The sequence below is a fragment of the Podarcis erhardii genome (genome assembly GCF_964252035.2).
Source record: "Podarcis erhardii genome assembly, chromosome: 2".
In the NCBI taxonomy this organism is placed as follows: Eukaryota; Metazoa; Chordata; class Lepidosauria; order Squamata; family Lacertidae; genus Podarcis; species Podarcis erhardii.
Genome location: NC_138498.1, coordinates 117,485,328 through 117,594,125, shown reverse-complemented (window position 1 = coordinate 117,594,125; position 108,798 = coordinate 117,485,328). Strand labels below are relative to the sequence as shown.

General features: G+C 45.1%; 5 protein-coding genes across 11 annotated transcripts; 3 read left to right on the top strand and 2 right to left on the bottom strand.

Moving 5' to 3' along the window:
• Positions 1-14,980: 14,980 nt before the first annotated feature.
• On the bottom strand, positions 14,981-41,598 carry LOC309336323 (uncharacterized protein). The gene is given in 16 exon segments (XM_081851944.1): positions 14,981-15,760; positions 18,600-18,718; positions 19,689-19,711; positions 21,323-21,398; positions 21,400-21,551; positions 22,363-22,458; positions 22,931-23,407; positions 26,146-26,660; positions 29,587-29,769; positions 30,731-30,760; positions 31,309-31,341; positions 32,555-32,673; positions 34,025-34,047; positions 35,645-35,875; positions 37,435-37,530; positions 41,034-41,598. Coding segments are annotated over 16 exon segments (3,135 nt in total). The 5' UTR covers positions 41,478-41,598; the 3' UTR covers positions 14,981-15,242.
• Positions 41,599-43,295: 1,697 nt separating this feature from the next.
• Positions 43,296-66,250, top strand: LOC309336746 (zinc finger protein 446-like). 5 transcript variants are annotated; one of them, XR_014154064.1, is made up of 5 exons: positions 43,296-43,400; positions 44,810-45,797; positions 46,586-46,712; positions 50,871-53,538; positions 65,520-66,250. XR_014154064.1 is itself a non-coding variant. In XM_081853005.1 (4 exons), exons 2-4 carry the CDS (start codon positions 45,078-45,080, stop codon positions 51,872-51,874), a joined length of 1,854 nt encoding a protein of 617 aa, XP_081709131.1. In that variant the 5' UTR covers positions 43,296-43,400; positions 44,810-45,077; the 3' UTR covers positions 51,875-54,224. The 5 variants fall into 5 exon arrangements, 1 of the variants encoding a protein (XP_081709131.1); XR_014154065.1 differs by having other exon boundaries at positions 50,868-53,538; XR_014154067.1 differs by lacking the exon at positions 65,520-66,250 and adding an exon at positions 53,842-54,224 and having other exon boundaries at positions 50,868-53,802.
• LOC309335202 (uncharacterized protein) lies at positions 60,062-79,306 on the top strand. Its single transcript, XM_081850075.1, has 8 exons — positions 60,062-61,054; positions 61,841-61,967; positions 63,357-65,071; positions 69,394-69,498; positions 70,111-70,261; positions 73,086-73,933; positions 74,566-74,683; positions 76,072-79,306. Exons 1-8 carry the CDS (start codon positions 60,353-60,355, stop codon positions 77,877-77,879), a joined length of 5,574 nt encoding a protein of 1,857 aa, XP_081706201.1. The 5' UTR covers positions 60,062-60,352; the 3' UTR covers positions 77,880-79,306.
• A 1,077-nt stretch (positions 79,307-80,383) lies between these two features.
• LOC309336739 (zinc finger protein 202-like) lies at positions 80,384-96,790 on the top strand. Of its 2 annotated transcripts, none has more exons than XM_081852991.1 (5): positions 80,384-80,530; positions 82,601-82,672; positions 84,538-85,242; positions 93,779-93,911; positions 95,169-96,790. In XM_081852991.1, exons 1-5 carry the CDS (start codon positions 80,459-80,461, stop codon positions 96,044-96,046), a joined length of 1,860 nt encoding a protein of 619 aa, XP_081709117.1. In that variant the 5' UTR covers positions 80,384-80,458; the 3' UTR covers positions 96,047-96,790. The 2 variants fall into 2 exon arrangements, with proteins under 2 accessions (XP_081709117.1, XP_081709118.1); XM_081852992.1 differs by having other exon boundaries at positions 84,533-85,242.
• Positions 96,791-96,901: 111 nt separating this feature from the next.
• On the bottom strand, positions 96,902-107,933 carry LOC309336594 (uncharacterized protein). 2 transcript variants are annotated; one of them, XM_081852599.1, is made up of 5 exons: positions 107,809-107,933; positions 103,545-104,281; positions 102,484-102,610; positions 98,196-101,061; positions 96,902-97,822 (listed from the first exon to the last, which is right to left on the bottom strand). In XM_081852599.1, the coding sequence occupies exons 1-4, from the start codon at positions 107,828-107,830 to the stop codon at positions 99,620-99,622; spliced, it is 2,328 nt and encodes a 775-aa protein (XP_081708725.1). In that variant the 5' UTR covers positions 107,831-107,933; the 3' UTR covers positions 96,902-97,822; positions 98,196-99,619. The 2 variants fall into 2 exon arrangements, with proteins under 2 accessions (XP_081708725.1, XP_081708726.1); XM_081852600.1 differs by lacking the exon at positions 107,809-107,933 and adding an exon at positions 106,358-106,930.
• Between the last annotated feature and the right edge of the window lie 865 nt (positions 107,934-108,798).

Here is a 108,798-nt window from a genome sequence, read left to right as displayed (position 1 = left end):
TTTGATTCCGTGAAGAGAACTCCTAAAAATCTGGTTGCTAATCTTGGCTTAATCCGTTTTTAGCATCGTGGCAAAGAACTTCAGATTGAAAAGGACGCTTTCAGCATTGCCTACCTGGAGCCCACTGTTTGCTTCAGACTACAACTCCCATCATCCCTGGCCAGGACATCTCCAGGTATGGTTGGGAAGGGCCCCTGCCTGGAGACCCAGCAGAGCAGCTGCCAGTCAGTGGAGGCAATACGGACCTCAATGGGCCAATGGCCTGGCAGAAGGCACCATCTGTGGTGCGGCAGGCAACTTATGGAGCTCCTTCCCTAGATAGGAATGCCTGGTGAATTATCTTGGCAATTATTATTCATCAATATTACTACACGTGATCACTGAGTCATTTCCAGGAAGGGAAACTCCCAGTGGCTGAAAACAGGAGAAAGCAAAAGTTAACTTGGCTCTTTGGGGTGTGGGAGCTATGGTTGCTATTGTGGGTCACATCCAGCGTCTCCGTGATGAAGCCACTTGCTCCATCTACCTGGAATATTTTAAGGATCTAGTGACTATCCCAGAGTGTGGGCACAACTTCTGCCGATCCTGCCTGATCCAGTGCTGGGGGGAATCGGGAAAAAGGTAAAACGTGGATCTACATGGATCCTCATGGATCCTCCACTTTTTTAAAAAATAACTCCAACAAATCTAGTGTCAAAGCACATCTGGAAGCCACGCCTACAGACTAGACTATAAAAAAACGTGGATCCAACATTTTGCCGCGCTGCAGCACCACAGAAACATGGATCCAAGGCATGGATCCTCATGAATTCCTATGGTTTTTATATTGAAAGAAAATAAAACCACCATGATACTCTAGACTACATCTTAGTCTGTACCCCAAAAATAATGCACCCACTGTTTTGTGGGGCTGCAATGGCCAAAAACATGGTAGCAAAGCACGGATTCTCAGGGATCCTCAGGGTTTTTGCATCGGGCTACCCCTAACTCTCTTGGGAGAAGGGCAATGACAGGCCTAGACAGCATCTTGAGAAGTAGAGACATCACCTTGCCAACAAAGGTCCGTATAGTTAAAGCTATGGTTTTCCCAGTAGTGATGTATGGAAGTGAGAGCTGGACCATAAAGAAGGCTGATCGCCGAAGAATTCATGCTTTTGAGTTATGGTGCTGGAGGAGACTCTTGAGAGTCCCATGGACTGCAAGAAGATCAAACCTCTCCATTCTGAAGGAAATCAGCCCTTCCGGAGGCGGCGCAAAATGGCAATGATGGTCCTCTTTACTCTGTGAAGAGGGGCTCCGCGAAAAAGGGTCGTCCGCTGCGGCAAAGCGGAGACCCATTAAGAAAAACCACAGGCAGAGCGAGCCTGTGGCCGTGGGACTCGGCGGGCGCCAAAAGCCCCCCCAGAAACGAAGAAGGAGCCTCGTAAGGAGCTCCGGAACGTGAAAGGGGGAGCGGCGCTGTGAGTTCATCGCTCTTTTCGTGGATGCGAAGCCGCGCTGCTGCTGCCGATGAGCGCTGACCTTTCTTCTTGAAAACATCTGAATTGGCTGCAACATACCCGTGAGTAAGGGGTACCAAATATGGACTAAATACTTGGAATTTGGCTGAAAACGGGAGGCGAGTAACAGGAAGTCCGTCTTCCGATCCTGCTAATCAGATCAAAGCAACGGCACTGAAGGGTGCGGAAGCGCTTAAAAGGGATTGTAAAAGTAGACCAAGGGTGCATTGATAGACTTTTTATTTAAAAGACAAGAGGGAAATTGTGGATTTTTGACTTTGGAACTTTCTTCTCTTTGTTGAGCTACGTGGAATTAAAAGGGACAACCAAGTTGTCGGACTGCCAGTGTGCAAAAGAGAACTGTCAAACTGCTGATATTGTTGGAGTTTAAATCGCTATATGTTACAGAGACTGAGATACTAACATTTAAACATTGTTGCTGGGACCTCTCTTGACACCTTGTGGCTTTATTTTTAAGAAAGAGAAAGCCTGGGGAACCTTCCTTTTGTGCTCTGGAATTACAAAGATTTATTGTGGAGAATATAGGAACTTCAATGGCGGAAAAGAGTTCTCTCCTTCCTTGAAACTTTGAAATATCCCCCCTAGAGGATTGTGGAGACATAGAAGCCTGGGAATTGTATTTTATTGAGAACTTTTGTGGCTTATTTGTTTTGACTCTGGTTTCATCTTTCTCATGGAATAAGAGACAATTTGACCTTGAACAGAGGCAGCTGTGGAATGAGTGGCCCAGGGAAAACAAGAGCAGCCAAAGCTAAGGAAAAAGAAAAGAAACCGGTGCAACTCGTTCAAACAACCTTAACTCATCAACGTAGATCATCTGTTCCTACTGTGCTGACAGCACAGGAGGAGGAAGTTGAACAGTCTGCTGTAGAAGATATGGCAACTGGAGGATCTGAAACAGTCCTGAAACAAATTTTGGAACAATTGGCAATTTTAAATCAAAAAGTGGACAATCAATCATTAAAAATTGATCAAGCTACATCCTCTATTAGTAGATTATCTGATCAGGTTTCTCAGCATACTCAGGCAATTGAGAATTTGCAAGGAGCTACGGCTGAAAATTATAAACTAGCTGTGGCAGCCAATCAAAAAGCAGAAGAAGTGAGTAAAAAGGTTGATGAGATTAAGGGGAAAGTAAGGCCTCTGAAAAGACAGGTAGGGGAACAACAAGCCTATTTGTCACTGGTTGAACTGAAAAGTAAGGAGAATAATCTCAGATTAAGGGCCATCCCAGAATCGGAGTTAGGTAATCTAGAGGGATTTTTGACACTTTTGTTTTCCAGATTCTGGGGAATTGAGGAAGATAAGGACTTTAAAATTGTGACGGCTTTCAGACTGGGAAGATCGGTAAAGAAAGACAAAGCCAGAGACTGTTTGGTTATTCTGAGATCAAGAGAGGAAAGAGACAAGATACTAGGCCTACACTTTAAAAAATCTTTGGAGATAGAAGGTAAAAAGGCTGAAATTTATAGAGACATACCCAAACATCTTTTGGATCTCAGGACCACTTACATAGATTTGACCAAATTGTTGAGACACAACGCAATTCCTTATAGGTGGGAGTTTCCGCAAGGTTTATCATTTACATACAAAGGAAGGAAAGTAAGAATTAAAACACCTGAAGATCAGCAGAAGTTCCTATACGACCACGAGGAGGACCTCCAAAAAGGAGCTGCAGCTTCTTGGCCACCACCACTACCGGGACCACCACCAAAACCTACACCTACTGGATCTGGACCAGCATTACCACCTCCGGGATCGGAGGAAAACCTAGATACCCCATTGTAGGACCCACCAATTGAACCAGGATGTCTCTGCAACTTCTTAGTTGGAATATAAACGGCGGAAATTCTCCGGAAAAAAGAAGAAAAGTATTTCATATTTTGAAAAAAGAACAATTGGACATTATTTGCTTGCAAGAAACACATGTGACAAGGCTCCATAGAAAAGTGCTAATTAATAAGAGATTAGGCCAAGAATTTATTTCTTCGGACAAAGTTAAGAAAAGAGGTGTGGTGATATATGCAAAGGAGAGCCTGTCACCGAAATTTTTATTTAAAGATGAATATGGCAGAATTTTGGCGATTGAAATTCAGACACAAGGAGAAAAATTTTTGATATTAGGAATATATGCCCCGAATGAAGGAAAATCGGAATTCTTCAGGAAGCTGCATGAGACTATGCTGGACTATTTAGATTACAACAACATCATTATGTTGGGTGATATGAATGGGGTTGTATCTGTAAATATGGATAAGTCGCAAAGTGCCAACATAACGAAAGATGGCAGACTACCTAAAACTTTTTTTGAAATGACTGACAATATGGACTTAATTGATATATGGAGGGTTAAGAATCCCCTAGGAAAAGAAGGAACATTCTTTTCTGAAGCTCATCTGACATGGACACGAATCGACCAAGTATGGATAACTAGAGGACTGGCACCCAAGACTAGAAAGGTGGAAATCTGCCCAAAAACCTGCTCTGACCACAATGCTTTGAAAGTGGAACTGAGACTAAACACAACCGGATCCTTCAGATGGAAAATGAATGACACTTTATTAAGAGACGAGAAGATTGTGAAGAAGGCCCAAAAAACTTTAAAGGACTACTTTGAGATAAACCTAAACACCAACGTGGAAAAAAGAACAATCTGGGATGCAAGTAAAGCAGTAATGAGAGGGTTTCTAATACAACAAAATACGATTAAGAAAAAGCTCTGGAATGAAAAGAAGGAGAAGATACTGGAAAAAATAAGAGAAGGAGAGAAAAAATTAAGATCCAGGCCTAAGTCGAAGGATGTGCTGAGAGAAGTGAAATTTTTCCAAGCACAATATTCGAAACTGATAAACCAAGAGGTGGAATGGAAAATTAAACAGATGAAACAAAGATCCTTTGAATCAGCAAATAAGTGTGGGAAACTGCTTGCATGGCAGTTGAAAAAGAGACAAAAGCTTAATACAGTAACAAACCTAGAGATTGATGGGAGAATGGTTCAGAAACCCGATGAAATTAGAAAATGCTTCCAGAGATATTTCAAAGAACTTTATTCACAAGGGCCGCAGAAAGATTCCGAGGTGGACCAATTTCTTGAAACTAACGGATTACAAAAAATACCTCAGGAAATGAGAACAACTCTGAATTGTAACATCACACAGCAAGAAATGGAAAGTGCCATTCAGAACCTTCAAGTAGGCAAATCTCCAGGCCCTGATGGACTTACCTCCAAATATTATAAGGTTTTGAAGGACCTTTGTTGGAGGTCTGCAACCAGATTATGGAGGGGAGGAAGGCACCGGAAACGTGGAAAGAAGCTTTCATCACATTGATACCTAAACTAGAAACTGAAAAAACTCAGCTTAGGAACTACCGTCCCATCTCACTCCTAAATGTGGATTACAAAATTTTTGCTGACATTTTGGCAAGTAGATTAAAAAAAGTTCTTAATGAAGTGATTCATAAGGACCAGGCCGGCTTTCTCCCTGGTAGGCATTTGTTTGATAACACAAGAAATATTATTGACATTTTGGAACTTCTACAAACAAATCTTAATACTAGAGCGGTTTTAATTTTTATTGATGCGGAGAAAGCTTTTGACAATATCTCTTGGATGTTTATGAAGAAAAATTTGCAAGGGATGGGAGTGGGGCGGGGGTTTGAAAATGGAATAGAAGCAATTTATTCAGAACAAAAAGCTAAATTGATAGTAAACAATGTGGTGACAGAGGAGTTTAAAATTGAAAAAGGGACACGGCAGGGGTGCCCCCTATCCCCCCTATTGTTCATTTCAGTCCTGGAGGTGCTATTGAACATGATTAGAAAGGACCGGTCAGTACAAGGAATTGAGGTCGGAGTGAAACAATATAAATTGAAAGCACTTGCAGATGACTTGGTATTAACGTTACAGGAGCCAGTCTCTAGTACTAAAAGAGTGTTAGAACTAATATCTGACTTTGGTCGGGTGGCGGGGTTTAAGTTGAATAAGCAAAAAACTAAGGTTCTAGCAAAAAATCTGACAACTACAGAAACAGATGAGTTTCAGAAAGAAACAGAATTAAATGTGGTTAAAAAAGTAAAATATCTAGGGGTGTATCTGACCTCCAAAAATTTGAATTTGTTTAAAGATAATTATGAGAAATGTTGGTCAGAAATCAAAAGAGATTTGGAAACATGGTCAAGATTGAAACTTTCCTTGTTGGGCCGAATAGCAGCTATAAAGATGAATGTATTGCCAAAAATGTTATTTTTGTTTCAGGCCCTACAGATCGTGGACAAGGTGGAATGTTTTGGAAAGTGGCAGAAGGATATTTCCAAGTTTGTTTGGCAGGGCAAAAAGCCCCGAATAAAGTTTAAAATACTAACTGATTCGAAAGAAAGAGGGGGATTTGCCCTGCCAGACTTGAGGTTATATTATGAATCTGCAGCCTTCTGCTGGTTGAAAGATTGGATTTTACTCGAGAACACTGATGTCCTAGATCTGGAAGGGTTTGATAATGCTTTTGGGTGGCATGCATATTTGTGGTATGACAAGGTTAAAGTGCATAAATTGTTTAAAAACCATATTGTCAGAAGAGCAATTTTGATGGTCTGGACAAAATATAAAGACTTATTGGAGAGTAAGACCCCGAGGTGGCTCTCGCCGATGGAGGCCAAGGCTCGCAAGAGACTTAACATGGAGGCCTACTGGCCTAAATATTGGGAAATAATTGAAAAAATTGGAGACAATTGGAGGTTGCAGAGCTTGGAAAAATTAAAAGACAAGGTGCGAGATTGGTTGCACTATGCACATATTCAGGAGGTTTTTAAAGTGGATAAGAAGGTTGGATTCCAGGTGGAAAAATCAAAACTAGAGACGGAACTGTTAGAGCCAAAAAACAAACTACTCTCGAGAATGTATAACTTGTTGCTTAAATGGAACACTCAGGATGAGACAGTCAAATCCGCCATGATAAAATGGGCACAGGATGTGGGGCATAACATTATGTTTGCAGACTGGGAAAGGTTATGGAACACCGGAATGAAATTTACGGCATGTAGTGCCTTGAAAGAAAATATTATGAAAATGTTATACCGGTGGTACATGACCCCAGTCAAGCTTGCTAAGATATACCACCTGTCTGATAATAAATGTTGGAAGTGTAAGGAGGCGGAAGGGACATTTTTTTCATCTCTGGTGGACATGTCCGAAAGTGAAGACCTTCTGGGAGATGATTTATAATGAGCTAAAAAAGGTATTTAGATATACCTTACCTAAGAAACCGGAGGCCTTCCTTCTGGGCATTGTAGACCAGAGTGTGTTAAAGAAGGATAGAACCTTTTTTATGTATGCTACAACTGCAGCAAGGATCCTGATTGCGAGGCACTGGAAGACACAAGATTTACCTACCCTGGAGGAATGGCAGACGCAGTTGATGGACTATATGGAACTGGCCGAAATGACTGGCAAAATCCGAGACTTGGGAGAAGAAACAATTGAGGAGGATTGGAAAAAAATTAAGGACTATTTGAAAAAACATTATAAGCTGTATGAATGTTGAAAAATGCACCTTTTAGGAAATGTTTAGCTTCAGCAATTGCAAATCAATGAAAGGGAAATTAAGGTACAGTGGTGCCCCGCAAGACGAACGCCTCGCAAGACGGAAAACCCGCTAGACGAAAGGGTTTTCCGTTTTGGAGGCGCTTCGCAAGACGAATTTCCCTATGGGCTTGCTTCGCAAGACGACAGCCCATAGGGAAATCTCCGGGATAGTGGGGAAGCGCAGCTCGTCTTCCCCGCTGTCCTCGGACCTCCTCCGAAGCCTGGCGGCGGGGCGGGGACACCTCCTCCCGCCGCCGGGCTTCGGAAGGATGCCCCGATGCCGGGCGGCGGGGCGGGAAATCCTCCCTCCGCCGTCCGGCATCGGAACGATGTCCCGAAGCCGGGCGGCGGGGCGGGAACGCCTCCCCCCGCCGCCCGGCATCGGAACGATGTCCCGAAGCCGAGCGGCGGGGCGGGAACGCCTCCCCCCGCCGCCCGGCATCGGAACGATGTCCCGAAGCCGGGCGGCGGGGCGGGAACGCCTCCCCCCGCCGCCCGGCATCGGAACGATGCCCCGATGCCGGGCGGCGAGGCGGGAACGCCTCCCCCCCCGCCGCCCGGCATCGGAACGATGTCCCGAAGCCTAGGGGCGGGGCGGGAAAGTCTCCCCCCGCCGCCCGGCATCGGAACGATGCCCCGAAGCCGAGGGGCGGGGCGGGAAAGTCTCCCCCCGCCGCCCGGCATCGGAACGATGTCCCGAAGCCGGGCGGCGGGCCGCGAAGCCTGGGCGCGCTGGCAACTCTCCGCAAGGAGCGCTCCCGCTGCTTGCGGAGAGGTCCGCGAAGCCTGTCCTGGACCTCTTCTGAAGGCAGGCGGGGGGCAAAAGTCTTTGTCCCCCCTGCTTGCCTTCCCAGGGGCTTTTAAATCGCCCCGGACAGCGGAGAAGTCCTCCGCTGTCCCGGGCGATTTTATGCCGCCCGCCAGAAGAGGTCGGGGGAAGGCGGTTTCCATAGGAACGCATTAATTGATTTTCAATGCATTCCTATGGAAAACCGTGCATCGCAAGACGAAAAACTCGCAAGACGAAGAGACTTGCGGAACGAATTAATTTCGTCTTGCGAGGCACCACTGTACAAGAAGTCAGAGGTATAATAATGAAACAACTTTATTGTGGTTAAATGAAAATGTACAAGATTTGGGTTACAACATCTTTGAAATTAGGTAACACGATAAACTGAAAGATACAATAAGTTTTGAAACAAGTTAACAAATTGCTGACGTTCTGTATTACAGAGAATGCAGGGTTTGGAAGATGTGGGGAAGTCCACTAGGGGGGAAAAAAAAGAAAGAAAGGAATATGGAAATTTGTAATTTTTTACATTTTATTTCTTATATCTATTCTTTAATTTCTTTTTTCTGTATTTCATAAATCTAATAAAAATATTATTTAAAAAAAAAAAATGAAGGAAATCAGCCCTGAGTGCTCACTGGAAGGACAGATAGTGAAGCTGAGGCTCCAGTACTTTGGCCACCTCATGAGAAGAGAAGACTCCCTGGAGAAGACCCTGATTTTGGGAAAGATGGAGGGCACAAGGGGAAGGGGGCGACAGAGGACGAGATGGTTGGATAGTGTTTTCGAGGTTACCAGCATGAGTCTGACCAAGCTGCGGGGGGCAGTGGAGGACAGGAGTGCCTGGCGTTCTCTGGTCCATGGGGTCACGAAGAGTCGGACACGACTAAACGACTAAACAACAACAACCCCTAACTCACCATCAAATCACATATCATGGCCATGGGCACAGCCTGCCCCACAAAAATCACAAATCCATGGCTTCCTGGCGACACCATGGCCCCCAAATAGAAGCTTTGTGTGTATATGATAAAGATATATAGTAAAAGAAATCTTGTCTGTCTGATCTAGAAATGAAATCATTTTTTAAAATAATTTTTGCTTTAGATTTTTATAATCATCTTTGGTATTTCTCTTATAGCAAACTACCTAGAATGGGAAATAATATTTAGTACACTAACCTTTGTTTAACTCTTAATAAATGTCAGCTTGCTGAGTTATTTTGTACCATTGTGATTCAATGTTATATTGTGCTCAGTACTTTGTGGGATTTGATAATCTTTATAGCTTTTTAAAATTTCTTTGGACAACCATGTTTTGGGGCTGCAGTGTCGCCAGGAAGCCGTGGATCTGTGATTTTTGTGGTGCAGGCTGTACTGGGAGGTTTTCTTTTTAATTCTCAGGTCCAAAGTAGGCATGGCATTAATTGGTCGTTGTTTATTATGTAAAAGCAGCCCAGGGGGAGCCTGAGGGCTCCTGGGATGACAGGGAGGAGGGAGTTGAAGAGGTGCTTTTAAGGGGCAGGGAGTGGTCCAGGTTCCCTCCCATTTGTGATCTTAAACTGGGTGGCCAAATTCTGATTCCCATGCAGTTTGAAGGCTTGTAGCATCCCCTGCTTCATGGTCTAGTCTCTTCTTCACCTTCTTCTTTAGTGATCACTCGTAACCGAGTAATGAACACAGTCTTAACAGTGAGTCCGTAAGTGACTGTGGAGGCCAATTCTTGATCCCCACGTCCTTCCACAGTGAGAACTTAGGTTTCCAGGTGGGAGTTGATCACGGTGAGGGTTTGTCAAACATGCCTGCCTCTTAGCACGTTTCTCCCTTGTCTTCAAAGCCCATGACACCTTTGGTGCTCTCGCAGGCCAGTGTTTCCCAATTGTTGGTGTTTATACAACATTTTAAGGATGCAGGTGGTGCTGTGGGTTAAGCCACAGAGCCTAGGACTTGCCGATCAGAAGGTCGGCGGTTCGAATCCCTGTGACGGGGTGAGCTCCCATTGCTCAGTCCCTGCTCTTGCCAACCTAGCAGTTCGAAAGCACATCAAGTGCAAGTAGATAAATAGGTACCGCTCCGACGGGAAGGTAAACGGCGTTTCCGTGCGCTGCTCTGGTTCGCCAGAAACGGCTTAGTCATGCTGGCCACATGACCCGCAAGCTGTACGCCAGCTCCCTTGGCCAGTAAAGCGAGATGAGCACCGCAACCCCAGAATCGGCCACGACTGGACCTAATGCTCAGGGGTTCTTTACCTTTAATAATAATAATAATAATAATAATAATAATAATAATAATAATACCCTGCCCATCTGACTGGGTTGCCCCAGCCACTCTGAGCAGCTTCTAACATATATAAAATATTAAACATTAAAAAACTTCCCTATGCAAAACTGCCATCAGATGTCTTCTAAAGGTTGTATAGTTACTTATCTCCTTGGCTCTGGGGTCTCCCTACTCTCCAACATTTCTCTGAGAAAAAGAGGGATGTCCCAGGGAAAAGCGGAACATTCTGGGTTCAAATCCAAAACTGGGATGGCTTCTGTAAATCCAGGTCTGTTCCTGGAAAATATGGACACTTGGAGGGTCCCTAAGACTACACTGCTGCTTCTTGCGCAAGAGGGCCCCTTCAGATGGCAATAGAGCAATAACACAATAGAGCCATGCAAATGCCCCGATTGGGGGAGAATCTCCAACCACCCGTGTAACTTAAGAGAACACCAGAAAATGAGGCCTTTGTGATTTGAGCAGAGAAAATGAAGAAAAAAATGCAAACTGCTTGCTCCACTGGGCGAGAGAAGCAGCTCCCAGTTGCTTAGCATTTGAATAAATTAAATTTGGAGTGCATCTTGGAGGATAAAGCTCCCCACTTATTCTTATTCTTGCTATGAATCAGCCCTTTACCCCCTGGATACAACCATTAAAGACAATAATTAAAAGCAATTTAAAACAACTTACTGTCACCAAAATAAGGTGGGTCCTAACAATATGTGCAAGCAGGTAAATGCATAACTTTTCAACCGGCCCTCGTTGACTTTGGGCGGCAGAGAGGGGGAGACAACCAGATGCCTAGAAACTTGGGCTTGGGGAGAGTTGGGTTCAAGTCCCTTTTTTAGCTTTAGGAATTCAGAGTCCCATAATAATGGTTATGATTCAATGGGCCAAAGACTTTGGACATAATATTCAATTTGATGATTGGATAAAACTGGGGAAGGATGGGATGAGATTTACTGCATGTACTACAATAAAAGAAAATGTTATGAAAATGATATACAGATGGTATGTAACACCAGTTAAATTAAGCAAGATGGATAAGGTGAGCAACAAATGTTGGAAATGTAAGGAGAAAGAAGGGACATTTTATCATATGTGGTGGGAATGTAAAAAAGTGAAGTTTTTTTGGGAAATTATATATAATGAGTTAAAGAAAATGTTGAAATATACATTTGTTAAAAAACCAGAAGCATTTCTACTAGGAATATTAGGTTGTGAAATAAAAAGGAAGGATGAGAAAGTATTTTTATATGCAGTAACAGCAGCTAGAAATCTGATGGCCCAGAAGTGGAAACAAGAAGAAATGCCTACGATTGAAGAATGGCGAATGAAATTAATGGAATACGCAGAACTGGACAGATTAACAGGGAGGATTTGGAACCGACGAGACCAAAGATTCACTGAGGACTGGAATAAATTTACAGAATATATTTAAAAAATTTGTGATAATTATATAACGTTTGTAAGTTTTCAGGAAGCTCTGTAAGAAGGTTTGGTAGAAATATTGCTTAAATAATATGGTAAGATAATATTTATATAGTGCAATATTAAATTAAGAAATGTGAAGATAAGTGATAATTATCAGACAGGTTGATGGAAGTATAAAAGAAAATAAGATATGTGATGAGAATTTGATGTTTAATTGTACATAAATTTTTATTGGAAAATTAATAAATATATATATGAATTCAGAGTCCCCTGGACCAGTTGCTGTTCCTGATACCAGTCAACCTCACAGAGCTGTTTTGGGGATGAAAAGTGGGGTGAGGGGGGAATAAGCCATTTCACCAGCACTAGGGACACAATATTGGAACAAGAAGGAGATAAATTGAAATTGCAGAGCTTTGAGAAATTAAAAGATAATGTGCGAGACTGGCTTCATTATCATCAGATAATGGAGGCTTATAAATTGGACAGAAAAATTGGCTTTCAGGTGGAAAAATCAAAATTGGAAACAGAACTATTAGAACCAAAAACTAAGACTTTGTCAAAGATGTATAACTTGCTGTTGAAATGGAATACTCAAGATGAAACGGTTAAATCAGCTATGATCAAGTGGGCACAAGATATTGGTCATAACATTATGTTTGCTGACTGGGAACAGTTGTGGACCACCAGCATTAAATTCATGGCATGTAATGCCTTGAAAGAAAACATTATGAAAATGATATATAGGTGGTACATGACCCCAGTCAAGCTAGCAAAAATATATCACCTGTCAGATAATAAGTGTTGGAAATGTAAGGAAACTGAAGGAACGTTCACACTGGAAGAATGGCAGATGCAGCTGATGGACTATATGCAACTGGCCGAGATGACTGGCAGAATCCGAGACCTGGGGAAGAGAGGGTTGAAGAAGACTGGAAGAAATTTAAGATTTATTTACAAAAATATTGTAATTTGGTTGAATGTTAAGAAGGATGCTAGATCATTAATAACTGTCCACCACTAAATTAGATTTGAATTTGATGATAAGTGAGACTAAGGAAAATATAAACCTTTTGGAGAACTGCTAGATTGTATTTAAATGAGCGGATATAAGATTGTAAACAAGATGATAATTTGCTTGAAAAAACTTTTTAACGATGTAAGTGGGAGCGGGAGACGTGAGGGAGTCCAAAAGAAGTGATGAAACTATGTTATGATATAAGTAATGTTGTTTATTATTTATGCATTTGTATTCAAAAATTTTAATAAATATTTATTAAAAAAAATAAAATAAATAAATTCACGGCATGTAATGCCTTAAGAGAGAATATTATGAAAATGATATATAGGTGGTATATGACCCCAGTCAAGCTTGCAAAAATCTATCATTTGCCCGATAATAAATGTTGGAAATGTAAAGAAACTGAAGGAACATTCTTTCACCTTTGGTGGACGTGCCCAAGGATTAAGGCTTTCTGGGAAATGATTTATAATGAATTGAAAAAGGTATTTAAATATACCTTCTTGAAGAAACCAGAGGCCTTTCTCCTGGGCATGGTTGGCCAATTGGTGCCAAAGAAGGATAGAACTTTCTTTATGTATGCAACTACAGCAGCAAGAATACTCATCGCGAAGTATTGGAAGACACAAGATTTACCCACTCTGGAAGAATGGCAGATGAAGGTGATAGACTACATGGGACTGGCAGAAATGACCGGCAGAATCCGAGACCAGGGAAAAGAGTCGGCGGAAGAAGACTGGAAGAAATTTAAGGACTATTTACAGAAATATTGTAAAATTAATGAATGTTAGAATGATGTTGGACAGAAATTAAGTGGTTTCCAGCTGTAATGCTTAAGAGAATATGAAAAAAAGGTTTAGAAATAAGTAAAAACTAATGGTGAGGATTTGCTGAGCTAATAATCTGAATTGGAATACAAAAAAGGGAGGTATGAGGAGGTCTGGGAAATAAGTTAAAAGAAAATAAGTAATGGAAATTCTATGTGTTTTTAATTGTTTTTATTTTTGCATTTTTGTTATTTTTTCTTTTTATTTTTACATTGTATTATTTATGAAAATGTTAATAAATATTCTATTAAAAAAAAAAAAGAAAACGCAGGGAAAGGAGAGTAGGCTGCACAGGTCAGTAGTCAGAAGCCCTGATAGGGGAGCAGCCCGATCTTTGAGAGGGGTCAATTCCACAGGAATGTGTTGTTCCAGCTGTTAGTATCCAAGGAGAGAAATCAGATGCACCTGGTGCCGAAATGACGCTCCTTGGGGGAGCACTGTGTATTTGGGGTGGGGCTGAGGAACACAGGGAAGGTGTCCTGCGTAATGTATGGGGCAGCACAGCCTATGGGGCCCTTTCCAGAGGCTGCCGGACTGCAATTCCTATCCTCTCTGACCCCTGGCCATGCTGGATGGGTTGGAGGGGAGTTGGAGTCCAGCATTATCAAGAGGACACCCCATTTGATGCCCCCGATAGACAGAATCCAGTCTGTAAATAAGGAACGTTAATGCATCCACTCAAAACACATTTAACTGAGCAGAAGCCCCACTCAGTGCAATAAGGTTTACTTCTGACTGTTGTAATCTTCAAGCCAAGTCAGAGGAATGTGCCACTCTCCAGGCACCCGGCTTAGATTACTTGTTGACCTCCCTGTCAGCGACTCCCGGCAGGAGACAGGCGGGGTCTCTATCGGCGATCCTCCTCAAACGTGAGAAGAACACACCACTCTTCCCTCCTCCCTGTCTTCCCCAGGAGGGGGAAAGAGACAGACAGAAATGTATTTACATGCCTTTATTTCTGTCTATGCAGCAGTACAGAGAAACATGTCTGCACTCTCCAAACAACAACAGCAGAGAGAGAAACTCCACCCCTGTACTTCCAGTACATGTCAGGTGACATTCTGAGCTAACATCCGGTGCTCAGTACAGTGAATAGACTGTCCCTTTGCTCCCACGGTACAGCCCCAAACATCAACATCCTGTTTGGCTTTCCAGCCAGCTGCAGCTCGCTGCATTGCTCCTTTTTCGTAACACTGAAGGAGCTGTTTCTACAGAGGGCATTTGAAGATGATGCCCTGTTCAATTTCCTTTTCTTTCTCTTCCCGTCTGAGGTCTCCAGAGCAAGGAGCTATCCTGCGTGACATGGGTGAAGGAGTTCATTTTTTACTCCTTTATAAAGCCAATGATGCCTGCATTTTCACAGCTGCATAAGCTATGGCGGTAAAGGAAGGTTTCCTAGAATTGCAGAGTTGTGAGGGGCCCTGGGGGTCATCTAGTCTCACCCCCTGCAGTGCAGGAAACCTTTGGCCAATGTGGCGCTCAGACCCACAACCCTGGGATTAAGAGTCTCGTCCTCTGCCAAATCAGACATCTCAAAAGGAAAACAAGGTTGAAGGTGAGAAAATTTATTAGTGTGACTGTCTCTTTAAGAAGTAAGCTGCAGAGGGAATTCCTGGAAAAGGAAGGAAAATGCAAAGCAAGAGCAACCCATTTTTCTTTTGTTATTTCTGCTGATTTTGACTGGAATGAATCCTCTCAAAGGGCCCTTGGAAAACTGCCCAATGTGCTCTTGGCGGGTAAATGGTTTTTATGTCAGTCACTCTGGTCTGGAGAGAAACTCCTGCTGGGCCTGAGAGGCAGATTTAGTCTCCTCAGGAGATAATGAGGTGGGTTTTATTTTCCCACAGAAGAAAGAAAGGGAGGAGGGTCTCTCCAGAGAACGAGGCTCCTGAGAACGTGTAGAGTTCGGCTCCTGAGTCAGCGTCAGAAAAAGACACACGTCCCCCTTCATAGTCCAGAGTCACCTGGATCCTCCTGGGCTCCTCACTTGGGGACAGAGGAGAGTCATCTGGGGGGGTGCAGGCCGAGTATTCCCCTCCCGACTTCTCCACAACCCAGACCCCTCTCTCAGGCCCAAAGGAGAAGTATCCCTGTCTCTCCACAGACTTCCTGGCAACCCCCAAAGCCCACCATTCCCCACTTTCCACAGTGACTTCCCAGAAATGTCTGCCTGCTGTGAATCCCTCACGTCCCAACACACAATGCCAGTCGCTGAATCTCTCAGGATTATCAGGCAGGGCTTGAAGTTTGTCTCCCAATCTCACGCTTTTCCCATCCTTGGACAGGATGAGTTCGGGATGGGCTGTGTCTGGATCCAGAGTGACATTTGCTGTTGGGGAGAAGATGAGGGAAAGAGAAGAATAGGCAGAGTCAGCTGAGAGACAGAAACGGACATCCTGATGAATAAATAAAAAACACCACCAAAACCCAGATTCCCTCTCATATCAAGGGGATTTCTTTGCATCGCATGCTAGACTGAGACTCCTCCTTGCAGACTCTCATCAGAATAAATATATTCCTTGAGGGTTTTAAAATCAGTTTTCTTCACTTTCTTATATTCAGTGTATATTGTGCCTGCCCTCCTCTCAACCCAGGCATTTTCTAAGGGGAAAAACCACCCAGGAAACCTTTTACTCATCTCTTCTGTGTTATCTAAGGGGAAAGAGGAGAACTGGAGGAGGCAGGAGAGGAGAGAAGCTGCTTTCCTTTGACAATCTCTGTGGGAATTGGCCTTTGGGGAGCTCTGGGTTGGGCTGGGAGATGAGGACCCCCCGTAATAATAATAATAATAATAATAATAATAATAATAATAATAATAATAATTGCATACTACCCTTCATCCATAGGTCTCAGGGTGGTTCACAGCATAAAAATACAACATAAAACCACATATAGGCCTCCCCTCACTTTCGCGGGGGTCACGTTCTGGGCCGTCATGCCCACAAGTGAAAATGGTGTTAAGTGGGGAGCCTGTTTATTCCTGGTCTCCATCTCTCTCACCCACTTGGTCTCTCCTTGCCTTCCTCTCTACCATCTTGGAAGTTTAGGCCTTGACACCAGGGAAGAAGAGGCAGATGGAAGGGCAATTTTACAAAGGACTGCTTATTCCATGCTTCTCTCTTGGATTTAATATATACCATAAGACTAGTTCCCTGGGAGAAGGAGGAATAACTCAAAAAGTTACCAGTCAGGGGCTAAGACAGTCATGACAGGCAATTGTAGGGTTGCCATATTTTGAAACGCAAAGAAGAAGACACGTTTGCCAACTTCTACTCTTAACCATGGATCTTAACTTTCAACAACAAAAGAATAATAATAATAATAATAATAATAATAATAATAATAATAATGCAAATTGCTTCCTCACTTGCCACATGAAAGTATTTGGGCTCATGTTCACATCTTTGTGAACGCAAGTGTGCACAGAACAATTTATTAAACTGTTAAACATGTACATATGGACTCTCCTTAAGGGCAGGGGGGTGTTAACTCTTCCCCTCCCAGATTCCTTCTCCAAGATCTTGTAGCTGAGCCAGTGTCCTTTTAGTTCAGTCACAAGAGAAGGGTTTTATACAGGATGTGGCTAGCTTAAGATGCTGCTCTGTTGCAATTCTCTGCTCTAGACTAGCTTAGCTGGGTGCCTTAGATCTGAGTCTAATGCACTAGAAATTTTTTCACGGGTTACTGTAAACCAAACCAAACAACTTGAGACATTTTGCCAAATTTGAAAAACCCGCCCAGGGGAGAAATTTTAATCATGAAAATAGAGGACCTGTCCGAGAAAAAGAGGACATGTGGCAACCAGTCCTGAAAAAGGTCACATGGAAAAGCAACCCAACTCTCTCTAGGCAACCCAACTCTCTCTAGGCAGGAATGAAACTCTTCCCTCTTTTATCTGATCCTTCTGGGCAGTTTCTCTCCCTGCCTTCTGCACCTTCAAGTCCACCCTCTCTGCCTTTGTGGTACAAACAGCAGGGCCAGAGTCAAGCTGTACAGAAGAGACTCTTGACCCCCATGAAATACTAGTCCCCCCCTCCTGTGAATTGGGGTCTCCATGTGAAATTTACCTCTCTGAAGATTTCTGAATGACTGAACATCTGAGGAGGCAAAAAGACAGGCTTAACAGGCTACAATGCAGTAGCTAAAACAAAACAAAACAAAAATATTTCTTACGAAACATCACCACATCATAGCACCTGTTGTTTCCTTATTTCAAGCAAAAGATAAAATCATGCAAAGACGACAGCTGTAGGCCTAAGTAGTGATGTTAAATATTCTCCAAAAGATTATTCTTGAGAATGTAATATCACTAGGCCTAAGGAATGTGTTTAGCAGTAATTCCTGCATTGCAGGGGGTTTGACTAGATGATCTTTGGGATCCTTTCAGACTCTGCTATTCCATGATTTCATGGGGAAACCAGAAATAGTAAACCATACTAGGAAATGGCGGAATACAATCATTCAAAATCCACAAATGAAATGGGGATCTGAACTGGATGGATGAAGAAAGGTTTAACATCTGCCCCAAGTAAACTGGTGGGGAAAAGCTGTTGAAACTGGAATTTCCAAGTATGTTAGCAAACCAAATTGCAGAGGAAGAATCAGCAGAACTTTGCCATGTAATTCCAAGGGTCTCGTGCAATGAGAAGTCCTCACTCATGAAATCGGGCTGATCTCTTAAGAACTGTGGGAACTCTGAGGAGATTGGGATGGCTGAAGCACGAGAAATGGCTGGTGAGGTTGAAACTCTGAGGCTCAGGCCTTGGCTCCATGGCTGAGAAACAAGCCTGAGCAGGAGGCAGAGGGGGAACTGGGGGCTTCTTAATGCCCTTTGACTCCATTCAGAGCAGGAGAACCTCCAAAAGGACAACCCCAGATTGTGCAGACAGGGAACCACAAGGAAAAGGAGGTTTTGTATAGCTGTAAACAGATGCATATGGGAGGAAAAAATCCTGACTTTGCTCTACACTCTGGTTCAGGCTTTCTTTACAGGATCCAGCATCACAATATACATGGGCCATTCTGGGGGACAGGAAATGAAGGCTGGAGCCCCAAGAAGGAAGGGATCCTGGGGTTACTCAATTCCATGCAATAAGAGCCTGGCATGTTCAGTTCTGAAGAAGTAGCAGAATTCCCAGTGTGAAATCCTGGCAGCCATTTTTCATTACCTTTCCATTGTTTCATTGTATCCTCCACAAGGTGATGTAGATCATAGGATTCCAAGATCCTGTTCCTCAGCTCTGGAGGGAAAGCCAGTGGCTTCTCTGGACTCTCTCTTTTCTCATACCTGGTGAAAAGAAAAACAATTAATGGCCCCATCTCCCTAATTATTGCAGGACATCTCAGTAACATGAACAAAGTGGAAGTTTATTTCCCAACAGGTTTATTTCCACCACAGATGAGACCTCAGTCCAAAACCCCTGAGGACAGCTGTCAGTGGTTTTGTAAGGATGCTAAAGGTACAAGATGTAACCCCAAACGACACCACCAGAGGACTCCCATGGCTTCCAACGATGCTGCCCCATAACAACTCTCTGGTAAGATCCCAAGAAGGAAGAACCAACCCCTGAGGTGGAATACCTGCAATCCCTCCCTCCCTCCCTGAGCTTCTCCAGAGGATGTGAGTGATGTCCAAAGCTGCAAAGTGGTCAAGGAAAACAACCTACACCCTCCCTTCACCCCCTCTCTCACCCAGGAAGGGCACAACTCCATGTGCCATGGGATTCTCCCTCCAGAGGTAGGAAACAACTGGACTTTCACCCCCCACTCAAGACCACCTTCAGTCTCTCACAGTGGAAACGCTCCCAAGAAAAATAACCCACCCATTCTAGACCAACAGACCTTCCTTCCCTCAGTGCCTCAAAGGGGCTGAGTTTCCAGAGTTGGGGGGCTTCTAGTTGCATATAGAAATCTATTGGTACATCATAAACTCTTCCCAAGTATCTTTGGCACTTTCTCTTCTAGATGTTTGAAATTACCAAAAAGTCCATGAACAGAAAGTGCAAGAGAAAGAAAAGAGCCCCCATCCCTTTGTGAAGTGATGTGGGGAGGGAGGGAGGAGGCAGTTGACCTTGAACTTTGGAGGGAGAATTGGGGGGCCACAAGTTCAGAAGAGGGGGCTCTACTTTTACCTGTGAGGTGCTGCAGGGAGTGAGTCCTCCAGTCTCTCCCCTGCAGCCCCTGGAGGGCCATGTCTGAGGTTCTTGCATCTCAGCTTCAAAGAGTGATGCTAATGGAAATGAGCCAGATCCACTTACCTCTGCAAGGTCCTTCTCACATCCTAGAGGGGAAAAGAGAAGGGAATTCACTGCACACCACAGGCCACACTAGGAAGACCCCCTCAGACCCTGCCCCTCGGATGTCAGTCTGCCTGGCACACGCCAAGGTTTTGGGTAGGGATGGCGGAATCAGCCAGTTTGGGTTTCTCACAGCTTTTATTTTTCCATTCTGAAATTATTAACTTTTACAATATCAAGTTCTCCACATTTCCACATCAGTTTGAAATTATTTTTTAAAATCCTTATGAAAATCCACCAGCATTTTAGGAAAATTTCACATTTGTGGGTTCAATAGAAGATTCTCATGTCTTAGATTATAATTTATTAATTTTAATCCAGTTTGCATTGTGCAATTCAGATGTAAGTAAGCCTACAGGATAATCCTGCCAGGGCACTGACAAACTGGAACGTGTCCAGAGGAGGGCAACCAAAATGGTCAAAGACCTGGAAACGATGCCTTATGAAGAACGGCTAAGGGAGCTGGGCATGTTTAGCCTGGAGAAGAGGAGCTTAAGGGGTGATATGATAGCCATGTTCAAATATATAAAAGGATGTCACATAGAGGAGGGAGAAAGGTTGTTTTCTGCTGCTCCAGAGAAGCGGACACGGAGCAATGGATCCAAACTACAAGAAAGAAGATTCCACCTAAACATGAGGAAGAACTTCCTGACAGTAAGAGCTGTTCGACAGTGGAATTTGCTGCCTAGGAGTGTGGTGGAGTCTCCTTCTTTGGAGGTCTTTAAGCAGAGGCTTGACAACCATATGTCAGGAGTGCTCTGATGGTGTTTCCTGCTTGGCAGGGGGTTGGACTCGATGGCCCTTGTGGTCTCTTCCAACTCTATGATTCTATGATTCTATGAACTGTCTTCCATAGATGTCCCCAAATTTCAAATTATGTTTTACGTCTGGAAGTAAAAAAAGCACCTGCAGCATAAAATGCCTCCAAAGGGGTAATAAAACAGCTCAGTGTTTCTTTGGGCTCATCCTCACTTCTCCCTTTCCTGTGCCCAGAAAAGTTTGCCCTGCCACTTTCCCTTGGGAAAAACCTGCTCCTTAGTACAACATCAAAGCAAATGTCAATCCAGAGAAAACCTGGCTGAGGTTTGCTCTGATTCAGCAGTAAACAGTGGGTTTTCCTGGAGAAAAGGGGTGGGACAAGCAGCAGTCTGGATGAGCCCCTCTGTCTTGCTCTTTGGTCACTGTGACTGAGAACCATTTTGGGCCGATCTGTATCCATGGAGAAGGGGATCAACCCAGAAGTTGTGGAGGAAACGGGAAGAGAAGCTTGGTCAAGAGACTGGCTCATGTCGGAAGGAGGCCTGAACGCATTCTCAGCGAAGCCCAGCACAGGGCAGGAAGGAAGCATTGCTAAGCTGGAAGGCATTCAGAGACAAATCATCAGCAAAGGGCAGAAAATCACCTCCCTTTCCATCAAGAACACAGACGAATCTCTAGTCTGCATTCAGGTGAGATAAGCATCCCAGGTCTCTCTGGTCTTCCTGTCCATTACAAACCTGACCAGAGGCTCCATCAACTCAGCCCCTGCACTCCTTGCATACATGAAAGGGGCAGCCTTCTCCTGGAGCCTTGGGCTGTTCCTGCCACCATCTTACCTGCAGGACTTCACTCGCTGGCTGCTGACTCTTCTCCTCCATCTCCTGGATGATCCTCTCAAGAGAGGAGTTTCCTGGAGAGTCTGGCCAGCTGCTCATCCCTTCTCCCTGCAATCTCCTTCTCTACCTCTTCCACGTGAGTCAACAGACGTTTCTCTTGTTCTTCCAGGAACTGGCACAGTTCTCTGAACTTCTCCACAGTCTTCAGCCTCTCTGTTTCTGTTAATTTCTGCAAGAAAAGAGGAGGTCTGAGTGTGGAAGGTGCTCAGCCCTCAAAACATCAGGAAGAGAATAGTGAGAATTCCACAGGGAGGACACTTCTGATTTTTGAGAGACATGAAACCTCCAGTGGCTAAAGAAGTAAACATTTATTTTGAGGGGCGGCTCTCTCCATTATTCTTTCTATTTACTTCTATTTTGCAGAGAGCTACAGCGTAAAGGAAGGAGCATTTTTTCTAGCCATGGATGTTCCCTGCATGTTTTGGGGCATGGTATAACCAGAGTTCTAAGTTGTTCAGAGAACATCCAGGGACATAAAACACACCTAGATTTAGGCTGGTATCATTTAGGTGTGGGAAGAAACAGAGGAGGAGGAGGAGGAGGAGGAGGAGGAGGAGGAGGACAAAGTGCAGAGTTCATCCCCATAGCTCCCTTGTTTTCTGTAAAGGTTCAAAATGGCCTGAGTTTCCTAAAGATGAAGGAGAGCACACATTTAGAAAGACAATTCCTTAGTAATATTTATGGTAAATCAGGATTTGAATTGACCTACTTCCACCCTCTCATCTCACAAGTTCTCAGGCTTCTCCTTATTATATTATTCATATAATAAACGACAATGGGAAATAAATTCTATTTAGCTGCATTCAAACGTGAACTTACATAATTCACAACTGCTGAAAAAATAAATTAATAAACAAAATAATATTGAAAAAAAGAGAAATGCGGAGAAGCTGAAATGGGCAGATTTCCCCACCCTCCTCAGTCCTGACTCGACTCTTCCAGTGCTTGTTCCCTCCCTAGTAACAACAAGAGACACTTACAAGGAGGTCTTTGCTTTCCTTGTCCAGGGCTGCTTGATGGGCCAGAATTTCCTCTCTCTCTTTCCTCAGAATCTCCAGGTGGTGACAGATCTCTTCCTAAAGAGAAAAGGGGAAACTCAGGTTTGATTGAGACACACAGAGAGGAGGTGAATAGTATGCTGGCTTCTTGCGCCCAGGGGCTTGCTATAATAGCCAAGTAGTTTACTGGAGGAAATAAAAGTCCAGAGGTTTTCAACCTTTTTGGGTCCAGCTACCTTTTTTCTGTGGCATCCCTGTGGGGCTCTGGGACCCAGTTAGGTCACCCCTTCCTTACAGACTTCTACCTAGTCTTTGCAGATGCTTCTCAGGGATATCAAGGGAGATCCCTTTGTCCCCCGGCAGAGAAAAAGACTTGAACTCCCTCCTCCCAGTAATCCCAGGAGCCCTCAGGCTTCCCCTTGGCTGCTTTTTACATAATAAACAAGGATTAATTCATGCCATGCCTACTTTGGACCTGAGAATTAAAAAGAAAACCTCCCAAGAAGAATCCACAGCTATTTCTCCCCCTCAAGATCCAGGGATCTCCTACCTTGTATTCCTCGGAAGCCTCCTCCAGAGGAATCACCTTGTGATTTTCATGTTCCTTTGATTTGTCACACACCAGGCAGATGGGGGCTTCATGGACTTTGCAAAAGAGCTTCAGGGGCTCCTGGTGCTCCTCGCAGACTCCTCCTTTCCTTCCTTCCTCTTTTCCCTCTTGAAGGCTGAGATTCACGATTAATTCTACCACGTTAGCCAGTTGCCTGTTGGAGACGAGGCTCATCCTCTGGACTCTTTCTCTGCACTGAGGGCAGGAAGCCTCTGCCTCCGATTCCCCCCAGCACTGGATCAAGCAGGATCGGCAGAAGTTGTGCCCACACTCTGGGATGGTCACTGGATCCTTGAAGTAATCCAGGCAGATGGAGCAAGTGGCTTCATCATGGAGACGCTGGATGTGACCCCCTGCAGCAGCCATGGCTCCCTCGCACCGAAGATCCGAGTTAAGTTTCACTTTCTCAGTTTTCAGCTACTGGGAGTTTCCCTTCCTGGAAATGACTCATTGATCACGTGCTGTTTATTTAATTTTTATTTTTTAAATGTCTCCAGGGCTTTGCAATCGCTGAATGTTTTCTCAAGGAGCAGCAAATGCTTTTGGATTGTGTTGTAAGAACTTTGAGTTGAATAAACGTTTCTTTTCCTCTGTATCAATAAGGGAATAAATATTTGCTATCAGTAAAGTCTCCCCACTTGTCTGCCCCCCTTCATTGCTCCCTGTAATGCTCAAAACCACGGTAGAGTCGGCTGTATTGCTTCCTTTTCCAGCCCCCGTGAGATATTACAATTGTGTTCAGCGTCTCTGTACTAATGTTATTTCTTTAATGTTACTTTTACGTTGTCTCCCTACTGAATGTAACTTTGTAGGATGACACACAAATGAGGCCAACATCATATAGGGGAAGGTGGAAGGGGAGGTGGCGCTCAGGCAGGTGGGGTGTGTGTCTTTATTCCATCATGTGCCACCACCCCATGGAAAACGCAGGAAAAGGAGAGCAGGTTGCCAGATCTTTGAGAGAGGTCAATTCCACAGGCATGTGTTGTTCTAGCTCTTAGTATCCCAGGACAAAAATCAGATGCACCTGCTGTCGAAATGACCCTCCTTGGGGGAGCACTGGGGTACGAAGGGGGGGCGGGGGCGTGCCATTCCAGGTACCATTTAGGGAAAGGGTACCATCACGGCTGCTCCCCTGGGATGTGGGGACCTGTGCTGCACGCTGCGCAACCCCGGGACGCGGGCCACGCCCCAGCCTGTTCTCCACTCCAGGGGCTGCAGCTGCTTGTTCTGCCACTGTGGGGTAGCACTGTATATTTGGGGTGGGGCTGAGGAGCAAAGGGAAGGTGCCATGCGAAATGTATAGGGTAGCACAGCCCATGGGGCCCCTTCCGGAAGCTGCTCGACTGTAACTCCCATCCTCTGTGTCCCCTGGCCATGCTGGATAAATCAGAGGGGAACTGGAGTCCAGCACTATCCAGAGGACACCCTATTTGATGCCCCCGATAGACAGAATCCAGCCTGTGAATAAGGAACATAAATGCATCCACTCAAAACACATTTAACTGAGCAGAAGCCCCACTCAATGCAAGAAGGCTTACTTCTGACGTGTGGAGATGGCGAGGCTGTATTTGCAGAGGGCATTTGAAGCTGATGCCCTGCTCAATTTCTTTTTCATTTTCTTCCCATCTGAGGTCCCCTGAGCAAGGAGCTATCCTAACTAACGTAGGTGAAGGGGTTCATTTTTTTAGTCCTCTATTAATCCAATAATGTAGGCATTTTCACAGCTGCATAAGATATTGTGGGGAGAGGAAGGTTTCCTAGAATTGCAGAGTTGCGAGGGGTCCTGAGGGTCCTCTAGTCTCACCCCATGCAGTGCAGGAAACCTTTGCCCAACGTGGGGCTCAGACCCACAACCCTGGGATTAAGAGTCTCGTGCTCTGCCAAATCAGACCTCTCAAAAGGAAAACAAGATTGAAGGTGAGGAAAAGATTATTTATTGGGACTGTTAAAAGTGTGAATGTCTCTGGAAGAAGCTCCAGAGGGAATTATCGGAAAAGGAAGGAAAGGTCCCCATGAAAAACTGCCCAACGTGCTCTTGGCTGGTAAATGTTTTTTATACCAGTCACTCTGGTCTGGAGAGAAACTCCTGCTGGGCCTGAGAGGCAGATTTAGTCTCCTCAGGAGATACTGAGGTGGGTTTTATAATTTTCCCACAGAAGAAAGAAAGGGAGGAGGGTCTCTCCAGAGAACGAGGCTCCTGAGAACGTGTAGAGTTCGGCTCCTGAGTCATAATGCATATGGCTCCCTCGCTTGCCACATGAAACTATTTGGGCTCATGTTCCCATCTTGCTGAACATAAGTGTGCACAGAACAATTTATTAAACTGTTAAACATGTACATATGGACTCTCCTTAAGGGCAGGGGGATGTTAACTCTTGCCCTCCTGGACTCCTCCTCCAAGAGGAGGGGAGACACTGCAGAAAAGGCCCATTCTTGTGTTGCCACCCTCTGGGCCTCTTGAGGAGGCGGCACACAAAGAATGGCCTCAACAGCTTCCTCCACAAATTTCATTGCTTAGATATTTTTATGTCCATTTAGTTTGGAAATATCATCACAATCAATCCCTTCTAGTTCCTACCACCTTGGACCATTGAAAGTCCTCAGTGAATTTGGCCACCTCATTTTCACCCAGAAACCCAGATAATTTCTGAATAGCGGATTCCTTCTTTTTAAATTTTAATCTTCTTAGTTGTTTACCACAAATAAGAAATAAGGCCAATCAAAATCCACAGCCCAGAGCTCTCTAAAATTTGGTGCTCCCACGGACACAGTTGGGATTCCATTCCTAGCCAATGAATATTTGTTTCCTTTCATTTACTTCTTTATTTATTGCTAGTGCTTAATGAAGATAGATAACAGCAATCGAGTGATGGAGGCTTTTGAGGGGAAAGATTATTTATTGGGAATGTTCAGGTGTTTCCTTTTCTTAAAAAACTCCGCTGCAGAGAAAATGCCGGGAAAGGAAAGGGAAAAGAACCAATTTTTGTTTGTTTTGTTGCTTGTGCCGATTGTGACTAGAACGAATCCTCTCAAAGGGTCCCAGAAAAGCTGCCAAAAAATGCTCTGGGGGGGGGGGATGCTGGTTTTATATCAGTCATTCTGGTCAGGAGAGAAACTTCTGCTGGGCCTGTGAGGCAAATATAGTGTCTTCAGGAGATACTGAGCTGAGTTTTACCTCCACCCAGACAAAAGAATGGGAGGAGGGTCTCTCCAGAGAACGAGGCTCCTGAGAACGTGTAGAGTTCGGCTCCTGAGTCAGCGTCAAAAAATGACACACGTCCCCCTTCATAGTCCAGAGTCACCCGGATCCTCCTGGGCTTCTCCCTCAGGGACAGCGGAGGGTCATCAGGGGAGGTGCAGGCCCAGTACTTGCTTTCAGACTTCTCCACAGCCCAGATTCCTCCCTCAGGACTGAAGGGAAGAAAGCTCCTTCTCTTCACAGACTTCCTGGCAACCCCCACAGTCCACCATCCCTCGCTTCCCACAGTGACCTCCCAGAAATGTCTGCCTGCTGTGAATCCCTCACGTCCCAACACAGAAGTAGAATTGTTGAATCTCTCAGGATTGTCGGGCAGGGCTTGACGTTTGTCTCCCAGTCTCACGCTTTTCCGATCCTCAGACAGGATGAGCCTGAAATAGGCTGTGTCTGGATCCAGAGTGACATTTGCTGTTGGGGGGAAGATGAGGGAAAGAGAAGATTAGGCAGAATCAGCCGAGAGTCAAGAGACGGACATCCTGATCCAAGAAACAGTTCAGGAACCAGACTCCCTCTCATAAAAACAGGACTTATTTGCATTGCATTTAGGGTTAGGGCCCTCCTCTCCTTCTTCCAGACTCTCATCAGAATAAACTTTGAATAAAAACCATACTTGTTATTTTTATATTCAATATACAGCGGTGCCTCCGCTGTATATTGTATCCGCTGTATCGCGGAACGAAATTAATCCGTTCCGCGAGTCTCTTCGTCTTTCGTCTTGCGAAAGGACGGCTATTAGCGGCTTAGCGGCTTTAAGAAAAAGGAAAAGAACTCGCAAGAACTCGCAAGACGTTTCGTCTTGTGAAGCAAGCCCATAGCCCACCTCTCCAAGTCCTTTTTTATCTCTTTGCATACGTGCTCATAGTTATTCTTAAATAGGTCTATATTTTTCGGGGTTATCCATATTCCTAGATATTTTACCTTTTTGGCCACTTCTATTTCTGTTTGTTGTTGTAATTCCTCGATTGCCTTCGAATCTAAATTCTTCACCATTATTTTAGTCTTCCTTTTGTTTAACTTAAAACCAGCCACCTTACCAAATTGTTCCAGTTCTTCCAGTATCTCTTTTATTGAGTTCAGCGGGTCTTCTGTTGTTATTACTAAATCGTCTGCGAATGCTTTAACTTTATATTCATTTTGACCGATTCTAATCCCTTTTATTTTCTTATTTTGTCTTATTGAGTTCAGGAGTACTTCCAGTACTATTATAAATAGCAACGGGGAGAGTGGGCAGCCTTGTCTTGTACCCTTCTCTACCGTTATTTCTTCTGACACCACGTTGTTTATAATTAATTTGGCCTTTTGCTCCGTATAGATTGCCTTTATTCCATTGAAGAAGTTCATACCAACCTCCATATATTCTAACTGTTTTAGTAAAAAGTCCCAAACTATATTATCGAATGCTTTCTCTGCATCCACGAACATCATTATGGCTTGCTTATCATACCTGGCAGACAAGTATTCTATGGAATTTATTATATTTCTAATATTATCTCTCATTTGCCTGCCAGGCAGAAAGCCCGCCTGGTCTCCATGGATATATTCTAACCATATGTTTTTAACTCTACTTGCCAATATTCCTGCGAAAATTTTATAATCGACGTTTAACAGCGAGATCGGCCTGTAGTTCTTAACTTGCGACAGATCTGAGTCTTGTTTTGGGATTAAAGTAATGAAGGCATCCTTCCAAGTATCTGGTATTTCTTTTTCTTTCAAAATATTATTCATTACTTCTCTCAGTGGTGCCAGTACAGTATTTTCCATTTCTTTATAGTAACTTGCCGTGAAGCCATCTGGGCCCGGAGCTTTCCCTCTTTTTAAATCTTTAATTGCTGATTTTATTTCTTCTGTCTCTATTGGGGTGTTTAATTGCTCTTTTTTCTCTATTGGAATCTTCTGAACCTGTTTATCTTTCAAGAATCTTTCTATTTTTCTCTGGTTAAATCTCTCTCTATTTTTGTATAATCCTCTATAATAATCCAGAAAACCTTTCCTTATTTCCTTGGGGTTAGTTATTTCTTCTCCGTTCGCTACAATTTTATTTATTGTGCTTTGTTCCTTTCTTTTCTTGGTTTGCCATGCCAAAAGCTTCCCTGACTTATTCGCAAACTCAAACGTTCTTTGTCTTATTTTTTTTATGTTCCATTCTACTTCCCTATTTACATGGAAGTGAAAGCTGGACCATAAAGAAGGCTGACCGCCAAAGAATTGATGCTTTTGAATTATGGTGCTGGAGGAGACTCTTGAGAGTCCCATGGAGTGCAAGAAGATCCAACCTCTCCATTCTTAAGGAAATCAGCCCTGAGTGCTCACTGGAAGGACAGATCCTGAAGCTGAGGCTCCAATACTTTGGCCACCTCATGAGAAGACTCCCTGGAAAAGACCCTGATGTTGGGAAAGATGGAGGGCAGAAGGAGAAGGGGACAACAGAGGACGAGATGGTTGGACAGTGTTCTCAAAGCTACCAGCATGAGTTTGACCAAACTGCGGGAGGCAGTGGAAGACAGGAGTGCCTGGCGTGCTCTGGTCCAGGGGGTCACGAACAACAACTACACAGGCCCAGACAGAGAACCTCCTGCCCTTTTGCTTGGGCACTGTCTTGCCAAATGTCCTGGTTTGCCACATGCAAAGCAACGGTGAGTCTCTCTGCGGCGTCTGCCTCCATCCATCCATGCAGCTTCAGGAGTCACCCTCCCTGCTGAGCCCAGCTGCATTGGTTCAGGAGCATCTTCCTGTCTGTGTGTACTGCCAACTCTCTTTCCTGGCATGCTAGGAATGTGGCTTCTCACAAACATTGGCCGCCCTTGCCCCCTCTTCTCCAACGCCCTCTGCTGCTGTCTCACGCCAATTTGCAGAGAAGCTCGTACTAAATCATCCAAAGATTCAAGGGGCGCCATTCTCGACAATTCATCCAAGATAGAGTCATTCAACCCCGCTCGGTACAAAGCGGCCAAAGGCGGGCTGTCTGCCTGCCACCCAAGCTTCTGCACCAACAAGCTGAACGAAGTCCAATAAGTAGAGACTGAGTCACTGCCCTGACGTAGGTTCAGTAGTTCCTGCTTATCCATAGCATTCTGCAGGGGGTTTTGGAACATACTATCCATCATTTCCAAAAACTCCTCCAGGTTTGAGAGTGCGCTGTGCTGGCTTGCCATAAGAGGAATAGTCCATAATTTAGCGTTCCCTTCCAGCAAACTGATTAGATAAGCGACTCTCTCTTTATCAGTCTCAAATTCTCCCGAGTATAAGTCTAGAATATAAAGCGCTACCGTTTTAAAAGCTAGATATTCATCAGGTTCTCCGGAGTATGGTGATGGATTAGCCACATGCGTCTTACTTGCTCTGAGAGTCCTCTCTGCCTCTCGGTGCAATCTCTGTTCTTCCAGGGCTCCTGCTAATGTATCTAATTGTGATTCCAGCTGCCAGCTGTATTGCCAGAGTTCATTCAGGGGGTCTCTTGGCTCCACTGCCCCAGCCCCCACTGGGTCTTGACCTTCCATTGCCGCTCTCTGCTGTCCTTCTGTGTGAGAGAGATTGTAGTCGAGTCAAGCTGTCAGGTTTAGTACAGTATGTCTCTCTCACACACAACACAGCATGCTGACAGTTTTATTACTTTCAGATTTATTCAGCAATTACAGGGTTTCAGCAGTCCATGTTTCCTTGGGTCATCCATCACTGTCGGAGTCAGATGACTCGACTAGATTCCTTTTCCGGCGAAGGCAAGATACTCTCCACCTTTCCTCCCCGCCTCCTTCCGGTCTTACGCTGTTCTTCTAATCTACTCTTTCTCCTGCTTTTCGGAGATTCTGGCACTGTTAGCCCCTCCTCATCTGGAGTCAAGTCTAACCCCCCCCTCCTTTCTCCTGCTCTTTCAGCTCTGTGTTGCTTTCAGAATTGACAGGCAGCGTTCCAGAGCGAGAGAGGCTTATCTCACTTTCACTGTGTGAAGGAATCAAGTATCTACTCCTCTCTGGCTCTCCCCCCTCCTCTCGGTCTGTCAGAAAGGAACACAGGATAAGGGTGTGTGTGATCTCCATCATTCCTCCTCCTCTTCCCTCTTGCCCTTATCAGTCCAGTCCCTGACAGGGGATGGGAGTCAGAAACTGGCGAGAGCCACTGCCTTTCTGCACTGACTGGAGGCTTCCTGGCGGCACCCGTTTAGCTCCTGCTGGAAAGAGGATTCTGGGCAAGATGGACTCTTCTTCTGACCCAACAGGGCTCTTGCAAAGTGCTTTGATCACATGGAAAAGTAACCAAACTCTCTCTAGGAAGGAAATAACTCTTCCCTCCTTAGTCTACACCTTCTCACCCTGTTTGCACCTTCGAGTCCACCTTCCCTGCCTTTGTTGTACATAGGAAGAACTCAAACAGCAGGGATAGACTCAAGTGCTGGGTCGCTTGAAATTCTGCAGCACAGGCACTTTCACCCCCTTGAAACACCACCACCACCCCATGAATTTGGGACTCCATGTGAAATTTACCTTTCTGAGGTTTTCCGAATGACAGAACCTCTGAGGAAGCAAAAAGATATAATGTTTAAGGGCTACACAGCTATATCTAAAATAGAAATAATCTTTACAAAACAATGCTTCATAACTTATCCGTGGTTTCCTTATTTCAAGCAAAAGATTAAATCATAGAACAAATTACTAATGAGAAAACTGTATGACTAAGAAATTCAAACAGCCAACTTGTCTACCTGCTATTCCCTGCATTGCAGGAATCTGGACTAGATGACCCCTGGAAACCTTTAAAACTCTTAAAACTATTCTGATTCCGTGTGAAAATCAGAAATGGTAAACCGTACTGGAAAATGGCAGAATAAAATTATTCAGAATCCATGAATGAAATGGGGATATATACTGGATGGCAGTGCAATTTCCATCTTTTAAAAGGTTAACATCTGCCTGAAGTAAACAGGTGGGAAAAGGCTATTTAAAGCCAGAAATTTTAGACATGCTGACACTATTGCTGATGGTTCCAAAGTCTAAGAACAGACAGTTCAGCACCCATGAAACACCAGTCCCCCATCCCTCCTGTTCCTTCCCTGGAAATTTACCTTCCTGAAGCTGTTCTCTGAGGAACAGAGCATCTGAGGAAGCAAAAAGATATAAGTGTAAGGGCGACTCTCTTCCACCTGAAATAAATCTCCATACAAAAATAATGCTTCATAATGTAGCATTATTATAATTTAAGGAAAAGATTAAGTAGTAGAAAAATATAATTAAAAACAAGAATATCTTAGGAAGAATCTATGAAAATAACTAAAGCTTTAAAACACAGCAATAATAAAGCAAGCTTACAAATAGCAGAAGAAAAACATTCACAATATATCCTGCTGGTCTCTGAATTTTGTCCCTAAATTGGGCTCTACATTGGAGGACTGGAGGGGAGGCAGAGCAAGAGGAATCCCAAAAAAGGATGCAGAGGGGAGATTGAGGCAGCCTTAACATCTTCCCCAAGTAAAGTGGTGGGGGGAATCATTAAAGCCAAAATTGTGAAACATAAGGAGAAGCGAAGTTTGATGAGGAAGGATTGGCAAAAGGAAGTCCTTCCTCACAAACCTTCTCTACAAATCTTTAAGGTTCTTCACAAGCATAATTGTGCCCTTTGGGGCTCATGTGCTCTTGCTTCCATCCTCAATGTGGGAACTCTCAGGAGATCTTGAAGGCTGAAGCTCTAGATCTGGCAGCTGCAGGGGGACGTCTGAGGAGGAGACGGCTCAGGCCTTGGCTCCACGGCTGAGAAAGAAGCCTGAGCAGGAGGCAGAGGGGGAACTGGGGGCTTCTTAATGCCCTTTGACTCCATTCAGAGCAGGAGAACCTCCAAAAGGAAAACCCCAGATTGTGTAGTCAGATAACCAAAAGGAAAAGGAGGTTGTGTATAATTGTAAACAGATACATACTGAATGAAAGAACCCTGATTTTGATATGCACTTTGATATGCCTTTTCTTCTTCTTCTTAATTGTGACAGACACCATTTCTCTTCTCCAAACCCCAATGCACCAGAATGACAATGTATATGGGGAATTCTGGGGGAAATAAAATAATGTCTGCACCAACAAGGAAGGAAGGTATCCTGGTGATACCCAGGTCTGTGGTGAGAACAAAATACAAAACAGTAAGAGCCTGGCGTGCCCAGCTTTGGACTATAGGCAATGACTGTTTTGCACAGGGGTTGTGTTCTTGACTCCTGCCCCTGCCCCTTTTCCAGTCACTTCCGGGTTGCGGTGATGCACATGGTCACGGTCGCACGTAAATTAGTTGTTGCCCAATATAAAACCCTTTCAGCCATTTTTCATTACCTTTGAACTGCTTCATGACATCCTCCAGGAGAGGGTTTATATCACAGAATTCTGAGATTCTCCCCTTCAGCTCTGGAGGGAAAGCCAGTGGATTCACCAACGTCTCTCTTTTCTCATACCTGGTGAAAAGAAACACAATGTGAGTCTGTTCAAATCCACAATTCCACAAAAAGGAAGTGAGAGAGAGGAAGAGAGCTGCAGACAGGCAGGCACAGCAGGGAAAGATTTTTCTTCTGCAGTACGGACTCCAAAGACAGACATTTCAGGACCAGAACAGCAAGCGCAGGCCTCTGAGTCTCCCTGCTTATATTTACTCAAAGAAGAAGCACCAGCATGTGATATCAGGGGGCATGAATTCTCTGAGTGCTTGATGACAGGACAGCATCTTTCTCTAGATGTCCCCAGAGAAGGCGTAGAGAAGAAAAATATGGCTGCTGCTGTTCATATACGTGAAATGTTCCTTATAACCTCTCTCCTGAACCTGAGCAACACATTGAAGTTACAAATTACAGGATCAGGAACAAAGGTACACCGCTAACTCTCTTTCTTGTGAGATTCCCTTCGCTTGGGGATATATCACACTTGGTTAAGTGGTGAAGACAGCGCTGCAGAGCAACTGTAGTAAATTTCCCTTGTTTCGTGTGCAAGGAGAAAAGCTTTCCCTTAGAGTAAATTCAAAGCATTTGTTTCTTGAGCTTGGTGATACCTTGTTTTAATATGTAGATAACCTCTGCTCTAGAACCAAATGATCTCAAGAGGATGAGGCAGACCTTCCACAAATATATAAGCAAACCAAGTTATTGGTCAAAAGTCCATCCAGGCCAATACAAAACGACATTATACAATTTAAATAAGTAAAACAAAATTAGCAGGGGAAATGGCAGTACTTCATTTGGAAACCACCTCTGCCTGAAAGGCCCCATCATGGCACAGTCTCCAAAATTTTCCATGCAACTTCAATACAGTGGTACCTCTGGTTACATACGCTTCAGGTTACAGACTCCGCTAACCCAGAAATATTACCTCGGGTTAAGAACTTTGCTTCAGGATGAGAACAGAAATTGTGCTCCAGCGGTGCGGCAGCAGCGGGAGGCCCCATTAGCTAAAGTGGTGCTTCAGGTTAAGAACAGTTTCAGGTTAAGAACGAACCTCCAGAACGAATCAAGTATGTAACCAGAGGTACCACTGTAAAATGAAAAACCCTTGCAGCAGAAAAGTATTTTCCCAAGAGGTCATTCATGACCTGCTCAGCAGGATAGCCTGTGATCGTATCCAGGAGAAGTTTGAGCAGCAATTCCAAGGGACTCTGTGCAAGGGACAACAGAAAACCAACTCCAGGACCCCTAAACCCCCACAGATCCTGGTGTATTTCAGAGGTAGAAATCCTATTATTCCCCCCCCCCGTGGTCTTATGTGACTTTTCCCAGCCTTATGGAGTGATGCTAATGGAAATGAGCAGGATCCACTTACCTCTGCAAGGTGCTTCTTACATCCTAGAGGGAAAAGAGAATGGAAATCACTGCACACCACAGGCCACACTAGGAAGACCCCCTCAGACCCTGCAATGGAGGAACACTCTGGCCCTCTGAGGAACGGCTAAATCAGACAATTTTCTGCAACTGTGTGACTTGTACACATTACAGTGGTACCTCGCGAGACGAATGCCTTGCAAGACGAAAAACGCGCAAGACGAAAGAGTTTTCCATTTTTTGAGTCATTCCGCAAGACGAATTTCCCTATGGGCTTGCTTCGCAAGACGAAACGTCTTGAGAGTTCTTGCAAGTTTACTTCCTTTTTCTTAAATCCGCTAAGCCGTTAATAGCCGCTAAGCCGCTAATAGCCGTGCTTCGCAAGACGAAAAACCGCAAGATGAAGAGACTCGCAGAACGGATTAATTTCGTCTTGCAAGGCACCACTGTACTTGGCTGGAGAGCTGCCTTGGAAAGTCCATAGAAGTGCAAACGTTGATGGAAGGTTGTGACTCAGTTTGTGTATCGATGTATAAAGAGCAAATGAGGCAGGTTCACCTTTAAGTGTGGGTTCAGTGGAATTCCCCCACCCCCTTGGGATGTCAAAAAAAGTGTGTTCAATGCTGGAGCTCACACCTGTTTTGATTCATTTTACTTTTGGTAAGCTCTGAGGCATGGTTAGGCAAACTAAGGCCCGGGGGCTGGATGCGGCCCAATTGCCTTCTAAATCTGGCCCGCGGATGGCCCGGGAATCAGCATGTTTTTACATGAGTAGAATGTGTCCAGTGTGGTGTAGTGGTTAAGAGCGGTAGACTCCTAATCTGGGGAACCGGGTTCGCGTCTCCGCTCCTCCACATGCAGCTGCTGGGTGACCTTGGGCTAGTCACACTTCTTGAAGTCTCTCAGCCCCACTCACCTCACAGAGTGTTTGTTGTGGGGGAGGACAGGAAAGGAGAATGTGAGCCGCTTTGAGACTCCTTAAAGGGAGTGAAAGGCGGAATATCAAATCCAAACTCCTCCTCTTCTTCTTCTTCTTCTTCTTTAAAATGCATCTCTAGGTTATTTGTGGGGCCTGCCTAGTGTTTTTACATGAGCAGAATGTGTTCTTTTATTTAAAATGCATCTCTGGGCTATTTGTGGGGCCTGCCTGGTGTTTTTACATGAGTAGAATGTGTCCTTTTATTTAAAATGCATCTCTGGGTTATTTGTGAGGCATAGGAATTCGTCTGTCCTCCCCAAATATAGTCCACCCCCCCACAAGGTCTGAAGGACAGCGGACCAGCCCCCTGCTGAAAAAGTTTGCTGACCCCTGCTCTGAGGTGGCCAAAACAGCTTCTGGGAAGCCCACTACAGGGCATGAAGACAGCACTGCCAAACTAGAAGGCATTAGGAGGCAAACTATTAGCCAGGAGGAAAAACAACACTTGGTTCCATCAATACCGCAGAAGAATCTCTAGTTTGCATTAAGGTAAGGAAAACATCCCGGGTCTCTTGGTGCACCTGTGCGTAACAGACTGGACTAGAGACTCCATCCACTAAGGTCTTTTACTACTTGCATAAATCAAAGAGGCACATAAATTTCTGCAGACTTGTCCTTGGGCTGTTCCTGCCACCATCTTACCTGCAGGAGTTCGTGTGCTGGCTGCAGACACTTCTCCTCCATTTCCTGGACCACGCTTTCAAGATGGGCGAGTTCTCTGGAAAGCCTGGCCAGTTGCTCATTCCTTTTCCTTGCAACCTCCTTCTCCACCTCTTCTATATGATCCAGATGGTGTTTTTCTTGTTCTTTGAGAAACTGCTGCAGTTGTCTGAACTTCTCCACTGTCTTCTGCCTCCCGGTTTCTGTTAATTTCTGCAAGAAGCAGGCGGAAAAGAAGAGACCAGAATCTGAAATACGGCCAGTCTTCATGACATCAGGAGGGAAATTATGAGATGTCCGCAGGAAGTGCACTTTCGATGACTTTTCATAGACATGAAATAAACTTCCAGTGGCTAAAGAAGCAGGGGAGGCAGGGATGAACACATTCTATTTGCCACCTCCATTTTTGTTGCCTTCCATTTTGTGGGAAGCAACAGCCCTAAAGCATGGAACATTTTTCTAGACATGGAGGTTCCCTGCATCATTTCATATTTGGCATATTCAAGGTTCTAAGATGTTCAGAGAGCCTCCATGGGCACAAAATACTCCTCACTTCTGAACTGTGGCCTTCATGAGGACAAAGACAACAACAACAAAAATGGAGGAGGAGGAGGGGGTGGCAGAGCTAGCATGCTCATGCCCACCACTCCCCTATTTAAGGTAAAGGTAAATGTAAAGGACCCCTGGACAGTTACGTCCAGTCAAATTAGACCATGGGGTGCAGTGCTCATTTCCGCTTCAGGCCGAGAGAGCCGGCATTTGTCCACAAACAGCTTTCCGGGTCATGTGGCCAGCATGACTAAACTGCTCCTGGCACAACCGGACACCATGACGGAAACCAGAGCACACGGAAATGCCGTTTACCTTCCCGCCAGAGCGGTACCTATTTATCTACTGACACTGGCATGCTTTCAAACTGCTAGGTTGGCAGGAGCTGGGACAGAGGAATGGGAGCTCACTCCGTCAGGTGGATTTAAACTGCTGGCCTTGTGATCGGCAAGCCCAAGAGGCTCAGTGGTTTAGACCAAAATATCACCTGCATTCACCTCCCCAATTTACTTTAAAGATTCACTATGGCCTGCGTCTCGGACAGATGAACAAGCGGGCACATTCAGAAACATATTTCATTAACAATTTTTATAGTAATTGCCTCAAGCAATCTATGTTCTGTAGAGCTGGGCTGCCAAATGGGAAAGAAATTCAATTCAGTTTGCATTCAAAACACAGCAATCCCCTGAAATTCACACTTCTCCAAGTTTTGCAAGGTTACCCCAGCCAGGTAGTGTCTACAGAAATGCATATATTGGGGGGGGGAGTGAAGTATGAATAAAGATGTATTTATTAATATAAACAACAGAGAGAATTGAATAAAATTAGGCAGTGCTTTTTCTGGGGGTACGGATACCCCTAAACATTTTGTGAATCTAAGTTTTGCTTCATTGAGGGGCAGTATTTTAATATGAATAGGAAAATGAGAGTACCCCTAAACATATATTTTTTTAGAAAAAAGCACTGATATTAGGGAAGATTGTCTTGCAAAATTTTAAATATAGGGAAATTGCAGATGAAAATATTTATATATGGAGAAATCCACCCTAAAATCTGATTAATTTTCAGCATTTTTTTTAAAAAAAACAAGCTAACAAACTAACTAATGTGGGAAAATGAGAAATGGAAAGACACCGAAATGGACAAATTTGCCAATCCCTACTCAGTCCTGACTTGATTCATAAAGTACTTGCTCCCTGCCTAATAATAATAGTGATAATTACAAGCAGGTCTTGGCTTTCCTTGTCCAGGTCTGCTTGACAGGCCATAATTTTCTCTTTCTCTTTCATCAGAATCTCCAGGCGGCTGCAAATCAGTCCCTAAAGAGAAAAGAAAAAAACTCAGGTTAGATAGAGAGATAGAGGAGGAGAGAGGCATTGACTATTTTGCTGATTTCTAGTTTCTGAAGGCCTTGCACGTAATGGTTTGTAGCTTTGTAGTCTCCCCCCCCCCCCTTCTATTTTATCAATTCTTTTTGAGAAGATATAAAATGCAACAGTTAATGTTTGCATTTTTAAAATAATTATAAATGAAGAAGCCTTGATAATAAAAAAATGAGTATTTTGGGGGGGGGGCTTTTTAGCAGTCTTTGCCAATCTGCTGCCATCCAGAAGTTTTTATTGTTATTTTTATTAACATAAAATAAAAAAATACAGACAAAAGAATAAACAAAAATAATAACAGTTACAAAACAGTGCAGAGGTTGTACACACAGATCCCACTTCCCAAACACAACTAGATCCCTGGAAATCATTCATGATGCGAGCGTTTGCATAATGAGGGTATGCTTTCCATTATTTCCTATGGAATTACTTCTAATGTGGGATCTGTCTGCTTTCTCTCCCCCCCCCCTCCATATTTTTTCCTGAAATGGCTGCAGCCAATCAGCAAAAAAGACACAAAGTAAAACAACTGATTTGTCTGATCTCTCCTGCTCTGTGATTTGTCCAATCTCATTTCCCCACCTCTGTGGTTTCTGCCACTAAAAGGCTGCTACCAACCAGCAAAACACATGTGGAGTTTAGAGCAGTGTTCGAAATTTGCCAGGTGTCAGGCATATTTTGCACCTGGCCACTTGCGACCAAGATGCCTGGGTGCCAGGATGGCACCTGATGTATGGAGGTTGCATGCCTGGGGATCCTTGGATCTTGACTGTTTTCACACACTAGCAACACGTCCTGCAGAATTATATCCATTATATTTTATCTGCAAAATCAGAATGAATTTCAGAAACCAAAAAGTATTATTGACAATTACGACTTTTGAGCTGCCTGGCCCCAAAATGGCAACTAGGCATTCCGTTTTGGTGACTGTGACCCTGGTTTAAGGAGCCGTTTGGCGCCTAGCTTATATACCTGGGTTTCTAACACTGGTTTAAGCACTTTCTCTTCCTGGCATTGTGGCAACATCCCGTAAATCTCCGAAGCTGCTGTTTGCATTTCAAGGGAAGCTCCTTTTGGTACCCTGGCAAAGAGAGAAAAATCCAAACTCCTTCCTCCCAGCCAGCCCTCAGGCTTCTCCTCAGCTGCTTTTTACATAATATAACCTTAGAAGACATCTGAAGGCAGCCCTGTATAGCGAAGCTTTTAAAGGTGTATTCTTTGAATATGTTTTTATATATGTTGGAAGCTGCCCAGAGTGGCTGGGGCAATCTACGAAGATGGACGGGGTAGTACTAATACTATTACTAATTATTATTATTAACAATAAGTATGGAAACTGCATTCAGGCAATTAATACCATGCATAATTCAGGTATAAGAGTTAAAGAAAATTATCATATGTGGTGGGATTGTAGTAAAATGAAATTTTTTTGGGAAATGATATATAATGAGTTGAAGAAAATGTTCCAATTAACATTTGTAAAAAAAGCCTGAAACTTTCTTGTTAGGGATTGTAGGAAAAGACCTGCCAAGGAAATTAAACAACATCTTCATGTATGCAACAACGGCGGCAAGAGTCTTAATAGCACAAGGATGGAAGAATGAGGAAATCCCAACTAAAGAACTGGGGCAAGAGAAATTGATGGACTACACAGAATTGGCGAAATTGACACATAAACTCCGTGACAAGGATAACTGTGACTTTAAAGAAGAATTGGAACCTTTTACGAAGTATTTAAAGAAACAACAAAAGGAACTTGACTCCTTGGCAGGTTTTGAATAAACACTAAAAAAGAATTATTGGTAACATACAGATAGATAAACTGAGGCTCTTTACAATTTTATAAAATGCAGAGAATAACATGTGCTAAGACAGTGTTTCCCAACCGGTGTTCCGCGGCACACTAGTGTGCCGCGAGACGTTGCCTGGTGTGCCGTGGGAGGGAGGCGGGCGAGTCCGGCGGCGAGAGGCGGGGCGGCGGCGGCATCTCCTGCTGGATGCAAATCCAAACATGGCGGGCGCCTCCCTCGCTCCTTTGTAGGCGGACCATCGAGAGAGAAAGAAAAGGAGGCGAAAGAGCGAGAGAAGGCGCCTGCGCGGAAAGAGGAGCGAGCAGTGCGCCTGCGCGCCGCGGCGCCCGAGTGCAGTGAAATTCCGTGAAGAGGGGAGGGGGGGCTGGAAAAGAGAGAAAGGAAAGATTTTTCATTTAAAAAAAAAAAAAAAAAAAGGAAGAGGGAAAGAAGAGAAAAAGCGGCAGAAGCTGAGGGGAAGGTTTCCGTGAGCGAGAGAGAGAGAGAAACGCGGGGCTGGCGGGACCCCTCCTCTTCCGCCACGCGTCGCCCGCCACCGCCTCAGAATCTCCTCAGGAGCGGCGGCGGCTGGCGGCGGGGTCGGCTCGAGCGCTAGCCGGCTGGCTCTAGCCCGGCAAGAGGAGGAGGAGGAGGAGGAGCACGCCGTCGCTTCCACAGCGGCCGCCCCACACTCCCCTCCCCGGGCACCGGCGGGGAGAATGACGGAGCTCCAGTCCGCGCTGCTACTGCGGAGACAGCTGGCAGGTCGGTCCGTCCGTCGGTCGGGGCAAAACACACCACAGCGCAGGCAGAGGCAGGCAGGCCCGTCTCTCCCTGCCCCCCCTCGGACCTGGCCGGCCTGGGGTTTGCACCCCAAACATTCATGTCCACCCCAGCTACACAAGCCACACCTTGCTCTCAGTTCGATCTGTCAAATAACTCACCTATCATTCACATAAAGAACCTAGTCTATCCTCAAACGTCAGAATGTACCTCCTCTCTAGCTTCCCCCACTTCATCTAGGCACTTTCAGCCCTTACTTAACCCACCCCAGCCTGCTTACTCTTCCTTCATTTGCTATAAAAACTAAATACAGAGAGAGACTGAGAGCTGTTGACGAAGAGCTACGTGTGTGTCTTTCTTCGATTCCAGCCAGAATATCAGCTTTGTGTTCAGCCAAACAGGCCCAGGTTGCGCACTGAATAAAGTATTTTATAATTTTTCATATTTCTGTTTACTTACTATTTCATAATAAAGTAATTATAAAATACTTTCTTTGTGTTTATTTTATTCCTATTAAAGAGAGTTACTTTATATATAGTCAATATAGGCACAGAGTTATTTTTTTAAACATTTTCTAATGGTGGTGTGCCTCGAGATTTTTTTCATGAAACAAGTGTGCCTTTGCCCAAAAAAGGTTGGGAAACACTGTGCTAAGAAACCAGAGAGAGGAGCCGAAGGAAGTCTGGGGGGCGGTTTCTTTTTTAGGGGGGGAGGGGGGAAACGGGGGGGGGATTGTGGATGATGTATTTTTGACAAATTGTTATGTTGAAATCCCTAATAAAAAATATTTTTTAAAAAAAAGTTAAAGAAAATTGCTGAAAAAGAATCCACAGCTATCCCTCTGCTCCCCACCCTTTAAGATCCTACCTTGTATTTCTCGAAAGCCTCCTCCAGAGGAATCACCTTGTGATTTTCATGCATCTTGGATTTATCACACACCACACAGATAGGGCTTTCATGGTCCTCGCAGAAGAGGTTCAGGGGCTCCTGGTGCTTCTCACAGACTCTCCCCTTCCGTCCTTCCTCCTCCTCCTCCTCCTTTTCCAGACTGAGCTTCTTGATCAATTCCACAAGGTGAGCCAGTTGCCTGTTTGGGATGAGATTCCTTTTCTGGACTGTCTGTCTGCATTGAGGGCAGGAGGCCTGCCTGCCTCTCTCCCCACAACACTGGACCAGGCAGGACCGGCAGAAGTTGTGCCCGCACTCTGCAGTGGTCACTGGATCCTTGAAATACTCCAGGCAGATGGAGCAAGTGGCTTCGTCGCAGAGATCTTGCACGGGACTCCCTGCAGCAGCAGCAGCAGCAGCCATGGCTCCCTCGCGCCAAAGAAAAAGTCAAATTTCACCTCTTCTGTTTTCAGCCGCTGGGTTTTCCCCTTCCTGCAAAGGACTCCGGAACTCAATGCCCACGTGGCTTCTTTATTTTCTTTTCAGCTCCGACAGACCTCTGCTTAATGTTTTCTGGAGCAGCTTTTATAGTCTCTTCGTTGCTTTGCAGAGAGGGGGGTGTGGGAAAGAGATGTACACTGCCCCAAGAAGGCAATGTGTAAATAATGTTAAAAACAAATCAACTTAAGCATTGTGGAGAGACAGGCTCTGTTGAAAGAAAATCCATCTTCCAGCTCTACAATTCTGTTATGTACTGAGTTGAATAGGATCCAAAAGGCAGCAGTCTGATTGGTCCACAGGAGCCACCCAATCCAGCTCCAGGTGGAAGTGAATCCGCAACCTGATTGGCCTACAGGTGAATCCTGGAATTAGCCAATCATGTGGGGCCCATTGTGTAAATAATGTATATAAAGCAGACATTCTGGGGGAATTCCATTCCTCCTCACCACTATGAGCTGAATAAAGAACATGAAATCCACTCTCAACTCCGAGGATATTTCAAATTCCCCCTAGAGTCCGTCTTTGCCTGAGAGTTTGTTGCCAGAGCTGGAGAGATGACAAGCCAGAGTGGTGCATGCTCCGGTTATCTCCCGCTTGGACTACTGCAATGCGCTCTACGTGGGGCTACCTTTGCAGGTGACCCAGAAACTACAACTAATCCAGAATGCGGCAGCTGGACTGGTGACTGGGAGCAGCCGCTGGGGCGATATAACACCTGTCCTAAAATATCTTCAGTGGCTTCTAGTGCATTTCTGAGCACAATTCAAAGTGCTGGTGCTGACCTTTAAAGCCCTAAATGGCCTTGGCCCTGCCTGAAGGAGCGTCTACACCCCCATGATTCAGCTCTGACACAGGTCCTTTTCCAAGGGTCTTCTGCTGTTTCCCCCACTGACAGAAGCGAAGTTACAGGGAACAAGGCAGAGAGCCATATCGGTAGTGGCGCCCTCTCTGTGGAACGCCCTCCCTTTAGAGGGATCTGATCAATCCCTTCAGATGTCAAGGAGATAAAGAACTGCAGTGGTACCTCGGGTTAAGCACTTAATTTGTTCTGGAGGTCCGTTCTTAACCTGAAACTGTTCTTAACCTGAAGCACCACTTTAGCTAATGGGGCCTCCTCCTGCCACCGCCCCGCAAGAGCACGATTTCTGTTCTCATCCCAAAGCAAAGTTCTTAACCCGAGATACAATTTCTGGGTTAGAGGAGTCTGTAACCTGAAGTGTCTGTAACCTGAAGCGTATGTAACCCGAGGTACCACTGTATACAACTTTTAGAAGACAACTGAAGGCAGCCCTGTATCATGAAGTTTTTAATGTTTGATGTTTTACTATGTTTTATATATGTTGCAAGCCGCCCAGAGTGGCTGATGGGTGGGTTATAAATAATAAAATTATTACTATTATTACTAAAGCAGTGTAGTGCAGAGGGAGCGTGTTGGGCAACTAAGAACACATGTTTCCACACTAGTTATCTGATTTCAACCTTTTGTATATTTCTTTATTGTATGGTTTTATGTCCACTTTGATTTCTAAAATAAACTTCCATTCTAATTTTTTGGGGGAAATGCAGGCATTGATTTGCACCACTGACAATCAGTTATGAGACTTCCAGCCCATCTCTTGCTCAGGCAAGTTCTTTGACCGCAGCTAAGCGCCACAAGCTATGAAGAGGTTAAAGCAACAGAGGTCCGAATCCTAGAGCGGCCCAAGTAGATGTCAAAGGAAGATGATGCGCAGGGGCGGCCGGAAGGGAGACGCTGCTTTCCGGTTCCCTCCCTCCCTCTCTTGACTGGCACCTGAGAATGACGTAGCTGGCGGCCGGTTCTCTGCGAGGGAAATGAGAGAGCAGGTGAGTGGAAGGTGGGAAGAAGCGGAGAGTCTGCCCAGGTCCGCTTCTGTTTTCGTTTAATTTAATTTTTTAATTGCTCCTTCTTCTGAGCTTGGGGAGGTCTCATAAGACAAGAGGACCAGGGCGACGGAGGCATCGCCATCCCTTGGGTCAGCTGCTGGGAAAAGTTGCAAGCTGGCCCTCCCATTAAGCAGAATGAATTGGGGAACTGGTTTGGAATGGCCAGGTTTGGGTGCTGTGCCTTTTGTTGCTGATAGCTCCGTTGGTGAGAGCATGGTGCTGATAACCTCGAGGTTTGGGTTCAAGTCCCCATATGGGGCACCTGCATCTCCCTGCGTTGCAGGGGGTTGGGCTGGATGACCCCCACGGGTCCCCTCCCACCGCACGGTTAGACTTCCCAGCTGCAGGGTGCTATTTTCCGCCCTGCAAAATGTCTTAGGCCAGCGCTGCTTCTGGGCTGCTGAGATCCCCCACCCGCTCCCAATCTTATGTATGGCCTTATTTGCACTATACATTTAAAGCAGTCTCATACCACTTTCAGCAGTCGCTGCTTCCTCCATAAAATCCTGGGGAGCGCCATTTGTTAAGGGAACTGAGAATTGTTAAGAGACACATGCCCACATTCCTCTCCAATTCCAAGAGTGTCTTCTCAATTCAGCCGTTTTCTAAGGGACTCTGGGATTGTTTTAAAGTGTTTCAGAGGCTGTAGCAAGCTATCCTGGCTGTTTACATCACCTTGGCTTGTGAACACAGGAGGGGAATTAAGTATCATGATGTGCCTTTAGTATTTTTGTCTGTAGGCTCCTTGGGAATTAAAATAGATTTTTGGAGATGCGGAAATAGCAGACCCAATTAATATGGGGTATTCAGAGATCATCAAGATCACAAAGAACTTGCATATGGGAGTGAATTCAGCACAGACTGGAACAAAGGACAATAATCAGCTCTTCCCTCTGGGGGCAGGAAACTGCAAACTCCCCTCTGTCACCTGGAAAGTACTCATGGGGAGGGGGAAAGGGGGAACCAGCCAGGTGACAAGACACTCAGGTTACCACCACAACTCCTCCCTCAACCCCTCCTTTCTGTGATGTATCTGAGGGGTGGTCTTAGGTTACACCCCTTCTGTGATGTATGTATGATGTTTCTGGGGGTGGTCTTGATCTACAGGGTGGCAATTTCAAAAGTCTTTATAAGGCCTTGCACACCATTTTTCTGGGTCCCTCCTCTCTCCTGCGGGTGAGCGGAGAACCCTGTTGCAACAGACCAATAAAGGCCAAGCCAACAGGCTGCTGTTTTGCTCCAAGTTATCCTGGTTGGTGTCTTTGTTTTTGTCCAAGGGAGCCCTCGGATTTTTCCGTTAACAGTCCTATAGACTTTCTCTCTTATTTTCCCCTCCGCTCCCCCCTCAGTAGGTGAAGTTTGGTCGTATTAGCTTCAAGGACAGTCAGATTCTGCTGGTTGTTGAAAGATGCAGAAGGTTTGCAGTCTCATTTGAAGAGTCCAGCTGGATGAATATCTTTAGCTGAAGGACAAGGATATTAGCAAGGGCGCTGAGGCATCCCTAAAGGGTTGATAGTGAAAGAGACAGCAGAGAAGAGGCGCTACAAGGCCTCTACAAGGCCTGTGGGAAGAAAAAGCCTGTGACGCAAGAGATTGTGGCTGGTGCTAAAGCTGGTCATGGAACCCGAAATCAAAATGGAGCAGAGCTGGAACCCTGAATTTGGAGAGCAAAGATCAATTTGTCCAAAAACTGGGAGGCTCAAGGAAGTTCTCCTTGTGGAAGCCCAACAAAATGTGAAACAGGAGCCAAACGATGAGCCATCAAGGAACTGGGACGCCCAGTTGCAGGAGTTTTTGAAGATGCTACAAGATTCCCATTCTGGAGAGGGAAACCCACAAGTGCCTGAGACAAAGGATTGGGACAATCCCAAAGTATTCGAGGTTACTTCTGAGGGAGTGACAGGTGACCACAGCTGGCCCAGAGCATTGTGGGCTTCCCAAATCCAGCCACGTCTTGCTGGGGAAGCCCAAGAGGACCATGAGACCAATCTGGGTGCCACTCCCAGTGGGAAGGAGAAGGCAAGAACTCCGTCTGGAGATGGTGCCGAGATGGAGAGGCAGCGCCGGTGTTTTCGTGAGCTCTGCTACGAAGAGGCCGATGGGCCTTTCAAGCTTTGCAGGCAGCTCCAGGAGTGTTGCCATCAGTGGCTGAAGCCAGAGAGACACACCAAGGAGCAGATCCTGGAGCTGGTGACCCTGGAGCAGTTCCTGGCTGTCCTGCCACTGGAGATGCAGAGCTGGGTGAGAGAACGTAACCCAGGGAGCTGTGCCTGGGCAGTGGCCCTGGCGGAGGAATTCCTTCGGAGTCAGAAGGAGGTCAACAGCTGGGAAGTGGAGGTAAGGTGATGTTTCCAAAATTGTGTCACATCCACAGCATACATTTGATGCACGTGTGGATCCTATGGCTTCCTCCAAAGTGTCTTGGGAACTGTAGTTTATTAAGGGTGCTGGGTGTTGTAGCTCTGTGAGGGGTAAACTACATTTCCGAGAACTCAGTGGGGAGAAGCCATGTGCTTTAAATGTGTACTGCAGGCATCACAAGCATGCCTGAATTGGGTTTCAAAAATGGTGCCCTTGAACCACTCTTGGGTCTTGAGTTGCTATGACTATTATTATCATTATTATTATCATCATTATTAAAACTTATTATCAGTCTGTTTTTTTGCCAATGCAACCCAAAGCGGCGTACAACAATGTTTGTAAGCACAAAGCCCCAATTGGGCACCCAGCCACCTTGACAAAGCCAGTGTCAAGGCAGGAGTGGGGAGCAAGTCAGCAGGAACTCACAAAGTGTCAGTGAAATTCACTCTTTATTCAAAGAAACAAAGCAGCTCAGGCCTAGTGATCACAGCAATTCTTCCCAGTCCATCTTGACCCAATGAGGCAGTTGTGAGGAACCTGAGACTCCTTCCTCTTGTCTCCCTTTGCTCCACCCTCTTCATTCCCCTTTGTGTTCTGGGAGACTAGGGGGCTCATATTATGTCCTTACATTCTTGTGACAGATTGTGATAATATCAAGTCCTTGGAATAAGTAACATTTATCGCCAACCTCTAAACACAATTTTGCCTGCACTGTGACTTGGTTTTGAACTGACTCTTCTCCCCTCCATCTTCCCCACTGGCAGATCACAGGGATGTCAGAAAAGGAGCTTGTAAATCCCTGCAAGGCAGAACAGGATCTGCCGGGCACGGTGAAGATGCAGCTTTCCACAAGGCCCCAGCAGGGGGACAAGCAGAGTGTGAGCTTATTGGGTGAGTTCCTCTGGGGTCTGTCTCTTCGAATATCTCAGGACTCCTGAATTTCCAGTTTTGTTGCTTTCCCCCACCTAAAATGGAAGGCTTGTCTTCCCAGGTCACCTTCAAGCTCTGTGGGTTTGGGGGCCTAAAACTGTCCACACAACTGGCCATTGCCTGCTAAGTAGTGGTCCTGCTCAATTATGGGGCAGATCAATCATTTTTGCAAAGGGGGCAGAAGCACAGAGAGGGAAGCTTGTCAGTCTAGACCAGGGGTGGGTTCTGAGCTTCCCTGTTTGGCCGACAGGTCCATTTTTAAAATTGCATCTGTAATTCAAAAAAATTCAGTAGCTATATATGCAATTCAGAAACACACAGATCGATAGATTTAGAACTGGAAAATGTGCAAAAGGAACTTCTAAAATGATCACCTCCTCTAGAATAAAAGGTTCCATATTTGTTAGAAATTGATCTCTTATTGTGGTGACACCTAGACGTTGGAACTCCCTGTCTGTTGACATCAGGCAGGCATACCCTTTTTGACTCCTGTTAAAACATTTTTTGTTTATAGACAACCCTAGTAAGATATTAGAATGCTGATGTGTTTTTGGTTTATTGCTGGTTTTAATTTTCTGAGCATTTTAATTGTTTTTAGTGCAATCTTACTGTTTTTAAGACTGTTTTGGGGTTCTCTAAAATCAAATGGCTTATAATTTTTGGGGACTATTTAATTTGGTGGGGAAATAGAGCTGTCTACATGGGGGCTGCCCCTCTACGTGGGGCTGCCCTTGAAGCTGTCCCAGAAACTCCAGCGGATGCAGAATGCTGCAGCGAGGCTCCTCACAGGGTCTCTGCCATGGGAGCAGAGTGCTTTTCTAGTGCTCTTCCAGCTGCACTGGCTTCCGGTGGACTACAGGGTCAGATTTAAGGTGCTGGTTTTGACCTTTAAAGCCATTTCACGGCCTAGGACCCTCGTACCTACGGGACCGCCTCTCCTGGTATGCCCCACGGAGAGCCTCAACGTCCATAAATAGCAACACCCTAGTGGTCCTGGGCCCTAAGTAAGTTAGATTAGCTTCAACCAGAGCCCAGCGCCTTTTCAACTCTGGCTCCGGCCTGGTGGAACGCTCTGTCTCCTGAGACCAGGGCCCTGCAGGATCTGATTTATTTCTGCAGGGCGTGTAAGACAGAGTTGTTCCGCCTGGCCTTTGGCTTGGAGCCAGTTTGATTCCCTCCCCCTCTTTCTTTTTTCTTTTCCTTTCTCCTCCTGCGATGAGACTACATTTTAATATTTTAATGTTTCAATATTTTAATGTTGTATTTTAATTTTGTTTTTAAGTTGTATTCATTCAACTTATTTTTATTATTGCTTGTTAGCTGCCCTGAGCCCGGCCTTGGCTGGGGAGGGCGGGGTATAAATAAAAAAATATTATTATTATTATATTATTATTACATTTAGGCATGGAATGGAGAAAGGGATTAGGGACCAAAAAAAGTCCACATTCTCATAATACTTTGTATCACAAGTGGTAGAAGATTAATGAGAGACAAATGGGAAGCACTTCTTCACAAAGAGCAAAGCTGGAGCCAGTACTGTTTTTCTAGAAAAAGAGGCGCTGGAACTCACCATGAACACTTCCCTTGTTCTCTTATAATGGCAATGCTACCCACCTGAGAGGAGCCAGAACCTTTGCAATAAGTATTCTTGCTGCTGTTGTGGCATACCTAAAGAAAGTTCTGTCCTTCTTTGACACCAACTGGCCGACCATGCCCAGGAGAAAGGCCTCTGGTTTCTTCAGAAAGGTATATTTAAAATACCTTTTTCATTTCATTATAGATCATCTCCCAGAAAGTCTTAATCCTTGGGCACGTCCACCAGAGGTGAAAGAATGCACCTTCGGTCTCTTTACATTTCCAACATTTATTATCGGGCAGATGATAGATTTTTGCAAGCTTGACTGGTGTCATGTACCACCTGTAGATCATTTTCATTAAATTCTCTCTTAAGGCATTACATGCCGTAAACTTCATACCTGTGGTCCATAACTGTTCCCAGTCAGCCATCATATTATGTCCAACGTCTTGTGCCCATTTAATCATAACAGATTTCACCGTTTCATCCTGTGTATTCCATTTCAACAGCAAGTTATACATTCTTGACAAATTCTTAATTTTAGGATCTAGCAGTTCTGTTTCCAATTTTGATTTTTCCACCTGGAAGCCAATTTTTTTGTCCAAATTATATGCCTCCATTATCTGGTAATAATGAAGCCAATCTCGCACTCTATTTTTTTGTTTTTCAAAACTCTGCAATTCTAATCTGTCTCCCTCTTGTTCCAAAATTTCCCAATATTTTGGCCATTTGGCCTCCATATTGAGCTTTTTCTGAGCCTTCGCTTCCATTGGTGACAGCCACCTTGGGGTTTTATTTTCAAGCAAGTCCTTATATCTTATCCAAACATTAAACAGTGCATTTCTGACAATATGGTTTTTAAAAGCTTTATGTGCTTTGACCTTATCATACCACAAATATGCATGCCACTCAAAAACATTGTTAAAACCTTCTAAATCCAACACGTCAGTGTTCTCAAGAAGCATCCATTCTCTCAGCCAACAAAATGCGGCTGATTCATAATAAAGTTTTAAGTCCGGCAGGGCAAATCCACCTCTTTCTTTAGCATCAGTTAATATCTTGAATTTTATTCGAGGCTTCTTGCTCTGCCAGACAAATCTCGAAATATCTCTCTGCCACTTCTTGAAACACTCCATTTTATCCAAAATTTGCAATGTTTGAAACAAAAGTAACATCCTTGGCAATACATTCATCTTTATCGCAGCAATTCGGCCTAGCAATGATAGCTTCAGGTTTGACCATATTTCTAAATCCTTTTTCACTTCCATCCAACATTTTTCATAATTATCCTTAAATAAGTTCACATTCTTAGCAGTCATGTTAACCCCTAGGTATTTCACTTTCTTAACCAGTGTTAGTGCTGTCTCCTGCTGAAACCTTTCTCTCTCCATGACTGTTAATTTTTTCTCTAAGACTTTAGTTTTCATCTTATTCAACTTAAAACCCGCTACCTGGCCAAATTCTTGAATAAGTTCCAGTACTCTCTTAGTACTAGATTCTGCCTCCTGTAATGTCAATACCAAATCATCAGCAAATGCTTTCAGTTTGTACTGTTTGGCTCCAACTTGTATACCTTTAACTGTTTGGTCCCTTCTAATCATATTTAAAAGCACCTCCAGGACCGATATAAAAAGCAATGGAGAGATTGGGCAACCTTGTCGTGTTCCTTTCTCTATCTTAAATTCTCTATCTTAAATTCTCTATCTTAAATTCTCAGGTATCTGAAGAAGTGTGCATGCACACGAAAGCTCATACCTAGAACTAACTTAGTTGGTCTTTAAGGTGCTACTGGAAGGAATTTTTTTATTTTGTTTTAAATTCTCCCGTCACTACATTGTTCATAATTAATTTAGCCTTTTGTTCTGAATAAATTGCACCTATACCATTTTCAAAACCTTGACCAACCCCCATCCCCTGTAAATTTTTCTTCATAAAACTCCAAGAAATATTGTCAAAGGCTTTCTCCGCGTCCACAAATATCAAAACTGCTTTAGTATTGATATTCACTTGTAACTTTTCTAAAATGTTAATTATATTCCTCGTGTTGTCAGACAAATGTCTGCCCAGGAGAAAGCCCGCTTGATCTTTATGAATTTCTTCTACTAGTACCTTTTTTAATCTTTTGGCCAAAATATCTGCAAAAAATTTATAATCCACATTAAGCAAAGATATGGGGCGGTAGTTCTTAAGTTGTGTCTTCTCAGACTCATGTTTTCGGTATAAGTGTAATATAAGCTTCCTTCCACGACTCTGGTGCCCTTTTCCCTTCCAATATTCCATTACAAACTTCCTTTAATGGCTGTATTATCAATTCTTTCAGTGATCTATAGTATCTTGAAGTCAAACCATCCGGTCCTGGAGATTTACCCAATTGCATATTCTGGATGGCCCCTTCTACCTCCTGCTCCATTATTTTGTAATTCAACATTAGCTTATTTTCTTGAGACATTTTTTTGTAATCCATTTATTTTCAAGAAGCGATCAATGTCCATTTGTTTCTGGGTTTCCTGTGTATATAGTTGATTCTGTTTTTCTTCCAGCAGGGGACGGGCGATTGAGTGAAAGCAAGAGGCAGAAGCGCTTGCGAGAAAGTCCTGAACAAACAGAGCAGCGGAAGACAACCTTAAAAGCAAGCCAAGAGAAGGATTTCCTGTACCAGGAAGAAGCTGATAAGAACCAGTGTAGGGCAGAGACACAGAAGAGAAAAGACACAGAGAAGATAGCAGATCCAATTATTATCCAAAAGGGTGTTTGCAAAGATGCCGCCAAGCAGCATAAAGAGAATGACATGGAATCTGACACGGGTGGGGAAATCTGTGGTCAAAAGGCTCATGGGAGTACAGACGGGGCTATTCCCACGGAGGAGACGCCATACAAGTGTTGGCAATGCGGTCGGAGCTTCAGCAGCAGCTCAGACCTTTTGATACATGAGCGAAGCCACGTAGGTGAGAAACTGTATAAATGCTCCCACTGTGGAAAGAAAGAGACAATCCAGACTGGCCAGACTGCGCATAAATGTTCCCACTGCGGGAAAAACTTTCACTGGATCCCTCAAGTAAAAGCCCGTGGGAGAGAAGAACGTTATTCCTGCACAGAATGCGATAAAAGCTACTCCTCCAAGTCGGTCCTCCTCAAACACCAGCAACTCCACAGAGGCGAGAAACCTTATAAATGCTGCTTTTGCCCGGAATCCTACATAAACTGGTGGGAGCTCAAAGCTCATCGGCAAACTCACCGAGGCGACACACCACATAAGCCATATAAATGTTCGCATTGCGGGAAGTTCTTCCTTTGGAACTCACAGTTTCTGTCCCGCGAGAGTAGCCACACAGCCTTCTGCTGCTACTGCGGGAAAGGCTTCATAAAAAACTCGGAGCTCGTTGAACATGAGAAGACCCACACGGCAGAGGAGCCGTTCGCGTGTTTTATCTGCGGGGAAAACTTTGGAGTCAGTGCTGAACTGCTTGCCCATGTGCGGAAGCACAGAGAGAACACGCTTCAATGCTCGGTTTGTGGAGGTCTTCAAGAACAGTTTGTAAGCCCGTGAACTAGAAGTTATGGGTGACAGCCAATCACTGCCTCCCCCTTGCACAACGTACTTCTCTTGGTGTTGTATATTTTAGCCATCAAAGGCCTCATTTAAAAATATTAAAATTGTAATGTTTTAAAATTCCTCGTGAATATGAAGGGCGTGCGTGAACCTGTGCTTGGTCAGATTTCAGAGGCATTACAGGCGACGACCGATTTAGCGGCGTCTGATTTCGCAGGCGTGCATGGCACCAAAACCAGAAGTAGCCCCCAAAGGTCATAAAGTTGTCACAAAAGGGGGGATGGACAGGGCAGAGTAGGTTTATGTATTTGAGCGTCCAGAACATAACCCCCCCCCCAAAAAAAAAACCGAAAGCAGAGGAGAGGAAAGGAGTTTTGTGCCCAGTTCCCACATGCGGGTTTCTCACAAGAGTCCTGTCAGCTCCTGCGAGAACAGGGTGCTTGTGGGACTTAGGCCTCTGGACACCAGGCAGGTACCTTTGCCGCTTTCATTTTGGCACCTGCTGAAAAGCATTTTGTCCAGACGTGTAGACGTTGGAGAGTTTTAACTTCTTCTCAATTTACTGCTGATTTAATTTTTTTTAAAGGTTTCTAATTACTTGTTTTTAACTACTTTTAACCGATCTGTTTAATATTTCTTGTAAACTGCTTAGAGGTTCTGTTTTTACAATCAAGCGATACATTTTGTCATATAAGGCAATAACAAGGCTGGGGTAGATAGACCAGGGACTGTTCCAAAAGGCTCCTATTAACCTTGTTGTGCCACCTACATGCACACCAGCCACTTCATGTGCTGGAGTTCCCCAGAAAACTAAGGAAACCAAGCCTTATGAGGAATGGTTGAAGGAGCTGGGTATGTTAACCTGGAGGAGACTGAGAGGAGATAGGATAGCCATCTTCAAATATCTCAAGGGCTGTCATATGGAATAAGGAGCAAGCTGGTTTTCTCCAGCTCTGGATGATTAGGACTCAAACCAACGGCTTCGTGTTACGAGGAAGGAGATTCCGACTAAACATCAGGAAGAGCTGTTTGACAGTGGAATGGTCTCCCTCGGGAGGTGGTGGACTCTGGGCGGCACATGTGCTGTGTCCAGTTGGTGTCCATGATGGTGGCACCCGCCCTTATTCTGGTAGGAAGTGCTTGGTGGGGGCCAAAAAATGAGGGGGCGAGGAGAGGCCGTTGAGTTGGAACGAGGACTCTTGGGGGGTAGCGGCGGAAACACAAGGGCCAAAGGGCCAGCTGCAGGGTGGTGGGGACGAGGCTGAGTAGGGAGACCCTCTCAAAGGAAAGGAAGAGAATAGCAGGAAGGCCATTGCGGCAGAGGAGGCACAACTTCTGATTCCCTTGGACACCCCCCCCCCCATTTTTTTAAAAAAGTACCGTACATTTATCTTCTGACCCCATTACTAGTGACACCTCTCCTGTTATAGAATTACTGGACATGCCCCCACCTCTTTCCCTTTCAATGCCCTTCAACTTTCATGCTCTTATACAGCATGTTTCTTTTCAACCATTTAAAAAACATCTTTGCAGTCCATTAACACCCCCACCACCATAGAGAGAGGCAGTGTGGTCCAGTGTGTAGCACAAGGACTTGGGAGATGCAGATTCAAATCCCGCCCCCCAACAGCCACAAAGTCCATTGAGTGCTACCTCACAAGGTAGCCCTAAAGGGGGGGAAATGAGGACAGGAAAAACCACGGACCTACTTTATCTCCCTAGAGAAAATGTGACGTATAAATAAAAAACGTTGGCATGTGGGTAACCCTACTGAGACGTGTTAACAATGACCTTTGAGTGTTGTAAAATGTTTTCAGATATTTAAACTGCTTTTAAATAGCTTAAATATGTTTTGTTTTGTTTTGTTTTGTGTTCCTTGGCTACTCATTGGTTTGCCACCCTGGGCTCTTTTGGGAGGAAGAAGGGTGGGAATATAATAAAGAAATCAATTGATATTTATTAAGGATTGGAAAATTACTGTGGGGTTTTTGCATGAAAGAGACAGTCAACATGCAATATCTGGACCTGAAGATTGAAAATAATACTGGCTTATAGAAAATAGAATGATTGGATGTCAATTTGAGTGAATGTTTTGAACAAGTTGTTATATTTACTTGACAGAGAATCAGAAGTCTTTCCATCTTTTTCTATTTCTCCCATTTTCTTTTCTTTTTCTTCTGTTTATTTTTTCCCTTCTCCCTGCTCCTATTTCTTTTTAGATTAGATTTTTAAAAATATTTCTTTTATTCAGGTATAAGAATATACTTTGCACTGTGTATAAACTTTTGTATATCTTTGGATGAGTATCAATAAAAATAAAATGTGGAAAAAAGGAACCAGTAGTGTTGTCCATAATCTGCCCAGCCCCATATGTTACTCTTAGGTGGATTTGTAGCTGGTTGAGTGACAGACCCCAAAGAGTACTCATTAATGGTTCCTCATCCTGGAAAAAAGTGACAAGTGGGGTGGTGCAGGGTCCTGGGCCCGTTGTTTTCCAACGTCTTTATAAACAACTTGGGTGAAGGTATTTGAAGGGATGCTAATTACATTTGCAGGTAACACCAAACTGGGAGAAATAGTTAATGCCACAGAATACTATTATATCTGGATTCAGGATGACATTAACAGATTGGAGAACGGGGCCCCAGTACAGTGGTACCTCAGGTTAAGAACTTAATTCGTTCTGGAGATCCGTTCTTAACCTGAAAGCGTTCTTAACCTGAGGTACCACTTTAGCTAATGGGGCCTCCCACTGCCACCATGCCACCGCCGTGCGACTTCTTAACCCGAGGTACTATTTCTGGGTTAGCGGAGTCTGTAACCTGAAGCATCTGTAGCCCGAGGTACCACTGTAACAGAATGAATTTCCATATGGACAAATGTCTGGTTCTACACTTAGGCAGGAATAGCGCAAATTTAAGATGGAGGACTCCTGACTTGCCAGTAGTAAATGTGGCAAGGATCTAGGAGTCCTAGCAAACAAACATGAGTCAACAGTGTGATGCAGCAGCACAAAAATCTAATCCTACACAGCCACACAAGTGTGCAGTCTTTTGGAACAGTTTTCTGACATGTCCCTTATCTTAAATGGTATGAAAGGACCCATGCAGGAGAGAAGCCACACAAATGCTTCTGGGGGAGTTCCTACCTTGCATTGCATGAGAGATTTCACACAGGTTCCCAGACTGCGGGAGAAGGTTTGATAGGAATTCCAGCCTTCTCATCCATATGAGAAGACACACAAGGCTGCCTAGTTCCATAGAAGAACTATGGAGAAAGAACTGGAAATTTACAGCCTGTGAAGAATGCTGGATGGAAGTGAAAAAGGATTTAGAAATATGGTCAAATTTGAAGTTATCATTGCTAGGCCAAATTGCTGTGATAAAAATGAATGTATTGCCAAGGATGCTGTTTTTGTTTCAAACATTGCAAATTTTGGATAAAATGGATTGTTTCAAGGAGTGGCAGAGAGATATTTCTAGATTTGTCTGGCAGGGCAAGAAGCCTCGAATAAAATTTAAGATATTAACTGATGCTAAAGAAAGAGGTGGATTTGCCCTGCCAGACCTTAGGCTTTATTATGAATCAGCCGCATTTTGTTGGCTGAGAGAATGGCTGCTTCTTGAAAACACTGACATTCTGGACCTAGAAGGTTTTAATAATGTATTTGGGTGGCATGCATATTTGTGGTATGATAATGTCAAAGCACATAAAGCGTTTAAAAACCATATTATCAGGAAAGCACTGTTTAATGTCTGGATAAGATATAAGGATTTGCTTGAAAACAAAACTCTAAGGTGGTTGTCACCAATGGAAGCGAAGGCTCAGAAAAAGCTCAATATGGAGGCCAAATGGCCGAAATATTGGGAAATTTTGGAACAAGAGGTAGATAGATTAAAACTGCAGAGTTTTGAAAAACTAATAATGATTGGCTTCATTATTACCAAATAATGGAGGCTTACAATTTGGACAAGAAAATTGGCTTCCAGGTGGAAAAATCAAAATTGGAAACAGAACTGTTAGATCCCAAAATTAAGAACTTGTCAAGAATGTATAACTTGCTGTTGAAATGGAACACTCAGGATGAAACGGTGAAATCTGTTATGATTAAATGGGCACAAGATGTTGGACATAACATGATGATGGCTGACTGGGAACAGTTATGGACCACAGGTATGAAATTTACGGCATGTAATGCCTTAAGAGAGAATTTAATGAAAATGATCTACAGGTGGTACGTGACACCAGTCAAGCTTGCAAAAATCTATCATTTGCCCGATAATAAATGTTGGAAATGCAAAGAGACAGAAGTTACATTCTTTCACCTTTGGTGGACGTGCCCAAGGATTAAGGCTTTCTGGGAGATGGTTTATAACGAAATGAAAAAGGCATTTAAATATACCTTCCTGAAGAAACCAGAGGCCTTTCTCCTGGGCATGGTCGGCCAATTGGTGCCTAAGAAGTATAGAACTTTTTTAATGTATGAACTGGGGTCCTGGGCCTTTTCTGACCTCACAGAGTGATGCTAATGGAAATGAGCAAGAGCCACTTACCTCTGCAAGGTGCTTCTCACATCCTAGAGGGGAAAAGAGGAAAGACATCATTGCACACCACAGGCCACACTAGGAAGACCCTTCAAACCCTGGAATGGATATGCCTGGCTCCCTGATGTCAGTCTGCCTGGCATAAGCCAAAGTTTTGGGTAGGAATGGCTGAATCAGTCAGTTTTGGTTTTCTCAGTTTTTAATTTTCCAGTCTTAAGTTCAGTTATTCACATTTCCACATTCATCAGCAATATAGTGTGAACTTTCTCCTTTTATGTAATTCTCTCCCCCCCCCCCCCATTTACACATTTTATAAAGCAATTTTCTATAATTTGATTAATTGCTGCACATATTACCTGGCTGGAGAACTGCACTGGAAAATCCAGAGAATTGCAAATGTTGATGGGTGGCTGTGATTCAGTCTGCTTCTTGAGCACAAAGGGCAAATGAGGCAGATTCATCTTGAAGTGTGGGCTCAGTGGAATCCCCTCCCATACCTGGTTTTCAGTTTTAACTTCTTCATGTGCACCCAGTTTTGTGTGCTAAAAAACTCCCTCCTAACACACATTTCATTGTGCCGTTCATACATCAGTAAGCCTTCTAGGACACTGTCCCTAATAGGAAAAACTCACAATTTAAATCACTAGTCAGTAAGACTTGATTTAAATCTTCTTCTTCTTCTTTTTTTTTTTTTTACAAAAGGACTCATTCTTGCTGGTATAATCTTAATATTTACAACCAGATGAAGGTTTTGTTTCTGGAATAATAAATTTTACAGTTATATCAAAAAATACTGATTTGGTTGTACTATTAGAAATACATAGACAATTATGAAATTATTGTGAGGTTTAATAAATTAACTGTTTATATTTGAACAACTTTTCTGCTGTACTCTATTGAAAGGAGAAAAATAATCATTTCCTTAATAACAATTTAAACCATTTATTTAACTAAAGCAATAACATTACAGCATATGCATCAATGTTTGTTAACTGATGTGGTTAAACTTATTTTTTTAAGAAACGTAGATTGAGTTTAAGCTCATATGAAAAACTTTTTTAAAAATCCTTATTTCCTGTTGAAATGGAAAACTATATTTAGAATGATTTTTCCTCCAAAAGCATTTTATTTTAAAAATCCAATTTAGATCAAGGAAATCCGATTTAAATCAAAGAAATCCAATCTCTCTCTCTCTCTCTCTCTATATACACACACACACACACACACACACACACACACACACACTACACACACACACACACACACACACACACACACACACACACACACAGAGTGGTACCTCGGGTTAAGTACTTAATTCATTCTGGAGGTCCGTACTTAACCTGAAACTGTTCTTAACCTGAAGCACCACTTTAGCTAATGGGGCCTCCTGCTGCCGCTGCGCGGCCGGAGCCCGATTTCTGTTCTCATCCCGAAGCAAAGTTCTTAACCCGAGGTACTATTTCTGGGTTAGCGGAGTCTGTAACCTGAAGCGTATGTAACCCGAGGTACCACTGTAGACAACTTTTAGAAGACATCTGAAGGCAGCCCTGTATCAGGAAGTTTTTAATGTTTTATATTTTACTATGTTTTATATATGTTGTAAGCCGCCCAGAGTGGCTGATGGGTGGGTTATAAATAATAAAATTATTACTATTATTACTAAAGCAGTGTAGTGCAGAGGGAGCGTGTTGGGCAACTAAGAACACATGTTTCCACACTAGTTATCTGATTTCTGATTTCAGCCTTTTGTACATTTTTTTTTATTGTATGGTTTTATGTCCACTTTGATTTCTAAAATAAACTTCCATTCTAATTTTTTGGGGGAAATGCAGGCATTGATTTGCACCATTGACAATCAGTTATGAGACTTCCAGCCCATCTCTTGCTCAGGCAAGTTCTTTGACCGCGGCTAAGCGCCACAAGCTATGAAGGGGTTAAAGCAACAGAGGCCCGAATCCTAGAGCGGCCCAAGTAGATGTCAAAGGAAGATGATGCGCAGGGGCGGCCGGAAGGGAGACGCTGCTTTCCGGTTCCCTCCCTCCCTCCCTTGACTGGCACCTGAGAATGACGTAGCTGGCGGCCGGTTCTCTGCGCGGGAAGTGAGAGAGCAGGTGAGTGGAAGGTGGGAAGAAGCGGAGAGTCTGCCCAGGTCCGCTTCTGTTTTCGTTTAATTTGATTTTTTAATTGCTCCTTCTTCTGAGCTTGGGGAGGTCTCATAAGACAAGAGGACCAGGGCGACGGAGGCATCGCCATCCCTTGGGTCAGCTGCTGGGAAAAGTTGCAAGCTGGCCCTCCCATTAAGCAGAATCAATTGGGGAACTGGTTTGGAATGGCCAGGTTTGGGTGCTGTGCCTTTTGTTGCTGATGGCTCCGTTGGTGAGAGCATGGTGCTGATAACCTCGAGGTTTGGGTTCAAGTCCCCATATGGGGCACCTGCATCTCCCTGCGTTGCAGGGGGTTGGGCTGGATGACCCCCACGGGTCCCCTCCCACCGCACGGTTAGACTTCCCAGCTGCAGGGTGCTATTTTCCGCCCTGCAAAATGTCTTAGGCCAGCGCTGCTTCTGGGCTGCTGAGATCCCCCACCCGCTCCCAATCTTATGTATGGCCTTATTTGCACTATACATTTAAAGCAGTCTCATACCACTTTCAGCAGTCGCTGCTTCCTCCATAAAATCCTGGGGAGCGCCATTTGTTAAGGGAACTGAGAATTGTTAAGAGACACATGCCCACATTCCCCTCCAATTCCAAGAGTGTCTTCTCAATTCAGCCGTTTTCTAAGGGACTCTGGGATTGTTTTAAAGTGTTTCAGAGGCTGTAGCAAGCTATCCTGGCTGTTTACATCACCTTGGCTTGTGAGCACAGGAGGGGAATTAAGTATCATGATGTGCCTTTAGTATTTTTGTCTGTAGGCTCCTTGGGAATTAAAATAGATTTTTGGAGGTGCGGAAATAGCAGACCCAATTAATATGGGGTATTCAGAGATTCCGAGAGGTTTTAGTCTTCAGTCCTGTTGCAGGAACCCCCCCCCCCAATCATTCAGTTTGTACAAACTTCACACACACACACTACATACGCTACGCTTCTGTTATAAATTCATAGAAAACCATACATCGGATTTGCACTGTTCCACTTTTATTTTACTCCATGAAGGAAGGACTACAAAATGGGGAAGGTTTGATACAGGGCAGCCATAATCCCTTGAGCATACCAGCACATACACAGGAGCCCTGCCCAGTTGCTATGCCAACCCTGATGGTCCTAGACAGAAGACCATCAAGATCACAAAGAACTTGCATATGGGAGTGGATTCAGCACAGACTGGAACAAAGGACAATAATCAGCTCTTCCCTCTGGGGGCAGGGGTCTTAGGTTACACCCCTTCTGTGATGTATGTATGATGTTTCTGGGGGTGGTCTTGATCTACAGGGTGGCAATTTCAAAAGTCTTTATAAGGCCTTGCACACCATTTTTCTGGGTCCCTCCTCTCTCCTGCGGGTGAGGGGAGCACCCTGTTGCAACAGACCAATAAAGGCCAAGCCTACAGGCTGCTGTTTTGCTCCAAGTTGGTTGGTGTCTTTGTTTTTGTCCAAGGGAGCCCTCGGATTTTTCCGTTAACAGTCCTATAGACTTTCTGTCTTATTTTCCCCTCCGCTCCCCCCTCATTAGGTGAAGTTTGGTCGTATTAGCTTCAAGGACAGTCAGATTCTGCCGGTTGTTGAAAGATCCAGATGGTTTGCAGTCTCATTTGAAGAGTCCAGCTGGATGAATATCTTTAGCTGAAGGACAAGGATATTAGCAAGGGCGCTGAGGCATCCCTAAAGGGTTGATAGTGAAAGAGAGAGCAGAGAAGAGGCACAACAAGGCCAGTCCCTGTGGGAAGACAAAAGCTGTGACGCAAGAGATTGTGGCTGGTGCTAAAGCTGGTCATGGAACCCGAAATCAAAATGGAGCAGAGCTGGAGCCCTGAATTTGGAGAGCAAAGGTCAATTTGTCCAAAAACTGGGAGGCTCAAGGAAGTTCTCCTTGTGGAAGCCCAACAAAATGTGAAACAGGAGCCAAACGATGAGCCGTCAAGGAACTGGGACGCCCAGTTGCAGGAGTTTTTGGAGATGCTACAGGATTCCCATTCTGGAGAGGGAAACCCACAAGTGCCTGAGACAAGGGATTGGGAGGTTACTTCTGAGGAAGTGACAGGTGACCACAGCTGGCCCAGAGCATTGTGGGCTTCCCAAATCCAGCCACGTCTTGCTGGGGAAGCCCAAGAGGACCATGAGACCAATCTGGGTGCCACTCCCAGTGGGAAGGAGAAGGCAAGAACTCCGTCTGGAGATGGTGCCGAGATGGAGAGGCAGCGCCGGTGTTTTCGTGAGCTCTGCTACGAAGAGGCCGATGGGCCTTTCAAGCTTTGCAGGCAGCTCCAGGAGTGTTGCCATCAGTGGCTGAAGCCAGAGAGACACACCAAGGAGCAGATCCTGGAGCTGGTGACCCTGGAGCAGTTCCTGGCTGTGCTGCCACTGAAGATGCAGAGCTGGGTGAGAAAACGTAACCCAGGGAACTGTGCCTGGGCAGTGACCCTGGCGGAGGAATTCCTTCGGAGTCAGAAGGAGGTCAACAGCTGGGAAGTGCAGGTAAGATGATGTTTCCAAAATTGTGTCACATCCACAGCATACATTTGATGCACGTGTGGATCCTATGGCTTCCTCCAAAGTGTCTTGGGAACTGTAGCTTATTAAGGGTGCTGGGTGTTGTAGCTCTGTGAGGGGTAAACTACATTTCCGAGAACTCAATGGGGAGAAGCCATGTGCTTTAAATGTGTACTGCAGGCATCACAAGCATGCCTGAATTGGGTTTCAAAAATGTGCCCTTGAACCACTCTTGGGTCTTGAGTTGCTATGACTATTATTATCATTATTATTATCATCATTATTAAAACTTATTATCAGTCTGTTTTTTTGCCAGTGCAACCCAAGGGGTGTACAACAATGTTCGTAAGCACAAAGCCCCAATTGGGCACCCAGCCACCTTGACAAAGCCAGTGTCAAGGCAGGAGTGGGGAGCAAGTCAGCAGGAACTCACAAAGTGTCAGTGAAATTCACTCTTTATTCAAAGAAACAAAGCAGCTCAGGCCTAGTGCTCACAGCAATTCTTCCCAGTCCATCTTGACCCAATGAGGCAGTTGTGAGGAACCTGAGACTCCTTCCTCTTGTCTCCCTTTGCTCCACCCTCTTCATTCCCCTTTGTGTTCTGGGAGACTAGGGGGCTCATATTATGTCCTTACATTCTTGTGACAGATTGTGATAATATCAAGTCCTTGGAATAAGTAACATTTATCGCCAACCTCTAAACACAATTTTGCCTGCACTGTGACTTGGTTTTGAACTGACTCTTCTCCCCTCCATCTTCTCCACTGGCAGATCACAGGGATGTCAGAAAAGGAGCTTGTAAATCCCTGCAAGGCAGAACAGGATCTGCCGGGCACGGTGAAGATGCAGCTTTCCACAAGGCCCCAGCAGGGGGACAAGCAGAGTGTGAGCTTATTGGGTGAGTTCCTCTGGGGTCTGTCTCTTCGAATATCTCAGGACTCCTGAATTTCCAGTTTTGTTGCTTTCCCCCACCTAAAATGGAAGGCTTGTCTTCCCAGGTCACCTTCAAGCTCTGTGGGTTTGGGGGCCTAAAACTGTCCACACAACTGGCCATTGCCTGCTAAGTAGTGGTCCTGCTCAATTATGGGGCAGATTAATCATTTTTGCAAAGGGGGCAGAAGCACAGAGAGGGAAGCTTGTCAGTCTAGACCAGGGGTGGGTTCTGAGCTTCCCTGTTTGGCCGACAGGTCCATTTTTAAAATTGCATCTGTAATTCAAAAAAATTCAGTACCTATATATGCAATTCAGAAACACACAGATCGATAGATTTAGAACTGGAAAATGTGCAAAAGGAACTTCAAAAATGATCACCTCCTCTAGAATAAAAGGTTCCATATTTGTTAGAAATTGATCTCTTATTGTGGTGACACCTAGACGTTGGAACTCCCTGTCTGTTGACATCAGGCCGGCATACCCTTTTTGACTCCTGTTAAAACATTTTTTGTTTATAGACAACCCTAGTAAGATATTAGAATGCTGATGTGTTTTTGGTTTATTGCTGGTTTTAATTTTCTGAGCATTTTAATTGTTTTTAGTGCAATCTTACTGTTTTATTATTATTTTTAAAACTGTTTTGGGGTTCTCTAAAATCAAACGGCTTATAAATTTTGGGGACAATTTAATTTGGTGGGGAAAACATAGTACAGTGGTACCTCGCAAGACGAATGCCTCGTAAGACAAAAAACTCGCAAGACGAAAGAGTTTTTCGTTTTTTGAGTTGCTTCGCGAGACGAATTTCCCTATGGGCTTGCTTCGCAAGACGAAAACGTCTTGCAAGTTTGTTTCCTTTTTCTTAAAACCGTTAATACCCAGGGTGCATTGCTTGAAGAGGTGCAGTTGCAACCTGACTTCGAGGAGCAACTCATAGCACGTGGTGTGGTAGCCTTTTTTGAGGTTTTTGAAGACTTTGGTGATTTTTGAAGCTTTTCCAAAACTTCTTTTGCAGCCATTTGGTAAGTTAAACTTTTAAAACTTTTTTGGGGGGTTTTGGATTTTGGGTTGGGGTGTTTGGAATTCAAGGACTTGGTGTTGGGGAGGGGTTTGCAAGAATCTGGAAGCTTGTGTGGTTTTTTTCTGCATTTTTATGATTTTTTTTGTGACCATTGGGGCACTCTGCTGTTGTTAAAAAAAAGATTTCTGGGTTTGGATTTCTGTGTGGTGGGTGGCTGGGAGAATAGTTGAGAAGGGGTTTGCAAGAATCTGGAAGCTTGTGTGTTTTCTAGGAGGTTTGATGCTTTTGAATTTTTTGGATGTGAAGCACTGATTTTTTTGGGGGGGGTTTGCGAAGGTAGGAGCTGTGCTGCCATGGGGCCCAAGAAGACTGCTGCTGCAGAGGCCGGCGAGAGGAAGAAGGAGAAGATGACGCTGGAAATGAAGAAGGAGATCATCCGGAAGCACGACGGTGGAATGCGTGTGACAGACCTCTCCAGGGTGTACGGGAGGAATCCATCGACCATCGCGACCATCCTGAAGATGAGGGAGAAGATCCTTGCGACTGATGCAGCCAAGGGAGTCTCCAGGATCGTGAAGAACCGCCCAGCTGTTCTGGAGGAGGTGGAGAAGTTGCTGCTCATCTGGTTAGAAGAGAAGCAGCGTGCAGGGGACACAGTGACTGAGGCCGTCATTTGTAAGAAGGCCAAGGCCTTGCACGCAGACCTCGTCTGGCAACAGCCAGGAACCTCAGGCGAGCCAGAAGTCTTCAAGGCAAGCAGAGGCTGGTTTGACCGGTTCAAGATGAGATCTGGAATCCACAGCGTGGTCAGGTATGGAGAGGCTGCCAGTTCTGATGTTTCTGCGGCTGAAGACTTTGCAGCGGAGTTCCTGGAGGTTGTGACGACGGAGGGCTACGTTCCACAGCAGGTCTTCAACTGCGACGAGACTGGGCTGTTTTGGAAGAGGATGCCCAAAAGGACTTTCATCACTCAGGAGGAGGCCAAGTTGCCTGACCACAAGCCCATGAAGGACCGTCTGACCCTGCTCTTCTGTGCCAACGCAAGCGGCGACCTGAAGATCAAGCCCCTGCTGGTGTACCACACGGAGAACCCACGGGCCTTCAAGAAACACAACGTCGACAAGGAGCAGCTGAGTGTCATGTGGCGATCCAACAGTAAGGCATGGGTCACACGTGTGCTGTTTGTGGACTGGGTCAATCTTGCTTTTGGCCCTGCTGTCAAACAGTACCTGCTGGACAACGACTTGCCGCTGAAGGCTTTGCTTCTGATGGACAATGCTCCTGCTCATCCTAAAGGCCTTGAGGAGGACTTGTTGAAGGAGTTCAGCTTCATCAGCATCATGTTCCTGCCGCCTAACACCACGCCACTGCTCCAGCCGATGGATCAGCAGCTCATCGCCAATTTCAAAAAACTCTACACCAAGGAGCTTTTCAGGCGATGCTTCGAGGTGACTGATTGCACCAACATCACCCTGTGGGAATTCTGGAAGGACCACTTCGACATCGTCACCTGCTTGAAGATGATCACCACGGCCTGGGACGGGATCAACCAGAGAAATTTGAATTGCGCTTGGCGCAGCCTGTGGCCGGACTGTGTGGCACCAAGTGACTTTGATGCACCAGAGTCAACAGTGGTGCAGGACATTGTTTCCTTGGGGAGGGCCATGGGCCTGGAGGTCACAGAGGAGGACGTCAGCGAGCTGGTGAAGGAGCACGACCACGAGCTGACCACCCAGGAACTGGTCGAACTGCAGGCAGAGGCTGCGCAGGAACAGGCCTCGCTGGAAGAGAAGGAAACAACTGAGGAACGGCTGTCCTTCAAAGAACTGAGGGACATTTGCCAGAAGTGGAAAGATGTGCAGGCTTTTGCACAGCAGCACCACCCTGACAAGGACCTGACACGTGACCTTGCGAAAATTTTTGATTCGAGGGTCATGTCGTCTTTCAGGGAGGTGCTGAAAAGGCGGAAGAAGCAGCAGACCATGGACAGGTGCTTCAGCAAGAAGCAAAGAGTGGAAGAGGAACCTTCTTCGAGTTGTCCCCCAGAGTCTTAGAAAATGTATGTACAGTACTGTACACTTTCGTGATTTTTAAATGCTTTTCTGTCATGTTTAGAAACTTGAATTATTGTTCCTTATTATTGTATCTCAAGGGCTGTCGTGTGGAATATGGAGCAAGCTGGTTTTCTCCAGCTCTGGATGATTAGGACTCAAACCAACGGCTTCGTGTTACGAGGAAGGAGATTCCGACTAAACATCAGGAAGAGCTTTCTGATGGTAAGAGCTGTTTGACAGCGGAATGGTCTCCCTCAGGTGGTGGTGGACTCTGGGCTGCACATGTGCTGTTTCCAGTTGGTGTCAGGATGGTGGCACCCGCCCTTATTCTGGTAGGAAGTGCTTGGTGGCGGCCAAAAAATGAGGGGGCGAGGAGAGACATTTGAGTTGGAACGAAGACTCTTGGGGGGACAGCCACAAAGTCCATTGAGTGCTACCTCACAAGGTAGCCCTAAAGGGGAAATGAGGACAGGAAAAACCACGGACCTACTTTATCTCCCTAGAGAAAATGTGAGGTATAAATGTTACAATAAATAAAAAATGTTGGCATGTGGGTAACCCGACTGAGAGGTGTTAACAATGACCTTTGGGTCTTGTAAAATGTTTTTAGATATTTAAACTGCTTTTAAATAGCTTAAATATGTTTTGTTTTGTTTTGTTTTGTGTTCCTTGGCTACTCATTGGTTTGCCACCCTGGGCTCTTTTGGGAGGAAGAAGGGTGGGAATTTAATAAAAAAATCAATTGAAATTTATTAAGGATTGGAAAATTACTGTGGGGTTTTTGCGTGAAAGAGACAGTCAACATGCAATATCTGGATCTGAAGATTGAAAATAATATTGGCTTATAGAAAATAGAATGATTGGGTGTCAAGTTGAGTGAATGCTTTGAACAAGTTGTTATATTTACTTGACAGAGAATCAGAAGTCTTTCCATCTTTTTCTATTTCTCCCATTTTCTTTTCTTTTTCTTCTGTTTATTTTTTCCCTTCTCCCTGCTCCTATTTCTTTTTAGATTAGATTTTAAAAAATATTTCTTTTATTCAGGTATAAGTATATACTTTGCACTGTGTATGAACTTTTGTATATCTTTGGATGAGTATCAATAAAAATAAAATGTGGAAAAAAGGAACCAGTAGTGTTGTCCATAATCTGCCCAGCCCCATATGTTACTCTTAGGTGGATTTGTAGCTGGTTGAGTGACAGACCCCAAAGAGTACTCATTAATGGTTCCTCATCCTGGAAAAAAGTGACAAGTGGGGTGCTGCAGGGTCCTGGGCCCGTTGTTTTCCAACGTCTTTATAAACAACTTGGGTGAAGGTATTTGAAGGGATGCTGATTACATTTGCAGGTAACACCAAACTGGGAGAAATAGTTAATGCCACAGAATACTATTATATTTGGATTCAGGATGACATTAACAGATTGGAGAACGGGGCCCCAGTACAGTGGTACCTCAGGTTAAGAACTTAATTCGTTCTGGAGGTCCGTTCTTAACCTGAAACTGTTCTTAACCTGAGGTACCACTTTAGCTAATGGGGCCTCCCACTGCCACCATGCCACCGCCGTGCGACTTCTTAACCCGAGGTACTATTTCCGGGTTAGCGGAGTCTGTAACCTGAAGCATCTGTAGCCCGAGGTACCACTGTAACAGAATGAATTTCCATATGGACAAATGTCTGGTTCTACACTTAGGCAGGAATAGCGCAAATTTAAGATGGAGGACTCCTGACTTGCCAGTAGTAAATGTGGAAAGGATCTAGGAGTCCTAGCAAACAACAAGCTTAACATGAGTCAACAGTGTGATGCAGCAGCACCAAAATCTAATCCTACACAGCCACACAAGTGTGCAGTCTTTTGGAACAGTTTTCTGACATGTCCCTTTTCTTAAATGGTATGAAAGGACCCATGCAGGAGAGAAGCCACACAAATGCTCCCACTGCAACAAATGCTTCTGGGGGAGTTCCTACCTTGCATTGCATGAGAGATTTCACACAGGTTCCCAGACTGCGGGAGAAGGTTTGATAGGAATTCCAGCCTTCTCATCCATATGAGAAGACACACAAGGCTGCCTAGTTCCATAGAAGAACTATGGAGAAAGAACTGGAAATTTACAGCCTGTGAAGTATTGAGGGAAAATCTAATCAAGATGTTTTATAGATGGTACTTAACACCTACCAAAATAGCTAAAATGTATAAGACAAAAACAAATCTGTGCTAGAGGTGTGGTAAAACAGAGGGGACACTTATACATGTTTGGTGGACCTGTGAAAAAATCAAAAGCTTCTGGAATATAGTATATGATGAGCTTAAAAAATGTTTCAGTATAACTATGAAAAATACAGAAGCTTTTCTACTAGGGATAACAGACACAGGTATAGCAAGAGAAGATCAGAAAATATTCCTCTATGCCACAGGAGCGGCAAGGATCCTCATTGCTAAAAACTGGAAAAAAGAGATTGTGCCAACTAAAAAGGAATGGCAAGACAAACTGTTAAGAGTATATTGAACTGGCAGAGATTAACAGAGATCACACTAGACAAAGAGTTTCAAAAAGCATGGGGAAAATGCAGAGAATACTTCACAAAACAGTGCCCTAAAATACCTACCTGGACTTGTTTCGATTAATGTCTGCAGGAGACTTTGTGGATATTTAAGTTATAATTAGAAAAATCTTAATAATTATTCATAAAGGAAACAACTTATAAGAAGTAAATAAGGAGGCCAGATACAGGATAAAGGAAGTCTTTTGTTTGGTTGCTTGTATTGTTGTATGTTATGTTTATTGTATTTCAGTACTGGGGGAGTGAGGGTTTATGTTACGTTGTAAATAAAATTTCCAATAAAAATTAAAAGATATATATGAGAATACACACAAGGCTGAAAATGTTCATGCTGTGGGAAAAGTTTTACCTCAAACTCCATTCTCCTTTGACACCAGGAAATTCACATGAGAGCGGATGGAGATAAAGTTGTTGCACTGGACAGGAAGATTAATATTCTTCATATTTAGTGATATTAACAATTGAAGAGCCCCCTTTGGGACTTTTGCGTGGAAAGGAAATGAACGAATTAGAGATATCTGAGGCTGAAGATTGGGGAAACATGGCCTAGCAGTTTTTCTGAAAAGGCAAAACTGACCAGAAGGCTTAGGAACCAAGAAGACAAGAGTTTTAAGAAAGAATGGGAAAGATTTATAATTTATTTAAGGATTTTCACAACACTTGTAATGTAACAAATACGTTGGATAACTTGGATAGACTCAAAATATAGACAAGGAAATAATATGCAGCTGAAAATGATGACAATAGGACCCATGGGGAGGATGGTGGGAAGTCTTGAAATTCAGAGAAATCTCTAAATTTGAGTGTATTTGATAATGTTATATAACTGTATACTTGTAAAACCAAATAAAAACCATTTTTTTTAGAAGAAGAAGATTTGAACTGCCAACCATCTGATCAGCAAGCCCAAGAGGCTCAGTGAAATGCCCCCCGCATTACAAAACATTTAACGAATGAAAACAAACCAATAATCCGCACTCCCACAACACATTTAAAAGGGCATTGGAAAACAATCAGCCAAAGGCCTGTTTGAAGATAAATTCAGTGAATTTCTATTGAGGTATTATTTATTGGAACTCTTATAGTGTTACTGTCTGCTGCCGGGGGAGGGGAGTCTACCATTTTTGTCTCTTTTGCTGCTTCTGCAGATCATTACTGGAATGAATTCTCTCAAAGGGCAACCCAAAAACTGCTATTGTGAGGTAAATGTTGGTTTTTATACTTGTCATTCCGGTCTGGAAAGAAACTCCCAACTGGGCCTGAGAGGCAGATTTAGTCTCCTCAGGAGATCCTGAGGTGGGTTTTATAATTTTCCCACAGAAGAAAGAAAGGGAGGAGGGTCTCTCCAGAGAACGAGGCTCCTGAGAACGTGTAGAGTTCGGCTCCTGAGTCAGCAGCATAAAAAGACACACGTCCCCCTTCATAGTCCAGAGTCACCCGGATCCTCCTGGGCTTCTCCCTCAGGGACAGAAGAGAAGGAAAATGGGATGTCCAGGCCAAGTACTCCCCTCCCAACTTCTCCACAGCCCAGATCCCTCCCTCAGGACCTAAGAAGAAGCCGCCCTTTCTCTCCACAGACTTCCTGGCGACCCCCAAAGCCCACCATCCCCCACTTTCCACAGTCACTTCCCAGAAATGGCTGCCTGCTGTGAATCCCTCACGTCCCAACACACAACGCCAGTTGCTGAATCTCTCGGGATTATCAGGCAGGGCTTGAGGTTTGTCTCCCAATCTCACGCTTTTCCCATCCTCTGACAGGATGAGGCCGGGATGGGCTGTGTCTGGATCCAGAGTGACATTTGCTGTTGGGGGGAAGATGAGGGAAAGAGAAGAGAGGATACGAGGAAGTCAGTCATCAATGCGGTGAAAGTTGGATATTTGAAGAGATAATCTTTTTATTTTCTTTTTTTCTCTTCAGTGTTTATTGTCTTTTGTGGTGTGGTATGTTTCCCCCCTCTCTTTTTTGTGTATTTTGTTATGTTATTTTTGTGATAAATGTTGAAAAGCAAAAATAATAATAATAAATTGAACAAAAAGAAATGGTTAGAATTGGGGAGAGCGTCAGGGCAGACCCACCAGGAGAAGTTCTTAACCTGAAGCACTATTTCTGGGTTAGCAGAGTCTGTAACCTGAAGCGTATGTAACCTGAAGCGTCTGTAACCTGAGGTACCACAGTGTGTGTGTGTGTGTGTGTGTGTGTGTGTGTGTGTGTATATATATATATATATATATAAAATATTATGTTATATATTATATACAGACACACACACACACACACACACACACACACACACACACACATATATATTCATTTGTATGCACCCTGGGAAATGGTGATGTCTCAGGGGACCAGTTTGAGTCTAGGGGTTGGGAATCTACTCTGTTGTTGTTTTTCAGTTTCTCTTTCTTTCCCAGCATTTTTGTTTTTTAATCTCCTCCCTTCCCTCATGTTGCTCTTTCTCCTTGGTTGCTCAGCATCCTGTACTATCAGTGGTGCAGCTGCAGCAGGCAACACTTTCGTTTTGCTCCCTCCTTGGCTCCTGGGAGCTGAAGACCTTGCGAAAGTGGGCTTTTCTGCTCAAGGTTGGGTGGATTGACACAGGAAAGGCTGGTCTTCAGCTGGAGGGTGGGAACCAAGGCACAGCACAGTTTCTGTAGTGTAGTGGTTATCACGTTCGCCTCACACGCGAAAGGTCCCTGGTTCGAAACCAGGCAGAAACAGTTTTATTCTTTATTTGCTGAGCTTGTTTTCAGTTGCTCCTCTAGATGGTGCTCACAGCATCCAACAGCAAGAAGACAAAGAAAATATAATACAATTGAATAAGCAATTATTATTTAGTGCAGAAACAAGCCTGCTGACCAAAAGTAAGATTCATGTGAATTGTTCCACTCACTTGTACCTGTGGCCCCACCCACCACTGGCAAGGATGACCTTCAAACCATCCTAAATATCTTCACAGAAGCTTGTGGAAAACTTGGCCTATCACTCAAAATCCAAAAAAACCCAAATACTGCACCAACAAGCACAAAACAACCCCTCTCAATGGTCTAACGTTGGAAAGCTCCCTTCCACAAGGGAGGGCCGACATTGATGCTGAAATCCAGCATCGCCTGAGCCCTGCAAGTGCAGCTTTCTCACAGAGTGTTTGAGGACCGGGACATTCTCAGAGAAACCAAAATGCTTGTTTACAAAGCTATTATGCTACCAACTTTACTGTACGCTTGTGAAACATGGGCCACTTACAAACTCCATCTCCAACTTCTCAAAAGATTACATCAACGGTGTCTCCGAAAAATTTTACACATCACTTGGGAAGACAGGTGTACTAATGCCAGTGTACTGGAAGAAGCAAAGATCCCCAGTGTTGAAGCAATGATTCTTCAGCATCAACTTTGTAGGACTGGTCATGTTGTTCAGATGCCTTACTATCATCTTCCAAAGCAACTACTCTTATTCCGAACTTAAAAATGGAAAGTGTAATGCTGGTGGTCAACAAAGGAGGTTTAAAGAGTCTCTCAAGGCAAGTCTTTAAAAATGTATAAAACCAACAGTTGGGAAACAATGGCCTGCGAGTGCTCCAGTTGGAGAACAGTCTTTACCAAAGGTGTCATGGATTTTGAAGACACTCGAACTCAGAACGAAAGGGAGAAACACGCTAAGAGGAAGGCATGCTTGGCAAATTCTCACCATAATCAACTTATGCCCAGAAACCTATGTCTGCACTGCGGAAGGATGTGTGGATCCAGAACTGGCCTCCGGTGTCACTTACGGACACACCATTAAGACTGTGTTCATGGAAGACAATCTTACTTGGCTGCAAATGATCGCCAAAGAAAAATAAGAAGAAGATAGAAGAGGGGGGGTATCTTCCTGCATTTGTTGAACAAAGCAAATTCTCATTTTAAAAAAGTGATTAAAAGTGTGTCAACCAACCCAAGTTGGTCATCTTGAATGGGCATCTTAAGAAGTGTGTGTGTGTGTGTGTGTGTGGGAGGGGGAGGGAGGGAGAGAGAGAGAGAGAGCCTTAAAGCAGAGTCACCCCAAATGCAATCACTACGAAAGGAACACACTTTTTGCAAACTTAAAGTAACTGCAGGCTCTTTAAGGTACCCATCGCTCAGCTCCTTTGACTGTTAGCGAGACGCAGCTCTCAGCAGCCCAGCCGCGCGCACTCGAAGGGGTTAAGGCCACGGAGCTCTGAATCCTAGAGCGGTCACGTGAGCGGAGGAGATGCCAAAATGAAGGCTCTTTCTTTCCGGTCCTCTCCCTGAGATAAGAGAAGCTTCTTTCATTCTCTGCTCGGTCTCTGCAGCTTGGGAAGGACTGAGGGGGTTGCAAATCCCCAACGAGTGAAATGCAGAGGACTAGAAAGACAGGTGAGCGAGAGAGGCACTGGGGAGAGAGTGCAGTGTTTTGCCAGGTGGCTTTTATTTCTGTTTTTTAAAATTGCCCTTTCTTCTTTTGCAATCTTGGTTACCTGGAAGCCCTGCTATAGGACAAAAATTCATACGAGGGAGATTTTTTTTTTTGTATATGCGCAGCTGCAAAGGAGCAATACAACTTAAAACATAAATAAAATACTTTGGAAACATTGTAAAGCACGAATAGTATCTAAACAGCATCTAAAGAGATTTTAAAACAATAGCATGTCCTCACAGCTAATGCAGTTCCTGGCAAGCTTTACTCATCAGATGCCTGGGGTATCAGGAATGTTTTAAAATTCCTTCTGAAAGTTACTGATTTGTGGTGGGGGAGAGATGCACCTCACCAGGGAGAGCATTCCAAAAGGAGGGACGTATCACTGAGAAGGCTGGATGACATGGATGTTTTGGGAGAATGTTAGACTAGGAGGGCCATTGGCCTCATCCAGCAGCTGCGTGTTTGTCTTTCCTGGTGCTACTATCTGAATTATGAGATGCTGGGGATTGAACCCAAGATCTTCTTCATGCAAGGAATGCGCTCTAGCACTGCGCTCTAGCTGCTCCCCATGATCGATAGAGGCTGCAGGGAAGTGTCCTGGTCTACAGCACCTGCAGTGCTCCCTGTACTTATAACTGCCATTATCAGAAATGTACCATGAAGGTTTCCATCACCTTGATTCTGAGCACAGCAGGTTAATGGAAGTGGCTGGGAGGGGAAGGTAACACATAACGTATATTTAGTATTTTTGTAGGAGTGGGAAGGTTGTTTGCTTGAAAATCGGATCAGAATTTTGGGGGTTGAGGAAGAAACTAACTGCATGACTGCATTGCATTCATTAAGAGATTCCCATGCATTCTCACCCGCATTACAGTAGGTTGTCTTATTTTCCTTCTATGTACATTTCTTCCATAGTGGCAGAAGGCTACTATAAAGAACACTTGACTCCCTCAAGTTGCTGATAAGTTCAGATGCTTTGCTGTGTCACTTTGAGCTGATGGATCTTCAAGGATTTAGCAAGAGTGCTGAGGCATCCCTCAAGGGTTGGTGCTGAAAGAGAGAGCATCAAATAGCACAACAAGGACAGTCCCACAGGAGGAGACAACTGTGACGCAAGAGACAGTGACTGGTGGATCTCTGCTAAAGCACGGCATGGAACCTGAAATCAAAATGGAGGAGCAGAACGTGGCAGGTCCTGACCCAGGAGAGGGAAGGGGAGGGCAGGCTCCTCCAGAAATGACCAAGGAAGCTCTCTTTGAGAAAACTGAGCAAAATGTGAAACAGGAACCAGATGAAGGGCCATCAAGGAATTGGGATGCCCAGTTGCAGGAGTTCCTCAATACACTACAGGCCACATATTCAGAAGGGGGAAACCCACAAGTACCTGAGCTGAGGCAATGGTGTGGTCCTAAAACATCTCAATTACTCTCCCAAAGAAAACTGGATCCCCAAAAGTGGCCCAGATCTTTGTGTGCTTCCCAAATCCAGCCACAACTCATTGGGGAAGCGCAAGAGGACCATGAGACCGATCTGGATGCAGCTTGCAGTGGGAAGCAGAAGGCAAGAACTCTGTCTGGGGATGCTGCCGGGGTGGAGAGGCAGCGCCGGTGTTTTCGTGAGCTCTACTATGAAGAGGCTGATGGGCCTCGCAAGCTTTGCAGGCAGCTCCAGGCGCTTTGCCATCAGTGGCTGAAGCCAGAGAGACACACCAAGGAGCAGATCCTGGAACTGGTGACCCTGGAGCAGTTCCTGGCTGTCCTGCCACTGGAGATGCAGAGCTGGGTGAGGGAACGTAACCCAGACAGCTGTGCCCAAGCAGTGACCCTGGCGGAGGAATTCCTTCTGAGGCAGAATGAGGCCAACAGCTGGGGAAAGCAGGTGAGACAACTTTTCTAAACTGGTGTCCTTGAGTCACTCTTGGGTCTTCTTGTGTTCACAACCACAAAACCCTAATTGTGCACCCAGCAGCCCTGACAAGCCAGTGGCTTGGTTGCCAGCAAGAAGGAGCTATTTTAGTTTTGTGAGAATGCGTTGGAACTGGGGGATGAGAAGTAGTCTGGTATTGCTGCTCAGTAGCTGGAGGAGAGTAAGTAGGACAGGTCCCATAATCTCTGATGAAATACAGTTTAATAGAATCCTAGAATTGTAGAGTTGGAAGCAACTCTAGGGGGCATCTAATCCAACCCCTTGCAATTGTTTCCATCATGCATTTGGGTTCTGAGGACGTGTTCTCTGCCTGATGCTTTAGATGAGATCCCTGAATTGTTAGGGGTTGAACTAGATTACCCTCAGGGATCCTTCCAACTCTACAATTCTGTAAGTTATCCCAGAACTACAGGCGGTCTGGCAGCGGTTTTTAATCATTATAAGTTGCTCTTAAATGTTCTCCCTCTCTGTCTCTTTTCTACACAAGAGGTGGGATAATAGAAGTCCTTGTAAGACTTAAATATGCCTGCCTGAAACATTTTGCCTGCCTCTTTAAACTGATTCTCTTATCCTCACCTCTCCAGATCACAGAAGAAGAGTTTGTCAATCTCCCCAAGGCAAACCAGTCTCCCCAGAACACGACAGAGATGCTGCTTTTCACACAGGCTGAACAGGAGGCTGATGGCAGTGTGAACATATTGAGTAAGTCTCTCTGGGGACGGTCTCCCTGAGCACTGTGGGGTTCCCAAAGCAAGTTAGTCTCTGGCTTTCTCACTTTGCCTCATCTAAAATGATGGACTTGTCTTCCCATATCGAAATCACAACCCACAGGCCTGAGGACCATTGTAGAAATGTATACTTGCTAAAACTGTCCACAGATGGACTGAGCATTGGTCATTGCCCAATCTGGCCTTTGTTAAATTAAGGGCCTATTTCTTCTGTAGGGAACAGGAGATAAAAGTGTGGAGAAGGTGGCTTGTCACCCTAACTGAGAATGATGCACTTGGACTAAGAGCGAGTCAATTTTGAACAGCATTGTAACACCTAGTTAGCTTCGTGGCTGAGTGGGGATTTCATCTGGATCTTCCCAGTCCTGGCCTAGGATTTTAACCATGATGCCAACCCACAAAAGCAGGCGTCCTGATGATCTGGGCAGATGAGGAGGAATGGTGGGGACCTCCACTTGAAGAGGTGTCTGGGCAGGAGGAGGATGGTGATACTGTGGACCCAGATTCGTGGTGCTGGTGAACAGGACACACCCCAGAAGAAGAAGCAAAGAGTTGGTGGATGAGGAACTGGAGCAAGCTAGCAGATGCTCTAGTCCTGAACAGAGAGACAGGACTCAGATGTGGGAGAAACAGTACAGCAGAAAGTGGATACTACATCACTCGAAAGCCTGGTAGAACCCCCTCCTTCTCCGAGGACCAGGCGATCCCTTCATATCTTAGAGCTGAAGGCTAAACAGAGACAGAAATATTCTGTCACCATAGGCAGCCAGGAGGGGTTTAGAAGCTGTAAGGGGGTGGAATGGGCACTCTCAGTAACGTCTCAAGACTGAAGGCAGCATAATCCATAGTCTCTCTGTGTATTCTACTGAATTAAATTAAAGAACTATCAGAAGTTCTCTGTGTCTCTGATTTCACTGGCAGCTAGCCTGGGAATCGTGACATTCCTGATGGTTCATGCAATCTGGGTTTCTGAGGCCTTCTTACACAAAGAAGGGGTAGATTTCTATAGTGGAACATTGAATGGGGCAGGAGGAGTTACCCATTTCCCAAGGACACCACAGAGCAGATGGAAAGAGATAAGCTATAATAATAATAATAATAATAATAATAATAATAATAATAATAATTTTATTTGTTTATTTGCCCCAGCCACTCTGGATGACTTGCAACAAATATAAAAAGATAATACATAAAACATTAAAAAGCTTCCCCCTACTGGTCTACCTTCAGATGTCTTCTAAACGTTATATAGTTACTCATCTCCTTGAAATCTGATGGGAAGGCATTGAAGGTGCTTTGTGCTTTGTTACCTACTTCCTTAATTTTAGCGCAATGCCTGATTTCTGTCTGGCTTTCTTCCAGAAGGTAGTGGGTGGCTCAGGAAAAGCGAGGATCAGAATCCTTTGCTGGAGAGACCTGAGCAACTGGAGCGACTGAAGACATCACTGAAAACAGCCACAGAGAAGGATTTCCTGCATCAGCATGAAGCTAATGGGAACCAACATGTAGCGGAAAGGCAGAATGGAAACAACAAAGAAAATGGAATGGATCCATTTGTTCTCCAACAAAGTGTTTGCAAAGGTGCCAATGAACCCATTATCCAGCAGGATAAGGAGGAGGCAAAATATGACAAATTTGGGGAAAACTTTGTGGGAAGGTCACTCCTTACTACGCATGAGAGTGTTGATGCAGAGGAGAAGCCATACCAGTGTTGGCACTGTGGGAAAAGCTTTAGTAGCAGCTCGGATCTTGTGACGCATGAGAGGACCCATGTGGGTGAGAAACTGTACAAATGTTCCCACTGCGGCGAAAGTGAGAGAACCCACACAGGACAGAAGCCACATAAGTGCTCGCACTGTGGAAATACCTTTGGCTGGAACTCTCAAGAGGGGCTTCTCGCAGGAGAGAAGCCTTACACATGTTCTGAGTGTGGGAAAAGCTGCAGTCAGAGATCAGACCTCCTTAAACACCAGAGAACCCACACTGGCGAGAAACCTTACAAATGCTCAGCGTGTGGGAAAAACTTTAGAAACAGCTCAGGCCTCAAAGTACATCAGAGAATCCACACAGGTGAGAAGCCATATAAATGTTCGCACTGTGGGAAGTGCTTCAGTTGGAGCTCACACTTCATATCTCATGAGAGGATCCACACAGGGGTGTGCTCCTACTGTGGGAAAAGCTTTGGCCAGAAATCCGAACTCATTGAACATGAGAAGACCCACACAGCAGATGAGTTGTTTGCGTGTTATGCCTGTGGGAAAACTTTTGAAGTCAGTTTGGAACTGGTGGCACACGTGCGAACCCACAAAGAGAAGCCGTTTGAATGCTCAGTCTGTGGGAAAACCTTCAGAAACAGTTTGCAGCGCATCGCGCATCAAAAGGTCCACACAGGAGAGAAGCAGCATAAATGTTCCCACTGTGGGAAAAGCTTTAGCCAGAGACAGAGCCTTATTATTCATGAGAGAATCCATACAGGAGAGAAGCCGCACAAGTGCTTAGTCTGTGGGAAAAATTTCCGAAATGTCCCAAACCTTAAATCGCATGAGAGGACCCACACAGGAGAAAAACCATACAAATGCTCCCACTGCGACAAATGCTTCCGGTGGAGTTCCCACCTTGTATTGCACGAGAGAATTCACACGGGAGAGAAGCCCTACAGATGCGCAGACTGCGGGAGAACCTTTGACAGGAGGTCGAACCTTCTTGTCCATGTGAGAATCCACACAGGGCAGAGGCCATACATCTGTTCAGACTGTGGGAAAAGTTTCACCTCAAGCTCTGTTCTTCTTCGACATCAGAAAATTCACGTGGGAGAGGATGTTTGTAGGTGCTCTGAATGTGGGAAAACATTTAGGCAGCGGTCAGACCAGGCAGAGAAGGCGTCAAAATGTTCCGAGTGCGTCAGAAGCAATTACTTCAGCTCGGATCTTGTCAAACGGACACGGACTTGTGTGGATGAAAAGCCATTCAAATGTTCGGTCTGTGGAAAAACTTTTAGGAACAGCTCACACCTCCTTACTCATCAGAGCGTCCACACAGGAGTTCAACCGTATCAGTGTTCAGACTGTGGGCGAAACATCGTCAGGCGGCCCAATCTCCTAGCGCCCATAAGTGACCAGGCAGGACAGAAACCCTATAAATGTTCCAGCTGCAAGGAAGGTTTCAACTAGAGATCAGTTCTCATGAGAACTTGGAAAAAAATTGATATGGAATCTGCTTCTTTTCACCTCTCTTGCCTTTTTCTTTCTTTCTGTACCTTTAAAAACTAAATATACCTTGTTGGGGGCCATAGAAGCTGGTGGCTTTAAATAAATAATACTCCATTAGGAGAGAAACCAGGTTTGTAGATAGCATATATGCTCTGCAGACTATGGAAACAGTTTCATCCAAGGGATGACCTTAAAGAATTAGTTTTGTTTTTATTGGCAATCACAAGGATGCAAATTGGTGGGAAACTTATGGCCCTTTAAATGTGTTTGGACTACAGTTCCCATCAACCCCAGCCAGGATGGCCAATGGTGAGGCAGTTTTAGTCCAGAAAGTTCTGGGAAGCCACAGATTCCCCGTCCGCACTATTAACAAAGGCAAAGCCTCCCCATTTAATCACATTGATTTTTCTAGAATTGGGATGTTATTGCTATGGGGAAAATACTCCTTCATATCCCAGATACAGCAACTCTGGCAGATTCTATTAAGAACTGGGCTTTGCAAATTCATATATACTATTACATTTTTTAATATTTTAGGATCCATTAGTGTACCATTTCACTTAGAGATTTCAGGAAGCCTTCTCCAATACCCTTTCCTAAGGCCTAGGAACTTGCTCCTTGAAACAAGCAGACGAAAAAAAGAGCAAAGCTGTGATTGTCGGAATAATGTTTTACTGATAACCATCATCATGTGAGTTGTCTGAACTTGTACAAAATGGCAGCATTCAGACACCCCTGTTCTTCCATCCTCTCTCTCTTTTTCATCAGTTGCCATAAGCATTGTTGGGCTGATTTTGCCTTCAAGCATGGATGTGATTTACACTATAACGATACTATGTGAAACAGAATGATTAAAAAGCAGGCATGTGATGTATGAGGTCTAAAAGGCTAGCTCCAGAAAAAGCTTTTGCTCTCACAAGGACGACTGTTAGGACGGTGGAAGCCAAAGTTGCTTGTGGGGGTAATTCTTTTACACAACTGTTTATCAATTCTTTTTCCCCATCCCTGGTAAAGAGGCTGGCACTCAAAGACCCCCGTGTTTGAAGTGCATTGGGATGCATATCCAGGCACCCAAAATGTCGCCATGGGGAGTGCGCCTGTCTGGTATCCCATCCAGCCATGCCCCTTTTCCAGGATACTCTATTACATCTCTTCCCACTCCCAGTTTTCCACTTTTCACCTGCAATGGAATATCTTGTACCCTTTCCATGCTGCTTTTGGGGTTCCCCCGCCCCAATGTTTTTGTCTGCTTCTTCCCCTGAACTTGCCGACACGTCCCTCTTGTGCAAAGATGGCATTGTTTTGGCTACATAAGGATTTGCACTTGGAGAGTGAGCTCCCTATTGGTGTATAGAATTTGAATAAACTTGTCTTTTGCACCTATTGCATTTTGTCTCCCTTTTCCTGCTTTTTGGTGCTGCACTTTGAATGTGTTTTGTCCAGCAGAAGACGGACAGGAGGGTTCTCTCTAAGCCAGCACCTCCCTTGTCTTAACAACAGAAAGGAACAAGGCAGTTGTGCAGCCACTGCAATTTCCTTCCTTTAGGCTTGATTACTTTCCTTTGAAACTGTTGCCCCTGCAATCTTTCCTTGGTGTGAATGGGAGGGTCCCTGCAGCTGTTTAGAGAAGGGCTGTAGCTCAGTGGTATAACATCTGTTTTGCATGTAGAAGGTGCCTGGTTCAATCCCTGGTACATTATTGAGTTATATTGCTGCTGTAACTTGAATTTATTTTTTTTTATATAATTGTAGAAGGGACAACGTGGATCATCTTGGACAACCCCCAGCCGTGCAGGAATCTTCCTCAACGTGGGACTGGAACCCACAGCTCTGAGATTAAAAGTCTAATGCTCTACTGACTGAGCTAAACTGCTTCTATTAAGAAAAAATAAAAAATATCCAGCAGCAGTAGAACAAATGAAGTGTAAAAACAGAATAGACTGCAAGCAGTAGCATCTGTTGCTGATATTAACAGCCCAGGAAGAATACTCCAACTTTACCTCAGATTGTATAAATCGCCTTTTACTAACGATTTCTGCAGGGAGGAGCATTTATAAGTTTCTAACTGATTTTTTTCACATCCTGCTTCAGTAGGACTGGGGGTAAAAACAGTCCAGGAAGAACTGAGTAAATGAAAAACATATAATGAAGGTGCCAAAATGACCTGTCCAGTGTTAATACAGGGGTGTGTGGCCTGAGGGGTGCAGTCCCTTTTGTTTGCGGGAGGGTGAAGAGGGGATTTCAAAAAATGCTTTAAGTAAAAGTATCTCCAGCCTTCTGTCTCTTGTCTTATTGTATGCCTTCATAATCCAGCTCTCCCAAGCTGCTCTTTGGGTTCCATTTGTTGTAAGCGTCGCCCGTAGCAATGGGGCCTACAGGCATTCCAGAAGCCAGACCCCTTACCAGCTTGCCTTCCCTTTGGCCTTGGTGGTAGAGGAGGGTGAAAACTCAGGATGGTGGCGGCTGGACTTGCTTGGTCTGTGGTGATCATTTCCCATTAAGCAACCAGTCATGTTGAGAAAATAGTGTTACTCAAGTTGATGTTGGGGCTGCCAGCTCTCAACCCCACGCACCCCACCAGCAGTTCTGCATCGGAGACAAAATTTCAACAGGTGAATAAGGTTGCTGCCCACAGGCAATCCTGGAAAACAGCTTTTCTTCAGGATTCCAACCAAGTCGGCTTCTGGGTGTAGATATCAACCATTAAACAGAAAAGAAGATGTGAATCTATTCCAAGGCTTGTTTTGAGATTGGGGGTGGGGGTGGAGAGGGCGTTATTCCAGCTTGTAGCTTTTTCCCAAAACTTACTCCTGTTTCTTTTATAGTAGCCAGAGAAGAACAGTGCACAAAGCACTTCTGTCTCTTGACAGCTGTTTATTGTGCTGCCTTTCCTCCAGAGAGCTTAGTACTGCGAGCATTGTGCTTCACTCACCTCCAATTTTAATTAATTAATTAGAACATTTTATAAGCCTTTCATCAGAAGGCTGCCAAGGTGGGAAATGCATCCAAATTAAAACAAATATTAAAAACCTCCAATGAAGGAGAGTCTGTTCCACTGTCTAACAGCTCTTACTGTCAGAAAGTTCTTTCTGATGCTTGGTTGGAATCTAAGGAAACCATTGGTTTGAGTTCTACCCTTTGGAGCAGGAGAGAACAAGCTTGCTCCATCTGACAGCCATGTGACATCCCTTGAGATATTTAAAGATGGCTAGCCTATCTCCTCTCAGTCTCCTCTTTTCCAGGCTAAACATACCCAGCTCCTTCAACCCTTCCTCATCAGGCTTGGTTTCCAGATCCTTGATCATCTTGGTCGCCCTCCTTTGCACACTTTCCAACTTATCAATATCCTCCTTAAATTGTGGTGCCCAGAACTGGACACAGTATTCCAGGTGTGGTCTGACCAAGGCAGAGTAGAATGGTACTATAACTTCCTTTAAAAAGGATGCGGGTGGCACTGTGGGTTAAACCACAGAGCCTAGGACTTGTCAATCAGAAGGTCGGCGGTTCGAATCCCCGCAACGGGATGAGCTCCCGTTGCTCAGTCCCTGCTCCTGCCAACCTAGCAGTTTGAAAGCACGTCGAAGTGCAAGTAGATAAATAGGTACCACTCCAGCGGGAAGGTAAACGGTGTTTCCGTGCGCTGCTCTGGTTCGCCAGAAGCAGCTTAGTCATGCTGGCCACATGACCCGGAAGCTGTATAAATAAAGTGAGATGAGTGCCGCAACCCCAGAGTTGGCCACGATTGGACCTAATGGTCAGGGGTCCCTTTACCTTTACAGTGGTACTTCGGGTTAAGTACTTAATTCGTTCCAGAGGTCCTGAAACTGTTCTTAACCTGAAACACCATTTTAGCTAATGGGGCCTCCTGCTGCCAGAGCACAATTTCTGTTCTCATCCTGAAGCAAAGTTCTTAACTGGAGGTACTATTTCTGGGTTAGCAGAGTCTGTAACCTGAAGCGTATGTAACCTGAGGTACCACTGTATAACTTCCTTTGGGTTTTGTTTTGTTTTGTTTTGTTTTGTTTTGTTTTGTTTTGTTTTGTTTTGTTTTTTGTGGAGAAGGAGAAAATATGCTTAAGGGTTTTTCCCTACACACAAAACAGCCCCCTCTCTACAGGCTCTAGCTCAGGCATAGGCAAACTCGACCCTCCAGACGCTTTGGGACCACAATTCCCATCATCCCTGACCACTGGTCCTGTTAGCTAGGGATGATGGGAGCACTGTATAACTTCCTTTGATCTGGGTGCTGCAGCCTAGAATAGCATTAGCTCTTTTTGCTGCTGCATCACACTGTTGATGCAGCTGGTGGTCCACTAAGACCCCTACTAGCAAGCCAGATGTCTCCCCATCTTATATTGGTTCCCTACTGCAGAAAAGGTGAAATCTGCATTCATGGTTCCGCCCTCTTTCGCCTCTGGCCCCGCCCACTGCTGCTTTGTGCCCCGACTCAGCTCAAGCGAATATAACCCTTAGGCTGAAAAGGGTTCCCCTCTCTTGCTTTAGCGTCTCCTACGCTTCGCCTAAAGGGGGTGGGGGGTGGTTAAATGCACCGAGATGTCTTTCCTAGAGAGACCCAGCAAGGCACAACAGATGCAAAAACTCGGAGGACTGCTCTTCCGGCTTCCTCTCCTTGCAGCTGCATCTCTTTTAACTTCTGCATATATATGTATATTTCTTTCTAGTCTGGAAACAGCTGCAAGATCGCCAGATTGCAGATCGCCAGAAGAGTGCAATGCAACGGCTGCAAAGGGAAGGTGAGCTCAACGGAAGGAGGGAAATAATTCAGAGAAAGCGGAATGTTTGGGTAGGGGGTGGACTGCAGAAAATCCATGCTTGCAGAGAGGGAGCTTTGCAAAATAGAGGCACTTTAAAGCCACTTTCCCCCGCCAGATCAGAAGGCGCTCCCTTTCACTGGCACCAGCGGGGTATAGGGAGGTATACAAAGTTAATAAGTTGTTGTTGTTGTTTCAGTGGGGCCAGGATCAAAGCTGTAGGGGTGGTGAGGAAAAGGAAGAGAGGCTCTGGGTGCGATGCTTGTTGCAACCAGCCATTTCCAAGGGGGGTTGCAAGCAGCAGGGACATTGGAAGCTGCTGTGCACTGAGTCAGACCACTGGTCCAGTTAGCTCAGTCGTGTCTGCACACTGACAGGCAGCAGCTTCCAGGGATCTGGAACCAAAATGGTCAAAGGCCTGGAAACGATGCCTTATGAGGAACGGCTAAGGGAGCTGGGCATGTTTGGCCTGGAGAAGAGGAGGTTAAGGGGTGATATGATAGCCATGTTCAAATATATAAAAGGATGTCACATAGAGGAGGGAGAAAGGTTGTTTTCTGCTGCTCCAGAGAAGCGGACACGGAGCAATGGTTCCAAACTACAAGAAAGAAGATTCCACCTAAACATTAGGAAGAACTTCCTGACAGTAAGAGCTGTTTGACAGTGGAATTGCCTGCCAAGGAGTGTGGTGGAGTCTCCTTCTTTGGAGGTCTTTAAGCAGAGACTTGACAACCATATGTCAGCAGTGCTCTGATGGTGTTTCCTGCTTGGCAGGGGGTTGGACTCGATGGCCCTTGTGGTCTCTTCCAACTCTAGGATTCTAGGATTCTATCTCTCCCATTCCTACCCGGAGATACTTGGGGGGTAGAATCTGGAACCTTCTGGGTGCAAAGCAGAGGCTCTGCCACTGAGCTATGGCCTTTCCCAAACAGAAAACGTTGTTTATGAATAAACAACGTGGGGTGGGGTGGTTGGGCAAGAACTGAGTTCCCTTACCTTTTCAAAATTAAATAATTGGGGTTTTTTGGCTGGGAGGAGCTGAAATCGATATCCACCCAATGCCTGAGTAAAAGAAATACCACCTATATATGTAATAAATAAAGTTGTGGCCATTTCTAATCCAGATCACTGTCTGCTTGAGTTTATTAATCAGATCTTATATTTTGGCCCACCACCTGGGTTGTGTGTGCCTGTGGCACTGCGACTAAATAAATAAATAATCAAACAAACTTTGTGGTTAACTCCCCCATAAAAAAGCACTGATTATTAGTAAGGACATAAAAAGAGCCCTGATCCAGCAGAACTTCACGTTCTTATTTCTTCATGAGGCCTGTTGCCATCACACTTTGCTTGCAGGCACCCTGTATGTATGTGTCAGGCACCTGAGTGAAAAGGATGCTGAACTACCCAGACTTTTGGTCTGATCCATCAGGGCTCGTCTTGCAGGGTGGAGGCTGCCCCAGTCGAAAAAGATGGATCATTTACTGCACCTGCTTCTCTTTGACAATCTCCACAGACAGGCAATATCAATGGCTGCTAGCTCTGGGGGGCTATGTTATCAGTCCACTGTCAGAGGCAATGTTTGCCAGCTGCTGGGAGTCGATACAGTACTAGATGGACCATTGACCCAGTCCAGAAGGCTTGTCTTATGTTCTTACGGTCTCCCCCGACAGGGCATATGATTGCTAGATTGCTGTCCTTGTTACTAGATAAATAGTTACCTGATGGGGGGGCTGATAAACCTTCCTCCGCAACAGATTGCTTTCAACACCTTTGGGAGGAAGGTGGTGAAATGAGGTCAAAGATTTTGTTGTTGTTGTGACATTGATTGTTAATTCGCAGGGCAGAAAGAAATAAAAACAGAGAAGCAGGACTCCGATGGATCTGAAAAGGGGGACAGGCCAGAGGGGGGCGAAACAGACCTTCATGTCACCCAGGTGGGGACCAGCACAGAGCTTCTGGCTGGGACGGCTCCAAAGCCAATTAAGCAGGAACCTGAAGAGGAGCTGCAGCCATGCTGGGAGGCCCAGTGGCAGGAGTTCCTGAAGACCATGCAGGCCCCTTGCTTAGGATGGAGACCCTCACAGCTGTCTCTGCTCCACTCAGGGGAAGACCCCAAGGAATTCCGGGCCTCGTCTTGGCCAAGAAGAGGGTATGCCACCCCAATTCTCCCCAGCCTTCCTAGAGAAGCCCTCCAGAAGGCCCATGAAAGCAGCCCAGACCCCCCTGCAAGAGTAAAAGAAGAGATGATGGAGGAGGACGAGCCCATTGGCCTGGAGACTCGGTGCCAGTGCTTCCGGCGGTTCTGCTACTGGGAGGCCGAGGGTCCCCGCGAGGTGTGCAGGCGGCTCCAGGGGCTTTGCCGCCAGTGGCTGAGGCCCGAGAGGCACAGCAAGGAGCAGATCCTAGAACTGGTGACCCTGGAGCAGTTCCTAGCTGTCCTGCCCCAGGAAATGCAGAGCTGGGTCAGGGAAGGCTGCCCACAGACCTGTGCCCAGGCGGTGGCCCTGGCGGAGGATTTCCTGCTGAGGCTGGAGAGGAGAGAAGAACCGGTGAGTGCATTCTGCTTGGACTCAGTCCTGAGGACTTATGCAGGAAATGCATCCTGCTCTTGGGTGTAATTACAGTGGTGCCCCGCAAGACGAACGCCTCGCAAGACGGAAAACCCGCTAGACGAAAGGGTTTTCCGTTTTGGAGGCACTTCGCTAAACGAATTTCTCTATGGGGTTGCTTCGCAAGACGAAGAAATCTTGCGAGTTCCCGCGAGTTTTTTTCGCTTTTTTCCCCCCTTTCCTAAGCCGCTAAGCCGCTTATCAGCTGTTCCGCTGATAAGCCGCCTCTCAGCTGATCACTAAAAGCCGCTAGACCGCTAATAGCGCTAATCCGCTAAGCCGTCAATGGGCTTGCTTCGCAAGACGAAAAAACCGCTAGACGAAGAGAATCGCGGAACGGATTAATTTCGTCTTGCGAGGCACCACTGTAATCTCTCTATCAGGTTGCACATCATTCCTCTCTGTGCCATTGTGCAGGTGGGGAGTAGTTAAATCAGGGGGAAACTGAATCATAGCTCCTTGAGGTATGATTTTCATCAGATCTCAAGGACCACGTCTCCCCATATGAAGCAACCTGGACCCTACGATCATCATCAGAGGCCCTTCTTTGTGTGTTTCCTCTGCAAGAGGTCCGCAGTGTGACAACATAAGAACAGGCCTTTTCTGTGGTGCCTCCCCATTTGTGGGATGCTCTCCCCAGGGCGCCTCGCCTGGTGCCTCCATTACACACAGACAAAAAAACAGTCCTCTTTTCCCAGGCCTTTGACTAATTAAACAATCTATAGCCTTTTAAACTGTAGGGGGGGATTGGTTTTGTTTGTTATTATGGTGTGCATTCGTATATTTTTATACTATAAACCACCCTGTGATTTTCAGATGGGCAGTACAGAAATTTAATAAATCACCATCCCTCATGGTTGGCATGTGCTGGCTGGGGCTGATGGGAATTGGAATCCAATCAGGAGGACCAGGGATTCCTCACCCCTGAGTTAAAGGAGCCTTCCATGTGCAGAGGCAGTCTATCTTTGTAATACCAGGTTGCTGGGATAAACAGTAGAGGCAGGTGAAGTTTTTAATACGCCTTTTGTTTAAAGGGGACATTTGGTTGCCTGCTTTGCTTATTATTATTATTATTATTATTTACATTATTATCCCATCTTGCCTCCCAGGAGCTCATGGTGGTTTACATAGTCCTCCTCACAACAACCTTGTGAGGTGGTGTAGTAAACGTAGGTGTAGCGGTATCCCACCGCTGCCACCATGTAGTAAAGTTCAGGTGTAGCGGCATCCCGCCGCTGCCACCATGTAGTAAATGTTTGCCCCCAACCGCTTGCCCCTCCCTCACCTGTCTCTGCTCTCCGGCCAGACCAGGTCTCCCAGGGCAAGGTTGGCAGGCACATTACTTTTTGCAAAACAGAACGAAATCGACCCGGTAGGGCTGCCACCACTCCCTCTATTCCAGGGGACCCAGAATCACAACCCAGGGAGAAGGCTGTGACCCGTTATCACTGGCTATCCCCACTCTACAAGTTGTATCCACAAACTTGCAGACAGAAATTCTTTTTTTTTTTTTTAAATAATTTTTATTAATTTTCATAAAACAGAAAACACAAAATTAAACAAACAAACAAATAATACATGACTTCCCCATGCCTCCCCTTCCCTGCACCCCTGTGTCCAAAATTTTTAGCAATCCTTCATTCCTTTTCAAAATTTGATTTCCTTCATGATTTTCTTAACTTAAATATTTCCAACTATAATTCTCTAATTCTTAACCCTTGACATTTTATCAGTCCGAAATTTTGCAACAGTTCTTAAGATATGATTTAAATTTTTTCCAATCCTCTTCCACCGTCTCCTTCCTCTGATCACGGATTCTGCCGGTCATCTCTGCCAGTCCCATAAATTCAGTCACCTTCGTCTGCCATTCTTCCAGAGTAGGTAGTTCTTGCATCTTCCAATACTTTGCTAGGAGTATTCTTGCTGCTGTAGTTGCATACATAAAAAAGATCTTATCTTTTTTTGGTACCAATTGGCCGACCATGCCCAAGAGAAAAGCCTCCGGTTTTTTTACAAATGTCCACTTAAGGACTTTCTTAATTTCATTATAGATCATTTCCCAGTAGGCTTTAACCTTTGGGCAGGTCCACCAAAGATGATAAAAAGTTCCTTCACATTCATTACATTTCCAGCATTTGTTACTGGGCAAATGATATATCTTTGCAAGCTTGACTGGAGTCATGTACCATCTATAGATCATTTTCATTATGTTTTCTTTCAAGGCACTACATGCCGTAAATTTAAGTCCTGTGGTCCATAACTGTGCCCAGTCAGCAAACATAATATCATGACCTAAGTCTTGTGCCCATTTAATCATTGCTGATTTAACTGTTTCATCCTGTGTATTCCATTTCAGCAACAAGTTATACATTTTAGACAAATTCTTAGTATTGGTCTCTAACAGTTCTGTTTCCAATTTCGACCTCTCTTTCTGAAATCCTAGTTTCTTGTCCTGCTTAAAAGTTTCATTTATCTGATAGTAATGTAACCAGTCTCGAACTTTGGATTTTAATTTCTCAAAGCTCTGTAATTTAACTTTTTCACCATCATATTCTATAATTTCACTGTATTTTGGCCAATTAGAGTCCATGTTAAGTTTTTTTACCGCTCTAGCTTCCATTGGTGACAACCATCTGGGTGTTTTATTTTCCAACAAATCCTTATATCGATTCCAAACATTATATAAAGCTTTCCTGACAATATGATTTTTAAAACCTTTGTATATCTTTGCCTTGTCATACCATAGATATGCATGCCAGCCAAAATTGTTATCATACCCTTCCAAGTCTAAAATATCTGTGTCTTCAAGAAGTAGCCATTGCTTCAACCAGCAAAAAGCTGCTGCTTCATAATAAAGTCTTAAGTCCGGCAGCGCAAAACCCCCCCTTTCTTTTGCATCAGTTAAAATCTTAAATTTTATTCTGGGTTTTTTGCCCTGCCAGACAAATTTAGATATATCTTTCTGCCACTTCTTGAAACAATCCATCTTGTCTATAATTTGCAATGTCTGAAACAGAAACAACAATCTCGGCAATACATTCATCTTAATAACAGCAATTCGGCCTAACAAGGATAATCTCAATCTAGACCATGTGTCAAGATCTTTCTTCACTTCTAACCAACATTTCTCATAATTGTCTTTAAACAGGTTCATATTTTTGGATGTTAAATTCACCCCCAGATATTTCACCTTTTTTGTTATCTCCAAACCAGTTTCCCTTTGAAAGCTATCTTTTTCCCCCATCGTTAGATTTTTTTCCAGTACCTTTGTCTTTTGCTTATTTAGTTTAAAACCAGCCACTTGACCAAATATTTCAATTAATTCTAAAACTCTTTTTGTACTGACTTCTGGCTGTTGTAATGTCAAAACTAGGTCGTCTGCAAATGCTCTTAACTTATATTGTTTAGCTCCGAGGTGTATTCCTTCAACCAGCTGATCCCTTCTAATCATATTCAACAACACCTCCAGGACCGATATGAATAATAGAGGGGATATTGGGCAACCCTGTCGTGTCCCTTTTTCTATTGAGATTTCATCCATAACAACACCATTCACAATTAATTTAGCTTTTTGCTCTGAATATATTGCACCTATACCGTTTTCAAAACTTTGGCCTACCCCCATCCCATGGAGATTCTTCCTCATAAAACTCCAAGAAATATTGTCAAAGGCTTTCTCCGCGTCCACAAAAATCAATACTGCTTTTCTATTTAAATCAGTCTCCAATAGTTCCAAAATGTCTATAATATTCCTTACATTCTCTGACATATGTCTCCCTGGGAGAAAGCCTGTTTGGTCTTTCTGAATCTCCTCTACCAACACTTTTTTAAATCTTTTTGCTAAAATGTCTGCAAAAATTTTATAATCCACATTTAAGAGTGATATAGGGCGGTAGTTCTTAACTTGATGTTTCTCAGTTTCTGTCTTCGGTATAAGTGAAATGAATGCTTCTTTCCACGATTCGGGAGCCTTTTTCCCCTCCAAGATTTGGTTACACACTTCTTTCAATGGTTGTATTAACCATTCCTTCATTGCTTTATAGTATCTCGCCGTCAGTCCATCTGGCCCTGGTGATTTTCCCAATTGCATATTCTGGATGGCACCCTCAATTTCCTGGTTCGTGATTTTTTCATTTAAAGTCCTTTTATTTTTTTCCGAGATCTTTGATAATCCATATTTTTTAATAAATTCTTCTATCTCTTGCTCGTCTTTCGGCCCTTGTGCGTATAATTTCTTGAAGAAACTTTGGAAACAATTACTGATTTCATTTGGTTTATTTACAAATTTCCCCTCTACTTCAAGGGACGTCACAGTATTCAACTTTTGCCTCTTTTTCAATTGCCATGACAGCAATTTCCCACATTTGTCTGCTGATTCAAAAGTTTTTTGCCTCATTTGTTTTATTTTCCATTCTATTTCTTGGTTCATCAGTTCCATGTATTGGGTCTGGTAATATTTTATTTCTCTTAAAATCTCCTGGGATTTTGGTTTTGACCTCAGTTTCTTCTCTCCTTCTTTCATTTGATTCCAGATTTTTTCTTTCTTCTCGTTTTGTTGTTTCCTTTTTATCGAATTTTGTTGAATTAGAAAACCACGCATGACAGCCTTACTTGCGTCCCATATTATTCTTCTTTCCAGATCTGTTCTAAGGTTTATTTCAAAGTAGTCTTTCAGAGTTTTTTGGGCCTTTTTTAAAATTTCTTCATCTCTAAAAAGGGTGTCATTCATTCTCCATCTAAAAGTTCCAGCTGTTGTCAATTTCATTTCCATCTTTACTGCATTATGATCAGAGCAGGTTTTTGGGCAGATTTCTATATTTTTAACCCTTGGTGCCAGATTGCTAGAGATCCATATTTGGTCAATCCTGGTCCATGTCATTTTAGCTTCAGAGAAGAAGGTCCCCTCCCTTTCCAGAGGGTTCCTTGTTCTCCAAATGTCAATCAAGTCCATTGTGTCAGTCAGTTCAAAAAAGGTCTTTGGTAGTCTCCCATCCTTAGAGATTACTTGTCTTTGAGCTTTGTCCATATTTGTGGAGACGACTCCATTCATATCGCCCATCATTATTATTTTATGGTCCATAAAGTCCGTTAATGTCTCATGCAACTTCTTGAAAAATTCAGCCTTCCCCTCATTAGGTGCATAAATTCCTACAATCAAAATTTTTTCTCCTTGTATTTGAATTTCCACTGCCAGAAACCTTCCTTGTTCATCTTTAAAAATCATTTTTGGTTCCCATTTTTCCTTAACATAGATCACGACTCCTCTTTTCTTAACTTTATCTGAGGAAATAAATTCCAGTCCTAATCTTTTATTTATCAAGAGTTTTCTATGTATTCTGGCAATGTGAGTTTCTTGCAGACATATTATGTCCAGTTGCTCTTTCTTTAATATATGAAAGACTTGGGTCCTTTTTCGGGGATGGTTCAGGCAGACAGAAATTCTACGGTATAGCGTAACCAAGCGTAAAGCTAGGACTTAGCTATTCCCCCGGGAAGGCACACAAAACTAAAACAGTTTCTCTTTTAAAAGGTTTATTTTAAAATGACATAAGTAAACATGCTAAAAGAAGCAGGCACATCTTTTGAAAATTACAGATAAGAAAATAAAGACGTTGCATAGTCTCACTAACTTCTATACTCACAAAGTCAAACACAAATAGGATAGTCAGAGTCCTTTTCAAGAATCCGCAAATTGAAGGCTTTTGTAGATCTCCATTTCAAAAGACGAAACGACGGCTATTAGGTGGGACATCACAGCCGGGCATCTTTGCGGATTGCAGTGAGCAATGGCATAGAGCAACTTCTCAGACAATCCTCTGATCTTTTATTCACAATTCGCACTTGGCGTGCACCTCCCCACCTCAGAAGGAGGATGGGGAATCCCCAACATAGAAGCATATTACAATGCCAACCAAATACGCCATATAATCCCATATATACTAGAAGATGAGACAAAACAATGGGTACACCTAGAGAGGGACACAATTGAAAACACCTGCACCACAACATACCCACTCCTCCCAAACAAACTAAAGAAAATTCCCACAACACTTAACAGGTACACACAGACCATGCTCAAAGCATGGAAAACACAAATAGGCAAACTATCCCCAACCCCATCCCCACTAATCCCCCTGGCGTACCACCCATTATTCTACCATGCAGCACAAAACCTCCAGACAAAAACCTGGCGAACCAAAGGCTTATATCGCCTAATAGACTTTTATAAAATAACAAACCCTTGTCAACACAAGAAATACAAGACAAACTAGAAGACACCCAAATGACCTGGTTAACACAACACCAACTACATGCCTTCTTAAACAACCCAACAGTAAAATCAGCAGCAACTAGGCCCCTGACAACCTTCGAAAACCTCCTCCTAACAACAAAGGGAAACGGTAAAGGGACGGTATCCGCAATATACAAAATACTACTCCAAAATCCCGCAAATCCCCTAGACACAATCAAAAAACAATGGGAGAATGACATAGGCTATGAGATTAACCCCACTCAATGGACCAGAATGTGGTCTAAACCCCCCTTTAAATCCATATCAACGAAAAGAAAAGAACTCACACTGAAACTCACCTACAGGTGGTACCTAACACCAAGGAAACTAGCGCTAATACACCCAGGAACCTCACCAAAATGCTGGAGAGGGTGCACCTCCACAGGCACATACCTCCACATGTGGTGGGAGTGTCCCAAAATTCAACTATTCTGGACAACAGCCATACAAGAAATATGTAAAATAACTAAGCAAGTAATAGACATCACCCCAGAATTGGCCCTACTAAACATCTTCCAAGACAACAATGCCCATTTACACCACAAAGAACTCATAACCCACCTGCTCTCAGCAGCCAGAAACATCATAACCAGACACTGGAGAGACCTGTCAGGAGTAAGCATGGACCAATGGTACCAAATAGTATGGGAAACAGCCCTACTAGAAAAATTAACTAATAAACTGAAACTGACACGGGGACAAACAGAAGAAGACGCCTTCACCCCGGTATGGCTCCCCTTTATCACATACACAGCCCAACAGGACAATGACAATAATCCACCAACAGCATACAAATCAATATGGCTAACCTGATCCAAAACACCCACCCACCTCACTCACACACGAAAACAAAGATCACCACAGCCAATCACAAGCAAACAATCACACCCTAAGCCAACCCCAACCTCTCTCACCACCAAAGGAACACAAGTGAACAACACAAGCAACGCTGACACCAAACTACATACATTAAGCATAATAGAAACACCGCCACCCGACCCCACCCCCATCCATCCTCCCTCTCCCCAACCCCCCTTTCTTTTTTCTTTCTGTTTTCTTCTCCCCCTAATGCCTCAACAAATGAAACGGATTTGTAAAAATGTTACATGGAAGAAGAAGGGGAAAAAAAAAATACGAGGCACTACACTTCTGTAAAACAAGAAAATCCTTAATAAAAAAAAAGAAAGATCTGTAAAAAAAAAAAAAATCGCACTTGGCGTCATAACTCTCAAGCCAATCATAAGTCTTAATTAATATTTGAATTCACCAATGACTGGCTTGCTAGTCAATCAATCTACCCCTTGGCAGCTGGGTCAATTTAGAATCCAGAACTCAAATCAAAGGGTTTCCTCCCTTCCGCGGAAACTTTGCAGATACACATTCCCAAGCAATTCAAGGACAGATAACATCATTGGGGGGGATATTCACACTCTTAGACCCAGGTGTCAGCCCTTTCATTAAATCAAGGCTTCCTTCATCCCAATAAAACTTTCACGCCAAGGAGCCTGCTAGTCTGGAGTTTAAAGATACACAACCTCTTTCCCAGGGTCCTTGTGGCCGATGAGATTCCCACAAGGCTTCACTCCTTTCACTTGACCAAAGAATAATTTCTAAACAGTACCAACTTTACTACAGGTGGGTTTGGGTGAGAGTAAGCAACTGGCCCAAGCTCACCCAATGAGCTTCATGGCTGAGTGGGGATTTGAACTCTTGTCTCACAGGTCCTAGTCCAACCCAAACGTTACACCACAACAACTCATCGATACATATGAGATACAGTGGTACCTCGGGTTACAAACGCTTCAGGTTACATATGCTTCAGGTTACAGACTCCGCTAACCCAGAAATAGTACCTCGAGTTAAGAACTTTGCTTCAGGGTGAGAACAGAAATCGTGTGGTGGCGGTGCAGCGGCAGCAGGAGGCCCCATTAGCTAAAGTGGTGCTTCAAGTTAAGAACAGTTTCAGGTTAAGAACGGACCTCCAGAACGAATTAAGTACTTAACCTGAGGTACCACTATAGTTATCTGCTATATAGATAAGCCTTTCCCAACCTGTGGTTCTCGAGACGGCAACTCTTGCAGGTTCTACTCCACTACTGCTCCCATCGCCTTCGGCCTGGCTGGGGCTAATGGGAGTTGGCCTGATCTAGCAGGGCTGTTTTCTGAATGGTATCCCCTGTTCAGTTTCAGGAGCTGGAGCCTTTTGAGCGGGTGATTGTTAATTCCCCCAAGGCAGAACAGGACCCGTCGGACACCGAAGAGTTGCAGCTCCCCATGGCGGTTGAGCAGGACAGTGATGGGGAGACGAACTTGCTCAGTAAGTGTTGCTGGAAGAGGAGAGCCTGGGCTGATCGAACGGGTTCATATTGGTACCAGATCTGAGGAAGAGAGAGGCATTCTCTTAGGAAGGGCCCATTTTTCAGGGGATGGGGATGAACACCTATCTTCTCATGCCAAGAATACTTCTCCAGTGGGTGGAGGGATCGTGGTAGTGGGCGATTTGATCATTAGGAATATATAGATCATGCTGCATTTGCAAGAAATCTATATTTTAACACACACTTAGGAACGCACTGTCAACAGACGTCAGGCAGGTGCCTTTACTCCTTTCAGTGCCAGCTAAAAACATGGTTGAGGCAAGCCTATGAAGACATGTTGAACGTTGATGTGCGTTTTAACCTGTTTTTTAACTCATTGTTGATTTCAGTTATTTTTGATGGTTTTAAATTGTTGTTTTAAACTCTCTTCTTCCTGATAGTTTCATTGTTTTATTCTTTTTGTAAGCCTCTTTGTGTCGGACTTGCGTTCGACCGAGCGACTCCTCTGGTCGAGTCCTCCGACGTGATTAACGACCTGAGCCTTTGATGAGGCTCCAGGCACGTTCCCCCATTACGCAGAGTATACAGCAACAGGGAAGGACGAGAAATATGAGCTACATTGCAAAAGAGTTGCACTTTGAGGGTCCCCCCCTCGCAATCAAGTGGTTATATACAGTTTATGAAATAAATTGATAAAATATTGAAGACAGATATACTGACTTTTTCTACCCCCTGCCTAAATTTTAGCCTTCTTTCATGCCACCCCCTGCCACTGCTCCATGTTTTTTTCAAAATGGAAAAACTTCAAATTCTTTAAACCAGTGGTTCCAAAACTTTTTCAGGCAATCACCCCCTTGATTCCATAAACTCATATGACTCCAATGTTCCCTACCCTATAAAAAGCATCCTTCAGAATAGTGGTTTGCACAAGCCACAGAAAAGACAGTAGCACAATAAGGTTCTAAACAGCAACAATCAATTGCACATTTATTCAAAATCCAGTTAAAACTATTTCATAGAATCATAGAATCATAGAGTTGGAAGAGACCACAAGGGCCATCTAGTCCAACCCCCCTGTTTAATTACTTCAACAAAATGGATGAACTTGATCCAGTAATCTCAGCTTTTCAAAGTCTGATAGACACCTCCAGGGCCGGAACAGCCATCGACTTGCCTCTTAGTACCCTCCCCAGCACTGCCCACATTGGGAACTATTCCTTTACACCCACATTCTTGTCCTCTCTTTGTTTTATTAGGTGATGGGCAGCTTAGTGAGAATGAGGAGGAGAATCGTCAGCTGGAGAGATGTGAGCAGGCTGAAGCAAGTTGGGCGCCCAGAGAAAAAGCCCAGGGGGAATTTACCCAGGATTCTCTGTTTGTTTCTGGAACTGAGAAGAATCTTCATGTAGAAAGACCCAAGGGAGTGGAACTTAGTGAGATCTCCTTGGAAAAGGGCAGTGGGGCTTTGTTCCAGGTGTCTGAAGGGCCCGCAAGTCGGCAGGGGGTGAAGAAGCACCAGGAAGACCCTCTGGGAAACACCCTGAGGAAAGGCTTTGACTGTAGAGAAGATGATGTTCTACGCTTCAACAAAAACCCCTCCGAAGGGAGAATCCCCAATGAGACGCCTGAGAAGGCAGAGTGCAGGAAAGGCTTCTCCCAGAGCCCCGACGTATCTCGTCCGGAGAAGGCGCCGTCGTACGAGTGCTCCTACTGCGGGAAGAGGTGGCCTTGCCAGTCCCAGCTGCGCCGGCACGTGAAGATCCACACGGGGGAGCGGCCCCACAAATGCACGGACTGCGGGAAAAGCTTCAGCACCAGCTCCAACCTCAGCCAGCACAAGCGGGTCCACACTGGGGAACGGCCATACAGCTGCAAAGACTGTGGGAAAAGCTACCGGCGCCGAGCGTCGCTGCTCCAGCATGAGCGGGAGACCTGCCGGAAGGGTAGCCACTTAAACGCCCCGGCACTGGGTTACGTGGTCCTGGGCAACTGCACTTTGCTGTGCATGAAAAAGTCGGGGCAGGGCGGGAGGAACCGCGTGATCGCGCCCAAGGGAGGGGAGGCCCCCCTAGCCGCTCAGCCCTTAAATACGTTAACAGGATATGTGCCGGAAAGTAGCCATCCCAATGATTAGAGCGCAAGGGGGCGGGGGCAGGGGCAGGACGGAGAAATCCTTCGAAGAGTGTGGTTGAAGCTTTATTTGGGAATCGACAGCGGCAGGAAACGCACCCTTTGTGGTGCTGACCTCCTGTGGCAGCTCAGTGTGTAGAAACCTGTCCTAGCTAAAGAGTTTGGCCTATAGAGGAAGGGCGAGAGCAACCAAGGAGCGTAACTCTGCGAGGCACTGAAAAGATGGTTTGTTGGGCCTGACGCATTGCTGAGTGGGAACGATTTGCCATTGCTTTTAATGCAAATATGCTGGCCCTGATAACATCATACGTCAGGAATGCACTGAAAATGTGGTTGGGACTTCTGCTCCCCATCAGCCCTAACCAAAATGGCCAGATGGGAGCTGCTGGTCCAGCAACATGTAGAAGGCACCACATTGGCGACTCCCACCACACGTTTTCGAAAAGCAAGATCTGCCACATCAAGCAGAACACGCTAGCCATGTATGGGTGGCCTGCCAGGCACTTAACAAGCAGCCTTGGTTTTGCAGGCCCCAGCAGGCCACCGTACATGGGCTGTGTAACATCTGGGCTCACTCAGCTGATGGGCGAGGAATGTGTGTCACGTGTTGTGCGGGCTTCAAATGCAGTATGCGACAGGAGTGGGTCTGGAAGTGTGTTCGGATTGCGAAAATACCGCGAAACCTTGGTCAATGAGCACAAGTCTTACCTACATGCAGGAACTATATAAATATTCTGTTTGAGAGAAACATCAGCTGTTGCATTTGTCTTTTATTCAATATCAGAAAATAAACCCTGGGAGGTCAACCAAAAGGGAGACTGTCATTGGGAAAGTGAAATTCTGTCATTTAATTCCTTAAGAGGAGGATGTGGGGGCGGGTCTTAAAAAAAGGTTTGAGATTTCATCAGCTCAAGTTGGATGTCAAGTTGTAATCCTTCACACTACAGTGAAATCTCCTAATATTTGAGTTATGAGATAGAGGTGATTCCGAGCTTCAATAATGATCAGCAACTCCATCAGGGATAGGAAAACCTTTGCCCCTCCTGATGTTGCCGAGCTACAACATCCCTCATCTCCGTAAGCATCCTTGCAGGTAGACTGAACAGCTATACCAAGACTGGATCAAAACCTTCAGTGGCATTTCTCAGCCTTTTTAGTTAACTGCCAATTATTTGTTTGGCTGGGACTGGCTTTGTACAGCAGCAGCTATACACACCCATAGCTTGTGTTAGAAAAAAGTTGATAGGATCCACAGACTTTCCACCACTTCCACCCCTGGACAGCCCATGGGGGGTTGCTCGTAGCATTTCAGGAAGTCATGTTCTTCCATTTATAAAATGTATTGTTTTGATATAATGTGGTTGTACTGTTGTGTTGTATAATATGGGTTTCAAGCTTCCAGTACTCATTCCCTAGTATAGAAAAAGACCACACGTTTGGTAACTTAAAAATGGTTTACTTACAAATTCTCCAAAGGTTAGGTTCATGTGCTTTTCCATACAGCATTCAGAAAAGGTTGCACAGGCAGTAAATGTGGCTTCGTTACAGTGGCGGAAGTTCTTAAAATATTGGTATGGGAGCTCAAGTGGGGCTTGTTGGAGCTATGTGATCTGAGCTTGGAACAACCAGCTGAGTTTCTCAGGTAAATTGAGGGTACAACAATAGGCTTGATTACCTTCTTCCCAAGGTGAGGGAGAGGGACCTAGACTAAGCCTGGCAGAACAACTTACTCTGTGGTATAACTTTGTGTATTAATTAGACTTGGTTATCCCACAGAAGGCTGATCGCCGAAGAATTGATGCTTTTGAATTCTGGTGCTGGAGGAGACTCTTGAGAGTCCCATGGACTGCAAGAAGATCAAACCTCTCCATTCTGAAGGAAATCAGCCCTGAGTGCTCACTGGAAGGACAGATCCTGAAGCTGAGGCTCCAATACTTTGGCCACCTCATGAGTAGAGAAGACTCCCTGGAAAAGACCCTGATGTTGGGAAAGATGGAGGGCACAAGGAGAAGGGGACGACAGAGGACGAGATGGTTGGACAGTGTTCTCGAAGCTACCAGCATGAATCTGAGCAAACTGTGGAAGACAGGAGTGCCTGGCATGCTCTGGTCCATGGGGTCACGAAGAGTCGGACACGACTAAACAACAACAACAATCCCACATGAATGGTCATCCTCGCAAAAAGAATAAAGAAAATCCTTGCGGAATCCAAACATGGCATGAGTGAGGTTCGATTACAGTCTTTTCCCACTGACATTTAGTTTTCCCCATACACAGCATCGAGGCTAGCCCATTAGGGCCAATAGGTCACTGCTGCATCAAATGGTTTTCGGCCAGCCCAGTCTGGCCTGCCTTCTTACTTGCCTCCAGTCCAGGGGGTAGCCTCATTGAGCTTCCTTCATTAAGCTTCCTGCTTAGCCTCAATTTTGCCTTTGTGGAATTCAGCACAGAAGAGGATGGGAAGAAAACCAGAACAGTTGGCTGTGTCTCTCCACCTCTACCTGCTCTTGATTCTGGCTCCACCTACAGTTGTCCCCCATGCCACCTTCCTGTAAGAAAGGCAAGACTTCCCCAGACATTTTTCCTTCCTACAGCCAAATGTCTGTGACTGGCTAAAGATCACCAGATGGGCTTCAGTCTAGCTACTGTCAAACTCTGACTCCCATCAGCACCATCAACAGTGTTGACCCAACTCTATAGTCATTCAGAGACTCTAATGGCTTGGGATCCTAAATTAAAGGACAGGAAAGGTTCCTCCTGTGAATTTTTAAGTGAGCTGCTCTTAGGATCCAACCCAGTCCTCCATCCCTGCTGACCACTGATGCTTGCTCTCTCTTGGCTTTCAAGATGGCTTCTGGTGGTAACTGTGCTATTTCAATAGCAGCAGCTGGCAAGAGCAGAATCCCATCGCCAGCATTGCTGCAGCTTACTAGAAGAGGGGAGACAGCAGTGATGTCAACGAGGTGCAAACACGCCGGCAGGGGCACTGGATTTGTTCTAACAATGCATCTGCACCACTTGCCACACTCACTAAGCTACTGAGATGCCGGTAACAGGACAGATAAGCACCGCTTGACCACTCCTGCCCTTTCTGCTGACCACTGAAATGCCCAGTCTCATTCCCTTGGCTTTGGAGACAACCCAAGGTTGTATGGCTCTGCCATTTCAAAGCTGCCTTATCAGTCTACAAGGGAAAGCTTTTTAAAGAGAAATGAAACAGCAGCAACAACTGAACAATGAGGTCCTCTGCATGCTTCATCCTTCGTCCACGACCAGTTTCTGCAACGGTGTAGCACTAAAACCCAGACATGTCTGGCACAAGTTCTTTCCACGTTTAGTTTGCAACAGTTTGAGGGCATTTTAATGCATTAATTCTTATTCCAAGCGAAAATAAACATTGCAATCTCTGGGTTTTCTTACAACCCAGCAAAGGTTATGATGATTAATTCCTCCCAGGAGTTTAAAAAGTCTGTGACTGGGCTGGTGAAGGATTCTCCCATTGTCACAGTTGATCCATGAAGGTAAGCACTCTGATTTGTGCAAGCTATTTTCTAGTGGGGAAAAGCTAAGTTGCGTCTCAAGTATGGGTCCTCATGTGCCTCAGTAGGTACACTCTGTGATAGAAGCTCTTTCCACACTCTGGGCATTGTTGCTGCTTTTCGCCATTGTGGGTGCTCTGGTGTCTACGAAGGTTGGCGCTCTGGCGGAAGGATTTCCCACACTCAGAGCAGTGGTACGGTCTTTCTTCCATGTGGATTTTCTTGTGTGCATTGAGATGCGCCTGCTGGTAAAAGCCCTTTCCGCAGTCCGAGCATTCGTATGGTTTCTCTCCCGTGTGCATCCTCTGATGCCTGATAAGGTACGCTCTCTGATAGAAGTGTTCTCCACACTCAAGGCATATATGTGGCTTTTCACCATTGTGGATACTCTGATGTCTACAAAGGTCAGAGCTCTGGCGGAAGGATTTCCCACACTCGAAACAATGGTAAGCTACCTCTTCCGTGTGGATTTTCTTGTGTGCATTAAGGTGGGCTTGCTGGTAGAAGCTCTTCCCACAGTCTGCACATTCGTACGGTTTCTCCCCTGCATGGGTCCTCTCATGCTTGACGAGGTATTCTCTCTGACAGAAGGCTTCACCGCACTCGGCACATTTGTGCGTTTTTTCACCTTTGTGAATCTTCTGGTGCCGAGAGCGGTCGTTGCTCTGACGGAAAGATTTCCCGCAGTCTGCGCATTCGTAGGGCTTCTCCCCTGTGTGGGTTCTCTCGTGGGAAATAAGGTGCGACCTCTGACTGAAGTTTTTCCCACAGTACGAGCATCTGTATGGCTTCTCTCCGGTGTGCAGCCTCTTATGTTTACAAAGCACACCCCGCCGGCTGAAAGATTTGCCGCAGTACAAGCACTTATGAGGTTTCTCTCCTGTGTGGGTTCTCTCGTGTTCTTTAAGGCTCCCAGTCCCCGTGAAGCATTTCCCACAATAGGAGCACCGGTATGGCTTTTCTCCTGTGTGCACTCTCTGATGGCTACAAAGCCCGGTCCTCCGATTGAAAGATTTCCCACAGTCCAAGCATTTGTAGGGTTTCTCACCCGTATGGGTTCGTTCATGGACTCGAAGGTACGGTTTCTGGTGGAAACCCCGCCCACAATCTGAGCATTTGTACGGCTTGTCAACTATTTCCAGTGCCTGGTTCTTAAGGGCGACAGAAGTCTGGCTGAAGCTGACCGCACAGTTGATGCCTGCCTCCTTAATCTTCTGCTGGTTGACTCCTGCTTGGAAAGTGCTTTTGCTGAATTCTTCTTTGCCTTCCCCAACGTAAGAGGCTTCCTTCACTTTTGTTCCTGGATCACTTCCCATGTGGCTTTGTGGTGCCTGTGGCCATCTGCACACCTCTTCCAATTCAGGAAGCAGGAATACATTCCCCTTGGATATTCCCAAGGGCGCCCCACTGAATTCCACTTGCTCATGTGGTGCCCACTGCACACTCTTTTGTCCAGCTTTGTGGTCCTGCTTGTTGGCCCCTGAAATGGAGAGAATCTCAGCATAAGCACAACCAGCATGTGGAACTCAACGCTACAAGATACACCTAATCGGCTTATGGCATCTGTTAGGGCGAGATGGGGCAATGGGTGCAAACAAAGAGCCAAGCTACACCAATCAGGAGACTCATGGGACACAACACAAGGGAATGGGCATCCCTGGTTCAAGCCCAGGTTCACCCATCCCTGCTCTGAGGCTAGAATGGAAACCAAGGAGACTGGCTGGCCTGCTCATTCATTCACATGGACTCATTCGTTGCCCACAGTAAGCACCTGAGTTAATAAATACAAGGCAGAACAGAAGACCTCAGAATGAATCTGATACAATTAAAAATTTTATTGAGTAATTTATTGGTTGTATTTACAGTCGTACCTCAGCTCTCGAACGCCTTGGGAACTGGACGTTCTGGCTCTCGAACGATTGAAAACCGGAAGTCAGTGTACCGGTTTTCGAGCGTTCTTTTGGAAACCGAACAGCCGACAGGGCTTCCGCAGCTTCCGACTGGCTGCAGGAGCTTAGAAGCCATGCTTTGGTTTCTGAACATTTCGGAACGGATTCCGTTCGACTTCCGAGATACGACTGTATTTCCCACTTTTTCCCCAAGGAGCTCAATGTGGCATAAATGATTCTAATTTGTTGTTTAGTCGTTTAGTCGTGTCCAACTCTTCGTGACCCCATGGACCAGAGCACGCCATGATTCTCATACTTCTCATTTAATCCCTGAAACAACTCTGTGAAGCTAAGAGGCAGTGGTTGGTCCTAGTCATCCAGTGAGCTTATTGGCTGAATGTGGATTTGAACCCTGGTCTCTCAGATTCTAGTCTGACACCCTAACCACTACACCACACTCGCTCTTGCAACCTCTCATCACCTAACTGGGCTCATTCTGCTTATTAACCTTGCTGTTAGGAAGAACTTTCTGATGGTAGGAGCTGTTTGTCAGTGGAAACAAACTGCTTTGGGAGGTTATAGACTCACCTTCCTTGAAGGTTTCTAAGCAGAGGTTGGGTGGCCATCTGACAGGGAGTCAGCATTGAAGGGGGTTGGACTAGATGGCCCTTGGGTCCCAACTCAACAATTCTATGATTTTATTAGTTAGCACACACTTTGGAAGCTGTTTGAGCACTGAATACTTGCTGTTGGGCACTCTTCAAAGTTAAAGCAATCACAGTGAGACTTTAGATGTGGAAAATAAAGAAAGCTACGTTTAGTACAGGAAATGCGTATTGCATAGTAAAGAGTTCCTGGTTCTAGCAAACTAAATTGGAGATGCAAAAGGAGCCAGACTCGCTCTTTTGCTCTCTATGGGACAGATAAAGACGAAAGGAAGCTTTCTCCCCATGTAAACCACACCAGTCTTCATATAAGCTGAGCTGAATCCCAACTCCTCCTCCAGAACTTACTGAACAAGATGGCTGCACCAGCACCCTCCGTCTGGGCCTCCGTGGCAAGCTGCATCTTCACCGCATCTGACAGGCTGTGCTCAGCATCAGAGGGATCAACAACCACCCCTTCCAAAGCCTTGGACAGCTGGAAATAAGAGCAGGTGTACAATTATCTTATGAGAAACAGGAACTGGGGCCTGGTTATATCAAGGATTGTCCTTTTCTTTTCATAGTCACGACCCAACACACAGAAATTCAGCAGACGAAAGGCTTCCTGCTGCTTCATCACAGGTCCACATACCTATATCTGGCCCTTGGAACCCTCCCAGGGCCACATTTGCTCTCCCCTGACCGCCTCCTTCCCTGTCCTTACTTCACACCCTTATTGTGGATTTTTGGCTTTCTGGAATGTGTCTTTGACCTCTGATAATGTCTCTTGCTGGTCTGGATGGAGCCTGCAAAGGGTTGTGTGAATATCCATAGAACCTAGCTTACTGTAAAATAAGGGTGAAATTTGCATTCATTGCTTCAGCCAGCTTTGCTTCTGTGGAACCATTCAGAAATTGTGCCCCTGCAAATGTTGTTCCAGGAAGCATGAGCCAGAATGAGGGATGATAGGAACTGTAGTCCACTAACATCTGGAGGACAACTGGTTCTCTATCCCTACAGCAACTGCTGAAGGCCCATCGCTCAGTAGCAGAGATTTAGGTAAAGGTAAAGGGACCCCTGACCATTAGGTCCAGTCATGACCCACTCTGGGGTTGCAGCGCTCATCTCGCTTTATTGGCCGAGGGAGCCGGCGTACAGCTTCCGGGTCATGTGGCCAACATGACGGAGCCACTTCTGGCGAACCTGAGCAGCGCAAGGAAACGCCGTTTACCTTCCCGCCGGAGTGGTACCTATTTATCTACTTGCACTTTGACGTGCTTTCAAACTGCTAGGTTGGCAGGAGCAGGGACCGAGCAAGGGGAGCTCACCCCGTCGTGGGGATTCAAACCACCAACCTTCTGATCGGCAAGTCCTAGGCTCTGTGGTTTAACCCACAGCGCCACCCGCATCCCTGAGATTTAGGTACTCACCTGCTTTTCAATTCTCTGAGCCCTCCGTAGTCCCAGCAGGAAATCCTCTGCCAGGGCCACCGCCTGGGCGCAGGTCTGCGGGCAGCCATCCCTGACCCAGCTCTGCATTTCCTGGGGCAGGACAGCTAGGAACTGCTCCAGGGTCACCAGTTCTAGGATCTGCTCCTTGGTGTGTCTCTCCGGCTTCAGCCACTGGCGGCAAAACCCCTGGAGCCGCCTGCACACCTCGCGGGGCCCCTTGGCCTCCCAGTAGCAGAACTGCCGGAAGCACTGACACCGAGTCTCCAGGCTAGTGGGCTCTTCCTCTTCCAGAATCTCTTCTTTCACTTTTGCAGGAGAATCTGGGCTGCTTTCATCAGCTTTCTTGGAGGCTTCTCTAGGAAGGCTGGGGGGAATCGGGGTGGCACTCTCTCCTCTCGGCCACAAGCCAGCCTCCTTGAAGGAGGAGGCTAGGAATTCCTTTGGGCCTCCCCCCGAGTGGGGTGGAGACAGCTGTGGGGCTCTCCACCCTAAATAGGGGGTCTGCATGGTTTTCAAGAACTCCTGCCACTGGGCCTCCCAGCACGGCTGCAGCCCCTCCTCGGGTTCCTGCTTAATTGGCTTTGGGGCCATCCCAGCCAGAAGCTTCTTTTGGGTCCCACTCTGGGCAGCGTGAAAATTTTCCCCTCTGGGCTCTAACCTCTCCTCTTCCTCAGGTGCTTCTGGGTAACGTTCTTCCAATTTCGTCCTCCTTTGCACTGCAAAAGGAAATTCACATGCATAAGTAGAAAAATAGGGCAGTGCAGTGGCATAGCGTGGGTTGTCAGCACCCGGGGCAAGGCAAGTAATTTGCGCCCCCTAACCCATGGATTTGCGCCCCCTAACCCGTGGATTTGCACCCCCTAACCCTAACCCCCAGTTGCGCCCGGTGTGGCTGGCCCCCCCTGCACCCCCCACGCTACGCCACTGGGGCAGTGCCAAGCAAATATAACCTCCACTCAACATTTGTTGGTCAAAAAACATTGAGATTGCCAAGATGGTACCCATGGGCATTGGTGCACACACCAGTACTCCCCCTGTGGTGCCCATAAAAGTGCTCAGTACATACACCCTCACACCCCACCAGGGCCATAGCTGGGGGTGGTGAGGAAGCCACCTGCCAGGGGCGCAGGAGAGGGGTCCCCCCACAAAATCGGCTAAACTATATGTCCATAAATATGTCTATAAATAAAAATATTGATTATTGCCTCATAAGAAAAGGTTTAAAATAGAGGCTCTTTATATTATATGTGGGGCACTGTTTTCCCCTATTTTTTTCTGTGCCACATTCCTAGGGGGCGCAATCTGGATGGATCTGTCAGGGGCACAAGATCAGCTAGCTACAGCTCTGCAACCCACAAAGCCCCAGTACGATACACACTTTTGTGGAATCAGTAGGAAAACAAGATTCTCGCACCACAGTTCAAGAAGGACACTGACAAACTGGAACGTGTCCAGAGGAGGGCAACCAAAATGGTCAAAGGCCTGGAAACGATGCCTTATGAGGAACGGCTAAGGGAGCTGGGCATGTTTAGCCTGGAGAAGAGGAGGTTAAGGGGGGATATGATAGCCATGTTCAAATATATAAAAGGATGTCACATAGAGGAGGGAGAAAGGTTGTTTTCTGCTGCTCCAGAGAAGCGGACACGGAGCAATGGATCCAAACTAGAAGAAAGAAGATTCCACCTAAACATTAGGAAGAACTTCCTGACAGTAAGAGTTGTTCGACAGTGGAATTTGCTGCCAAGGAGTGTGGTGGAGTCTCCTTCTTTGGAGGTCTTTAAGCAAAGGCTTGACAACCATATGTCAGAAGTGCTCTGATGGTGTTTCCTGCTTGGCAGGGGGTTGGACTCGATGGCCCTTGTGGTCTCTTCCAACTCTAGGATTCTATGATTCTATGATTTCAGGAGCCGGCAATGAGTAAGAAGCAATTAATAATGGCTGCCATACTGAGGGCTGTTAGGAGAGCCCTATTCCCCCTCACAGAGCAGCAACTCCCAGAGATCCTAAAAATTTCCTGAATTTGTTTGATCTCATTGAGGGGCAGTATTTCAATATGAGTAGGAAAATGAGAGTACCCCTAAACTTTTTTGGGGGGAAGCACTGACTGTAGCTCTGTGAGGGGAATTGACGGGTTGCCTAACAACACTCAGCAGCTTTAGCAAGCTACATTTCCCAGAATTCTTTGAGGGTAGCCATGACTATTAAAGTGGTATAATACTGCTGTAAAAGTAAGGTGCAAATGTGGCAACAATCAAAGTGCACTGCTCTACAAATTATTGGAGAACCAAACTGAGGGCTTGTCCGCACTTCTGCTTGTCCCGCTATTTTCCCACTCTTTACTGCTGAATCAGAGCAAATGTCCATCGCATTCTCCGCAGGTCAACGTCTGCTCTGATGCAGCGGCAAAAAGCAGGTTTCCCGGGGGAATGAGGTGGAGCAAACGGAAAACCACTTAGGCCTGTGCTTTCTAGGCATGGGACCAGCCCAAAGCTTGCAATTGCTGCTGACTCAGTTCTTTTCCGACCTAGGGTTCAAGAGGGGCACATTCTGGCCTGTGCAGCATCCGCCGAGGCAAGGTTTGGGGCCCCTGAGACCTGCCAGATGCTGTTGGACTTCAATTCCCATCAGCCACAGCCAGCATGGGCAACGGCCATGGAGGATGGGAGTTGTAGTCCAGCAATCTCTCAGAGGCCCACAAGTTTCTCTACCCTTATGCTAAGCTCTGGAAACCCTGACAACAGTGAGAAGATTTATTGCTCTTTGAAGAGGCCTCCAAGGCCCAGCCCTCTCACCTTGTGAAAAGGCAAAGCCTAGGGGGGCGGTTCTGGGGGGCTGAAGACACTCCCCTGAGGGCTAGAATAGGGGCTACCGTTGCCTGCCAGGCAGCTACCTGGAGGAGGCCTTGAAGAAAAAGAGCTGTTGTCCTGTTGCCACAGCAACCAGAGGACATTCCAACATGGCTTCCCGGATGTCATGCCTATGCCCTGACTTGGCGCCAGGCATGAAGGTGTTTGGAGGGCAAATCAAGCACTTCATAGGCTGGGGATTTGCAGAGCAGGCGAGGCCCCCTGAATCCAGGCCTGAGGATCCCCTTTAAGGGGCTTTTCTGTGTTGATACCTAAGGAAAGACCCCTGGAACTGTCAGCCACTATCTCAGTCCTTGACAGCACCAACGTCAAAAGTTTCAGGTCCGGACTGAATTAGCAATGACGATGCCATATGCACCTACAGATCCAGAGGGGCCTACTCATGAGTAAGCAATCGTTGACAGGCCTCCACAGCCAGAAGCAGTGGGCAGGGACAGGTCATTGGGAGCATCATCATCATCATCGGGAGATGATGCTGGGCTCTCAGATCTGGGGCAGCAACTTGGGACATCGCTGGCAATAAAGGCACTATAATTATACACACTATACACACATAAGGCATTACACACTGAGGGGTGGGGGCTCAAGCCAAACGTGGCACTCCTGCTGAAAAAGTTCCCAATTCAAATTAAAATGCATGGGCATTCAGAAATGCAGACACCTTGAAGGCATTGAAGAATTGGTGGCTGCCACCACCAAGCTTTCTGCTTTTAATTCCACCCTCCCATTTATTTATACACCACCCTTCGGCAAAACACCAGGGCAGCATACAGCAGAATTTTATTTTATTTTATTTTTTAAAAAACCTTTAAAAATACTTTCTGTCTGTCTTGCAGCTCTTGGGGAAGACTCAAAGCTTGGTGGTAAAGCAATTAAAATCCTTGACATTTCCAGGTAAGATGGGAGAGAGACTCCTAGCTCTCAGCCCCTGGAGAGCTGCTGAAAGTCCGTGTGACAATATAGTGCAAAATCACTCAAAGGCGGCTTCTGATGTTCCTAAATCCCTAGGAAGAGCACTTTTCGCAGAGATCACGTTGTGAGACGTTTGTGGGGAAGGGTTTTAGTTCAGTGAGAAAGCTTTGCATGCGGAGGATCCCAGGTTTGGTCTGCAGGCTGAGCTGGCAGAGAAACACCCACACCCCGGCTTAACCCCCAGAGAGCGGCTGCCGGCCAGTGCAGGCAATACTGAGCTCTATGGACCAATGTGATCTGACTACGTTTCTGCAGGCGGAGAGGGGTGGGCGGTGGCCAGCCTATTGAAAAGGGAGGGATCAACCCTGCTGCCTTCATCTCTCTTCTTCCAGCCATGGATTTCTGCTATTCCGCCACCCACCCACCCCTTTCCTTGCAGACAGATCTCCCCTTCTCTGACCCACCTGCTCCTTGGGGCTTCTGCATGGCGCGCCTGCACGCATCTGAAGCATTTGCAGCCGCCCAGCCGCTCAGTCAGATCTCGGGCTATCAGATCCCAAAAGCCAGTTTTCCAGGAGTGATGAAAGGGGTGCGAAGAGGGACAAGAAGCAGGAAGGAGCGTCTGCAGTTGAAATTCCTGGGTCTCTCTCTAGGAAGTCTCGCTCTGTACGTTTAACCCCTTGAGCAAGGGGACACTATGCAGTATTTTCAGGGGGGGGGGAGGAGACCCACTAACTTACAGATGAAATGCATAATCAAAAAAAGAGGAAACCTTTTTGCATAAAATGCGCGCGTGCTTCTTTGCGGAGATGCGCGTTTCGAAACAATTGCAACAATTTAAGCAGAAATATAATCGTGGCAACTGTTGTGGGCTATGCAGCCAAAGCCTGTGAATGATGTAGCAACTTCCCCGCAGATCCACACCATACATTTTCATTTATTTTACTTTTTATTTCTATCCCAATGCAGACCCCTAAGTGACCCTATTGAAACCAGCACTGAAAACACAGCAAAACATTTCAACGCATCCCCCCCCCAAAAGAAAAAATGAATTCCCCCAAAGAGTCTTGGGAACTGTAGTTCTTTAAGGGCGCTAGGAATTGTAGCACTGTAGAGATAGACTACAGTTCCCAGGGGGTGAAGTCATGTGTGTTAGATGCGTTTCAAGTGCATAGTGTTAATCTCCCCTCCATCCTGGCTCTGCCATTTTAGGGTTTTTTTCCATCTCCAACCCAGACTTGATGGGGAGATTCCATCAAATAAAGAACTGTTCTCCTTAAAGTAGGGCACATGGCCATCCCAGGTCGTTGTCACTGTGGTGGCAAACCTGTGTCTAGACTGCAGCACTTCAGATTTGGGGGGCGGGGGGGGGCACACATGGTTGAATGCAAAACCATGAAGGGATTATATCCTGTAGGTAGGTAGGTAGGTTGAGTACTTTGGCTCAGCTAACA

What these genes read in the sequence shown, in the direction of transcription:
- LOC309336594 (XM_081852599.1), bottom strand. Translation starts at nt 107,830, where the DNA reads ATGCAGAAGCCCCAAGGAGCAG. An exon ending in CTCAGAGAATTGAAAAGCAG is followed by an intron (nt 102,611 to 103,544) that starts GTGAGTACCTAA and finishes TCTTATTTCCAG; the next exon opens with CTGTCCAAGGCTTTGGAAGG. An exon ending in TGGTGCAGCCATCTTGTTCA is followed by an intron (nt 101,062 to 102,483) that starts GTAAGTTCTGGA and finishes TCTCCATTTCAG; the next exon opens with GGGCCAACAAGCAGGACCAC.
- LOC309336739 (XM_081852991.1), top strand. Translation starts at nt 80,459, where the DNA reads ATGTTGGGGCTGCCAGCTCTCAACCCCACGCACCCCACCAGCAGTTCT. An exon ending in CGGAGACAAAATTTCAACAG is followed by an intron (nt 80,531 to 82,600) that starts GTGAATAAGGTT and finishes ATTTCTTTCTAG; the next exon opens with TCTGGAAACAGCTGCAAGAT. An exon ending in TGGGGAGACGAACTTGCTCA is followed by an intron (nt 93,912 to 95,168) that starts GTAAGTGTTGCT and finishes TTGTTTTATTAG; the next exon opens with GTGATGGGCAGCTTAGTGAG.
- LOC309336746 (XM_081853005.1), top strand. Translation starts at nt 45,078, where the DNA reads ATGGAACCCGAAATCAAAATGGAGCAGAGCTGGAACCCTGAATTTGGA. An exon ending in TCAACAGCTGGGAAGTGGAG is followed by an intron (nt 45,798 to 46,585) that starts GTAAGGTGATGT and finishes CCCCACTGGCAG; the next exon opens with ATCACAGGGATGTCAGAAAA. An exon ending in GCAGAGTGTGAGCTTATTGG is followed by an intron (nt 46,713 to 50,867) that starts GTGAGTTCCTCT and finishes TTTTTCTTCCAG; the next exon opens with CAGGGGACGGGCGATTGAGT.
- LOC309335202 (XM_081850075.1), top strand. Translation starts at nt 60,353, where the DNA reads ATGGAACCCGAAATCAAAATGGAGCAGAGCTGGAGCCCTGAATTTGGA. An exon ending in GCAGAGTGTGAGCTTATTGG is followed by an intron (nt 61,968 to 63,356) that starts GTGAGTTCCTCT and finishes GGGTTTGCGAAG; the next exon opens with GTAGGAGCTGTGCTGCCATG. An exon ending in GGAAGTCAGTCATCAATGCG is followed by an intron (nt 69,499 to 70,110) that starts GTGAAAGTTGGA and finishes TTGGTTGCTCAG; the next exon opens with CATCCTGTACTATCAGTGGT.